The 144,179-nt window shown below is 45.5% G+C and overlaps 1 protein-coding gene across 2 annotated transcripts; it reads left to right on the forward strand.

The window, feature by feature from the left end:
• The first annotated feature begins 17,498 nt into the window (after positions 1-17,498).
• On the forward strand, positions 17,499-102,131 carry LSM6 (LSM6 homolog, U6 small nuclear RNA and mRNA degradation associated). 2 transcript variants are annotated; one of them, XM_086962264.1, is made up of 4 exons: positions 17,499-17,655; positions 32,977-33,080; positions 79,991-80,104; positions 101,799-102,131. In XM_086962264.1, the coding sequence occupies exons 2-4, from the start codon at positions 32,987-32,989 to the stop codon at positions 101,831-101,833; spliced, it is 243 nt and encodes an 80-aa protein (XP_086818390.1). In that variant the 5' UTR covers positions 17,499-17,655; positions 32,977-32,986; the 3' UTR covers positions 101,834-102,131. The 2 variants fall into 2 exon arrangements, with proteins under 2 accessions (XP_086818390.1, XP_086818391.1); XM_086962265.1 differs by lacking the exon at positions 17,499-17,655 and adding an exon at positions 31,970-31,992.
• Positions 102,132-144,179: the final 42,048 nt, after the last annotated feature.

The following is a 144,179-nucleotide window of genomic DNA, read 5'->3' on the forward strand; positions in this document are numbered from 1 at the left end:
CATGAAGGACAAATGTTTCTGTAACAGATATAAGAGCGACTTCTTTTTGAGATAATAGCGCTCTTATACGACTCATTTGGTTGACTCTGCTTTCAAGGTCGAAATCGACAGCAAGATGGAAACATCCAGCTTCCCATGCAGAGGAGTTAAAACAACTTTTTTTAATCAAACCACACGCTCAGTTACTGTAATCATGTAAGCGATGCCTGCTAACATTCCTTAACAATCTCCATTATTTCAAAGTAAATAACTCCTGTTTCCAGTAAACTGAACGTTGTTATGATAGCACTACCTTTCAAAACTCAGTCCAAATTAGGCGCATCTTGTTTACAAGAGCCTTGCAATTGTATGTGTCTACAAATTAAGGAGTGATCTGGTGCTATTGCGCAATCCTCGCCATTCACATAGACTTCTTTTCCCTCCCTCAGGCACCTATATGTAAATGGTAATAACCAAGCTTCATGGAGATAAGGGCTGCCTAAACATCCATATCTGCCTATAGCATAGTATTTCACGCAAAGCTCAAACTTAAACAGGTTAAAAAATAACGTTATGATACTGTTGATAAGCCACACACGTGAATTGGATCTCCAATGAGTGACCACTTCTAACCATTCTCATAGCGCGCCCTGTGCTCTGATTTGACAGTGAGAGAGTGATTGCACCATAGTTTGTACTGCTAATCATTCTCAAAAACAACAGTTGATGGAGAGAATGCAGAACAATGTCATACATTCGCCCCGGTACAGAGATCTGGGCCTAAATCGATCGTTTTTTTGTTCACCACACCACCCCAGTTCAGACATGGCCATATGCAAATCAGCCTTGACCCTGTGCCTCATGGGAACAGTCCAGCCCGAACTGCCAAGCCATGTCTTTCCTGGACCGGAATCAAGCATCCTAGGACTGGTTTCTGGCTATCAGCTGTCTTCAGCCAGGATAGCTTGACTCCAGTGACGTGGAGAGCAGGGGACTCACGTCTGAGCATACTCGTCCCACTCGGGTGACAAATGCAAAATCAACAGTTGATGGACAGAATGCAGAACAATGTCATACATTCACCCCAGTACAGAGATCTGGGCCTAAATCCATCGTTTTTTTGCTCACCACACCACCCCAGTTCAGACATGGCCATTTGCAAATCAGCCTTACCCCTGTACCTCATGAGAACAGTCCAGCCCGAACTGCCAAGCCATGTCTTTCCTGGACCAGAATCAAGTATCCTAGCACCGGTTTCTGGCTAACAGCCGTCTTCAGCAAGGATAGCTTGACTCCAGTGGTGTGGAGAGCACGGGACTTACGTCTGAGCATACCCATCCCACTCGGGGTGACAAATGCAAAAACAACAGTTGATGGAAAGAATGCAGAACAATGTCATAAATTCACCCCAGTAGAGAGATCTGGGACTAAATCCATTGTTTCTTTGCTCACCACCCCACCCCAGTTCAGACATGGCCATATGCAAATTAGCCTTGACCCTGTGCCTCATGGGAACAGTCCAGCATGAACTGCCAAGCCATGTCTTTCATGGACCGGAATCAAGCATCCTAGGACCGGTTTCTGGCTCTCAGCCGTCTTTAGCCACGATAGCTTGACTCCAGTGGCGTGGAGAGCACAGGACTCACGTTTGAGCATACCCGTCCCACTCGGGGTGACAAATGCAAAAACAACAGTTGATGGACAGAATGCAGAACAATGTCATACATTCACCCCAGTACAGAGATCTGGGCCTAAATCCATGTTTTTTTTGCTCACCACACCAACCCAGTTCAGACATGGCCATATGCAAATCAGTCTTGACCCTGTGCCTCATGGGGGCAGTCCAGCCCAAACTGCCAAGCCATGTCTTTCCTGGACCGGAATCAAGCATCCTAGGACCGGTTTCTGGCTATCAGCCGTCTTCAACCAGGATAGCTTGACTCCAGTGGCGTGGAGAGCACGGGACTCACGTCTGAGCATACCCGTCCCACTCCGGGTGACAAATGCAAAAACAACAGTTGATAGACAGAATGCAGAACAATGTCATACATTCACCCCAGTACAGAGATCTGGGCCTAAATCCATTGTTTTTTTTCACTCCACACCACCCAAGTTCAGACATGGCCATATGCAAATCAGCCTTGACCCTGTGCCTCATGGGAACAGTCCAGCCCGAACTGCCAAGCCATGTCTTTCCTGGACCGGAATCATGCATCCTAGGACCGGTTTCTGGCTATCAGCCGTCTTCAGCCAGGATAGCTTGACTCCAGTGGCGTGGAGAGCACGGGACTCACGTCTGAGCATACCCGTCCCACTCGGGGTGACAAATGCAAAAACAACAGTTGATGGACAGAATACAGAACAATGTCATACATTCACCCCAGTACAGAGATCTGAGGCGACCACGTGACAGAGACAGCTGATGCGTTTCAGCAGTTGCTATTTTGAAAGGTGTATCCTCTTAAGTGCAATGTCCCAGATGTACCTGATCACATGCCACACCATTAGCCATACTTCAAGTCCCATAATACATCCTGTTGAGACAGAAAACAATCGGTGTGTGATCTCCATGATGTTATTAATTTTCTGCCTCACAATCTCAATAACAGTCAGTGAGTATGGCCCCATGGGGGGCAAAAGCTGGTGTACTTTTGTTGCACGCTGTTGCCCCTCAATCCCCATTAGCGCTGGGTTCAGGGCCTGCCAAGCAAAGGCATCTGCCTCTCCCGGCTCCCTTTCTCAAGTCCCACCACACAATCGCCCGCAATCCTCAGGCTTGTGGCAAGACGAGCGGGTCATGCCCCCCTTATTTATTCCAGAAAAAAGATGCTGTCTTCGGGGGGGCCCCCAACCTTGATGCGGAAGACACCGATTTCCGTAATAAACAATCCAACAAAGAAATGCGCCAAAATCCGGTTCCTGGACAAACAGCATCTTTTTTCTGTTGGTTGTGTAATGGAAAATTACCGGTGATGAGAAAAATGTGTTTGTGATATTCACCCCTCTTTTATTTTTACAATGGATTATCTTTTAAATGTAGGTGTTTTGTAAAACCACGTTGCCAATTGCAGGTAATCTGTGTAAAGATACGATACATGCAAAGTTTGCAACTGCTTGAGATAAGGGACTGAGCTCTAAAGAAGTGGTATTATACAGTTGTAGTTATTTATTTCTCTGATGTTTGCATCTCTTGTTACAATTGAATAATGGATTAGTCTAGGCATTGTGCACAAATAGTTTGCCAATCACTGATAATCTGATTATCAGTGAAACATGGACGGCCAATTTTTTGATCTGGTCCGCAGAGGGTCGAAACGCAACATGTAGCCAAAATAAGTGGACTTCAATATCATATATTTGACAATCAATTGGGTCCTTTGATAAGCAATATTAGTTAGTGATTACATTATTTTGATTACTGGCCCCTTTCTGTGGCCTCCAAGGACACCCTTGAAAAGTAATTGACCAACCCTCAATCAAAATAAAACTTGTGTATTTGGGTGTGGCAAACCTGCTGGTCCCATTATGATAAGAATGCAAAAAACGTATGTACATAGCACTAATTGATGTGTACAGACATGTCAGAGCAAAATCTTGTGGATGGTGCACTATGAGGTACCATTTGAAACATGTGTTACGTCGATTTGTTGTCATTTCAACAATTTATATTTTGTATTTGAAGCAGTGTGCTTCTTTTAATAACTTTACAAATTAATCAACAAATGTGCTTTGTTAACATTTTTAGGACCTCATCATATCCATGTCCCCCATCAGACAGAAGTTACTTTTTATACCTATGGCACTTGTGCTTATTTCCTCTGTTCATATATTTTGATAGTTCTCACCACACGTGTGCCTTATTTGACCGAATTTACACCGGGAAATGACATTGGAGCCATTTGCAGCTATGTCCAGCAGGTACACATGTTGGTGGCACTGTGTCACCAATGTCTGATGCAAGCAGCAGACTCTGCAATGGATGAGACCCTTTGGTAAATTAGACCTATATGCATGTAATCCTAGGCAGGCCACCTGGTCAAAATGCCCCTACACAGTTTGTTACTTCAGATTGAAATACATTCACATATTTTTGTCCTGAAATTAGAGACCACTGTGGCCTTCACCCTTTGGCATAAAAGGTGCATGCTAACAATCAGGTAACATTATTCTATGGATAGTGAGGTAGTGGTAGGAAGCTTTGCCACATTGTTTACTGTATAAATAATCTCAAATCCAAAGACGTTTTTTTAAATGATTAGCAGTATTTCATTTGAATTTGCTGGTGGAGGACAACTTGTCACTTAATCTAATTATTGGCTATTGTGGCAGGGGACCTTCTTTGGAGACGAGGTACCTGTTGGACAAAGGCTGCAAAACCCTGGATGTAAATGACTACACGTACACACTACAGCAGAGGTATTCAAATTGTGGGGCGCGCCCCCCTGGAGGTCCGTGGCTGCATTCCCAGGGGGGCGCAAATGTATCAGTAAACACTTGTGCAAATGAAGATGGCCTGGAAGTGTGTTTTCACGTTTCCAGGCTGCCTTCACTTACATGAAGTAATGCCATTGTTTAGCCTATCAATTTCATTCTCCTGAAGAGGCACTACAAGGTCCTCAATAACAATTCAGGGATTGTTGCTTGCCAAAAAAAAAAAAAAAAAGTATGACTAGTGTGATCCTGGACACATCCTGGAAGGGAAAAGATGTGGCTATAACAATGAAAGATTCTGTAAGCATTTAGTTGTTTTTGTTTCCCTTCAGGCAATTGCCTATAAAATAATGCACACATTTTAAATGAAGAGTAAATTCCAATGAAACTAATTAGTTGGAAGTTCTCTCTTTTAGGTTATGAAACCTCAATTTTATGGCAAGACCGGAGGCTCCTATTATGCTTTCTATTCTTGCATTTATTCAAATAGCAGCCGAGAAAGATACCAAAACTACAGTTCCCAGAAGGCCAAGCAAACAACCAGCCAATGGGAACACAGGAAAACAAAACCTCATAACCAATCAGGCAGAAGCGGTAGTTATAACGTCATAACTGACTGCGAACCGTCCTCTTTTCTTGCTGCTCGCAGTCAGATAAGTGCCTTCTCTTTATTGCTCTGTGCTTAATTTTGCATACTTTAACTGTGACTCGTATAATATATTGTTTGGTACTTATTTTACTGTGGTGACATTTGCTCTTACCGAATTGTGTAGCCTTCTTCGTGTTCTCAATGTTTCTTTCCCTGCTAGCTCATTTGCTCGCACACGTTGTCTGCGGTGTCTAACGTGTCGCGTGGCGGCTGCTTTAGCGCGCAACTGCTGTTTCACCGTTCTTTTGCCCTTGTGGCGGCACGCGTCAGCCTTTCAGCGCGCTTCCTTGTTACTGCCTCATGGAGCCCTTTCTGCGCCTCAGAGCCCTCGCTGCACTTCCTTCTCCACAGGCGTCTGCATTCCATCAACACTGCTGCTCTCTGTGCCACAGAGCCATGTTTGCTCCCTTTAACGCCGCCCCTGGGGGAGTGCTCCCCAGTTATACCGCCCTGTTCCTCTAGCATTAACCCTTTCCTCTTCATGTGGAGCACACATTATTTTACTATGGAAATTGATAGCTCCCCTGCTTCTGACCTGCACAATGAGGAAGGTGAAGCCTTCAAAAGTGATTTGAATTCCTTTATAAATAGCTCAGAGGAGAATGCTGTGGAAGCATCTATGAAACATTTCTCCAAAGGCATGGACAATTCAATGCTGACTATGTTGTCCAAATCTTTGGCCCATTCTGCGGGGGATAGCAGAAAAAGGAAATTGGTACCCTCTGTGTCTTCTAATGTCCCCAAAAATGTGTCACACTTGATTGGTGAAACTCCTTCGCACCTGAATGAGGACTCCGTTCCTCCTAGGCTTCCTTCTAAGGAGGGGTTATCGTCTCATGACGGAAAAAGAAAATTAAAAACCAAACACGTTGAGGTACCTTGGAAATTGGTTATATCAATCATTATGGACACAGATGATGATATGGGTGACGCAGACGATGATTTTTTTGATGTATTTGATGTTTCCGACCCTCCTTCCCCCCTTCAAAGAAACTCAAATCTGACTCCTTTGTTGTTTTTATGCCAGTATTAGACTCTGAGGGTGCCCCCATGTTCGATCCTTTCACTATTCGCCACCCTAACTCCACGGAGTGGTTCCCGGCCTCTCCTGTTGGCGACTATATCGCAGTCAGACTTCGGCTTCCCCGTGACAAGTCAGCCTGTTCTAAGTTAAAATCTGAATGTCCTAAACCTTCTTTACCTTCCAATATTACTGTGGCTCCTTCCATCGACCAACCTCTTCTTACTTTTTTTCTCAAAATTTGGCAAAGACCCTCGCAAAGGGGTGGATAAGGCTAGGTCCACCTGCCAGGACAAGCTTTTGGGTGTTGTAGGTCCTATGGCTTGCATTTTTGATTTGGCAGAAGCTGCTCGCTTGGAAGGACATGTTCTGAATGCGGAAGATATTTCCTTGTGGGTCCAAAGAGCATTCTGTCTGTTAGGCAACGCCAACGCAGCCATCACTCATGAGCGCCATAAAGGGCTTCTTTTCAAGCTTGATCCGAAACTAGCTAACCTAGCTCCTCTTGATCGCGGCATTAAGGCTGAAGGTCTCTTGTTTGGAGATTCCCATGTCAAAGACCTCAGTAAATTTGTCACTACCTTCGCCTCTTTGGATAAGGCTCAACTATCTAATAAGAACGTTTTTTCCCCTCTGGTTTTTGGGCGGGCTGGCAGAGGCAGGAGTCGCTCTTCTGGACGCTCCTATCCAAGTCAAGGCTCCAGAGGCTCCTTCAACAGAGGCTACCAGGAGTACAAGCACCATTTTACCCAGAACGATGCTGTGGTTACAGAGGCCGTCGACAGAAGAATTTCCGGCACAACAAAAACCAACAAGGTAGGTCTTCCCCCAGTAGGGGTTCGTCTATAACTATTCATCCAAAAATGGCACACTCTCACCGCAAATCCCTGGGTTCTAAACTCAGTCCAAGGCTATCCTATAGACTTCAACGCGCCACCTTCCCAAAATATTTTTCCTCATCTAGTCTTTTGAGCAGACATGTCTCACCTCATTTCTCTGATTCAAAACCTTTTCCAAAAACAGGCCATTTTCATCGCCCCTCTAGATCCCTCAGCTTTTCTCAGTTCCATCTTTCTTGTTCAAAAGAAAAACGAGAAAATGCGTCCTGTTATAAATCAAAAGTGGTTCAACAAATTTGTTGTGTATTGCCACTTCAAAATGAAAACTATTGTTCATCTGAGAGATACTCTTCGCCCAAATGACTGGATGGTCAGGTTAGATCTGCAAGATGCTTATCTTACCATTCCTTACCATTCCTATTCACTATTCACACGCCAAGTTCCTTCAATCCCAATGGTTAGGCGTCACCTACCGTTTTTACTCCCTTCCTTTCGGCCTTTCGTTAGCACCATGGTGCTTCACAAAAATCATGAAACCAGTGGTGTCTTACCTACGATCCCTCTGGATCAGACTGAAATTTACCTAGACGACATTCTTCCCATGTACACCAACAAACAGAATCTCTTGTCAGATTTGAATACCACCCAACCTCTACTTCTAGATCTGGGTTTTCTTATCAATACAGAAAAATCTATGCTCACTCCTTCCCAATTCATCGAATTTCTGGGTTTTCTCGTGGACTCTTCCACAGCCTCTCTGTTGCTCCGTCAATCAAAAGTCTCGACCATAAAGTCAGAAATTTCTCACGTCCTTCGAATCTCTCTGATCTCCCTAAGATCGCTGGCTTGGATCGTCGGTCTCCTCTCTGCTTCCATCCAGGCTATCTTTCCAGGGCCTCTTCATTATCGAGCCCTTCAATGTCTAAAGATTTGGCACCTCTGCCAAGGTCTGGCTTATTTCGATCTCATCGCTTTGGATCAAGAGTCTGTATCGAGCTCCAATGGTGGATCGACCATTTGGATGCTTGAAACGGGAGGACTATCTTCGCTTCGGCCCCAGACCTTGTATTAGAATCCGATGCAAGCCTATCAGGTTTGGGGCGCCCGTTGTGGTCCAATATCAACAGGCGGTACATGGTCTCGCGAGGAGTCGAAATTGCACATCAAATGTTTAGAGAGGCTGGCAGGCTCCTTGCAAATTCAATGTTTCTGCGGTCCGTTACATAAACCATCTAGGTGGCACCGAGTCCAAACTCCTCGCAGAGCTGGCAAAGAGTCTTTGGGAGTATTGCCTTTCAAACAAACTCTCTCTCAAAGCAGAGTATCTTCCTGGACATCTCAACTCCATTGCAGATTGGCATTCTCGCTACCTTCGAGACTCCAGTGATTGGAAGCTTCTTCCATCCATTTGTCGATCTCTCTCTCAAAAATGGGGTCCTTTTCATATCGATCTCTTTGCTTCTCGCCTCAACCCCCAATTGCCTCGCTTCTTCAGTTGGAGGCCGGACCCCCTGGCATTAGCGACGGATGCGTTTCTCCAAGACTGGTCCCTTCATCTCAATTACGTTTTCCCCCCTTTCCTGATGATCAACAAAGTACTTTCCCAGGTCCACCGCCAATCGACTTCTCTGGTCATAGTAGTCCCCTTTTGACAATCGAAAGTCTGGTTCCCGTCTCTTCTGAAGATGACAGTAGACTTTCCGGTTCTACTCCCTGTCTGCAACGATCTGCTGCTGAACCCTTTGGGTCCTCCTCACAGTCTCATCCTGGACAACTCCTTGGTTCTGTCCGCTTGGAAGGTCTCCAGCCTGTCACTCCTGACCTCCTCATTTCGCAAGAAGCTTCTGTCTTGATCAGCAAAGGCTGGGCCCCAGGTACCTCCAAAGCCTACAAGACCGCTTGGTCTCTTTGGTGGTGTATGGAAAGACATATCGATCCCTTTTCAGCCCCTCTAAACTTCATGGTCAACTACTTGGCTTCCGAAGCCAGTGCAGGTAAGTCCTATCGAACGGTCAACTTGTATAGATCAGTCATTTCCCTCAATCACTGTCCTTTGGATGGCAAGCCTGTCGGGGTTCAGTCTCTCATTTGCTGCCTTCTACGAGGAGTTCGATTTTCCAAACCTCCGTTGGCTAAGTATTCTAATTTATGGGATGTTAATTTGGTTGTTAAGTTATTTTCTGATTGGCCAGATAACTCCGTCCTTTTGCTGAAAATGCTCTCTGCTAAGCTTACTTTGTCTTGTTTCAATCAAACGGGTTTAGGATGTTAAAGCATTGGATGTTTTCTCTTGCCAGTTCTCCCCACACTGGAGTTTTGTTTCAGGTTAATAAACGTACTAAGACAAATTTGAATTCCGTTTTTTACCCCTATTTCCCTTCTCATCCTAACTATGTTTAGGTCAATGCCTCAGGGTATATGAACGAAGAACCGTTGATCTCAGAACGTCCTCTCATTCCCAACTTCTCATTTCCTTTCGCAAGCCCCACCTTCACGTTTCTTCTGCTACCTTGGCCCGTGCGGTGCGTTGGGTCATGTCCCTTGTGGGCATTGACGTCTCAGTTTTTGGGGCCCATGCCACCAGGTGAGTCATGGCCTTCAAAGCTTTTTGGGCGGGCTCTCATCTGGAGGACATTCTTAGATCCGCGGATTGGTCTAATGATAATGCATTTCATATGTTTTATTGCAAACCAGAGGTCTCTGCTGTTTCTTTGGTTGTTAATATGCTTTGAACAAGCATAATAGGAGCCGCCGGTTTTGCCATAAAATGTAGATTTTCCTAATAGATTATGTCGGAAAGTCTTAATTTTATTATAGACACAAAGGCGAGTATTAGCCCACCTCAACACTTCTAATTTGTGTTCTTTCTCCCTCCCTATAGCGACTCCAGCGTTTCCTCCTGCATCCTCGTGATGGATTTCAAAATCCGCAAATGTGTTCTGCACCTCCTCACGACACCTCTCCTTCTGGATTGGCTTCCTCCACTGTGACTCCTGCAGTTCGACTACCCTGGTTGGATTTCGGTCAAGAATTTTGTTCCTGGACTTTGGCCCTTTGCATTCTCTTATCTATTGTTCCGTTATTTATTGACTCTATCTGATCTGCTCTTCAGCGAAAAGAGAGCTGCTCACAGTCAGTTATGACACTATACCTACTGCTTCTGCCTGATTGGTTATGATGTTTTGTTTAACTGTGTTCCCATTGGCAGGTTGTTTGCTTGGCCTTCTGGGAACTCTAGTTTTGGTATCTTTCTTGGCTGCTATTTGAATAAGTGCAAGAAAAATAAACATAATACTCGCTTCTGTGTCTTTAATAAAATGATAGTGACTTCTGGATTTATTGTGCTATGATGTCCCAGCCTGTAACAAAAAGAATCTTGGATAGGTGTGTCATTATTTTAAAATTGTGTTACACACAGTAAGATAGACTGGCACAAAATTATGTCATGTTTCAGGTAAAACAGGCACTTAAAAAAATATTGTTAGTAATAAGCAGCCAGACAGCACCTGGTGTGAGCTTTTTTATAAGTCCATATAAAAGACTTTACAAAACCTGGTACCTTTATATTATCTCTCAAAAATAATAAAACTGTCACCATGTATCTTCAAGGGACTGCAAAAATGTAATCCTATATTTGCTTCCAGCCAGCCTTTACATTTGGTGGGTAAGCAACTGCTCACATTCACATTCATTTTAGGTAAGTGATGGCTCAATGAATGGGGTGTTGTGGGGACTCATTTTTATATCTCGCTGAGCCAGAGCATGCACTGCTCTGCGGGACATTTAGTGTGTGGACTTTTAAAAGTCCTACCACATGCTTTTGGCTGGCATAGAGCATGTGGTTATGCGCACAATGGCGAGCAGATGCGCCATATGGCTTTCCTCTCTCGTCATGGTGCGCGCACACCACTCGCCCGCCTGTGTGTTTTTTTTTAATTTCCTTTTTGTGCGCGCGCGCACAACTCCTGGTCACGGCCACACGTCTTGCTCGCGATCACTTTCGCGCACACCATTTGCTTGTTACTAAGAGTGCTTTAGTAGAGCTACCTGATAACGCACATTGAAGCACATCGTAAACCTAGGCTGCACCCGTACTCGAAAACTTACCTGTAATAGGTACTAAATTGTGCCCCAGCCAGATTGTCCAAACAGTGACTTTTTGGTCCAATTAAAATGCTGCTTTGCCTCCCATCTAGTTTCTCTTATGCATAGTACAATTTTCTACATTGTGACGTCCCGTCTAGTAGCATAACCACGGTCCCACTTAATTTTGGAACTCATTTAAACAGAGGGCAATCTGTGATGACTTGTGACCCTCCACTGACACTACTTGCTATTTAATTTTCCTCCAAATGAAGGTCACTTCTCCTTGCATGAACAAATGAAAAGGAATCTTTGGTTGTGTTTTTATTTTATCTATGCTTCAGGCTAGTGTTAGCTCAGGGATGATATGCAATGGTGGCTGCACCGTTCCTATATAAACTGGTGACGAAGAGCTTTAGTTCATTGCCAGGGTGTCTGCCAACTCTGCTTTTGTAACACAGGTGACATTTAGGCTTGCGACTTATTTGATTCCGCTACTACTTTGGAGAATGGATTGAAGGACGTAGGTTACTTTTATTCTTTTTGAAATTCATGATTTCATGGTGCAGCCTTGATACAGAATGGATCATTCTCTATAGTAGGATTGTTTTCGAATGTAACATGTAATTGACGATATTTTCACAGCTGGCCTGCATTCAAATTTCCCTCGTAGTATTTAGCACGCTCTGCACTCCTAAAATTAACAAACACATTAGAAGAAATTATTTAATAATTTACTGTTTTGTAAAAGTTTCAACGTACTACTTTCCGCTGTGCACATTGTACTGGTATAGTGAAGTAAACTCTTTTGAACAGAGATGAGTACGGTAAGGGCATCTTTCCCCTTTTACGTGGATGCCAGACTCTCACAACAGTCTTTGCTAAGTATCTGTTTAGAAAAATTAGGGTCTTCCTTGGCCTTTGATTACAGAAATGCAACATATGCTTTTTTCTTAACAGGCCAGCAGCACACTAAATCTTTTACAATAAGTGAGTTATTGGATCGGAACATTGTCCCTCATTTAAACACTTGTTTTTATTTATTTTTTTATTCCATCCCTGGCACCCTCACATTACATCCGTCGCCATATTCTTTTCATTTTTTTTAAAGATATGGCACTCAAAAAGGTTACAAAAGATTCACACGAAAAAATAACATTTTACATTGTGCAAATGGAGACCTTTACAATAGAATAAACAAGCATTGGCATAGCCAATAGGTCTCACTTTTGGGACCTTATAAGTATTTAGTTATGCAGCACAATATCCTTGGTGCAACAACATCAACTGTTGCATGGCTAAACACTTATGTGGTCCCACAGGCGAGAGCTATTGGCTATGCCAATGCTTGTTTCATTTACAAATGAACAGAGATTTCTTCCTTAGAGAGATGTGCTGAGGAAGATGGCAGGATATTCAGGCTTATTTTTTTAATTGACCAGCACTTCCATTAGTGTAGTAGTTTCAGTGGCGCTGGTATGGTGGTGTGAAGGTGCATTACACCCCAAATATGGTTTGGATACCAGCAAAGTGAAATACATACCAATGGTGCTGCACATGCAGTGGAACTGGAGCCCAAAGTGGTCAGGTCCCAAATAAACCCTAATTATGGTTGGTTTACTATCCTTTCTAGCTTGCACTAGGGACCAGTCCACCCAGCCTGTGCCAGTGTTGCTTTGGGTCTCGGAACAATGGCCAATGAGACGGCACAACTGAAGCAGAGGAAACACTTTAAATTAGGCCTCACAGAAATGACACAATGGGAATGGGGCAAATGGAGTCCCTTTTCCTAACAAGCGGCAGAGAAGACTGCCCTCTTCACAGGACGGTAGCTCTCTTTTATGAATCAGGTGCAGTGGCACTGGTGTCCAGGAGTGAGAGGGGTCCACTGCATCACAGTTCTGACTGTCACACTTTACAAAAGAGGCATGGAGGATCATTATCCTTTCAAGCATTAGGGCCGAGGACACTCTTGTTGTAAAGAGGTGGACAACATGTGGGAGCTCCTTTCAATTATGTTGCGAGATTTTATTGATTGCCAGGCCCAGGGGCGGCTCTAGGCTCATGGAGGCCCTGGGCAGGGAGCGTAGGTAGGGGGCCCCGGAAGAGGGGGGCTGGGCGGGGAAGAGCATGGAGGCCAGTGAAGAGGGGCGGGGTCAGGGTGTTTGGAAGGGGAACAGAGCCGGAGGCCGCCAAATCCCTACCAGAGGCCGCCACGCAAATATGTATCCATCCTCAGAGGATTATTATATTAAGGATATATATTGGTTTGGTGGCCCTGTGCAGGTGCACAGCTTGCACATGCCTAAGGCCGCCCCTGCCAGGCCTGAGTAGTAGATTGCTATTCAGTGACATAGCTGTCATTAGTGCAGCAGTTAAAGTTGAACTGGGGAACAGGGGTGCGAGGGGTTCAAATCACCCAAATTTGGGGAGTAGTATTTTTTGTCAATTTCAACTTTGATGTATTTGCTCTTTTCCATTTATTGTTGATTATTAGTGACAAAAAAGCACCCCTGAAAATGATCTCATAAGCATCCCTCTCCCCTCCGGCCCCTCAAGTCATGCCATGAAGTTTTAGTGGGGGGCCTTGCTTCAAAACATTTTGCTTAAGGGGGGCTCAGAGCAAAAAAGGTTAAAGACCACTGCACTACAGTATGGTACAGGCAGAACACCCTTCACGGTCCAGGCCCCTTTATTTTATAGCCTCTGGCGAGGATGTGAAAGGTGCATATCCAGGTGAGGGCTCACACAGGAGGGTGCCGGGTGGCTTACTACAGCCATCAACCGTCAGAAACAAAGGTGGCATGGGTAATAGAAAAAGTTGTGAGTTATTAGTTGTGCTTTACAGCATGGCTTTCTACAATACCTACCATTCCCAGTGCTTTAAACAAGCATTGGAAATGCAATAGGTCTCGCACCATTAGAGTTAGTGCTTTTAGAATTGTTTATGGGTTTTTTTTGTAAATGTTTAGCATTTTTGTTTCCTGTAGCCAATGCTAAAGAATTACAAATAAAAAAAGCCATAAACATTTCTTAAAGCTCTAACTGAAATGGTCTGAGACCTATTGCACTGTGTGAGGGTGAGGGGTTGAGGGTGAGTGAGGGTGAGGGTGGGTGAGGGTGAGTGAGGGTGAGGGGTTGAGGGTGAGTGAGGGTGAGTGAGGGTGAGGGGTTGAGGGTGAGTGAGAGTGAGGGTGAGTGAGGGTGAGTGAGGGTGAGGGGTTGAGGGTGAGTGAGAGTGAGGGTGAGTGAGGGTGAGGGGTTGGTGTTGAGGGTGAGGTGTTGAGGGTGAGTGAGGGTGAGTGAGGTGTTGAGGGTGAGTGAGGGTGAGGGTGAGTGAGGGTGAGGGGTTGAGGGTGAGTGAGAGTAGTTGAGGCTGAGTGAGGGAGAGTGAGGGTGAGTGAGGGGTTGAGGGTGAAGGTTTGAGGGTGAGGGTGAGGGGTTGAGGGTGAGTGAGGGTGAGGGGTTGAGGGAGGGTGAGTGTGGGTGAGGGTGAGTGAGGGTGAGGGTGAGTGAGGGTGAGTGAGGGTGAGGAGTTGAGGGTGAGTGAGGGTGAGGACCTGGACCTGGGAAACCTGGCAGCTCTGGACAATATGTCTTTGAAAGTTGTATTCATTATACCTATAGTGACCCTTTGCAATACCTATCTAAACAAAAATCCTTCTAATGGCATTGCCTACTGTTACACTATGAAACTAATACTGTCTGAGCACCTGGGTGCCTATGGGAGGCTATGGGTCAGAGTTCATGAAAGCACTGAAGTAAAGGACGAAGGGCAAGTGCTGCTCCTGTGAAACTCCATTGATGACAGGGGCAGGCCATGCATTCCTGGTGTGGTCTCAGGGCCAAGGGAAAGGTGATTGCTAATAGGGAATCACAGATGAGCTGAGGGAGCCTTGGACAAATGGACGTAGATTAAGAATGAACAATGGTAACGGCTGATACCCGAGACTTTTCCTCTTCTGCACACGGCGCAGTCTATTCTGCACCTGATCTCAGTAAAGAAACATTGGCAAAGGTAACATGTCAAGCGTTGGTAACCTATTAGCTTTGCCAATGCTTTAGCCTGCGGTATATAATCCCAGATCCAGGTTACAACTGTACCTAAACAGAAAAAAACGTGCAAGGTATTTTTTAAAGCGGGTGGGGGGAGCAAGGGGTGCAGAAGTAACATCAGGGGATGGGGAGGCAAGAAGCAACACAGGGAGTGGAAGCAACACGGGGGAGCACAGCTGGTTTGACAAAAGGAACATGGTGCCACAGGTGAGTGAGAGGAAGCAACATAGAGGGTAGGGTGGAGGGAAGCAAAACAAAGGGCGTGGGTGGGGCCGGAAGCGTGGAAAGGGGGGCTGAGGTAGCAGCTCTGTCACAGGTACAAAGAGGGGGAGCTGTGAGACGCTCGTGCGTTCACACGTCTCGGTGCTCCGTGGCAGCCAAGGTCATGAGAAAATATGCGAACATATCATCAGGAGGATGGATAGTGTGCAAAGTACAGATATGTCCGTGCAGCCCTTCGAGAGGCTTGATGGAAATATCAGGAAGCAGCCTGGTGAGGTAGGGTTACGTACTCATGAGAGCATAGGGTCAAAGGAGACAGGGAACCAAGTGCAAGGAGCCAGGGTGCGGGGTGGGGTGGGGGGGGGGGCAGACCTCACCGTGGGAAAAGTGTGTCCCAGGGGAGAGTGACAGAGGCATGGCTCAGCAGTGTTAAAATATTATCAGGGTCTTACCGTGGGAAGTAGGAACAAGGCGCAACTCCAATGCAGCGGCAGAGACGTAAACGGATTCTAAAATAAAGGGTATAGGCTAGGTAAGTCAAAATAGTTAAACAATCGCCTGAATGAGAAATAGAACATGACAGGTATATAGCAGGCGTTACCTGTATTAAAAATGTTCTCAGGTGGAAGGTGCGTCTGGGCACGGGCCGCATGGGATGCCGACAGCAGCCAGGAACGGCCAGAGGCGAAAACAAGGGTGAGTTGTGGCAAGCGAGCTGGGACGGAAACAGGTCACGTTAGCAGTAACGGAAACGGTATTTCCACGGGAGTCACACGCAGTCTGAGGTGGGGCCGAGAAACAGTTTCCGTGGAACGGCCTGTCGGGAGCCAAGCTACTTTCGGTATGTCAATAACGTATAGTGAGCACACCGACGATCGAGCTCAGGCAACAGCGGCCGCCATGTTGAAATACGTCAAAGGAAAAGATGGCGCCCTCCGAGAGACCTCTGTAAAGGTTGAAAAGTGCCGCCATGTTGAGATGATGCTATGTACCTGGAGTAATGCCCTTAGCACGAGGTGTCAGACACTTCCCCACAGAAAGGCAACAACGCAAAAGAAGTAAAAATTAAAATAATGAAATAACGTACAAAAATAAAATAAAAGGTTATGCATAGGGTGGCAAAGAAGGCTCATAACGAGTGATGAGATAACTTGAATTAAATCCAGCTACCGAGGAGAAGGGAACACAAGAGTCTTGGACAAAGGTCAAAGAAAGCATAGGGTCCTCACCCAAAGGTATACTGAGAAGAAGGGTGCAGCCATGTCTGGACAAAGTTAAAAAAAAGTATAGAGTGCTCACCAGATGGGCAGGGGAGGGGGCGGAGCGGGGAGAGGGAACAGACGAAGGGAAGACAGATAAGGGGAGGGGGGAGGAGAAATGCGACACGGCGGGCAGGGGAGGGGGGAGGAGAAGTGCGGATGAGGGAACTGATGTGCACGCGCTTTTAAGCTCAATGCGCATGCGCATTGAGCTTAAAAGTCACGGGCACTGCAAGGAATCGCCACGATTCCTTGCAAGTTGGACAAAGAGTGGATAAGCCCCCATAGTCTCGCTTGCTCGATGCGCATGCGCATCGACAGGCGAGACCTAAAAAATATGTATGGTGAGCTTTGGCTCCACCTAGAGTATCACTTGCTCACTTCATATTATTGGTTGTTTGGTGTATCAAGTGCTTCCATTTGTAGCATGAGGGACAATTTTATAACTGAAAAGTATACTCAGTTACTTACCTTGTCACATTTAATTCGGTATCTTTTATACAAAAAATCAATCTTTCTTGTATATTTCTTATAGCTCCAGGATGCATTTTTAAATGTCTGTCCAGCGGCTGGAGTGCGATCCACTGCCTTTTTTTCCTTTACCATTTGCGGATACCTGAGTAAGCATGTTCTGCATGGTTTACTACATGAAACCAGAGATACAGGTTGCTTGGCTTTTACCATTTCCAATAATTGTTTTCGCTGCGGGTCCGTCCCGAAGAGTACACATAAGGCGTGCCTCTCACACTGTCTTCTGTCGCGACTCGTGACTGTTCAATGACTGACGGCCACTTTAGTAACCCCTGTCAACTGAGCCTCCCCTGGGGTCTCTCCAGCCAATGAAAGCATTGCGAGCTACCTCAACGGATGCATTGCTACATTCCCGGCTGCGCAGCGAACTTAGTTTGTATTGAGCTCCGCCCCTCAGCAGCTTCTTTGGCGCTTTCTCATATCGAGAGCCACTCGGTGCTACGTCATCTTCTGCGCCACCCTTCGGTCTACCCCGCTGCTAAAGCGTCGTGCGCGTTGGTAAAGCGTTGTGCTGCACTCGTTGCGCCGAGTCCTTTTTCCCACCGTTCCGTTCACACTTTCAATCTCCACCGCGCATCTATTTAGGTGAGTGCAACTTTTACCTTCAGAAAGGGTCTGACTGAGTTGCGGCTCCCACTGCTTTTGTTGTCTCTCAAAAAACAGTTGACTCTTTAATGTCGTTACTAATAAGAACGCTGGGGTTCACTGCTCATGATTTAAACACATCCTGTGGGCGAACTGGCACTCGAGTGGTTGGTTACCTTTCATGTCGTCTGTCAGATTCCTTCTGACAGGTGTATCTAGCCCCTTTACATGTATCTGAAAGGAAAAGGGTTACACGCCCTCCCCTTAGTGGCTAAATGTTTTTCGTACTCAAAAGGACTGTCAATCAATCAATCAATCACGTCATTTGTATAGCGCACTACTCACCCGGGAGTACTCACCCTTGTTTTGTCTCGTTCAAACCAAGATCCCCGTTAAATATTTTTTTTATACAAGAACTTGAAATTGCAGGTCATGCGTTTTTCCGGATTGCACTGGTTTTCTGTAAATGTTTGTGTCCCAGCTGAAAATAAAATTGTTCAAAATTTGTATGTGTGCTGAAATTAGATGTCTGCGTAAATTCACAATGCAAATATCTCGATTCCCGTCACTTTCTCCCATGTTGCAGTGCTGCCCTGAATGGTGTGTAGACATTGGAACAAATGTCCTTTCTTTAATACAGGCCCAAAGAACTTTTGCGCTGATTGAAGCAGTGCGCGATACCATTACTTCTAGGAGAGGTGACCAAAGGTCACTACAGGCATCAGCTGCCAAGGTATGTGTCCTGTTTCAAATGGGTTGTCAAAGTACTTTGAGTTCCCTGTTGCCACCCTCCTGTCACTGACATTTAGAAAGCTGGACTCCGTTTGCAGTGAATAGTAGCAGGGATTGCCCAAACAGAAACATTACTCCTGTTTAAAAAACGGATATTCCTGATGCACAAGGCAGATGTAACTGCATTGTTTTTCAACAGAAAAGGTAAAATCCCCGCGTATGAAACGATTATTCCGCCACCCCAAGCGCTATGCACCATAGCTAAGATGTAATTGTGTCCTGATAATGGGCGAGGGGTGCAAATGCACCATCAATGGCCATCTGCACAAATGGCTAAACTACTACTGGCAGTGGCACTAATGGTGCCTTGGTCTTACCTCCTGACTTAACCCTTAATTGCCAAGCAATGCACTTTCTACAGAACTTTTGTGTATCCCCTACCAGTTAAACAAAGAGTCCAACATATCCCTAGTCTTCTGGATGCACACATGTCTAAGGCACTTTATTGGCCAGTAACAACGGGAAGTTTCTCTCCCACAGAGGAACCACTAGTCTTTCTTGCACCTGACTCAGTATTCATGGGCTCACTAAACAGAAGTTCATCCCCCTCCCCCAGTGAACATAATGCATTCTGGCCACTTGCTGACTTTTCCAGGAGACTTTCTTCCAAAGTCCTACTAGTGTAGGTCACTCAGCTTGTGCCTGGCGGAATTCTTCCTAGCTAGTTCCTTCAGTAGTTGAACCCTGCAGCTCTGATGGTGACCCTGGCTCCAACACTTGGCCTGCTACTGGTGCCTTGTCCATATCTCAGTTTGAAGCAAGAAAGACAGGGCTTATGGCCTGTGCTTTCTTGGCGACTGTTCTGATCCACTTTATATCCTTCTCTGTTTTTTGCAAATCTGGGTTTTTCCCATTCTCTCCCTGAGACAGATGCGCACCCTGTGCTCTGTTCAACACAGCTCATGAAAAAACCATCCCCTCTCTTCTCTTACCCCTGTGTCGTCCATGACATTCTTGTTATTGAGTTCTGCCTCAACTCTGACAATCTGGTATTTCATGTCGCTCAAGGTGGCTACCAAACTGAGCTATTGGCACCAGGGAGAATATCTTCAAGTTTGTGATACTTACACTCAACCATAGTCTTGTAAGCGCCTTGATCTTTCAGGGCAGAAACCTCTTACTTCTAATACTGGTTTCTAACACAAAACCCATTGTATTAGAATGGATGATTTTTAAGGTACCTAGATCCAGTCCTCAAATGTCCATAGCAACTAAGCTGAGTGCCACACTGCCCTCATGGTCCCCCTCACTCATATTAAACACACTGCCTATAGTGGGTGAAACTGGCACAGCATTTTTCAAGTGACAGTCTCTTTTGTTATGTCCCTACTTGTGGAACAAATAGCAAGTGACCACTTTGGGCACAGAGGAACTTTTTACTTTCCTCTCTTGTCCTTTTTTGTTACTGGCCAGGAACCTAGTTCTCTTTCTGCCATTTTCCAACCCTGTATCCGGGTAAGTTGCCTTGGCCCTCCTAATTGGAACTAGCCTGTTGAGAGTTCCTCTCATCATTTGGCTTAAAGCTAGGCTGCTTCAGCCCTTTGTTAGCCCTGGTAGCTAACCCCTTGTCACTAAACACTGCACGTTTCTCCGGATTCTTCCCTGTTAAATTGACAGCAGTGCATAAAGGTCTTAATCAGGACAGGGAATTGCACTGTATTCTCACTGACTAACATGGTTTTCAACAGCATAATTGAGTGTTTCCCTGCCAAGGGGCCCTGAAAACTGACATCAAACTATATCTGCATTAAATTGTCAATTGTACTGTGATCTATTTTAGGATCATAAATGTACATTTGTGTCGGGTCAATCTAAAGTAGTTATTATTCACGTTTCACCTAATACAACATAATGAATGTGGGTTTCTTGGTCAAAGAACCTGCAAAATGACATTGAACTACTCAGTCATAAAATGGAATTGTGGCTCAAACAATACATTATTAGTGAACGGATGTGACGATATGCTCCATCTTGACTACAAATTTAAACACAGTGTAATACATATGTTAAATCCTGTGATAATGACGTTTTCATATTCTTTCTTGATTGACAATGTAAAGCACTTTTCACTCGGTATTTCTTTCCTTTGTGACTCTCGCACATTACAAATTTCTATCAACGCACAGTTGTATCATGCCATGGTACCTTTTACGCCAAACCATTAAAAAATATGGACAGTTTCTTTGCAAACACCTTTTAATTTCTTCTGTCATTAGTATTGTATATGTTGTTCGTTTTTATATTAGTGTGTATATAATGTATGCATACACACGGTCCATCACCATTACTACAATGATAAAACTTTCATTTTTATCTGCACTGGGTTACTATTCTCACTATTTATTCCCTTTTAATAATTTCTCAATTATTGCTGTAAGATGTCTATACTTCTTTATTCACATTTCAGACAGTATTTAGTTCATCAATTTCTTTGTTTTCCAATAATTAGAGCACATCAGTGGTATTAAAGTATTTATATGTGTAATTGGCACATTTGCTTTCTACATACTTAACAACATGGCGCCTGTTTTCAACCGATTAAGGCTGCACATATTACTTCCTCGCAGTCCTTCCTCTCTTTCCAAACATAATGTTAGGTTGCCGTCTCCCGAAGGCTCAAAACACACAGATGTCAGGACATAAACCGGTCTGTAACTGCAGCACTGAAGTTTTTTGCATTAATTTAACATTATTTTGTCCTCATTATGTAAATTGTTGGAAAAAATTACTTTTATTAAACAATTGCTTGGTACCCCTTTACAGTAATAGAGAGACGGTGCCATTGGGCAGTAATGAGCAGAATGGCCCCATTTCGCCAGATATCTCTAAGGCGATCTATTCCAGTGAGGCTCCACCTACGAAAGCCCTGTAAGCATCTCACTTCATTCAACAGGTCACATTCCCAGAGCGGGGTCTGTTCAATCAATGTAACCTCCCACCCCAGTAGCTTCGTAGCATCTCGCCTTGCTCGCACTACCGTATGCGCGTGTGTTGGAAGAGATTTCTCGCAGCTCCTGCGATATAGTGCGGCTGGGTAGCCGCCTTTTCCCATGACATGTCTGTCTACCCGATATGCAGACTTGGAGAGGGTTGTAAAGACCCAGTCATTGGTACTGATGAGCTGGGATGCCAGATAACTCCTGATGTCGGGAACTGTTAGTCCGTCTCATAGACTCCTTGTTGCAATTTACATAGTGCTATGCGCGGGTTACCTCCCTCTCACAGTAGGCTATGCAGTTCTCCTCAAATTGCCCTAAAGAATGCATTGGGGACCTGATACGGGGTGTTTTGCATCATATACAATAGGCAAAGGAGAGCAATCGTCTTGAATCGGACTGCCCGACCCATTAAAGAGACTGGGAGCCGCTGCCAATGGTCCACATCGTCCCACAATCTCACAAGTTGTGAGTGCAGATTTAAAGCCATACAATCTTTCTGCGACTTGATGACACAAATACAAAAATATTTGAATTCCTTGCGCTGTACCAATGCCGCACAAGAGGACATGAGGGGTGGGATCATGCTGGCTAAAGGGAATACCAGCGACTTGTCCCAGTTTATTTGGTAGCCTGAATAGCTGCCAAAAAGTTGAAATATGTGAATGAGTCTGTCAAATGTGTGGCGGGGCTTGTGAGCATAGAGTAAAACCTCATCCGCGCACAGAGAGATACGCTCCTCCCACCCACCCCCAACATCAATGCCATGAACCAGAGAGTCGCCACGCACCCAAGCCGCGAGCGGCTCCAGTACCAACGCAAAAATCATAGCCCTGTGCTGTCTGTTTTACCAGGATACTGCCCCGTTCACACACTCTTGCCAGTGGGTCGCAGTACTGGAGACATTCCCAGGCACGAAAATTTGGTCCAATGCCAAGCTGAGATAGAACTGCGAACAGGTATGGCCAATCGATACTATTGAAATCCATACTGGCATCCAATCAGAGTACCAACGCAGCCTCTGATGGTCGGGCCGCTGTTTCATTCATAACTCCATGTAGATTTCGGAGATTCAGCCTAGTGTTGTGATGAGGCATATACCCCGACTGGTTCAGGTTGGGTTACTGTAGAGGGTGTCGGACATATTTCTTTTGCCAATACCTTCACCAGGACCTTAGCTTCAAAATTTTTTTTTAAACTCTTTTTAATGGTACTTATATGATGATGAGATAAACATGGAGAAAGTATATTTGCGCCACATTTTGTTTTACAACTCTGCAATTTTTTCATTACATTTTACTCCTGGAGAAAAAATGTAAATTCACAGTTTCAATATTACAGTCCTCGGTAAGCCTGCCAGGCCCCCCATATTTTCGCTCCCTTTTTGAGGCACCCCCATCTCTTATAAATCATGCATTCTGCTTGCCAACACCAGTCTAGGTCTGTTTTCCCCCCCCCCCTCCTCCTCCCATATTGGGACAGTGATTGCAATTCCTTTTCGCCTCTACCGTTCCCAGGGCTAGCCAATGTTCTGTATGCCTCGGCCAGTCTTCATTCCCAGAGGTTGCCAGCAAGAACCACTTAGGCTCCTAAGAGACCTCAAAGACGACCACAGTCGCCATAGTGTTGGCGATTGACTGCCAGTATACTTGCAGGATCGGACTTTCCCATATAAGATGGAAAAAGGAACCCTCTGAACTACATCCCCTGTGGCACAATGCATGCTCGCCTCTCCCCATAGGGTGTAGGACTGTCTTGGGGTAATACACTCTATGCAGCACTTTCAGCTGTATAAGCCTAAAGTGAGACCTTATTGCCACCTCCCTTGGACCCTGGAGCTCCTCCATCCATTCTTCATCCTCCAGGGAGCCCTCGTCTTGTTACCAAGATGCCAGTAGAATGCACAGGGGGTCTGGGGCATTATTTATGAGTTTTTTGTAAGAGGGAAACTGTTTTAACCTTTATGAGCTCTGTCAGGACCCTATCTTCCAATAGGTGTCTAGACTTCCAGCCTGTCTCCTCCTCACATGTACTTCCTCACGATCCGAGCCATTTGGAGGTATTTGAGCCACTCCCCTCTCTCTAGGTCGAATTCTCCCTGCAAGTCACCAAACGTTATGTATGCCTTCATCTCCATAGATCTCCTAGCGTCTCTAGCCCCAGTAGGTCACACTTGGCAAAACCCACTAGTTGATTTATTTCTTTTAGTCGGTCTCCTGCCCAGAGTGGTGTCATCCCTGTGAATTTGTTCTCCCAGCCCAAGTACTTTGTTGCTGCTTTCCATATTTTAACTACGGTCTTCGTGTGACGCGGGAGCGTTTTCTCTACGTGTTTGGTGTACAGTAGTGCCCTGGGACCCTTTTCACCCATGGCCTCTCTATCAACCCTATACACCGAGCCTGCTCTGTCGTCAAACATCCACCGTTCACATTGGCCAGTTGTGCCGACCAATAATAACTACGAACTTCTGGACCGCTAGGCGCCCTTCATATATTCCCCTCTGTAGTTTAGTCAACACATTTTGTGGGGCCGCTCCTCTCCATAAGTGCGTGGAATTCTGAGTCTACTTGCTTGAAAAATGAGGGTGTACCTCATAAGGGGTGTTCTGTAGTGCATATAGCATATTGGGGAGTGCCATCATTTCAAACATGGCGGCCCGACCCATCATAGTTAGAGGGAGGGTCGGCCCAAGTTCTTGCAGTGGAAGACTTGGGCGTCTCTCGTTATGTGGATACCAAGGTATTTGAAACCATTTTCTTCTATGGGCACGATGCACATAGACGTTAGGGTGGGCACTCCTCCCGATAAGGGGTAGAGCAGTGACATGTCCCAATTAGTACCATATCCAGAGTGCTCTCCGTATATTCGAAAGATCTGCAGTATTCTATCTACGGACTGTCTTGGTTTTTCAACATACAGGAGGATATCGTCCGCATAGAGTGATATTCGATCCTCCCATTCCCTTCCTACCGGTATTCCCCATATTAGGGGGTCCTGAGACACCCAGGCTGCCAGCGCCAACTCAAACCGTATAGGGGACAATGGGGTTTGTGGAATTCCTACCGTGGTGAAATATTGCCAACCACCTTGCATTGTCAATTATGATGACCCCCCCTCCCCTTAGACTTTCCATGTGATATGTTGTAATGAATGATTTCACCTACTGTCTCCATGATGCTAGATGTTATTGCTTCCTCTGTACTGAAACTAATAAACTGATGTATGTTGATAAAAAGATTTACAAAAAAAACTGTATAGGGTACAGCGGGCAGCAGGCAGCCCAGTCCAGTTCCCCTCCGTAGGGCAAACTTTCAGGACACCGTAGCATTAACCCGCACTCTCCCTATTGGCTGTTCATAGAGGAGTTTAATCCAAGTTATAAATTTAGAGCCCATTCCTACATCTCAAGAAGAGCAAATAGATAATTCCATTCCACACTGTCGAAAGCCATCCTGGCGCCAAGGGATAGGAGGGCCGATTGTCTGAATCTTTCCCCGTTAAGTGAAGTATGCCAAACAGTCTATGGAGGTTCAATCTGGTTCTCCGATGAGGCATGAAGCCTGAATGATCCGGGTGTATTACGGTGGAGATCACAGTGGACAAGCGCCAGGAAAAGAGCTTGACCAGTAGTTTGACCTCATAGTTGAGTAATGAGATCGGACGTTAGGACCCGCATGCTGTTGGGGGTTTTCTGTAGTACGGTAATGACGGCTGTTCTTTGATCTGGGGGCAGTATTTTATCTTGTCGTGCTTGTTCGAACATGTTTAACAATGCTCTGCTGTTATATCTAACATGGTCTTATACATTTCTACTGGGAGCCCATTAGGTCCTGCTCTTTCCCTGATTGCAATGATCGGGATGCTATTTTAATCTCCAAGTGTAAGGTCCACCTCAAATGCTTTTCTCTCCTCCTGCGTAATTCTCGGTAACAAAATATCTTGCAGGGGTCAAGGCAGGTCTCCACCGTGTGCGTTGTACAAGATGTGTAAATCCCATAGTAGTCAGCGAATTGCTCCGCTGTTCCATAATGTCCCCCCTCCCCTAGCCAATCAGCCCAGGCACCCATCCTCAACCTGTCCGCTTCTTATCCAACCAGGTCAATAGCCTGCTTGCCTTGTCCCCTACATCATATAATTTATGTTGTTGCCAGCGCCTGAGTGCGCTATCTTCTAGCAGATCTCGTAATTCCTTTTGCTTTACCTTTTAGATGTTGTCTATCTGCCTTTGCCTGAGGATCAGTGCCTAATGCCCGCCCCTCCAGTTGTATGATTTCACGTTCCAGTGCAGTGCATTTAGCATCTTTTACTTTCCAAAGTTCTCTAATCTTTGCCAGCACACTACCTCTAATAAGTGCTTTAAAGGCTTCCCACACAGTCACTGTGGAGGTGACTCTGCCCACGTTTTCTGCTAAATAGTGTTCTGCCTCATCTCTAACACTGTCTACGAAATCCTCCTCTTTGAGGAACCATGGGTCCACGTGTTGCGGTAGCGTGCGGTCCCTAACCGGACCTGCAGCCCGATCCTTGTGTAATAAGGTAGTCAGTCTAGAAAGGCTCCACGCTGCTGCAGATAAATGAGTGTATTGCTTCTTGTCTGGGTGATGGTGTCTCCGAATGTCCCCCAGGCCCATGGCCTTGAGAAATCCCCCTCACCGCCCCCCCCCCCCCCCCCCCCCCCCCAGTTAACCTCTGCCTAACGGTGTTTGTCCCCAGGGGGCCCCGCCCGTCGCGTCAAGCTCGGGTGATATATCATTCATGTGCCCACCAAGAATTAGTCTGCATTCAGCAATTGAAGCAGGATTTAACCCAGCGCTTAGAGAGCTACTGCCTGTATTCCCTGGGGATTACATTGAGCTCAAATTAAGCCTTTTCCCCTCCCACGTCCCACTCACTACGGCATGGCGGCCAAGCGGGTCTGTCCAAGTCTTATTTTGTATAAAGGGAAACAACTTCAATATCAAGATATCGGGCGGGCCGCATCAGTGGCACAGACTTCTGATCTTTCCCTTTGAGTGGATCTCTAATTTCGTACAATTTCCCCACCCTGCAACCCTGCTTTTAAGGTTGTGAAGCCCCCAACTTTCAAACCTGCAGAGCGCCTGTAGCTCTTCAACTAACATAATAATTCTAACTAATGACTAATATAGGGGAATGCTCAGCCCAACCTGACTCGATCTACTAATGTTATCATATTCCTATCCGACTAAGCCTGACATGTAATTGTAGCCTAAATATGTCTCTTCGGGGTAAATCTTACATATGTTCCATTCGGGCTGTAGGGAGTGTCTGTGTTCATCCTGCATCGCAGGGGTATAATGTGCGTGGGCGTTATCGTCCAGTCTCTCGTCTTACCTGCGCCCTGGTATTACCACTTCAGGGATTTTGTCTCCCCTGGCTCGCACCCCCTTGCGATGCATCTCTTTGACTGGGCCTCTGCCCACAGTGCACCAGCCACTCCCACGTCTCCTCCAGAGTAGTGAAGTGCCATGTTGTCCCTTCAGCTATTACTCATAGTTTGGCTGGAAAAAACATCATGTACTTTAAGTCCTTATCTCTCAGTTCTCTTTTTAACTGTTTCAAAGCTTCTTCTTTGCCTCCTAAACTTGAAAGGTAAAGTCTGGAAAAACCTTAACCGAGTTTTTTCAGATTTCCTTTCGATCTTGCTGCTTGCAGTATAGCATCTCGATCCCAATGATTGAATATTCTGGCTATGATGGTGCGCGGCGTCGCACTGGGCTTTGGGGGGGGACGGGGGGGACACTGGCGCTCCATGTGCCTTCTCGACAGAGAAGAATCGTGATAGACGAGGGGCTGCAGTTTATTGGTTATGAGGTCTTCTATGAGTAGGTCTACGTTGGGCCCCTCCGCCCCATCCAGGACCCCCACTACACGTACATTCCTCTTTGTCTTCTAGCCGCGCCTCCATGTGTGCAGTCTGTTGGGTTAGGCTATGTACCTGCTCTTCAATGCACTTCTTTTTGGACTGGAGTGGAGTCATTTGGGTCTTGGCGGTTGACACTTTGTCTCTTAGTTTGGAGAGGTCCGCCCTGATTAGAGTAACTTCTGTGGACACCGCGTCTATTTTGGGCTCTAGGGAGCCTTTAACATCTCGGATCGCAGTCATTATAGCGGCTAATTACCGTCCCTACCCTTCCTCCTCCATGTTCGATGGGGGCTTCGTAAAGCAATTTGTTCGACTGAACGGCACCCGCTCCTCTGGGTTTCCCCATTTCTGCTTCGCCTGCTGCCTGGATAATGTGTGTGTTTCAGTATCCACCTATTCGCCCTGGGCTCCGTCACTGGAGGTCTCCTCTCCCTACCGCTGGCGGGTGGCCCGCTGGACCCTCAGATGGTTTATTGATGATGGCCCTGCCTGGCCGCCAGCCCAGACTCTTGCTCTTCGTGGGGAAAGGCACAACGCGCTCAAAGACCGGATGGGCTCACCGCCCGCTGGTAGCCCAGGCTCCGGGCCGAATGTGTCTGCAACCGTGTTGCCCCACTCGTGGACCCGCTCTTCTTGGACTGTGTTCCATCATCTCAGCAAGGGCCGGAGGACTGTGGGGGGACGAATCCGGCTTTGCCTTTCTTGAGCTTCACTACGGGCATACGCTCTACTCTGCTAGGCTGTAGCCCCTTTCATGCTGAGAACGCGTGCCCGCGTTTGCTTCCTCCTCCAGCCGTTGGGTCCTCTTTTCCCCGCTCGCCTCTTTCATGCAGGTGTAATAAGGCCCCTGGCACAGTTTGAATATGGGCCGTGCCTTGCGCCCGGACCAGGCCGCCCGGCGGCTCACCTCATTCTCAGCGGCTGCTCAGCTAACACTGCGGCCCGCTGCCTCACTCCAGCGAGGCAGCGCCTGAACAGTGCAGTTGCTTCACTTGTTCCCCGGCTCCGATATTGGCGGGGCACCATCTCTCTCAATGATTTATAACCCAACTTCTTCTTTCAGCACTCTGCTCTTGGCGGGCTCCGCCGCCCTCTTGGTCCTTCCTGCCGCCGTGATCTGCACATGTAGCTGGCTCTGTTGTTGTGCCTCTCGTTTCTCTGCACCGACACCGGCCAGCATGGTGTGGACTATTTCTCCCCGCTCGTAGGCATTATCTCCTACTTTCGGATGGGGCTCAAGTAAAGATTGTGGTGCAGATTATGAGGGCTTGGTCCGGAGATCCTCTAGTCTGTGGCCATTGTGGTCGGTGGCTAAATCACGCCCCCCATAGCTTCAAAGTTAAATAGAGAGATAAGCCTGTAGGAGCCACACAGCTCTGGGGGTTTGCCCTGCTTAGGAATGACTACTACTACTATGGTAGCCAATCTTGGGTCTTCTGGCACTCGCCTGTCATTTAACGCTGTTTGGAAAAAAAGATTTAATCGGTTTAGCCACTTTATCTGCCACACATTTATAGAGATCAGCAGGCAATCAATTTGGGCCAGTCGCCTTTCTGGACTGCAGATCCGGAATGGCCCCTATTATCTCTTCGGCTGTTAGATCCCTGTCTATTTCTTCCCTATCTTCCGTTGAGAGTTCCGGAAGGTAGAGGTCTTTTAACAGTTCTGCACTGTCCTCTACAGTTCTACAAGTGACCGACTGGCATAGTGTATCGTAAGTTGCTAAGGTCTCGGCTATGTCCATATCGGACCTGCATATAGAGCCATCAGACTTCCGCTCTTCTAGACCCAGTTACAGTCTCTGTCCCTCCTCTCCAGCCACGCTATCAATTTGTTAGCCTTATCGCCCATGTCATAGAGCTGCTTCTGAAGGCATTCGCATGGGATCAGGCTGCGTTTTTCTCTAATTCTTTAAGCTCCTTTTGCTGGAGCTGCAGCATATGTCCAAGGGCAGAGTCAGGTGTCCTCTCTCCCTATCTGTCCATCAATTTCTGTAACTTCCTGTTCGAGCTTTTCATATCTAGCTTGTCGTTCTTTTCTCTTGCTCCCAGATATCGCCTGGATGTGACCCCCGGCCACCACTTTATCCACCTCCCACGGGGTACAGTGGGAACTAACCGAGCCCGCGTTATCGTCATAGTATTGTTCCGTCCATGTGTATAATGCCTGTCGGGCCCGGAGTAATACCTCTACTGGTGAATGGTCCAATTTGCCACTTGCTCTATGAAACTCTTGAAACAGACCCAAACGTACACATTGTGTAAAAATATAATCGAGGCACGACCCACTACTGTGTGCTGCCAAAATGTGTTTACTGCCTAACATTTGGATTAGGCACCCTCCATAGGTCTGTTAGTCCCATCGCCTCTACAAATGCTCACAGATGTTCGGGCCCGGTGGCTCTACTAGAGATCGTAGCTATATCCATATCCAGGGATATTGTGGTATTCATGTCTCTACCCACAGTTAAAACTCCTTTTGGGCATATTAAGCAGTATTTTGTTAAGCTCCGGAAGCTTCAGTGTTATATAAATAGAACGTAGATTAAGAGCTCGGCCCTCCCATTTCCCAGTTTGCGCCACATATCTGCCTGCGGGGTCTTTCCAAGCGCGGTCTGGCAAGAAGACCGTCACATTTTTAGTAGAATCGCCACTCCTGGAGCATAATGTAAATCCCAGGTGGGCCAGTAGAGTGTATCTAAATCCATTGAGTGCTAAATATTGGTTACCATGTAGATGCGTCTCCTGGAGTAATACCAAGTCTGGGGACTGTTGACGTAAGTACTGTAGGACCATGGTGCACTTGATTGTATTGCCTAAGCAATTGACGTCCCACGTCAAGAGCTTCATTGCAGTTATAGATCAGGTTGCCACTCCATAACTAGGGCAGACTATAACTCTCTCCTGTCTCACCGCCCTTCCTTCCCCCTGCTTCTCTGTGTCTGAATATTGAATACCTTGTGTACTGATGTCCCCATAGCCAAGTCAAACATAGCATAGAACTTACATGACAAAACAATACAGACACAAATCTCAGTTAACACCCCCTCACCCTGCTACCGTGCACTGTAGGTTTAAAACTACCGCCCCACAAATGCGTTGTGGCATTATCATTGGGTGTTCCAAATTTGTGCTATATGCCAGCCTCAAGCCTGAGGCAATCTCTGGTGTAGCGTGGTAGTGTCCAGAGATAAGAAAGGGGAGGGACCCCCAAAAAAGTGGAAAAATGTTCACTAAAACAAACTCTCACCTGATTTTGACTTTTAATTGTCAGGTGTGAAGTTTCTAGTTTAAAAGCAAGGGGTATAGTAGAGCATGTTAATGAATCTCTATATCACTTTAAAAAAGGTCGACATGTTTCTGTCCCATCTTGCCCAGCCGGGTCTGAGGGACATTCGTCAGGACAAACACACAGAATTAGAAAAATATTAGAAGAATATATGTATGTGCACACAATTTGTGTGGTATAAAGTGATTTGGTTATCACTCAGTATCCAAAAAGGCTTGTTGCACCTGTAATAAAAGGAAACATTAAGGAGTATGGGGGTACGCTATAGCACTCATTAAATAGGCTCATTTAGCTCACATCAAATATACTCAGTTAGAGGTATATGTTACAATGCCTTATTGTTGCATTAATGTGGATTGTAAAATACTTAGGAAAAAACAATCATGTTGTGTTACAAGGGAAGCGACATTTAGACGGGACTTGTAGATTTATTTCTCTCAGATGGAGGAATGGGAGAATTTCTGTATCAACAAACTATAGCACACTCCTTAATAATCACTGTGATTGTTGTCTTAAAAGAGGTTATGTTGATCGCCAAGAAAACGGTGTAGTGGCTAATGTTATTAATCTGTCATATAGGAGATGGAAAGGTCTCATTTAATCGTTCTGTATCTGGATTGCGTTATTTGTGTAAATCACTGAGGCATTGCTGTAAAGATTTATTTAAGTTACACTACATCGTAAGGGTTGTGAAAGAATTTAGATACCGTGAGAAATTCAATTACCTGAGTTGGAAAATAAACTTGTCACAGGAGCGTAGGATTTTCAGATCCTGAGCTAAAACAAAAAAGATTTTTAAAGACTCGTTTTAACCCCTTCACTGCTGGCCCGTTTCCGCCCCTGTGCGGTAAACAAACGAACAGGGGCGGGCCATGACGAACCCCAGCCGTCATCAGCACACGAGCACCGTAGTGCATGACGGCTGGGGTTCGTCATCAGCATGGAAGGGGTTAACTTTACCGTGTTGTTCCTGAAGTGTCTTAGTTTGAAATGCTCAAAATGCAAACCGAACCACACTTTCTATAGATCCAGAGCATTTACCACTTCCGGTGTAGACGATGAATGTGGCTCCTTGGAAATAAAAGAAAAGTCTGGTGTCCTCTGGAGCATTGGTTACTATTAATCATTGTATGAGTAACCACAGTACAAGCACAGCATTTTGAGGAACAAACCATATTTGTGCCTTGTTGCACAAGAAGGTCTAACTTTCAGTGGTGGACAATATTTATATTTCACGTATGGTTGAGAGCTAAACTTGCTTTTACTAAATCTGCCATTCTGTCACAAAATCAACCTTGGCACAGAGTAACTCCTTTTGTGGCCATACCAGTAATGTTCATAGCAATTGTACTGCATTAGCAGAGCCTTTCTTTTCCTCTTCTGCTACAGACCCTCCATCCCTACAAGTCAGAGGCTCAACAGGTGGCAAGTTAGGAGGTAAGATGGTAGAATGATGGGTCTGTTAGAACAGGCCCACTAACCTTTTTGCTTTCTAAGATTCTGAATTCTCAGATAGTTAAGGCACTCACAATGAATGAGAAAACGTTAAGCCTAGAGGACATCAGAAAAGCCGTCCTCCCACTGCATAAAACCCTTCTCTCGACTTCCATGGAGGAATTACATGTAAAATAAAGTCATTAGTATGCTTTTTCATAATGTGTTCTGAAAAAAGATCTGAGGAGCTGCTGATGTTCTTAGCTAGGGCCTAATTAATAGTAGACCTTTCAGCAATTTGATTCAGCACTGAGCTCTGATGAAGAACTTCCTAGCGGCAACCAGTGCCTCCAGGTTCTCTGAAGAGAGTTAGAAGTATTTGTAAGGTAAACTTCCCTTGAGCTATGTGCTGAAAGTGACTGTTGGTAGGAAGCGGCTCCACCCCATTCCCTATTGGCAGGACACAGATGAGAACTTCCTAAAGCTGATGGAGCAAGTCTGAAAAACAGACTTTGTAAGTCCAAGCTGCGACCACTGTGATAAATGAACATCCTAGGTTCTATAATCTGATGGGTCCTCTGAATTGAATCATTCCTTCTAATAGTAAGTAGGGTTGTGGTAATATGCATGGACAATGTGAAGGCTGTTATCCATATAAGCAGTGGTGGCACCCACTTCCCGGCAACTGTACAGGCGTCTTCACCCTGCACGCAAATTATCCAATCTCTTGGGATCGCTAAGACTTTCATTACTCCTTTGCCTCTCATCTGTACAGAAAGACTGTGGTAAGGCTGGTGTGCTTTTTTTTTCTCTGCTTATATTGTACAAAAACCAGTGGTTTCAAAAATCGTATTGTCCAGGGATTGTCATTTTTGTGAATTCTTTTCCATAGATTATGGTTAACATTTCAGTGACTTGTTGATTTTACCCAGTTTAAGGCCTTTATGTAAGCATTCTCGTTTTGTTTGTTTTCTCCTTTTTTCTTAGAACTGATAGAATGAGTCTCCGGAAACAAACTCCAAGTGACTTCTTGAAACAGATCATCGGAAGACCAGTGGTGGTAAAATTGAACTCAGGAGTTGATTATCGAGGTAGGTTTTTAAAATGTGTTGCACTTCTTGTTCAGTAGGCAACAATACTACATTGATATTTGATGCAGAGCTGTACTGTCAGCCTTTTTTTCTCTCCGTTAATGTTTTAGTGTCATTTGCCTTACAATTTTTGTGCTAAAAAACGATTGCCAAAGTGAGCATGCCAGACCATTTTTGTCAAGATATCCTTTGTTTTTTTAATTAATTTTGCTATGCGTATGTGGACATACATAGGCAGTTCTAAGGTCAGAAGGCTGTAGTCTGGTCTCCAGCACACCGTTTTCACTATGAGAACATAAAGTATCTAATCTGGAGGTACCACAAAATAGTGCCCAATAAAGAACCCATGCCACAATCCCTGGCTTCTGTACTTGGAGATTACAATGAGAATAGGATTGATTGTAGCAACAAAATTTAGCATTATGCTCCAGCCCCGGATTGGTAGTGACTTTTTACGGTTAACCATTGTGTGTCTAAAATCAGTGATCCAGAGGCACCGTCCTGCACGTCATGTCTGATACTATACCCAACCCATTCCTTATGTGGTTCTATAGTTTGTGGTTAAAGAGAATCCTGGAACGAAGAACTACATTCACTGTTGGTGGAATTCTCTGTTGGCCTTGCTTAATACTAGAGAATTATTTAGTTGAGGCACCTCTTCAGTAGAGTTAATTGTCTTCTGAGTGTTTCCTGTCACTTAGAAAGCGTATTAATTGACTGTTAACCCCTTAAGTGCTGCCTCGGTGCATTGGCCGACGGCAGCACTACCTCCCCAGTGCTGCGCACGACCATTGGACGTCCATTCAGCACTAGTTCCAATGGACAGCGCAGCACTGGGGAGGAATGTTTAATAGCATCTATGAGGTTAAGATGACAGAATACCTGGGTTTTCTTATATTTATTGAATTTGCTTTATCAGTCATTAAATCTGTTTTTTTAAAACTATTTATTGGTTTACAACAAAAGGACAACTTAGCCAGCAAGTGCTTGCATCTAAACAATAGTTGTGTGGTATAGAGTTAACTGGATAACTCCAAACTGTCACTGGCGATCAGTCATTTCATACAAAAAGCTGTCAACTGTGGAGCTGGTAAACCAGGGTCAGGTTTCAGCATTGGCTTGGCATTCTTGATTCTGGGCAGATCACTTAATCTCCCCGTGCCTACAAAAATGAATGGGTCCTTGTGCAAAGGAACTGGTGCTAATGTAAAGCACTCCAATACCTTCAGGCGGTGTTTGCGCTATGTAAAAACTGCACACAAAAAATCACATTGCTAGGCTGGATTACAGTAGTAAACATGATGAAATGCAATGCATCACCAACAAAATTAAAATAACTACTTTAGTCATGGACACTGAGGGCCAGGCAGACCTTGATGACACCAAGACTCAGCCTGGCTCCTTTGAGGAAAATGATGGTTTTTGTACGTTTACTGAATAAGAATCATGATTTTATTAAAGACAAGGAGGCTAGCAGTATGCATATTCCTGTTATTCACCACTTCAGAGCAGCAACATTAAAAGTTCCAACAGTGGAACTAAAACTACATTACAACTAAACAGAACACTCCAGTCCATATAAGTCCCTCAAGGTTCCATGTTCCTCTTTTTTTTGTCCTCTTCGTCTAAACCTCTTCTTACGCCTCGATTGTACAACCTTTCACTGATATGGGAGGAAGAAGAAAAAACAGACACAAATATATCCTTCTTCCCAAAATATAAAGTAACATCCAAGGCAATACAATTCCTTTAACTCTATACAAAAATTCACTCTTCAATTTAAACCAAAAAAATCACTTGGGTGGGTGAGGTGGAATAATGCAAACCCCCTTGTCTTTAATAAAATTATGATTCTTTATTCAGTAAACCTATAAGAATCAACATTTTATCGCATGGCAGGAGGCAAGCATTATACATGTTCAAAGTTTCTCAAAGTACAGTGTGAAATATGATCAATTTGTCTAAAATATAACCTCCTAAAAGTATCTGCATTAGCCCATTCCACTGCCCTAAAAATGTAATCTAACTTCCCTCCTGACAAAAAGTCTTACCTGCAATGGCACCCCTCACCTAGTGTGCTGTGTATTTTGACATATCAGTACCTGCTTCTCCCATACAGATCTCGCCTATCTTGCAATAATAGCATTTGTCGCAGTCTGAAAAGGCTTAACGTATGAAATCAATAACTGGTTCTCACTCCTTTTCTCCAGCATATGCAACTTGTATTTTTTCACACAATTTACCACACATAACTTTGGGATTTCCTTTCAAATTGAATAGAAGGTAGAACCTGACAAAGATTTTGTTCCTTTAAAAATTCTAAACAAAACTCGCAAAAGTTGGCAAACTTCTTTGACATGCATTCTCCTAACTTGTTATGTCACACCCGTTATGTTCATCTTCAGCAAACCGAAGACCCTCAACAGCTTAAAACTGCGAAGAGCAAAAACCCCTTCTTTCATCTCTAAACAATTGATATGATCTTCCCTCTGTCAGATTCCAAAAACCACCTGTCCCTTGTTCCAAACATGTTGCTCCCCAACCTGTTAAACTGGCATCTGTTTCCATTAAAAATTCTGATTGTACCCCAAAAATCGTTCGACCATTCCATGCTTCCAAATTCTCCATTCACCAACTCAAATCCTTGTTTTCCCCTTCAGACATAACCACACTGTCCCCATACCATAACACTTTTGCCATGGCACCTATCATGAACCTCTGTAGGGCCCTGTAATGCAAAGGGTCCGGAAATGTTTCCTGAATAGAAGATGACAGAAGCCCTCTCACACAAGCCAAATCTCTTAAAACTATCTGTTCGTTTCTCAACATTTTCCATATTTCCTCTTCTTTTCTTCTGAGGCGACCACAATTGACTCTTCAAGGTCTCTACTACAAAACCCCAAAAATGTAAGGTCTGTCCTGGTACAAACAGATTTCTATGCACTGACTAAGAATCCGAGAGGTTCCAATTGGCCCTTTACCAAACTCAAATGATGCTGCAATTCTTTCTTGCTTTGGTTCATTATCAATGTATCTTCGAGATATAGGACCAACCTTACTCCCTTTTCTCTTAAATAACCTACAATCTGAACTGTAATAGCTTTTGACTCTCTGGATGAATTGGGATTGTAAACTATGCATCTTTTAGATCCGACTTGATTAACCAATTCTCCTCCCAACAACATATCCCTTAAAAGATGGATACCCTCCATCTTGAAATGATTGTAGGTGACAAAACAGATTCAACGTTCTTAGATTTATGGCCGGTCTACACCCTTTGAAATATTGTACTCACTAACTTTATTGTTCTCGCCCACCTTCACTATTGCATTTTTTGCTAATGTTTGTGACACTTTTTGCAATACCACCCCTTTTAACTCCTAGTAAAAATTCAACTCTTGGCTCTACGGCCTGAAAGGGCATCCATTACAGATCTATTAAATAACCTTGTATCACAGAAATTACCCATGTCGTTAACTTTTTCCACTCTTCACTGAAAAACTTCACCCTCTCACTAGCCCATTGATAAATAGAACAAATATCTATCCTCCTACTCAACTTGATTTGATGCTGATCCTTGTCCACTGGCTCGCTTAGATCTTTTTCTTGGAACTCTACCCTTCTGGTTATAGAGTCCAGTGTAGTGAAGTTCCTATATTCCCAATAGGCTCGGCGCATTGGAATAACACAAATGATAGCTTAGACGTAGGACTGAGGTTGACTAGGTCTCTATTGAATATGTTAGACTTAATTGTGTGTGCCAGCTAGCTCGGAAGTCACTAGAAACTTTCTCGAGTAAATAAGAAGGCGTTTAGCTTTCCTGAATAGACAAGAAGGGATTAGCTTCTGACAACCATATCACATGACAACTTTGTTCCCCCTGCAATAAGAAATATATCTCTAGAGTCGCGTAAACAATAGATAGCTATTTTACTCAGTCAATCGTGCATGCTTCGTTTCACCAGGAATGCAGAGAAATAGAGAGACAGGCGTTTTCAATAAAAAGGGTTATTTATTGAGCAGTCTTCTTTCTCATGCAAGAGAAATGAATTGCCACAATTGCAATACTTGTCATAAAGTAAAGTGCGTACAGTAAAAGGAGTATTATGAAATAATACTGTAAAAGCATTTATATGGTTTCTAAGCCATAAGATACTTAAAATGAATAAAATGCATACAATGATAAAATAATGACTAAACGTACTCAACTGGTGTTTCTAAGATACGCCTACCCCAGTGTACCTAACCTAAGCCTAGTACAGGAAAGGACTAGATGAGTTACAGATTTTGCCAAGAATCTGAATCAAGAATTCTCTATGGGTCTAATCAGTTCCGTACCTTGGGTATAGAATGAAGGCGGTCTTGTATCTCTCTCTCAGGACTCGATCTCCCAGAAACCCGCATGGGTGACCGGAAAACACTGGAGCTGGATTTCTCGGCAAGAGAAAAGACAGCGTCTCTCTCAGTGCGTCAGCAAGGAGGGTCGGCTTCCTTCGGTACTCGTATCAGCTGGGCGTCGGGCAAGTCGATAGCTGATCTGCTCCAAACCACTGTGTGTTTGCTTAAGGCAGATGCTGGTATATTTATACCTGGAAGGTGCCGAGTTTGACGTAAGGTTGGACATAAGACGTCACTAAGAACTCGCAGTTCTTTCAGGACTCTCATGAGTTCTAGGACAAATCAAAACAGAAGCAGGGGAATTTCCCGGGCTGCTGGAGGCTTGATTTGTTTAAGAGCGCGTTTTACTTTCTAGGAGTCTATGGGAGTAGCCTTGCCGTATTTGGACTATATTGGCTGTGACGTAATATGGATATGATTCTTATGCCTTTATAGGGATATGATTTATTATAACCACACAAGAGCATAAATCTGGAATATCTAATTAGGGTCCTAGATACATTCACAACACCCACTCCACGTATAATGTCCATCATTACTAAATACTAAGCAATACTAAACATATAACAATGCATGTGTTTTCCAGCCCACCCCAAAATACATAGTTTGCTTTTGAAATGGTGTATACACGAAAAATGAGTATAATACTGTACGTTTTTCAAGCAGTGGTATCATTCAGAAATTGCATATTTTGTTCATTTTAGAATGTTGCCTGAATGAATCACGAAAATTACATTCATGAAATGGCTCTTAATACAGAAGAGAAGGTCGAGACCATTTCATCACATATTTATATAAGACTGTACATGTGCTAGAGGCTAAGTCAAAATATTGTCTCTAGGTATTTTTCTAAAAATAGAAATCTTGTTCTCTAAGAATAGTTCTACTTTAAGCAGAGTATCATGTGCCAAAAAAGGTAAATATTTTGGGAACTGGAGAAAAATAATTTTGTTTTCGGGAAGTAAAATAGTTCCAATGTTTTTAGAAGTTCTGTTTATCAAAACTGAAGGCCGAATTCAAAGTTCAGGGGACGCTGTGTGCTCGCTATTTCAAATATTATTCCCGTTGTTAGGAGAGAACATTATCTCGGATAGGCCGGCAAAAAATTTGTCTACAACAGTAGGTGAAAGTTGGGCCAACTCCGAAAAAGTCGAAATAGTGCATACATGCGATGCATTACCATCATCGGTGTTTAGATCAGCAATGGTCACGGAAGGTTGTACCTGTGTGCCGCTTTCATCTCGTACCTCACCGCCACCTAATCGTAATGGTGAGGTCTCAACGAATGCCGTCATCAGAATGGGTAGCCGCTGGGGACAACACGTTGCATGAGCCGTTACCGAACCAAGCAAAGCATCGACATCCATAGGTACTGCTGATGGAAGTGTGAGACAGACGTCTAACAAGCATTCTTCTCCGCAAAGCAACCATCTTAATACAGGTAGGATGCAATCTTGCCAGATTGGTCTGAATGAAAGAAACCAGGTAGTATTCAGATCTCTTAGCCGAGCCAGGCCGAGGACTTTAGTGATCCGCTCTCGGTATTGTACTGCTAGGATGTGTCTTCCATTGTAGTTTTGTCTGCCACTGGACTTGCCATATCGGAGCAGAAGGAACAAAAATAACATTCCTGCTACGAGTCCCAAGATGAGAGGCAGGCTGTTGAACACAGAATGCACAAAATTCGGGAAGATGTCAAGAACTGCATCGAAGGGTGTTAACAGTCCCGAAAAAATTGTCTTAAATACATGTGCGATGCCGCTGGTATCCGACATGTTTAAGGTTTGACTTCACATTTCTACAAAATGTACGGGGCAATTTGTCGATAATAATGCATGAATCTCTGCTGCTGTCCTTGCAACTTGCAGATCATACGTTTCTTTAGACTAGGTTAAAGGCACAGTTGTTTGTAAAAGAAAAGACTTAATTCTGCTTAAAGTATCAATTCGAATAGAAGAGATATTCAAAGAAGGCCATATTGCCGCCTCCATGTCTGGTTTGCTGTTTTGGATACAATACTTGCATACAACAAGTGACCATGGAAGTAACGCTCACGAGATAGGCTTTTCCTGGCACCATGCCACAACAGCTGTGATCACTTATTATAACGTAGCTGACGTTGGAAAGCTGTCTGAAAAAAAGCTCTATCTGTGTGCCTTGCTGGTGACTTGAAAGGTTATTTGAAGAACATTCGCAGGCTCCATGCAAGTTAATTCCTTGACCCAGAAGTGTACCGCTTAGTGACTTTTTACAGTTATTACCACTAAGAAATACTTCTTTCATGCCCCCACTCCAACATCTATGTGTATAAGGTAAATTCCAGGTTGTCTTGATGTATCCTTTACCCAACCTTTCATACAGGCCTGCTGGTATATACTTTTGGCAGTATTGAAATTGAAACGTTGTTATCGGGATTGTAATGGTGCCATGTATTATCCATTCAATGACCGGTCGTTCTGACATTGTCAATGGCAATTTTTCGAGTTTTTCAATGCTCAGCACCATATAGTCTGCCCCTCCCTTTGCCAAAGAGATTTGTCTATCAGTAAGGTTATAGATAGAAAATAATGACATTGTGTTTATTAGACGCCATGGCACGTTCTCTGAACGCAAATTTTGTAACGTCCAGCCTAACTGTACAATAGAACGTAATTGGGACTGGCCATGTTGTAACATTAGCATATTCTGTTCTATTATATGAATAGCAGAAGATACAATGCTTTCCAGTGAATAAATTCTGGAGGACAGTCGTTAACCCATTGTCCACTACAGAAAGTAATTTTTCCAAATTTATAGGATCAATTTCTGTATTTTTTCTGCAGTTTCAATTTGTGTTATTTTCCAAGCTTCATTGTAAGCTGCGTATATAACGGCGTATATGAAACGTTTTTGACGCTGTTTGCGAGGTCCCAGTAAGAAATCCTCGCAAGTCAGCACCTTCTTTAAGTAAAGTTAAGTGTTGCTTAATTTCGGTAAGTGTGGATCTCCGTAGCCATTCTAGGCATAGTTTTCCTACACTGTACGTTGTAACTATCCTTGGATGTTGTCTCTGGGAATATCTTGGGTCTGGCCTATTCAATTTGAACCCCTGTATTTTGTTCAGGAATCTATCTTGACAGTTATTAGTGTCTGTGGGCCAGATTAACCATTTGTTCCAATCAGTATTTGTTCTGTTTTGTTTTAAAATATTGGACACGTCTAACCCCTCATCTGTAGTGTTGTTTCCGTCAGGCATAGGCTTTGGTATAGACGGGTTATTTAAATCTTTGATCTTGGCTAGGCCAAGACATGTTGTTTGTTGAATGGTGTCATTCAGAAACATTATTTGTTCTGGGATCATGCAGGATCTGGACAATGATTCTAAACCTTGTACCTGCCATTCCTTTGTACCCCAGACAGTTTTTGTCTCAATGTTGTTTTTCCAAAATTCTAAACCGAATGTGGACATTTTTTCATGTAATTTTTCGGAATAAATCAGTTTAGTGTTTGTCAACATGTTTTTCATTCCTGTCTTATTTATAATTTTAAAATAAAACTTTTCTGGATCAGTGACATTAAACCCTGAGAAGTATGGGAATTTTGCATAAAACGTTTTCGAACTACCTTTTGGCGGAGTTGGACAATGTTCCCATTGATTATGACTGAACACATTTCTAGAATTAGCAGATTTATGCAAATAATGATGCCCAAAGTGATTGAAGCAATACATTTCTTCATAATTCGATGAACCCTGTAAATCGTGTTCTGTAAATTTTGCTGACATTTCTAAATCTGACTTCATATTATTAATATTTTCAAAGTCCCAATCATCAGAGAAAGTACTAGGTGATACAAAGTCACTTAAAGAAATCTTGAACTGATGTGGATATTTCAAGAGTTCAACCGGGCCATAGATTTCGTAATCAGTATTGTCCCATGCTACACCACCAGGTATAGGAATGGCTGTGATGTTCACTGATGATAGTTCTCTTTTTTTCAACGTGAGATGATCTGTGAGGTTTTAGAACCAAGTTGATGTTCTGACTTGCTGTGTCCATTGTACTGTATTTTCCATTAATCATTCTTCCCAGGCCTAAAACTAAGGTGAGCCAGAGCAGGAGGAAAAGTACACCTAACCCAATCCACAATTCAATCCATGGTGAAATCAGATACGTGTCTCTAAGTTGATGAAAGAGTTCTGTAATTTTGACTTAGAAAGTTTTGTTTGCTGGCTTGTCTCCATGTTCACTTGGATCATCGGAAAAGTAATCGAAATTGATAAAGTAGCCAGATGCAGTTCTGTCAATTGTTTGGATGGCATCAGGATTGTTATTAATCTTTGCAGTTGCTTCTTCCTTTTTCATGTTAGAATATTCTGAGGCTACATCATTGTAGACGGGTGTTTCTTGACGAACTGTTATTTGGGTTTCAAGAGGCACAAGTTCCATGGCTTTGTTGCATAGTCCTTTTTTTATTCACTGCAGGTTTATCAAATGTGATTAGTCTCTCAGTTTGAACCTCTTGGATTGTAGCAAGGTTTGGTCTTCTGCTACTTCTTGGGAGTCCACTGGGCCTACTACTTATTATTGGCCACATTATTGTGGTTTTACCAGGTCGATAGATACAACTCGGTTCTCCTTTTTACCAGCAAGCGGCGGTAGTACCACTGATCTTGTTCCGCTGATAGCTAAGACAGGTACTGCTTTTCTGTAAGAAGGCCCAAATTCCTTCTTCACCGCGATTTTTTTCTCTGACCAGATCCCCAATCTTTGGAATCCTGACAGGTCTTGCTGGGACAGGTGGTTTCTCTTCAGTGTTTGTTGGCTTTAGTTTTGTGTTACTTAGACTTCTTGTTTCATTCAAGTTCTGTAAAACAGCCAAACGATCTTTGATATCAAAAGTTTTTTGTTCTACAACAGAAGTCTGACTATCGAGGTCTTCGTTAATCATTCTTTTACCAAACAAAAGTTCATACGGAGTGATTCCACCCAGAGAATTTCTTGGCAGATTGTTAAGACTATGTTGGACACTTATTAGATGTTTGACACACCCATCACCCGAACCGAATAACTTTGCTGTTATAGATCGCTATATGTCTTGGTTTTTCCCCTCCACTACCGTTCTACCCTCAGGCTGGAAGTGGATTAGAGTACCACAATGCCCATGCTGGTCATGGCCTCTTTGTAAGCTCGAGAGCTAAACGCAGGACCCTGGTCAGAATGTAGCATGCCACTTGCGTATATGCCATAATAGACTCGCACATCATTCGATAACAGTTCTTGCGTCAGCCGAGTGCTGGGGTCATATTCTAATTGAATCTTGACTGAGTAGTTGTGGGACTGCATACGTTGGTTCGAATGCATGCATGTAGACAGTCTAATGCTGTCTAACAGAGGTGTCTGGGCTGGACTGGCTGTGCTATTGTCAGTGTCCTGGTTTGGTTCATGACTGTGATCTCTATTGCAGTCCTGACAATCCATTGCAAAATTATAAATTTGCACGCTCATTCCCGGCCACCAGTATCGTGATTGCAATTCTATTAGAGATTTCAGGATCTCTTGGTGCCTCAGACCCAATCCCATGTGTGCTTCTTGAATCAAGAAGACTATCCGGTTCGTGTTTGGAATTACTCTATCCCCAACTCCAGGGATTTGAGCGAACGGAGTTCGCATCAATTATGTATGCATTTCCGAGTGGATAGTTTAGAGGTAACGCCGCATAATTGCCTTCCATGGAGGCTTTTACTGCAAGCAGCGTTTCGCCATCAATTTGTTTTTTAGAACGCTTTTTTGTAGCTACGGAAGCCGAGTGATCAGCTGCCGCAGGGGCTTTGTTAGCCAATGAATTCCCTGCAACGTGAATGCCATCACGATGAAGACTCTGCGTATGTATTACGTGAGTCTTTTGTAGTTATTTCTGTAAAAGAACTAATTGTTCCCATATTTTTTTATATTTTATTGTGCCACCTCTTTCATCTTTGTAACCATTTTTATTCCAGGTCTGCATGGAATTATTGTAAGATTCGACGTACTAATGTGAGTCGCACACTATTAGTGTGGGGAATTCGCGATCTGCATTTTCAAGCGCCATCTTTAAAGTTCGTAGTTCAGCTCGCTGAGCTGTACAGTTTCCAATTGATTCAGTTTTAGTGACCATTGGTCTGAATTTACCTAAGTGCCAGCGACCTTTAACAATCGCACACGCTGAATTGTAAACCTTTGTATCCACAACGTAATGTTGTGCAAATCTATCTGCGTATATTACGCAGGTGTATTGTTCTAGAGGTAGAATTTCGATCGACAGAGGACATTCTTGTTCGTATTCTAGATGTTCTAGCTTTTTCATTCTGGAATCAAATTCGTATACTACGTCTGGTGCAGCAAGAGAATTAACCCATTGTATCCATCTCGGATGTAATGCCTTAGCATTTGGAATGCTTGCTCATTGTTACTGCTTCTAAAGCAGGTACAGGTGTAACGATTATTATACGTTTACCTTGTGCGAGGGCTCTTTCTTTTGCTACAGCAGTTTGTACCGCAGTTAGAATTTTGTCAGTAGAACTGAATTTCATTTCAGCTTGTGTGTACAAGTGTGATTTGTAAGCTATTGGTACCGTGTTTCCCTCATTGGAGGTCAGGTATGTAAATCCGCATCTTCCTGGGATGACTCGGATTACAAGGTTGCGTTCGTTTGCACGTGTTTGCAGTTTTGTTTTAGTTAGCATGTCTGTTTATAATGATCTTAGAATTTCCGTATGTTTCTGAGTCCAATTAGTTGGTTTAAAATAAGGTTTTATTAATTCGTAGAGCGGTTTAACCCTCTCTGCATAATTTAGAATGCAAGTTCTTCCGGAGTTCAGGAAGCCTAGAATTGATTGTAAGTTTTTCAGCGTTTTTGGAGCTTGGAGTACTGCACACTTTTCTAAGAAGTTGTCCGCTAGGCTTTTGCCTTCACTTGATAATTCATATCCTAAGAATAGGACCGTCTGGTGGGCAATCCGTGATTTTTTTAAAGTTAAATTTGTACACTTCAGATGCGAACCCAAGTATGATGGTGTTTACTCTTCAAGTGTGTCTCCAGGTCATTATCTGTAAGATAGATGTCATCATCATCATATATTTGTAGTAACTCTGTTACCCTAGCTGAAAATAATCCTGGGCTGTTCTTGAATCCTTGGGGGGACGACAACATTGCTTTTGGGCCCCCTTCCAAAACTGCTTGGTGAGGGTTTTCAGCTGGCAGGTGATGTGGATGAAAGTCTGAGTGCACTCACCCAGCAAATTAAGACCACCTTGGATAGTCTAGCTCCGCTAAGGAAAACACGTGACAGAACTAAAACTGCCATGCCATGGTTCTCGAAGGAACTCTTACATCTTAAACAACAGTGCAAACAGGCGGAGCGGAGATGGAGGAGATATTATCTGTCATCGGATAAAACCCTCTTCAAACAGGAACTAGCAACATATAAAGCGCAGATTAAGCTTGCTAAAGCGAGGTATTTGGAGGAAACTTTATTGTCGGCCTCAAACAAAGCACAAACTTTGTTCAAAATTGTCAACGAGCTGTCACGACCAGCCTGTGCTACTACCGCTATCCCAGCCTCTCAGCTATTATGTGACTCCTTGGCTAAGGCCTTTGAGGATAAGATCACGACCATCTTGAGCAACCTAAATCCTATGACACCTGAGGCTGCTCCTACTCCTTCATTGGAGTTGGAGGCTGGGAAAGCCAGGCTGGAAAGCTTCCCGCTCCCATCCTTTGCGGAGTTTGGTGCCTTAGCAGATAGTGTTTCCTCTGGGTCCCCTCTGGATGTAATCCCACACAAAATCTGGAAAGCTTTTCGAGAAGAGTTATACTCTCCTCTCCACGCAATCTGTTGCCAATCTCTGAGCTCGGCCCAGGTCCCGGAAAGCTGGAAATTAGCAGTGGTTTCCCCTTTACTGAAAAAAGATTCACTGGATCCCCTCTGTCCCGCCAACTACAGACCGATATCGTTACTTCCCTTTCCGATCAAGATCTTGGAAAAACTGGTCACAAGACACCTGTCCAGTTTCTTGGAAGGTAACCAGTGTCTGGACGCGGCGCAGTTTGGTTTCAGACCAGCGCATGGAACCGAAACAGCATTGGTGACTGTCTTGAGCGACCTCCGTTCGCGTGCCGACCATGGACGAGCAGCCTTTCTAGTGCTGCTCGACATGTCGGCAGCGTTCGATACGGTCAGCCACGCCATCCTGATCAGGAGATTGGAGGAGGTGGGGGTGACGGGCACCGCCCGGGATTGGCTGGTTTCATACCTGGCCAATAGACACCAGGTGGTTGCCCTCCCCCCCTATAAATCCACCGTAAAGAGGGTTGGTCAGGGAGTACCCCAGGGCTCGGCCATCAGCCCCATCCTCTTTAATCTTTACCTCCGCCCCCTGATCAAGTTAATAAAAACATTTGGCATCTCAGTCACCAACTACGCTGATGACACCCAGCTCATCTTCTCCTTTGAAGGGGAGAATGCGGTGTCTTTGGAGACCTTTCACCATTGCATGGTCACCACGGCAACATGGCTGAGCAACAACTCGCTGCAATTTAACAGCACTAAGACAGAGGTGTTACACTGCTCAGTGGACCGGGTCCCTCGATCTTTGCCACAGGACTTTTGGCCTTCTTCCTTTCAGGGCACGGCGGCAGTAGCAACCTCGGTTCGGAATCTAGGTGTGACAATGGAACCAAGTCTTCAACTGGACGGTTTCATTGATAAAACAGTATCCACCTGCATGGGCCTTTTGCGCTCTCTCAGGAAGATTCTTCCTTTGCTCCCTGCCAATGCCAGACCAGAAGTAGTGCGCAGCATTATCCTTAGCAGACTGGATTACTGCAATGCACTACTTCTGGGGGCACCTGCCACGGCGATAGGTAAGTTGCAAAGAGTGCAGAACTTTGCGGCTAAGTTAGCACTCTCCCGACGCCGCTTTGATTCCTCCTCCGCAGCTCTCAGAGACTTACACTGGCTTCCTATCCTTCAACGGATTGAATTTAAGGCGCTCTGTTTGGTTTTTCGGGCCCTACATGATTCGGGACCGTTGCCCCTGCGGGAGATGTTCATATGGTACATCCCCGCTAGAGCTCTCCGGTCCGCCTCCGCCTATTTGGCGGTTGTTCCCAAATTCCAGAGAAAGCGAATGGGTGGCCGTTCTTTTGGTTTCACGGCAGCCAAATTGTGGAACGACTTGCCACTATCGCTTAGATGTGTGGGAGACCTCCTTTCTTTTAAAAAACTTTTAAAAACTCATTTATTCCCCAGGCTAGGATAATTCCTCTCTGATCCCTCTCTTGATTGTGCTTCAGGACCTGTTAGATCTCAGCGCCAGGATGCCCGTTGGGTGACAGCAAGCGCTTTACAAGTGTGTTATACATATACATACATACATACATGCTGCAGAAAGCGGTCAAATACCTACTTTCTGGTGCAATGTTTTGACAGAAAAAAACATTTGAAATATCTAATGTAGTTTTATATTTTTTGTGCACAATATTATTCATTAGTGCTGCACTGTGTGAATTTTGCACTGCAAACGTTTTACAACAAGAGTTTAGGTGTCTGTAGTCCAAAACTAGACGATATGAATCGTCCGGCTTGGAGACAGGAAACGAAGGATTATTCATTTGGGAGGTGCATGTTTCAATCACCCCCTGATATTCAAGTTGATCTAAGATCTCCCTGACTTGTTTTTTAGCTTCTTGTTTAACAGGATACTGCCTCTGAGCAATTGGTTGATTTTTTTTTTATTTGTTTTTTAAACTGGATTTTATGGTGATTAGAATCCTCATCCCATCCTACATGATTTTTATATAATGCTTGGGCCACTGCCCCTTTTCTTGCATATGTGTATTTTTTATGTATTGGAATGTGATTTGAGAAGGCAGGCATAATCATTTCTTCGCCATGTGGGCACTCCCTGACAAACTCTGGTGGCCAGTCTTTTTCTGCTAAAAGGATATCATAGCCTTTGGATAGGTTTTCCCAGAAGAGACCTTTTTTTATTTTCCTAGTTTTATCTCCCTCTATACGTAATGTTATTTCATATAGTTTATGGGGTAGCTAACTCTGGTGTCTGCAGTTTCCACTTGAATGTATTCATTCGTGTCCACTGTCTCCAGAAGATTAATCAGAATCTTGCGAGCTATTGTCACTTCTGCTGCGCTGTCTAGCATTGTTTGGGCCCACTCTCCGTTCTTTAGTTGTGTCCTCAGGATCCTCTGCATGTTTTACTTTAATACTGGCTACCTTCTTTTTGGGAAATTGTAATTTTTTACTTTGATGAGCAGCTTCTTTGTCTTTGGACTTGACGCGCTCTTCTTTATGTTCTGACCGTCCTCTTCTTTCCGATTTCTGTGAGGAAGTCTGAAATGATCGAGAGGGACGTGTATCAATATCTTGATATCTGTCAGGTTTTCTAAAATTTTCCCTATTTCTAAGGTTATATCTTTTTTCAGAGGGCTCCCGTTGCAGAGACTTGCCGCCCCCCACCCCCCCACTTCTGGAGATCTCTCTCTTCGTTGGGGAGACCTTCCTCTGGTCTGAAAATGTTTTTTTCTCTGGGATTTGTTTGCTTATTACCTTCCCAATTCTTTTTTGGGAATTAACATTATTTTTAATGAAAGTCTTTTCAAGATTTTCAGTTAGTTGCGGTTTTAGTGGTTTCCCACCCAAACTGTCTCTACCTAATTCTTCATAGGATTTTTCAATTATTCTGGCAAGTTCAAAAGGTTGTTCTGCTATATGTTTCTTTTAGTTTTTGGCGGTATGTTGTACCGTCAATTGTCAATTGAACTAATTGCCTATATGCATTTGTTAATTCTTTTATTCGAACTAAAAGTTCTTCACTAGACATTTTTTCAATGTCAGGATCTGGTGTATAGCTGGCTAGAACCGGCCATGTGGCTCCTGGTCTACCTAGTGGACCCGAGCCTGGTAATGTGATTTTGATGTTTTAGGGCGCCATTGAACCAGAGCTCATGCTCTTGGTAAGTTATTGGAATTTCAATTTCCTCAAAAGGAGTGTATTCCGCTGGGGGATCCCCTACTTTGTAGTAGTGGAACTCGTGTGTTACAGCATTTGCTGCTGGAAAATGTATCCATGAATGGAATACCTCGGTCTGCCAATACTCATGTGCCTCGACAACAAATATAACTGTACCACCTCTTGATGATACTCTGTTTTCTATAAGTTTTATAGTTAAGGTTTTCCTTACATTTACCGGGATGAGTATTGCATCCGGTTCATCTTGTTGGAGACTTGTCTTCCGTCAAAAGTTGAGCTGCTAGTCTAGCTCTATCCCTTTTTCGTCGTCACTCTGTCATTTTGCTGACAGAAAGTTTGCAGAATAAGTTTCAAGGAAACAAAGATTAGGTGCACAATATTTTGTAACACTGTATCCTTCAATGTTGACTAAACCAATAACTAATACATAGGAATCTTCCTACTAAGTTTTGGCGGATATTAGCCTTTTACCCACTCCAGACGCCTATTGGAGTTTTTACAGGAAAAGGGGTCTGTGTGAAAAGCACAACTGAGTTACTCTAGTATCAAGCGTTAAATTATCGCCTTACCAAACGTTGGGCGCCATGTAGTGTAGTTCCTATATTCCCAATAGGCTCTGCGCATTGGAATAACATAAACGATATCTTAGACGTAGGACTGAGGCCGACTAGGTCTCTATTGAATATGTTAGACTTAATTGTGTGTGCCAGCTAGCTCAGAGGTCACTAGAAACTTTCTCGAGTAAACAAGAAGGCGTTTAGCTTTCCTGAATAGACAAGAAGGGATTAGCTTCTGACAACCATATCACATGACAACTTTGTTCCCCCTGCAATAAGGAATATATCTCTAGAGTCGGGGAAACAATAGATAGCTATTTTACTCAGTCAATCGTGCATGCTTCGTTTTACCAGAAATGCAGAGAAATGGAGAGACGGGCGTTTTCAATAAAAAAGGGTTATTTATTGAGCAGTCTTCTTTCTCATGCAAGAGAAATGAATTGCCACAATTGCAATACTTGTCATAAAGTAAAGTGCGTACAGTAAAACTAGTATTATGAAATAATACTGTAAAAGCATTTATATGGTTTCTAAGCCATGAGATACTTAAAATGGATAAAATACATACAATGATAAAATGACTAAACGTACTCAACTGGTGTTTCTAAGATACGCCTACCCCAGTGTACCTAACCTAAGCCTAGTACAGGGAAGGAGTAGATGAGTTACTGTTTTTGCCAAGAATCTGAATCAAGAATTCTCTATGGGTCTAATCAGTTCCGTACCTTGGGTATAGAATGAAGGAGGTCTTGTATCTCTCTCTCAGGACTCGATCTCCCAGAAACCTGCAAGGGTGACCGGAAAACACTGGAGCTGGATTTCACGGCAGGAGAAAAGACAGCGTCTCTCTCAGTGCGTCAGCAGGGAGGGTCGGCTTCCTTCGGCACTTGTATAAGCTGGGCGTCACGCAAGTAGATAGCCGATCTGCTCCAAACCACCGTGTTTGCTTAAGGCAGATGCTGGTATATTTATACCTGGAAGGTGCCAAGTTTGACGTAAGGTTGGACATAAGACGTCACTAAGAACTCGCAGTTCTTTCAGGACTCTCAGGAGTTCTAGGACAAATCAAAACCGAAGCAGGGGAATTTCCCGGGCTGCTGGAGGCTTGGTTTGTTTAAGAACGCGTTGTACTTTTCTAGGAGTCTATGGGAGTAGCCTTGCCGTATTTGGACTATATTGGCTGTGACTTAATATGGATATGATTCTTATGCCTTTATAGGGATATGATTTATTATAACCACACAAGAGCATAAATCGGGAATATCTAATTAGGGTCCTAGATACATTCACAACACCAGTAGGCTGACCATAATAATTGCCTCCTTGATAGGAAACACCCTGTTCTCCTGAATAATGAGATTTGTAATAACCTTGGCTGGGAGGTAGCACCCTCCTCCCATAAAAACGTCTTCCAGAAAACACTCTTCTCATTGAAGATTGTGCCTTGTCCAGACTTGTAAAGGTCTGGGCATGCTTTCCTAAATTTGAAACCATCCCCTCTCTGAAAAGGAGATATTTTGGCTCATCTGAGGATTCTCTGACCCTGAAATCTACCAATTTGGGATTTATCCTCATCAGGATAGTCTTTTCACTAAAAGACCTGCATGTGGCATTCCCAATGAATCAGCCCTTTGACACAAGCCACACAAGAGATATAAGTTAACACGTGTCCCTTTTAATATAGGCCTCTTCCACCTGATAAAGTCTTGCCACTGGTCCAAGAATATCCGGCAAGAATTCAAAGATTTCTCTAAACCTTTCCTTGGATCCTTGCCAAACTTAAATATGTAATCTCTGTATTGGGGGTAATCGTCACTTTCTCATCTATCTGGGGTCATCAGCACTCTTCAGTCAATACACTTCTTTCCTCTTTCTCCAGGTTTATTCAACCATAACTTAATATACTGCTACGTGGTCCGAAGGCCACTACTCCTTGCTTCTGAGATGCTTTCTCTTTCAGGTCGAAAAACTTTTCACCCAGTGGATCCAAAACCATAGACCTTTTCCCTTTTTTTAGGTCTCGCCTATTCCATTCCGCAAGGAAGGAATGAATGCCGTCAAACCAAGACTTAAACCCAGGGCTCCCAAAAAGCGGATTTCCAACAGATCACGTGACCACAAGCACGCGCATTTCCCCACATGAAAGGCATCAGCCTCCCTCCACCAGGCTTCCCCAGCGTGCGCTCGGCCGGCCTCTGCCAGTTCTCCTCCCCTAATTATTCACTTAACTTTTCACGGCCGCAGTCCGTGACTCGCATCTCTACTCCCCCCTGGTCTCACATCAAAGGCATCAGCCTCCCACAGGCTTCCCTCCCCGCCCCCCAGCCTGCACTCCCCAACCAGGCTGCCTCGCATAATTGCATCAGACCCGAGCCACTTGTGATCCTCTTCCTTTTCATGCCCCCCTCTCCTTTACACTTGTGTTTACCCCGGTCTTCCTCTCCTCTCGCTCACTTACGCTCTGTGTTTATTCTCTCCTTTTCCCCTATTGTTACTCACTATATTAATGCGTCCCTTCCTTTTCCACGAGCTCGTAATGCGTGCGTTTTGTGAGCTTACATGAGCCGACAGGTTGCCAGTGCCAGCCTTCCTTCCCTTGTGCACGCTGCAGGGGACGCAGACCGAGCCTTATTCACTTCACTTTTCACGGCCGCAGGCCGTGACTCGCATTTCTACACCCCCCCCTGGTCTCACATCAAAGGCATCAGCCTCCCACAGGCTTCCCTCCCCGCCCCCCTGCCTGCACTCTCCAACCAGGCTGCCTCGCATAATTGCATCAGACCCGAGCCACATGTCATCCTCTTCCTTTTCATGCCCCCTCTCCTTTACACTTCAGTGTTTACCCCCGTCTTCCTCTCCTCTCGCTCACTTACGCTCTGTGTTTATTCTCTCCTTTTCCCCTATTGTTACTCACTATAGTTTTCCCCAAAAAGAGAAGACCTCAAGGGACCCGTGCAATGCAAAGGACTCACCCAAAATGGCAAGGCATCAAGACTAAACTAGAGTGGGTGAAGCGATGCAAGGGCAGACACTCCTCCATCACGAGCCCCAATGGCAAAGGAAGCTCTAGCTTTTAGAAACTCCATGCGCATAGCACAAATCATTTAAAACTGTAATATTTCCTCCTACCACCTTCCTCTGTTTATTTATATTTCACACCTGAATTACATAAAATTCTGTTATATCCTGGTTTTCTGTTTCCTGTGTTTCCCTACCATCTGTATTCCTCTCTCCCCTATGTGTTCCTCTTTAGACTGCTTAGTCCTAGTGCTTAGGTTGCTAGGTTATTGTAGAATGTTAAGGTTCTAATCTTCAGTTGAAGACACTATCCTGATGAAGCAACACTCTTGACAGATCTGGTGCTGTACTTGTCTTAAAGAATAAACTTATCTACAAGTTTACCACTCTACTGTGATTTCTGGATACAACATAAATTGGCGACTAGGTGGTCAAGTCAGCACTTCCCTGAACCCACGTTGGAATTTCCTCAAGAAGATCTGGTCAGATTTTAGTGTTCATTTTCTTTCAATGGTCATTCTTTCAATGCTATTTTGACCATCAACTTTATAACTTTCTTCATTAATTCACGGATTTACTGAACTTTCTACTTGAATCTACTGATTTGTTTTAAACTTAAAACTACTGATCTATTCTGAACTTTAAAAACCATCTTCCACATTAACCATTGAGATAAGTTCTAACTACGTCTCACCTCATTTATTTACACTGTTGGGAGCATCGCTGCATATATTTGTCATATTGGTACATATCGATGCAGGCTCATAGACCTTTAATCTAAAATTTGACTTTGAAAACGTTTTCTCCTCTTAAAACGTTATACTGCCACGTTTTATTACTTATTTTTGCTCATTTTATCTCTGTTTAACCTACTCTTGCTCTCATTCACCTGTGAGGTTTTTTTTCAATTTATTTTTCTTAAAAATCGTCGAACTTCTTCATTTCTACCTTCTGCGCTGTTTGAATTTGGAAGTGACAGTTGCCTACTTGATTTGCTTCTCGAGAGCTCTTCGGTGCGCTTCACTGACGTCCTTCAGAATCTCCAGCCATCTTCGTTTGTTCATCACGAGCCGGAACTGGAAGCCATCAACACGTCAGACGTTCACGTACAAGCACAACGCAAGGGCATAACGCAACCTCTGTCTCCTAGCAACACAGACAGCGCTGCGCGTCTTCGCAACTTCACACGCATTTTGTTTTTCTTCAGCAACTTTATTTAACATCGCGTTTTCTGGCACTCTAATTTACACTTGTCCAGACTGCTTCAAGAAGGTATTTATTTCAGATTTTATCAACTCTGCTTTTTACGCTGATACACACAGCCTTCCATAGGATTCTCAAACTTCCTGTGTATCTTTCACGCTGATACACACAGCTATTATTTTAAACATTTAAACGGTGCTTATTTTATGCTCTTTTACGCTGATACACACAGCTATTTACAGAATTTCATGGTCCTTGTGTATCATTCTCGCTGATACACACAGCTTTCAAACTTTTGAATTCTGATTTAATTTTATTTTAATGCAACTAATTTTTTTGCGTTTCTTGTCATATTCACAGTCTTAATGTTTTGTGATTCAACTACTCTCATTCAAACAACAGTTTCAATTTTGAATTAATTATTTATATTTTTCATATAATTTGCTATGGCTCAACAAACTGCTGTTCTTCCTTCTCCGTTCCTTCCAGAACCAGGTACTCCTAAAATTAAGTGGATTCAGTGGTTTAAGTAATTTAATAGTTATATTATTGCGATTGATGCTGTAAAATTTTCTCCTGTTAAAAAAAATGCAATGTTATATAGTGCTTTGGGTGCTGAAGGTCAGAATTTTTGATCATCAACCGCCTGTAATTAGACCACCATCAGATGACTGGAATGAATATACGGAAGCTATAGCGCGTTTAGAAAAGTATTTTAAAGACGAACCGAGTATAATTGTTGAGAGACACAATTTTTATACTCGTAAACAGAGAGAGTATGAGAAAATTGATACCTTTTTAGCTGAATTGAGGGTTTTAGCTGCAACGTGTGAATTTGAGGGTCCCATTGACCAATATCTTAGAGATCAAATTGTTGTAAATTGTTTTAATAACAAGGTGCAAGAGAGGATTTTATGTTGTCGGAATCCCTCGCTCACTGAAACCTTAGAACTAGCAAGGGGCATTGAAAGATCAGTTACTGCCTCTAAAGAATTGAGCATTAATAAACCTACTCGGGTTGATTTAGTGAACAAGGTTTCACTTCAAAATGCAAACAAATCTGACAAATTTTCTAAAATTGAATGGAAGAAAACTGATAAATCTCCTGCTTGCTATTGATGTGGTTCAAAAGCACATCTAGCTAATTCTACCATGTGTCCTGCATTAAAAAAACAATGTACTAATTGTAAAAAATGGGACATTTTTCCACTGTATGCAAATTTAAATCTAAGACTATGTTTTTAGAAGTCACAAATCCTCAGCAAGTACCTAATGTAAGTGAAGAGCAGATTGTTAGGAAAATTCTATTATCTGTAGATTTAGTTGATGATCAAGACGATTCTTCTGATCCTGTCTGTGATCTTAAAATTGGTGAAATTGTTGTTAAAGTTACAGTTGATTCAGGATCCCCCATCACCATTATTACTGATGTTCTTTTCTTGGATAAATGGAAGGGAATTCATCTTTTTTCCCCTGACATACGTACTGTTGCGTTTAATGGGAAAGTCATTGATTTGATGGGTTATTTTGTTGATAATCTTACTTTTGAAGATCGTTCGGTACAAGCTAAAATTTATGTTTCTAAGAATGGATACAATGTTCTTGGTTGGAGAGATCAAGGGAAGTTTCCTTTGGTTTTAAGACCAGGTACTAACAACCCCATTTCTTTAGATCGTTCTAGGGCAGTTAATGCTCTAGTTACTGAAAAATTATCGCTTGAGAAAATCATGGATAAACACAAAGCCGTGTTTTCTGACACTCTTGGTTCGGTTAAGGGTTTCGAACACAGAATCATTTTGAAACCTGACGCTGTGCCTGTGATACACAAGGTTAGGCATGTCCCTCTTAGTATTATGGAAAAACTAAAAACTCATTTACAACAACTTTGTGAGGATGGTGTTATTGAGCACATCAATTCTTCATTATGGGTTTCTCCAATTGTGGTCGCACTCAAAAAGAACTGTGATGAACTTAGGCTATGTGTAGACCTCAGAGCTGTGAATAAAAACATACAAGTCGATTTGTTTTCCCCTACCACGTATCCAAGACATGTTGGCTCAATTGAGAGGTACCAAAGTTTTCTCTACTATAGACTTAAGGGCAGCATATCATCAGATTGAATTGTGCGAAGAGTCTAGAGACCTCACAGCCTTTAATACTCCTTTTGGTCCTTTCAGATACTTGAGGTTACCATTTGGCCTAGCTTCGGCGGCCTCTGTTTTTCAGAAACTAATGTTTCAACTATTTGGAGAGGTTCGTGATGTTTTAGCTTATCAGGATGATATCTTGATTTCTACTAATTCTGTTGAAGAACATCTTGTCAAGTTAGATCAGGTTCTAGGCATTTTGAATGATCATGGTATGACTGTTAAAAAACAAAAATGTACATTTTTGTTAGATGAGGTTGAGTATCTTGGTCACACTATATCTCATAAAGGCATTGCCCCCAAGCGTGACCTTTTGCAAGGAATTAGAGATTGTGCTCAACCCAGTAACAAAGACCAGTGAAGATCATTTTTGGGGTTAAGTGAGTTTTACTCAAGGTTTGTCCAGAATTTTGCACATTTAAGTGAACCGTTAAGGATACTCACCAGGAATAATGTCAAATTTATGTGGGGAGAGGAACAGAAATTGGCTTTTCAATCTTTGAAGGATTTAATTATAGGAGCTCCTGCTCTCAAACCTTTTGATGAAAATTCCGTGTCTTACATTACTGTGGATGCCAGTAATGCTGGGATAGGAGCTGTCCTGAGTCAAGTTAATGCTGGCAATGAAAACATAATAGCTTTTGCCTCCCGTCAACTCACAGTTTCTGAAAGAAACTATAGTACTATTGAAAAGGAAGCTCTAGCTTGCGTGTGGGGAGTTAAGCATTTCCCTACTTATGTTTGGGGTCGTGAATTTGTCTTGATTTCTGACCATAAACCGTTGATTTTTATTTGGAATGACAAAGGTTTAAGGAATGCTAGTCCTAGACTGGTTCGACTTTTCTCGAAGCTTTATGATTTTAATTTTGTGATGAGACACATTCCAGGAGGTAAAAACTTTACTGCTGATTTTTTTATCCAGATGCCCTTCTAGCTGTTCAGATTTTGCACCTATTCTTGATGACAAGGAAGTAGTTATTAATCTGTTGGATGGTTTGGAATTTGCTAGGGAGGTTGTGTCTGAGTCTGATTGGGTCAAAGCTTCTTTATTGGATAATACTCTCTGTGCCTTGAAAAAATAGATTGCAGAAGGATGGCCAAGAGAAAATCAGGTTGACAAGGTTCTTCTTCCTTTTTCTAAAGTTAAAGAAGAATTGAGTTTGCAGGGTGATTTTATTCTGAGAGGTCATTCCCTTATTCCTCCTGTGTCTATTAAAAACAAAGTTATTGAAATTGCTCATAGAGGTCACTGTGGCATTACGAGTACAAAGAAGAGATTAAGACTTTGTTATAGGTGGCCAGGGATGGATCTTTGTGTGGATTCATTCTTGAATGATTGTGTTGAATGTTCACATGCTGAGAAGTCTTTACACACTGTGAATCAACCTTTGTGTCCTGTTGTTTTTCCTGACAGTCCATGGGAGAAATTAGGCATGTATTTTTTGGGCCCGTTTGGTGGTTTAAATTTAGGTTTTAGATTTATTCTTACCATCGTTGATTACCACTCTAAATGGGTTTCATTCAAGTTTCTTAAGGAGCCTAATACAGCGAATGTAATTGAATGTCTTAAACAACTTTTTCATTCTGAGGGAATTCCCACTTATCTGGTTTCAGATAATGGTGTACAATTCGTGTCACATGACATGAAAGCGTTTTTGAAGAATGTTGCTGTTAAACATCTTACCACTGCTTTGTATAGCCCTCAAGGTAATGGTTTAGTGGAACGTGTGAACCGCATTTTGAAGGATGCTGTTCAGTTGGCTATTTCGTCTGGACTTAGTGTCCAGGAAGTAGTTAGTGATCGTATTTGGTCTTACAACAACACCCCGCATTCGACTACTGGGGTTACTCCGTTCTTTCTGTTGAGAGGGAGACCCTCTTTTAACGAGTTATCACCTGGTTGGGTGGTTAGCAAGACTTACCATGATGGTGTGAATTTGGATCAAATAAAAAAAAATGTTGAATTTTCTCAAATGAAATCTAAAGTTAGATATGATCTGGAGAAGCATGTTAAAGATATTTGTCTCAATGTTGGTGACAGGGTTAAGATTAGAAGACCATGTAAAGTGAAGGGTTCAAAATTTTATCCTGAAACTACTGTTGTGCAAATTAGCAAGCATGCTGTTAAAGTACTTGGTGGGAAGTGGTGGAGCAAAAGAAGGGTTGCTAAGACTAGAAGTTCTAGTTTGGATCTTGTTGAGTTGGAGTCGGAACCGGATGTTTTGTCTCCTTACATGTCTGATGTCCAGAGCTTGCATGATGATGGTCATTATGGGGCTGAAAAGAGCATGGTGAGTGAGGTGTGTGACGTGAATTCTTTCCTTTCTCCTGATGCAACTACTTCCTGTTCTCAGGTGTGTGACGTGAATTCATCCCTTTCTCCTGATGACACCGCTTCCTGTTCCAGGTCCAGTTCTAGAATTAAGTCCAAACCTAAGTACTTAGAAGATTATGCCATTTGATTGCCATAGAGTTTTGTTTATTTTCTTTTCCTTTATAGGAAGGGAGGTGTGTTATATCCTGGTTTCCTGTGTTTCCCTACCATATGTATTCCTCTCTCCCCTATGTGTTCCTCTTTAGACTGCTTAGTCCTAGTGCTTAGGTTGCTAGGTTATTGTAGAATGTTAAGGTTCTAATCTTCAGTTGAAGACTGTATCCTGATGAAGCAACACTGACAGATCTGGTGCTGTACTTGTCTTGAAGAATAAACTTATCTACAAGTTTACCACTCTACTGTGATTTCTGGATACAACAAATTCTTTCCCCGTATAAAACGAAAAACCCTAGTTCTTAATATAAAAACCTTCTGCTAACAATAAACATGCCTCAAAATAACCTATTTACCCATGAATTGGGTTACATGTTGACTTGATCTTCATAATTTAATCGTCATAAAACAAAACTAGCCAACACGGATTGTAAACCTAATACATTAAGTTCAATTACGAGAACGCTGCAGACAAAAGAGGAGGAACATGGAACCTTGAGAGACTTGTATTGGCTTGAGTGTTCTGTTTAGTTGTGTGTAGTTTTAGTTCTACTGTTGGAACATATAAGGTTACTAACCTGAAGTGGTGAAAAAAGGAATATGCATAATGCTAGCCTCTTGTCTTGCTATAAAATTCAAATCAAGCAACAATGGCGTGTGGAAGCACTTCATCAGTGAATTTGGAAAAAGTAAGAATGTGTCCAGATAGGAGAAATCTGATGAAATGGAGTCCAACCCTATGAAATAAGAAGCAACAAGGTGAGACACTAACAATTCAATCACTTCACACAGGAGACACGTGGATATGTAATTACAGCAGAAGACACAGGTACTTAAGAGGCTCTGACATGCCCTGTGATAACGCATGCCTGATTCACTTGTGGTCTGATTTTCCAGCGTTAAACACCAGTGCTGAACAACCACGTATGCTGTAGACACGGACAAACGCCTAGTACCCACACAGGAGGAAAATTAACAGAAAATATACGTGCGCCAAATAATAGCAGCAGTGCACACATGCTCCAGTCAGCACGTCCGCTATACCCTAACAGGACATTGAAAGGCAGAACACCACCACTCACTAGAACAAAACTGACTACAATGGGGGTTTAAAGCATTGACTGTGTCCAGGGAGGGGGTGATTTGTTGTCTGTGCAAGCACCAAGAGGTGCGAGGAAGCAAGCGGAGACTGGAGGGCGGAGGTGGGGGAAACTGAAAGCTGCAACGAAGGAACAAGCAGTGGCGAGAGAGGGGGTGCTCTGTGGATGTGGCAAGCACCTGATGGTGCGAGGGAACAAGCAGGAACAGAACAAGTAGTGAAAGAAAGGAGAAAGTTGGGGAAATGAAAAGCAGCAACGCATGGTAAAGCAGTGATGGTGGAGAGGGTGATCTGTGGACTTGACCAGTACCGGGATGTGCAAGGGAGTAAGCTGCAACTGAAGGAAGAGTTGGGCCAAACTAAAAGAAGTAAAGGGTGATCTAGAGACAGGACTTGAGTGTGGGAGGAGACTAAGCTGGTAAAAGTACGAGCACTGTGTAGAGTGCTAAGAAAAAAGTAGGTCCTAAAATGCCCGTAAACATGGGGACAGTGGCTATTTACAAGTATTTGGTCCGTTCACTGGGGGAAGGGCCAAACCCAAGAAGAGGCACGACCTTGCATGCCATGGATAAATGGTGCCTATATAAGACGATGGAGCGAGCAAATGGGACGCGTTTAGGCAGGCTGCAGCCCACATGTTAAACACGCCTCTTCGAGGAGACCTAAAAACGATGGAGGAATAGGGTAAACATGTGGCAAGAACAATGTAAATACATTGCAGCCGCAACTGTCACTGCACATATTGCAGTTATGGGTAGTTGTATAAGGATTATAGTGTGACAGTATTTTTTCTGTTTTTCTAATCCTAGTCCTTATTAGGTTAATGCACACCACTGGCACCTGAACATTGCAGCAATCTTCTTTTGCACATATGAATATTACAGCCAAAAGTTTTTCCCCTTCGCAAGGCAGTTTAAGATTACATGTTCATGCACTGTAAAAAGATCACCACAGTACCGAGATCTGGGCCTAAATTATTGTTTTTTGCTCCCAACGCCACTCCTGTTTAAACCTAGCCACATGCAAATCAGTCTTGCCCCAGTTCCCCATTTGAACACTCCAGCCCGAGCTACCAGGCCAGGTCCTCCCTGGACCAGAAGCAAGCATACTGGGACCAGTTACAGGATTTCACCCCTCATCAGCCAGGCTGGCTTGACTCCAATGGCATGGAGAGCACAGGACCCACGTCTGGGCATACCTGTCGCACTCACGGTGACGAATGCAAAAAGAACAATTGATGGACAGAATGTTGCACAAAGTCCAACATTCAACCCAGTACAGAGATCTGGGCCTGTTTTTTCCTACCCTTGCCACTCCTGTTTAAACCCAGCCATATGCAAATCCGTCTTGAACCTGTTAAGCCTTGCTAATGAGGGGTGAAACCCCTAAACCGGTTCCAGGATGCTTGTCTCCTGTCCAGGAGTGACCTGGCCTGGCAATTAGGGCTGGACTGTTCCATGAGGAACAGTCAGGACTGATTTGCGTACGGCTGGGTCCAAACTGGGGTGGCATAGTGAGCAAAAGAACAATGGATTAAACCTCGATCTCTTGAATGGGGGTGAGTTGTTGAAAAGTTTCAACACTCTGTCCATCATCTTGTAGTGTTTGCTATGTTTGCCCTAAGTGGCCTAGAGTATGCCCAGACGTGGGTCCCTTGCTCGCTGTGCCACTAGATTAAATCTTTGAAGAATGGGGGAGTCAGGTCCTGGGACGTGGGGCTAGCTGGACCATTAATAAACTAAGAATACAGATTGCCAACCACACACTTAAATTAATCCTCTGTTTTTGAGGGAACAAACCAAGAGAAACTTCCTGGTTCGTCCGGGTATATCACTATAACCCTTTTATTTCTGATTTTTAATCTTTTTGTTTTGATGTTTGAAAAAGACACCTTATTGTTTTCTATTTTGCTCAATAAATGCTTATTTACAACTTACAGGTATTTACAATTCACAATTATTTACAACACAAAAACATACACATAACTGGTTGTATATACAAAGTAATTTGCTTTGATATATATACACTTAGATATTCAAAATATGAAGACAAAATCATCCATATTTACGTAAAGACAAGAGTCAAAAGTATAAACTCGAAATTTAGACTAGACAATTGATGGCAATATTAAATCAGTGGACTACAATTTGATGTAGTAAGCTCAAAAAAGAAGAAATAGACTTTAAATTAATTCATTCAGTCTATTCAACAAATAAATGTCTAATCTTTTTTCGCCAACGCGTTTCGAATCCGGTATGTCAACTCTACGGATTCTCATCAGGGCTCTGCCTTTTTACGGTGTATCTGCAAGTGTATAAAGCAAAGCTTGTTTTAGCTACATTTAGAATAATTGTTTCAGCTTCCAACTGCACTTAAACCATGTTCCTCTTATTACCTGTTAAACCAGCCGTCGCCGGTCAGGGATAAAGTGTTGGTCCTGACTGAGTTTCTTATCTTTTCGAAATCTAAAAATAAATATAGGTATCATGACCTATTTTATCTCATTTTGTTTGAGCAGAACAGTGGCACATGTGTTATTGACATACCTTACTGGATCGTTTACATGATCCTTCGTTTTTGCCAATATGACTTTTTCAGTCTTGTATTTCACTTACAGCCTGAAAATAATAAAACACTCGTTTTAGGCGCTTGAAAGTACAAACAGAGAGAGAAAGGCACCCGATGCTCTACTCGGCATACCTGTTCCGAATGACTCCTTGCTTAGGCTGTTCGTGTTAAGTTTGGATACAGCGGTAAACGTTCTTTAACAATGCGGGCAACACTTCCGAAGTCCTTAATAGTCACACTTGTTTTACCTAAAGCAAATAACATTGTTTTACTAGACTTCGGGGGGTACATTTAAACAGGCAGTTTTAATCTGTGTTGTCTCTGGACTTACTTTAACACGCTGCAACTCGGCGTCTGGCTCGCAGTCGCTGGGTTTGGCAGCCATGTTGTAACGTGGTTTTAAACCTACTATAGTCCACTCGCGTGGCGGCCATCTTAGAGTGGGGTGGCTAGAGAAGGCTATCCATTTGGATGTGGGTAGAAGGTGAATTTCAATCACGTGTTTATCATATGCGCATTTTGACATCGACCCTTTTATATGAATACACTGTACTGGATGTAGTTTAGACTCTAGATATTTCAGATAGCGAGTTAAGTCCGCTTAGTGCACTGTTAAACTTCAGTATCAGATATGCCTCTTTTTAGGTTTCGTAACCTGGCGAGGGGCGAAGCCACTCCCAGATCGAAATCTGTTGTTTCTAATAGTGAGGTTAGGACAGCCTCTGTTTCCAATTGGCTAGCTCCATAAATGGAGGCTAGCCATTGGGAGGCAGAGGCTGTCAATCGCGCTTTCTCACGAAAACGCGATTCGGGGGCGTTTCTGGTGCTTTTTTTAAGCCCCGCCCCTTTGTCCCGGGCCGCGCTGCGATTGGCTGCCGGCCCGGGACACCCCGTGACGTCATTCCCGGGCCGCGCTGTGATTGGCTGCCGGCCGGGAAACCCCCGTGACGTCAGCCAATCACAGCGCGGCCCGGGACCTGACTTGTTTTTTTTGGGGGGGACGGTGCGTTGTGATCATTTGTTCGTGGCTGACGAACATCCCTCTATCCTCTATCCCCTTCTCCTGGCATTGTCTGATTGTGTTCGTGAACTGTTTTCAAATCCGACCTCGGTTTCCGTTCCGTTCCCGCCCCCCCTCCTCCCGTTGACGGTGCGCCGTTCCCGGCCCCCCCTCCCCCCCCCCCCCTCCCGCTGTCCGTGAGTCTAACTGGGATATGCTCTTTTAAGGGAGGCTTTAGTTGTGTTAATAACCAGCAGATGTTAGCTGGAAGGGCGGGGTGTTCCGTGCTTGAAATATGACTTTAATCCCTACTTGTTTGTGTATGCAGCAGCAGTATTCGTTTGAGCCTCGACTTTGTGCACGAGAAACAATCCCAGCTGAGTTGGGCAGCAATATTCCATAGCAGCCACTAGAGGGAGCCCTTGCCCTGACTGTTTTAGAGGCACTTGTAAAAGCCGCGGCCGTGCCAGAGGAGGGGACAAGATGCCTCGGGAAAAGGCGAGCCTGTCTGCACGCTGGCATCGGAAAATCACGACACCTTGGGTGGAACTGGTCTTTGAAATGTAATTTGACTGCGTCATTGTATGTGCTGAAAACTGCAAGTACCAGACTGCCTCACGATGTGACGTAAAGCCCAGAGTTATCTGACATGTAAATAGCGCCAGGCTAGGCATCTAACGTGCACCGTCTGCAACGAGGAGATGTGTCCCTTATCTGGAAAATGCTTCTTACATTCTGGATCGCGTCTAACAGCAAAATATCACAAATAGCAGCTCCCCGGTTCAAATCTCCGGAATTCGCTTTGCCAGATACACACCGACTGCCTCAAATGTCCGTCTTCAACTCAAGCAGGACTCGTTTAACATCGCTATGGATGCGGTGGGACCCACCACCACCACCCGACGCCGTTACCCTCTTAAGGTGGAGTTCTTGTTTGGGTTTGAATGCAGGGGGTGGCAGGTACTTAGTGTGTGTCATGTGGGGGGTGTCAAGCATTCCTCCGCAAGCCTAGACTGAAGATTCCACAGTAAGGTTGGGCAGGGGTGTCCCCGAAATGGGTTGCTCGGTCCGGACCACGCAAATGGAGTGTACATTAACGGGTAGGAGGGCTGCTCTCGATGACGATAATGAGCACATTTATTATCGAGTATGACGGAAGCGGTGCAGTGTGCCATCATGCATATAGCGCTTAATGTACGGGTTCTAAACGCAGCACTAACAAGTGTATGTGTCACTGATCTCGATTGAGCACATTGTATCTACCTAAGAAGGGGCGGAGCATCGCCTTGGGGGTCCTAGCCTTTGATCTGCAGTTTGTACACAGACGTACTTTTAAGTCGAGAGCTGCGTCTCCCACGGAGAATCGATATGTTTGCATACAGGAGCAGCTTGACACCACGGTAGGACAGAGGCAGAAAAATTGGACCGGGTCCCAGAATAAAAGTGGCCTCTATTAGCACGTAGTTTCAAAAATTGGCTCACATTTGAAAATTCAGGGCAGTTTGGAACTTGTAAATACACGCTGCCCAGGTGTTTTGCAAGGTGTGGAAGACTGCATGTGTCTGTGCTTGCTGCAGGAAAGGTTGGTGGTAATAGGGAAACCCACATTAAAATTGAATCACAGACCATAAAACAAGCCCAAAAAGTGGCCCACACACTGTCATGTCAGATCAGCCCTCCGGCCGGATTCCCACACAGGCCTGCCCGACACTGTCTCACCTGAGTGTATTGTGTTCTAGGATGTGATAAGTGATACCTCCCTTGAGGCTTCAGGGACGGCGTGTCTCCTCTCTAGCATAAGAGCATGGCAAATGTGAAGATGGCATTCCGTCACGAGGAACTAAACCACCCCACATGGGGGCGGATGCACAGAGGCATAAAAGCAGCAGGGGTCTGACCGTGAACTACGTGTTATAAAGTCTCCGTGACCTCACAGGAGGTGGGGGCTCCTGGGATATCGGCGCAGACTCGTTAGCCCTGATTTCACCTGAGCCTCTCGGGTAGGCCGTTAGTCCAGAGCTCTGTCTTCCTGAACTCTCACGAGTCTCACTGCTTGGCAGAAAGATCCATGTCTCTTCCCTATTGGCACAGTCCGTCCAGATCGGTACACAGTCAGTCCTCCCTGACTAGTTACTATTGCCCAAACCTCAATGGATAGACGTCGGCAGGATGAAATGCTGAGTTGTGGTGCGGTTTGAGCCTGTCACTGCAGGGAGTTTACAGATTTCAACAGAGATCGTTCAGTTCACAATGTTTCTTCAAATACCATATTGACGTCTATTACTCGATTTTCTGCAGAGCAATTGAATGTTCTGCTGTTTTAATTGAATGTTCTGCAGCGCGCACTGGAGAGGGGTAGGTAAGATAACTTAACTCTTCACGGCCAGAGCTGCTCTGCTGCTCGTATCTTTAGTCTGAAACTGACTCCCCCCCCCCCACCCTGTATCACTTGAGGGAAGTGTTAACGCATGCCCGAAAGCATCAGAGCCTCGGTGCCAACGGGGCACACGTGTGTACACCACAAGGCAACTTCTTCATGAAATTGTGAAAATTAGCCATTTCAGAGCTGTGACGCTGTGCAATCCCGCATTGCAAGACATCCGAATTGCAAAGCACGCACCCCCTTTACAAAATAAAGATACGAGAAAATGGACCAGCTGTGCACAGCTGCCCAATGCCAAGGCATGTATTACTTTAAAATGTGTTAATGCAGTTGCTGAAAGCGCATGTACAAGCCAGGCGCTTTATCACCGAAGCCCGTTGCAATGCAAGACGTGCAAGCTATTCTCCAGTGTTACAACTGTGCACATCTGTGGCGCCAGGCACTAGCTCCTAGGTGCTTTATCACCGAAGTACGTTGCAATGCAAGACGTGCAAGCTATTCTCCAGTGTTACAACTGTGCACATCTGGGGCGCCAGGCACTAGCTCCTAGGTGCTTTATCACCGAAGTACGTTGCAATGCAAGACGTGCAAGCTATTCTCCAGTGTTACAACTGTGCACATCTGGGGCGCCAGGCACTAGCTCCTAGGTGCTTTATCACCGAAGTACGTTGCAATGCAAGACGTGCAAGCTATTCTCCAGTGTTACAACTGTGCACATCTGGGGCGCCAGGCACTAGCTCCTAGGTGCTTTATCACCGAAGCCCGTTGCAATGCAAGACGTGCAAGCTATTCTCCAGTGTTACAACTGTGCACATCTGGGGCGCCAGGCACTAGCTCCTAGGTGCTTTATCACCGAAGCCCGTTGCAATGCAAGACATGCAAGATATTCTCCAGTGTTACAACTGTGCACATCTGGGGCGCCAGGCACTAGCTCCTAGGTGCTTTATCACCGAAGTACGTTGCAATGCAAGACGTGCAAGCTATTCTCCAGTGTTACAACTGTGCACATCTGGGGCGCCAGGCACTACCTTCTAGGCGCATTGTCACCGAAGCCCGTTGCAATGCAAGACATGCAAGCTATTCTCCAGTGTTACAACTGTGCACATCTGGGGCGCCAGGCACTAGCTCCTAGGTGCTTTATCAACGAAGTCCGTTGCAATGCAAGACGTGCAAGCCTTGCTCAAGTAGGAGCCTTTTCCTGCCAAATTAAATGGTTTACATCTGTGCACATCTGGGGAGCACAATCAGTGCAGGCCTCTGGGACACAAATGCACCCTGCACTCTGAAGCTGTGCGCGCGGCCGCACGCTGCACGTCCACCCGAGAGAAAGGTGAACTTTAAAAGGGAAACGTGTGAGAAGGGTACCTGCGCCTCGCGTTGGTCTCTCCGAGAAGGCGTAGTACACAACTGAGACAAGCCCTACCTCCCTTACCTTTTTACGTGTTGTCATATTTGTAGGCGCATATCACGCTTGCGTTCTTGTCCCAGAAAGCATTCATAGAGGCTAGATGGTGATGTTTATTTTCGTTATTTAAAAAAATTTACTTGTCAGCGTTGACGATTGGAAATAGGAGGGAATGGGTCTGATACTCTCCGTCATGTGCTTTATACAAACGTGTTTTATAAGTAACCTTGCCTGCGGGGCTTATGTGGTTTCTATTTGGTGGTGGCCATCATAAGGTCAGTCAAAATGTCTCGGGATGCTCATATAGGTTGATCGCTACAGAATCAGATCGTATAAAAACTGACTGACCGAAGGTGACCATAGCTGGTGAAGCCATCAATCTGGTCTTATAATAAACTCGGTATCTTGAAGACATACTGGCACCACTGCCAAAATGAAAGATGCTGGCTGTGATAACATGGAAAGGGAACCCAGGGAAGTCCAATGCACAGCGCAAAAAAAATTACCATCTTGAAAATGTGGTTGTAACCCGCAAGTTCCGCCATGAAGAATATACATTTCTGCGATTGGCATGTTTGTGTAATAACGAAACTTGGTTTAAAAAATGTGTACTAAAATTAGTATTTACAGTTTTTTCTCATATCTATAAACAAGCGCTCGTCAAAACAACCTCTAAGTACTATTTAGTTAACAGTGGAGCATTGCAGCAGCGCGGCTACTGTAGAGAGACGGGAGTCCTATTTGTCCACTTCAGAGCCGGATGTGTAGTCTGTAATCTGAAAATTTAAATAGCAGAACAGCAAAGCAGTGTACTCATTTAGCTGCCCGCGCGCCGCGCTTCCTCTCAGAGCTGCAATTCGGGTCCGTATTTGTTTATATTAATTAAGTTAATTGGAAAGTGATGTGCTTCACATGTGGTGAATTGCGAAACATCCAGCCTGTGAATTGGAGCCTGCTGGCTCGTTTCCCAGTGATATCCGTTCATCCCTGGGTGCTGCAACCAGACTAGTCACGGGCCAATCATTTCTTTTTCTGGTACATTGAGCAACAAAACATCCCTGGCAAAAACAGTACACCTTCTGGAAGCATCAAGGGAGGAATTAACGAGGAAAGTAGATGTATGCAGGTTTGGAGTATGAGTGTTCAGTGGAAAGGATTTTACTTTTTCAATAAACCAAACTTCCTCTATGTATGAAGGTTTTGCTTTTAGCAGAAATGCCAGGATGATACTAAATTATAGATATTTTATATCGGCTGTGGTATTCCTTTCTTCAACCCTTAGAAGGATGAATAGCGGCGTTGGCCCTACTGGGCCACGATTCTGTGCTCCGATATTGCACACTGACCTCCATAGCGCGCCCTCTCAACCCACTGAGCCTCTTGCTAGAAAATCGGGTCCCATCGTCTTTTTGCTGCTACAACCCGTTCTCCAGGGATTGTGCATGAGTTTGTGAAGCGTAATGAAAAATAAACGATAATCAGTTACTTGATAGACTCAAACTAATGTTTTATTCAAAGGCAGGGTGGAAAAATGAAATGAAATGACATGAAGTGAAATTTAACAAATGTGAACTTCTGACTGCAGTTAGTGATATTACGCGAACCTTTGGCTGATCACCGATGCAGAGATAATATTGTGCACTGTACGTCTAGGGTCTTGCGAGACATTAAGCTATTGGCATTGTAAATGACAATGCCATTTATTTATCGGTTTTCAAAAACAACACATAAATGAAAAATTTGTCATTTACAATGCCAATAGCTCTAACTTTTACAAAGGCGAAACCGTTGCATTGTAAATGCTTGTTTTAGTAGAAGTTTATCTTGGTCAATGGGTCTCGACTGTTGTAGTATATATAGAATCGACCTTTTAAAGTAGTTCTCAGTGTGTTTATTCTCAATAAAGTGCTCCACCATAGGGGCGGTTAGCACCTTATTCTTAATTCTTGATTTATGTTGCGTTATGCGCATATTCACTTGTTGTGTTGTCTTGCCTATGTAGATTTTATTGCATGGGCAGATGACTACATACACCACATTACGTGTTTTGCAGTTTGAGAAGCTCAAGTGTTTCCACTTAATATTCCCATGTTGAAATTCCTTCCCTTCCACAGTAGTCCCACAGGCCGCGCATGTCACGCATTTATGATGTCCCTCAATGGGTTTCATTCCCCATTGCGACAGTAAGTCGCTCCTAGGTTTGGGTAATGCTATCTCAGCTCGTACGAGATGTTGCCCGATACTTCTGTTCTTACGGTACGCAAAAAGGGGACGGGGAAAGGGACAGTCCAAATTTTCAAGTAAGTGCCAATTTATTGACACAGTTTGTCTGAATTTATTGGTGTCCGGCCCAAATGTGCTGACACAGACCAGCCGGTCTAATTCTGCCTTTGATTTTATCTGTAGTAAACATTCGCGTGGTGTACATCGTGCCCGCTTGAATGAGTTTTTCAACAATTTTTTAGGATAACCACGGCTTTCCATTTCGTGACAAAATGTGTCGGCATGTCTCTCGTATTCTGACAGTTCCGTACAGTTTCTCCTAATACGGAGCAGTTGGCCATAAGGCAAATTGGCCTTCAAATTCCTGGGATGGTCGCTTTGGTGGTGCAGGATTGTATTTTTGTCAGTCTGCTTCTTATACAGAGAGGAGACTAACTTCCCGTTTGAACATGTGATTTCCACATCCAGGAACGTCATTCTTGTGTCACTAACCTCTATTGAGAATTTAATGTCTGGATGTCTAGAGTTAAGCCATCCGTGGAACTCAATCAACTCCGTGCGGCTCCCCTGCCACAGGAGCCACACGTCGTCGATATATCGTAGCCACTGCTTAATGTGACTGTAGTATGGGTTGTCCTTTTCAATGAATTTTTTCTCATATTCAGCCATATACAATATAGCCATCTCAGGAGCATAGGGGCATCCTATAGCAGTCCCTTTGGTCTGCATAAAGAATTGCTCATTAAATCGGAAGTAATTTTTGCGCAACGGTATTTCTGCCAATTTAAGAATGAAGCTGGTCGGGACTCGGTGTGGTCTTACACGAGCTTCTAAATAAAGCTCAATTACTTCCAGTGCCTCTCCCTGGGGTATCTGTGTATGAAGAGACGTGACGTCCATTGTCACAAGCAATTGTGACGCAGGATTAAAATCAGTTCCTTCTACTTTAACTAGGAAATCCATTGTGTCTCTGAGATATGATTTGACAGAGCTAACAAAGGGCTTTAAGAAAAAGTCCACATATTTGGCAAGTGGTTACCCCTGACCGGCGACGGCTGGTTTAACAGGTAATAAGAGGAACATGGTTTAAGTGCAGTTGGAAGCTGAAACAATTATTCTAAATGTAGCTAAAACAAGCTTTGCTTTATACACTTGCAGATACACCGTAAAAAGGCAGAGCCCTGATGAGAATCCGTAGAGTTGACATACCGGATTCGAAACGCGTTGGTGAAAAAAGATTAGACATTTATTTGTTGAATAGACTGAATGAATTAATTTAAAGTCCATTTCTTCTTTTTTGAGCTTACTACATCAAATTGTAGTCCACTGATTTAATATTGGCATCAATTGTCTAGTCTAAATTTCGAGTTTATACTTTTGACTCTTGTCTTTACGTAAATATGGATGATTTTGTCTTCATATTTTGAATATCCAAGTGTATATATATCAAAGCAAATTACTTTGTATATACAACCAGTTATGTGTATGTTTTTGTGTTGTAAATAATTGTGAATTGTAAATACCTGTAAGTTGTAAATAAGCATTTATTGAGCAAAATAGAAAACAATAAGGTGTCTTTTTCAAACATCAAAACAAAAAAAGATTAAAAATCAGAAATAAAAGGGTTATAGTGATATACCCGGACGAACCAGGAAGTTTCTCTTGGTTTGTTCCCTCAAAAACAGAGGATTAAAGTAAGTGTGTGGTTGGCAATCTGTATTCTTGCTAGATTCAATCTAGCATGGCTGCTGATGAGGGGTGAAACCCTGAAACTGGTCCCAGGATACTTGTTTCCCTTTCCAGCGAGGACATGGCCTGGAAGTTGTTTCCCATGGGGAACCAGGTCAAGACTGATTTGCATATGGCTTTGTCCAAACTGGGGCGGCATAGTGAGCAAAAGAATGATGGATTAAACCCAGATCTCTTGACTGGGAGTGAGTTGTTGAAAATGTTCATCATCTTGTTGTGTTTGCTGTGTTCTTATACTGTGTCACTTCTCAACTTGAGACTGTGCCACGAAAAGCAGTTGTCGTAGATCCTCACACTGACAGACCAGTTTATTTTCCACTATTAAATCAAATCGTATCACTTTTTCTTTACTCCATATCATATTATGTTCAAATATAGAGGATGTATGTGGCACATGCTGCCTTAGTATTCTCCAGCTCCCACACCGGACACAAATAATATGTATGTGCATAAAAACCATTGATCAGCTAGATGCATTGCTGTTTCCAATGTGAGCTAGCAGTCCACTGGCTGGCATAACGCATCAGCGAATACTCACAACTTGCATGTGATTGGGCACACACGATGAACGTCTGACTTCTCATATCTGCTCCTCTACTCGCACGCTGAGCACCTGGGAAGGCAGTTACTCGTTCAACCACCAAGATGCTTGGCAGAAAAGTAAAACCCTCTGGTATTTCCATAGTCCCTGGCTGCAAAGTTCAAATAGCAACAGAGACATCGGACTACAGTGCACTAGACCCTCGCTGGCCAGCTGCAGTCCACTGATACTCCAAATGACTAATCATTGGTCTAGACCCATGTACGTCCCTACACCCAGGTACAACTTTTGGAATACCCAATAGGATCTAATGCTTAATCTCTCACTGGCTAGTACAGCTATGTTTATAATAATGCGAGGCATCACAACTTAAGAAGAAACAAATGTACCTCACCAGAGCGCATCATAGTACATCCCAACCAGTCAGTCTACTGCTACGTTCCCATTTATGGGTATAGTTAGAGGCTCAGTTTTTATTAAATGCCTCTGTAAATGAAGCTTTCCTCTGCTTCAGTTCAACGCTGCATACTTGCTTTTACCATACCAAGAGAGCAGTAGCATCCTCTTTGCTCAGCACTGGCACAGGTTTTTGAACCTCTGACCTGCCTTTGGTCAGGAGCTCACTCCCCCACACGCGCAGCACCACCTAGCTGTGCCCGTGTCCGTGACCCCCGCCCACGCTGCTGTTCGTGTGTTCGAGGCCTCCTCCACCCGCAGGCACCCGCCTGCGCCTCATCCCTGGTGTCTAGTGAGCTGCTGGTAAGCGTTCCTAGACTTGTGTATTTGTGCCTTGTTTTATTGTGCCTTGCTTTTACTGTGCTGCTATTGCGATCGTTTTCCATTTTGTGTCTTTTGTGCCATTTTCTCTGCTTGTGCGCTCCCCTTGCCGGCTCTCCCGGAGCCGCTCTCAGCCTTCCCGCCCCCCTAGCGCCACCATTCGCTTTCCCTTCCTGCCTCTCAGCTGCTCCCTCCCTTCTTAATGGCTGCCGCTGCGCGACCGCGTGCAGCGGACGTGCCAGAGGCAAGCTTGTCTGCGCCTGGACCGTGCCCAGCGCCAGTCCCCTTGGCCCCCCCCCACACGCCATTACACCACCAGCGACCTCCACGCCCTCAACCCAGGACGCTCTTCCACCGGTTTCCAGTCCTCCCCCAGGACCACCAAAGGACCCTTCGCCTGCCACTTCACCTGCACCTTGAAGCACCACGACAGACCTGCCAACAACCACCTGAGCTGCATTCTACTCAACACCCGCTCCATTCACAAACACGCCATCGAACTTTGGGACCTGCTGACCTCCACGTCACCGGATATCACCTTTCTCACCGAAACCTGGACACGCTCTGCCTCTGAACCCAACATTGCCATTGCCATCCCTGAAGGGTACAAGATCACCAGGAGAGACCGCACCAATAAACCAGGAGGAGGAATCGCCATAGTCCACAAAAGCACCATCAAAATCTCGACCAGCACCCACGACACCCTCAACTCTGCCGAACACCTCCACTTCAACATCTACGTCCACGCCAACACCACCCTCGAAGGAACACTGATCTACAGGCCCGAGCACAATTCTGCAACACCATCGCTGACATCGTCAGCGCTCAGGCCCTCGCCTCAGCAGATTACATCCTCCTCGGCGATCTGAACTTCCACCTAGAAAAGAACAACAATGTCAACACCAACCACCTGCTGGACAACCTCGTTAACCTCAGCTTCAAACAACACGTCACTTCGCCCACTCACACCGCAGGCCACACACTCTACCCCATCTTCGCTGCCAACAGCTACGTCTCCTTCAGCCACACCACCGAACTCGACTGGACAGACCATCACTGCATCCACTTCTTTTACCAGAAACCACCTACTCACCACCAGCTCACAGAACCCCCCCCCCCCCCCACGCAACCAGAGCAAAATCCCAACCGAACAAATGATCTCCACCCTCGCCCAGACCCCACCGCCAGGAACCCCGACACAGCCGCCACCGCCCTGCATCGCTGGTTAGCAGACTGCACCAACACCCTCGCGCCGCTCAAAAAGTCCTCAAACACCCTGCACAGCGCCAAGGCCAGCTAGTTCACCCATGATCTACAGAACTCCAAACGAGAACACCACGAAAGAGAGAAGGCCTGGCGCATGGATCCTACCGAACCCAACCACATCGCACTCAGAGTCCATCCGCAAGCATCACCAACTGATCCGCAGCGCCAAAAGAACCCACTTCAAAAACCGCCTAGACAACCACGCCCACAACAGTAAATAACTCTTCGGCATAGTCTGAGGACTCTCAAACCCCAGGACCTGCTCCAACGAACCCCCTCCGTCACATGAGCTCTGCAACTTCCTCGCCACCCACTTCCGCCGCAAGATAGAAGAAATTCACAACCGTTTCAGCCCCAAATAGACCGTATACACCCACGAACCCGACGCCCCCAGCAACACCAACCTCCTCCACACCTGGACCCTCCAACAAAGAAGACATCACTCGCACCATGGCCTCCATCCACTCTGGATCCCCATCGGACCCCGGCTCTCACCACATTTTCAATAAAGCTAGCAACATCATAGCTCCCCACCTCTGCAACACCATCAACCGCTCCTTCGAGACCGCCACCTTCCCGGAAATCTGGAAACACGCAGAAGTCAACCCACTACTGAAGAAGCCCAAGTCAGACCCAGACGACCCGAAAAACTACGGGCCGATCTCACTCCTCCCCTTCCCGGCCAATGTCATCGAAAAAGTCGTCAACACCCAGCTCTCCTGCTTCCTAGAAGACAGCAAGGAGCTCGACACCTCCCAATCCAGATTCCGAAAAACATCACAGCACCGAGACCGCACTCATCGCTGCCACAGACGACATAAGGATCATGCTCGACAAAGGAGAAACCGCAGCACTCATCCTGCTGGACCTCTCTGACACATTCGACACGGTATGCCATCACACCCTCCGCACACAACTTCACAACGCTGGAATCCGCGACAAGGCTCTCAACTGGATCTCATAATTTCTCACCGGCAGAACCCAGAGAGTCTGCCTTCTGCCATTCCTGTCTGGGGCCTCCAAGATCATCTGTGGCGTCCCTCAAGGATTCTCCCTCAGCCCAACACTCTTCAATGTCTACATGGCTCCTCTCGCCAACATCGCTCGGACGCACCACATCAACATAGTATCATACGCAGACGACACTCGGCTGATCCTCTCCCTCACAAAAGACCCGACTACTGCCAAAAACAACCTACACAACGGACTACATGCCATCTCCAACTGGATATAATCAAGCCGCCTCAAGCTAAACACCGATAAAACATTTCGATCACTCCTTACTATCACCTTCCGAAGCTATTTTTTTTTACAAACTATCTACGATTACTACAGAGAACCAGAGTTGCTTCGGACAAAAGGATATTATAGAAGGTAAAACAACGTGCTAATTTTGGACTACTGTCAATAAACCCAAGGCTCATTGCAAACTGGCCTCCAAGCTAAAAACTCCTTTATTAGGTAATAATTTAACAACACCACCATATCTTAACTGAATGCAGGAGGCAGCTGTATACATTTTAAGACTGATTTATATATGGCTTGTCTCCCTCTAGAGTAGCACAATGGGTGGAAAATGAACAGGAATGAGACCCAAGCAATCGCCAGTGGCTGAGATTAACTCAAGCATTTCTTTAGCTAATTTGTCGTGACAGGTTCCACAAGTGCATACAGGTGTAACAGGGATACCCTGAGGTGGGTCCTCCACTCGCTGCGTCACAGGAGTCAAGCTATACCTCATTGACAAGACTGGTCTTCCCATCTGGACGGAACATGGCCCAGCAGTTCAGGATGGACTGGACCTACCAGAACAGAATTAAGACTGGTTTGGATTTGGCAGGTCTTTGTCAAAAGTGGCACACCGGTAAAAAATGATGGGCTGGAATGTGGCAGCGAGCAATCACTAATAGCTGAAATTAATTCAAATTTTTCCTCCAACACTTTTTAATATTAAACTAAGGTAACATGTGAGAAATTGGGTTACTGGTTGAATGGGGTTTGAGCCCTGGTCAAGCAGCAACCACAATCTGGTCAGGGTAAGGCACAAGCAAACCCCAAATTAACCTGTACTCAGCCCCCTGGTAGCTTGACACAGAGCAGCTGTGCTTCACTTCGAGGCAATGTGTAAAGCACTTGTGCAATGCTTCAAACAGTGAAACAACCACACAAAAGTGATTCTTAACCAGGTTAGAAAATGAGTAAAATGAAAATAAAACCAAAGGGACAAAAATCCAATAAGTAGAACCAAAGAAAATTAAATTCTAGAGATTTGTGTAAATAGCGCCAAAAAGCACTAAGTGCCAACTGTGGATATCTAGGCATGCCGGACCAGAACAGTCAAGCTCAGGCTGACCGCAATGGAGTGCAGACCAGCTACAAGGACCCAGTTAGGCCCGCTCAGAGTACCTTAAACCCTGGTTTGCGGAGCAGTTCGAGGATCCACGAAGACGCGCCAGGCAGCCAAAGAGATGCGCCGGTTTGGAAATTGAGCAAGGCTGCAATCAAGGGTCTGCATCGTTGAGGATCCAGGCAATGGGGCTTGCGATGCAAAATCCTGTCGTCGAGGATGCAGTGCGCAGTTGGGGCGATGAGTCTGTTCAGAAGAGCTGCAATGCAGTCAGTCGTCGAAGGATGAGAGGGCCTCCACAGAGGATGCGTCGTGCAGGCGGGGTGATGCAGCGCTTCCGAAAAGCTGGGATGCGGGTCTTTGCTATGGGCCCAATCCACACACAACAGCGATGCGTCTTGTTCTGCTCAGGGTAGAGATGCGCAGCAGAGGAGATGCATTGCTTCTGCTGGATCCACAGAGACTGGGCGAGCATGTTAAGCACACTTCCAAGGGGCCAGGACTGGGGTGGCAGGGTAGGCTCACAGATGGTAGAGTCCAGGTGCAGATGCCAGGCTGTTAGAAGCCTGTTATATCAGATCAGGAGGCCAGCCAGCTAAACCTTGGAGTCAATCAGGGTTCAAGAGATGCACATCATGTCTTCATGTCTTCAGCCAGGCAAGAGGGCAGCAGTTCCTTCAGAGGAGCAGTCCGGCAGAGTGGCAGTCCTTCCTGGCATGGTGTACTGAAGTGGTGGTGTCTGAGGTCCTGCATTTATACCCAGTTGTGCCTCTAAAGTTGGGAGAAGCTTCTAGATGCAGGCCTTTGAAATGCACAAGTACCCTACCTTCTTGGTCCTGGCTCCAGACTAACTGTAAGGGATATGCATCCCTTTGTGTGGAGACAGGACATAGCCTATTTAAGTGGGGCCAGGTGCAGCTCCTTTCTTCCATCCTGCTAGTGATGGCACATCCAGTCACACCTAAGCTCCCCATTGTGTGCGGTTTTCTAGAAGGAATACACAAAGCTCAACTTTCAACTACAACCAGTCATTTGAAATCATCAGGCACTAAATGGCTAAGACAAGAACATGTCAACTTTCTAAAAGTGAACACAAGAAAGCTAAAAAAACAAAACAAACACGCAGCTATTAATTTAACATTAATTCAAATAACACTAAGTACACATTAATCTTGTGTGTTTGAGTATTTATTTATCTAATTTTTCATTTTTATGAAAACACATCCCTCTGGTACAATCAGAACAATAATCAAGACAAACAGCACCAACAATAGAAGAGAAATCACAACACAATTAACTTCAAAACATAGATAATCCAAAAGTAACAGGAGTTGTAGCCAATAAATCCAAAATAACTCACTCCAATAGTTTTCCTACCCCGTATGTACCGCATGGGGTTATATGGCCCATGTTGTGTTCCCACACTCCGTAATGTCCAGATAATATTAATGCTTTCTTTTTAGGGAAGATTGATTCTTATTGAAATCCAAATAATAATTCTATCCTTGAGGTGAAGAGGCCTTTTCAGAATTGTAATTTAAAATCTGACTGCGCCATAAATTAGGATTTAAAATTGTGATTCTACAGACAAACATGAAAGGGTTACCACTTCCCATTTGGAAATTAGACTTCAAAAATGTACGCCTTTGCTCCTTTCTGGCCATCAGGTTTCCTCTCCGCTAGTCACACAGCTCTATATATACTTCTTTAGGGGTTCCCACACAGATGAGGAGTGGTGGCCCAACAATTATGCCAAGTGATATAGCATTTTTTTTTTTTTTTAGCACGGATCTTTGTTAGCAGGACTCTCACTTTCTGCATCCTCTTTGTAATATAGGTTATTTATCCCAATAAAACATTACGTAAAGCTTATTTTCTCAACTACATTCCTGTTGCAGTGATGTCTCTGCAAGTGGACCATTGGCCGAATAGGTGGTAGACAAGCCAAAACAGAAGTAAGGAGCTCCATTCAGAACTCTGTGTTCCCCAGCTACTGAAATGCTGTTCATGTCTATGGCTGGGTTCTGCCTCGAGTTTCCTACTCTGTTTGAGGCTAGGCTTGGTCCCGAGGTGTTCACGTCCCATTTCCCAGTCGCAAAGGTACTTAAATTCCCTAGTACTGTTCTTTCTACCACGTGCAGTACTTTAAACCTAATGGACTAAATGAGCCTCGGGTGTTCCATTTACAGCATAGGGCTAGTGTGCAGTCGCTTACGCAAGGGCTACACTCGAGGTAGGCCTGACCACCGTAAGAACCACTAATTGAAGAGAACAGTGCTGTACCTTCAACAGTAAGAGTTCTAAATCCAATTCCAGGGCCGGAGTGACTGTATTCTACCTATATATGAGACTTTCTTCTTAGAGGGTTCTGTCATACCCTATGAAACAGTCACTGTAGACCTGGGACTTTGTGAAGTTTGCAAACATCGGCAGTGGGTCAAGTTTATTTGATTGTCCTCCTCTGAAGCAGAGAGAACTGTCATTTGTCCTCTCCTGAAGCAGAGAGAACGGTCATTTGTCCTCTCCCTCTGGTAACCGATGAAGTCCTGTTCCCAATGTGATTGCTACCCGTCCCATTATCTGGTTTAAGTTGACAAAATTGTGCAAAAGCCGTACGAGACTCTAGGGATAAAAAAAAAATCGATAGCCGTTAGCTTATCAGGTAAATTGAAATGACCTATGCTGCACTATTCCCCAACTGCCACAGAAGAAAATCCTTTGTTGGGATTAACTTCCACTAGAGGGCAACTGTGAGCCAAAAATATACGTGGATTAACAGCACTCCGAAGTAAGTGAGGCTGGGGTTGAAGTCCGTATGCTTGAGCCTACGTTATTTTCGTCTGTGCTGTGTTGGAGCAGCAGGTTTAAAGTTTTGGAGGGCTGCTGGTCGTTCTAAGAATCTATGCATTAAATAACGATTTGAAGCATCAGTGAAACATTTGAAAACATAACATTTTTAAAATGCATTTTAGAGCTAACATAACTATTAAAATGCCCTGCGTGTACATTTCGGTTTTAAAATAATTTACCCTACATTTCTCTGGGGGAGTTAATCCACTCTTTTGGCACTCCTCCAGAGCTTTCTCCAGCTTTGTAGTGTTTGTACGAGGAATTCTATCAAATGTTGGTTTTGCACAGGCTTTACATTTTTGGTGTTGGGTAGGTGTCCACTTTCTGTTGGCCCTACTATATGCCTTGTAGGGAAAGAGAGCAGTCTAATACCCTTGTGACCAATTTTCCAATAGTTATTTATTTGAATTTCAAATTGAATTTTGGAAGTCATTTTATAGTAAGTTCACTCCCGTCATTTCTTGGTTTAGGGGTGTGAAATCCACAAAGTAACACCATATGCCGTTTGATCTTTTTTATTTTGCCACTGCACAGTTATGAATATGCACACGTCTCACCTTTCCACCGCCCACCTCACCATTTTACCGCTAACTAGCAAAGGAAATCTAGAAACTGGTTAATCGTTTTGGAGAATTGTGGGCCTTCCTGTGCTGTATATTCCCGCTTTGGAACTGATAGTAGCCAGCTTCATTTTATTTCCATTTTTCTTTTCAATATTCTATTGCGGAGCATTACACCCTCAATTTCAAAATATAGCATATTCAAAACTCCTGTAGGATCTAGGGATACAACTGAGTCGATGTCTCTTGCAGGTACAGTCCCTAGTTGGAGAACAGGATCTTTACTGATAAAATCTACTACACCACGGGTGACCTAGAATGAGGGCCAAGCTTTCTAAAACCCCAGATCCTCATTTTCAGGTTGAACAATAATAGCATATATCCTTTATCCTCATAACCTGGATCCTAATGCTCTAGGTAAGTATACGTTTCCTTCCATTGCATACATAATGCTGTGCATATAGGCTTCATTATATGAGTTCAATGCTGACTTCTTGGTGTTATTTGTATCTCCTAGTCCATGATCGTCTAGTTGTCTGTTTGTTTTTAATTGCAGAGCTAAAACTGTAGTCTTCTGCATTCAAACCTTTTCATGTATTACAGGATTTTTTATTTTTTTAAATATATTTATTTATGGTATTTGTACATATACATACGTGCAGAGGGATATCGTCATATGGGTAAGCAGCCTGTGATGTACAAGGTAAGTGGAACATGGTAAATATCTTGGATGGAACCCCTTTGTTGGTTCTACAATGGTGGTAGGATGAGGATAGCATAGGAGGAGAGGAAAGTGTGAATAAGTGTAGAGAGAAGGATAGTACAGAAGCAAATCCGATGGTATCAGCAAGCATAAAGGATGTAGCATATAGTTCATTAGCATATAGTTCATTGGTCCATTGTTCGTTCAGTCATTAAGGTTTTATGGTGGATCATATTGGGTCAGGCTCTTGTCCAATGCACCCAAGTGCTGGCACAGACCAAACTGTGTCTCCTACACAAAACCTTCTGGACCCCAGTTCGTCTGCACCCCAGACCGTCTGCACAAACTAGGCCTCAGAGACCGCTCTGAATGTTGGAACTGCAACGCAGCCAAGGGAGACCTAGAACACCTCCTCTTTCTGTGCCCGATAATCAAGGGGTTTTGAGGGAAAGTATTTGACTTCATAGACAAAGCGCTCAACTGTAAAATAATTACAGGACATTTCTATCTTGTAAATGTATACATTGACTAGTTGGCAGACCTGTTAGTTGTTCCAACTGTTGGTTACAAATGCTGATAACCCTGCAGCTTTAATTAAAACTAACATGCGTTTTAGGTGTCCTGGCCTGCTTGGACGGCTACATGAACATCGCTCTCGAGCAGACAGAAGAGTATGTGAATGGACAGCTAAAAAACAAGTACGGCGATGCCTTCATCAGAGGAAATAATGGTAAACTATGTTCGGTTGTTTGATAATTGTATATTGTTTAAATTGAGCCAAAATCATTCAATCAGCACTGCTACTATTTACACACTGAACAGGTCTCCCCAAATCAGATTTTGTAAAAACTTTTGTCATAAAACAATATGAAGCCAAGTATGATTTGTGGATTAAGTAAAATAATTCTTTGTTCTTTTAGTCCAAGCAGCACTTGCATGTCCCATGAAACGGGGACTGTATCATCCAGAATGAAATTGTTCTCTTCCAGTTGGTTGCGTGTTGAAAAATATACATCTGGCCCTTAGTGCTAGAATATTTTAAAGATACTAGTCACAAATAGTAGTATATGAGCAACAAAAGGGATCCACTCTTGAATAGATATGTAACCATGTTCTCCCAGACTTAGTGTGTCTCCTACAATGGTGGAAAGCACACAGCTTTGTTTAAATACCCCTCCCACACCAAAAAGGCCCTTGGTGTCGTGCTTCATCTTAGGGGGTCTTCCCGCCCGCTGCAGGACGGGGCGTGCTACAACCTACGACTAAGCGGGAGCACTAGTTTTAGAACAAGACTATGTGTAGTGTAAGAATGTGAGTGGAAGGGTCAGGAGTGAGTAAAAGAGTGAATATATATTAAAAAATACCTTGCTCTATGGAAAGAAAAATTTAATATTCTGTTGAGCTGGTATTATTAAAAGTGGGGAATGAATTGGAGATACAATGCTATAATTAGCTGTTTCTCCTAAGTCAACATGTTTCGAAGCCCTCCCCTGGCTTCTACATCAGGACCGAAGGATCCTTTCTACACTAAAAATTGTAATGTAAAGAAATGTAAAAAAGGTGTATGTAGATAATACGTGCTGAACATGTCCAAATAAACATGCACTGTATACAATACCTCAATAGGTATGCTACTTAATGTATATTTTTTCTAATAAAGGAGCCGCTGGGAGGTAGTATCCAGGCGAGGCAGTGATCTTGAAATTCGTTTGACTATAGATGCTTCTTCCACCCCGTTCAGAGGCTCATGGGGTATTATTCTTTATTAGATCTCTCCACAGTGCCTCTTATTTTCCGTGGTTTTCCCCCTGTAAAATGCTGATATTAGACTTTCAATAACTGTTGAATTTCCATTCTCCGGTATTGGGGTGTCTTTCATAGATTCACATGCCTGAATCATTCCCCGTCGTCTGAGTGGGAGTTCCACGGTACATAAAAAAGCAATAATATGCCTATAGAAAAACCAAAACCTTGGTAATAACAAACCAGGAAGTAAAGTAGCCCTGAGCTACAGTGCAAAAAACTTCCACACTCGTGACTATCCTAGTCATTTTGTATAGACCACACTGCAGCCAATCAGGCGACCGCATCCACCAGAATGTTCTCCCCAGAGGCTCAGGCTCTCAGATTTTCTACCGCACGTCATGCGAAGGGAGTCTCCTTGAGCTTTGCTCAGTTCTTCATAACTTTGGTTGGTTTTTACCTTTTAAAATGTCATCTTCTAAATCCCTCTTCAGGGCTTGTGATTCTTGTGGGAAGCTGAGGCTTTTTAAGGAGGAGCCCCACAAAAAATGTATTTATTGTCTGTATCCAGATCATGAGGTAAAGGAGTGTAAGATCTGCAGAACCTTTCCTCAGAAGACCCTCAGAAACAGGGTGGGTCATCTTCTCCTGTGGCTCCAGAAGATCAAGGACCAGGATAACCCCCTTTCTGAGGTAGGAAGTATAGCCTCGGGGTCAACTATGTCCTCTAGAAAGAGGAAGGTTGAGAAGACTTCTCCTGGGGCAAAGGTGTTGAGGAAAGCCCAATCCTTCAAGGATTCTGGCGTGCCTTCGAGTTCTACCTCAAAAAAGGCATCTCCGCCTTCTAAATCTGGACCTGGTACGCCCCCGAGAAAATCTTCATCTTCCAAGGGAACTTCTCATAAAATTTTACCTCAGAAAAAGACCTAGTTGACGACTGCTCCACCGTCGACTATTCTCAACGTCGATTCATTTCGACGTCCACTGTTACCTTCTCCTCACCAAGACCTGTGATGGTGATGTCTTCAGCTTCTTCACCGTCGACGCTGGTTCATGTAGCGATTCGTCCCATCTCGTCGACGAAGATAGTGTCCCTCCGCCGACAAAGATTTTGAAGATGCCGTCGACGAGCTCATCGTCGTGGAAACATTCGGCGACTAAAGTCTTTCCATCGACTGGCTTGTCGGCGAAGATCACCCTCCCGTCGACGTCATCCTAGTCGATGAAGATTACCATACCATCGACTACGTCATCGTCGACTAAGATGACACTCTCAACGACGTCATCGTAGACTAAGATGAAATTCCGGTTGACGACTTTATCGTCGACTAAGATTACATAGTCGTCGAGATCGTCGGCAAAGATTGCCTCGTCGACGAAAAAATTGTCGACCAAAATTACTGTTCCACCGACGGTTACTTGTCCTTCTCCGTCCACAACACCGACGGTGGCACCGTCGACGCCTCTCTCATCATGTAGAGAACTACAAGTGTGGTCAGCTATGCTGTCTGCAGTCCCTTTACCCTCACTGTCTACGACCGCTTCACTGCTAGAAAGACGGGGCTCATCCTTAGCGGTTCTTTCACCGTTAAAGTTCCCGGAGCAATTATTAGTTTCTGAAGAGGAAGAGGAAGAATCTTATGAAGATGAGTTTTCGTGCAGCTAGAAGTCCATCTGAGCTGCGTATAAAATATCAGGATGAGGATCAGGGAGAAGAGGAACAGTTCCTTTAGCCTACTAGTCGGGCTCCTGCGTCTGTGCCTATGTTACAGATGCCATTGGATCTACTCCATAACCTACAATATATGCTGAGTGAACATTACCGCCGATTCCCACCATCCGAGTCCAGTGAATCACACCTTTCAACGCCTATGCCACAAACATCTATGGCAAGGTTAAGACTTCCAAGACAATCTTCTTCGTTGCCAGTCTCGCATACACAACCTACAATTCCTCCTTCGCCAATACCGTCTCATCATGCCCAGGATGATGTCACTTCTGAGGAGGTAAGAGCAGAGGGAGAAGTGGATGACAAATCAGTACTGTCGGAGTGGGATGAACATCAAGCTCAAACCCCTGCTCCAGCTGGCCCACCTACTGTGGACTCTCCGCCTGTAGACATCGGGAGCTTCCATCAGATCATGGAAAGGGCAGCAAAGATTTTTATTTACCATGGAGTCAAAACAGGATGACTGTTTCCTGTACGATTTTAAGGATCAACCACAAAAGCAGGTTAAAACAATCCCAATAATTGACTTTATTTGGAAGGAGGGTTTAAAGATAATGGCTACGCCAAATTCTCTCCCTGCAGTACTACCTCGAGTAGATAAAAAATATAAGGCGCCTTTCACTTCACCAGCATGCCTTATTGGACAAGCTAAAACGGACTCAGTTGTCACCCAAGCGGCTCAGAGGCAAGCTAGAAATCCATCTTCACAAGTCACCGCTCCCCCTGACAGGGATGGAAGACGTCTGGATTCAATTGGCAAAAAAGTCTCCACTATAGCTGCAACTACTGTCCGTGCTGCGAACTCCCTAGCGATGCTAGGGAGGTACGATAGACAAATGTGGTCAGACATAGCACCATATATTGAGAAGCTTCCGGAACCTGATCGGTCTGAAGCCAAGAAAATATTGCTTGAAGGAGAATGTACATCTGCTGAAATGATTGATGCAGCAGTGGATGTGGCAGCTACAGGTTTCAGACAGTTAGCGGGTGCAGTGGTGCTGAGAAGGCATGGTTGGCTCAAATCAACATACTTCCGCCTAGAAGTCCAAACTAAGATCATGGACATGTGTGGAAAATTAATTCGTATTGATAAACATTGTCTGCGCCATCTTGCCTTTTTCCCAGTGCCACACTTTTGTCATACACAGCAGCCATTTTAGATGCCTTGGTCAGACCCACTCTCAGCACGCCGCCGATCCTCAGCACGGCTCCCCACCCTCGCAAGCATCTCCCCCACGCACTGGTCGCCCCCGCTCTCTCCCTCTCTCATGCATGGGCCATAAACACCCCTCCATCTGCGCTGCTCTTCCCTGGGAATCACACCCCTTGCCTGTTCGACACCTCCCTTTCCCCCTATTTACTGTCGCACCCTCTGACACCCCTCTTCTTCGGTGTCCTATTGTCCAGGCCGGTCCCAGGCTATCACCTAGTCCTGAGGATGCAGTTTATGGCCCCAACTGTAAAGAATCACCCCTCTTCAAAGGAGTTACAGTAGATCAAGGCTCCCACCCCATGAGATCCGTCACACCACACGCATTCCGGGAATCGGCGGAATGCCCTGCTGTTTGTCGTCTGACGATTCTGTATTATGATTGAGGAGGGGAATCTCACTGTAAGGGTGTGTGGGAACGGGTCCGAAGCGGAAGATTCCGGGGATGTCTTTGATACTTCAAAGTACCTTCATTGTAATAAAGAATGTCTTCCTGCCATAAATGCGTGTATAAGAGGCCAGGCCTCAGAGATGCAGTTAGAGAACCTCGAGAAGATTCCCTGTTGGTCTGATCTGATGTGTTCTCCTCCAGAGAGAATAAACGTTTGTTTCCTGCCTTCCGGTCTCCAGCGCCTGCCTCTTCATTGATTCATATTTCTGTGGGATTAGAGGCGACATCGCCGGGCAATACTTGAGGTTATTTTGTTCGCCGATTGCCCTCCTGCTTTACAATTGGCGTCCCAAGCGTGGGGCCCATCAGCGACACGTGGATCCAGTGGGAGAGGTCCTGACGACAGAGTGAACGACTGCAACGATCGGGAGAGCTCCTGTCCGATAGACCCTCGTCTGACAGCCGATCATCTGAACTTCACTGATTCCGAACCGACCTCTCTCGAGTGATCTACGGTCCTGACTGGGAACCATCAGGAGTGCCGCGGCAATATCGGAGATTGGAGGACGATCGGGCGCTGGACGCGGAAGACAAGAAACAGCCCATGCGGTCCGGGTAAGGTCGTGTAAAAACGACAAATTGCGAAACGATGATGGTTCTTTGAGACATTCGCTGCTTACAAACGAGGAAGAGTACAAATACTCTATCTCCCTTTGTGGACAGTGAAGGGTGGGTAACGCAGACTTTTGTCCCCCTTTGTAATCTGTCGTGTCTATCTTTTCTCCCCACTGTTTGTTTGATTGATTGTCAGGGTAGCTCCTTCTTGAGGCATTCCCTGTCTGCAAACGGTGAGGGATAGAAATAGTCTCTCTCCCTTTGCAGATAGTGAAGGATAGGTAACGCGGACCTTTGTCCCCCTTTGTAATCTGCCGTGCCTATCTTCTCCCCACTGATTTTTATTTGGATCTAGTTCTCTTGAAGCATTCACTGTCTGCAAACAACGTAGAATAGCAATATTCTGTCTAGTCTTTGCAGGTAGTGAAGGATAGGTAGTGCGGACCTTTGTCCCCCTTTGTAATCTGTCATGCCTATCTTCTCCCCACTGAGTGGTAGCTGGTTCAGCCCGGACCGCTTGTTAGAGGTGGATCATCCAGTCCCACTGGAAGGCACCCCTAACAAGGACATGTTCACGAAACATGGATTAGTCGCTATAGCAAATTATGGCACAGGTATACGAAGAAGGAACCCCAGAGTCAGTGGCCACTGATAGGATCCTTTGAAGAAAGCAAACTAGATGCACTAGATGAAGTTCTAAAAACTCGTAGAACGACACCGACCATGCTAGACAGCGTTGGCCTGTGGCGCAAAGAAGCAGTACAGCGGAAAAAGAAAGAGGAAGCTAGGATAGACAGGGAGCTACGTAAAGCAGCCCACCTAGCCGCAAAGAAACTAGAGGAAGAAATAAAGGAGAGAGAGGAAGCTAAGCGGAAACGAGAAACCGAAACATCGAGTCAGTGTCCGGTTAGAACACCCTCTGCGCTCTACCCTGAATTACCCTCGAAACAGCGAGCCAACGATGATCTCTTATTAGGTCCTCCTATCATCTACATGCCCCCTCCATATGCCCCTTCCCAACCTTCAGCGCAACACTCGCTGCCCCCAAGCACAGGTGAGAGTAGCACCAGGGCCTCGGCCCCCATGACCTCTGCGCCGGCCGAACCCCTTGTACCAGATACAAAACAAGCAGCAATGTTAGATGACCATGAGGCCCGAAAGACAGATCTCACGAGAACGAACAGGTTGAGCAAAGATGAGCGAGCAGCGATTGACAAGGTAGTCAGGACACTAGCAGAACGAAAGGAGAGTGAGGAACACATCATGGATATATTCATCTCGTATACGGGAAGCCACAGACGACACTTTGTCGTACGATTATGTTATGTCCTAAATGCTTATGAGGACCGGTATCGAGACAAAGGTCCCGAGAGCCTAGCGACTCTGTATAGAAAAGTCGATATCGGGGAAGAGGGTGAGTGTGACGTGACGGACCTCCTTGCGCGTACGCTTGAGGTTTTCCGCCACCTCACTGAATCAGAGTTGGAAGCTAAACCTACGACACCTGTAGCGACCGAACCACGAATAGAACAACCTAGCACCATGATGTTGATAAGAGAGGCTGCCCCCTACTGGGTTCCCCCACGAGGTCAGGGAACACACGATGATGTTAACCACGCGGATGCTAGAGGGAGGGTAGTGTACAACTGGGTCTACCAGCCATGGGATCGGCAGGATATTCTGACGTTCCGAAAATCTCTGCCTGATTTACGGAAAAACCCCACTGCGTTCTACAATGAACTAGGTACAGCCTTAGGTTCCACTTTCATGACCCTAGCGGACATCGATTTGTTCTTCGGGTTATGTCTGCCAGCTGATGTGTGGAAGCAGATCCGCAAGGTCGACCACCTTGAGCTGTTCGGACATACCTGGAGACAACTCGATGAGATCGATAAGCAACGAGGAGCCGGACAGAAACCCGTAACGGCTATTCTTGAACTGCCGGACAAGATCGTCCAGAAACTCAAGACCTTGATTCCCAAGAAGAAAATAGACTGGTCAATAGTGACGGCCTGTAGACAGAAACCACAAGAAGACGCTTCGGAATACTTTTCTAGGTTCAAAACAGTGTTCTCCGACTACAGCGGCCAAGATATGACCACTGCAACCGGACACCACTTGTTCGTCCAGAACTTTGTGAAGGGTCTGGTGCAAGAGGTTTCTCAAAAGCTGCAAGCGAGCGAAAGCAGCTGGGCAGCCTCTAAACCCGCGGCTATCCTCCAGATTGCCCAATACTGTGAGCATCAGAAAAATGAGAACGACGGGGCATCCGAACGTAAAAAGAAGGAGCTGAAAGAGGGTCATGATAGCTCAACTGCAAGGGGTGACGATAGGTAGGGAACCTTCCAAAGGAAACTACCAGTCGACAGCCCCTAAAAATACACCCTCCAGAGAATGAACGTCCGTACCCTATGCAGGCCGAAGGGACTTAGATGGAAACCAATGCGCGTTTTGTAAGGGATACGGCCACTGGAAGTCGCAGTGCCCGGTCCTTCATGAAACAAACAAGAACCGAGAGGCTAGGGACGAGTCAAACGGACAAAGGAACAGGAACCAGGGACGGGGACACACCAATGACGTTAGCTATGACAGATCAAGCCGACCTAACACCTTTGACCGCCCACGACAGAATCAGTATCAGCAGTCCGATTGCGAGAAAGCCCACGACTTTGCATAGGACAGCCAGGGACAAGGGAGGAATCCAGTCGAGCTTTGTGTTGACCAGCAAGGTCCTTATGTCACTGCTAAGGTCCTGGGTACGAAGTCCCCATTTTTGATGGACACCGGGGCAACACGTAGTGCGTTATCCAAACGACTGATTCCAAGGGCACCCTTGTCTGGCTCACATGTGACATCAATAGGCTTTGATGGAACGCCCTCTACTAATCCCTTATCTGCACCAATTCCCTTTGACTTAGAGAACAACATCACGGACACGACCTTCCTGCTATCCTCCAACACCCCCGACGCCATTATGGGTCTTGACCTCCTGAAACATTTTCGAGCCACCATTCGATGTTCCCCAGACGGAGTACGAGTCATACTATACGATAACCAGAATCTGTTCAGGCCTTGTCCCACCCGACGCATGTTTTCCATCACTAACGCTGACCTGTCCCTACTAGACACTTTACCATCGTACCTTTGGGCCAAGACCGACTCAGATGTAGGACGCATGATGATAGACCCTGTACACATCACAGTACGACCTGACGCTACGCTCCCAAAACTTCCACAATATCGGATATCGTCCGAGGGCGAGAAGGCACTGGTAGAAATCATCCAATCCTTAGTCGATGCAGGGGTGGTAGAGGAAGTAGTCAGCAACGTCTGCAATAGCCCTATCCTACCCATTGTTAAGAAACAAGGCGAGGGAGATGAGAAGGCTTATCGCTTCATCATTGACCTCCGAGAGGTGAACAAAGTAGTTGTACCTCAGTACCCAGTAGTCTCCGACATCACCACTATCTTGACCCTGATCCCCTCCACCGCCACTGTCTTCACCGTCATAGATCTCAAAAATGCTTTCTTTTCCATCCCCATCCATTCAGACAGCTGATACCTCTTCGACTTCACCCTAAAAGCCTGTTCGTATAGATTCTGTAGAGCACCCCAGGGCTACACTGAGAGCCCCAGCATCTACAGCCAGGCTCTCAAGAGGCAGCTGGACGCGGTCCAGCTCCCGGACGGAGTGGTGTTAATCCAGTATGTCGACGACATTCTCCTGGCTGCTGATACTACTCCACTTGCCATCACAGCCACCATCCAACTCCTGCACTTCCTCGCGGAGAACGGTCACAAGGTCTCCAAGAAGAAGCTGCAGTTCTGCCAACCCCAGGTGACATACTTAGGCCACCTCCTGTCCAAAGAAGGGAGGAAGCTCACACCCGATCGGATCCGGGCCATCCTAGAGACCTCTGTTCCCAAAACTCAGAAACAAGTCCGCTCCTTAGTGGGCCTCACGTCCTTCTGTCGACAGTGGTTGCCGAACTTTAGTCTCATAATCAAACCTCTGCTCTCTTTGTTAGCGAAAGATGTCCCCTTCCCACTCCCTTGGACCCCTGAACGCCAATCCTCCTTCCAAGAACTACGAGATGCCCTTTGCTCGGCCCCTGTCCTAGGGACCCCCGACTATACCAAGCCCTTCTCCCTCTTCACCCACGAAAGGGAGGGGTGCGCTTTGTCTGTCCTGACACAACCCATAGGTTCCAAACAACGCCCTTGTGCCTATTTCTCTGCCACTCTTGACCCCGTAGCCAGGGCTCTGCCCGCCTGCCGCCGAGTGGTAGCTGCCGCTGCCGTCTCTATCCGACAAAGTGAGGGGATTGTACTTTCGAATTCCCTCACTGTGCTGGTCCCCCATGCTGTCGACACCCTCCTGAACCAGACCAAGACCCAGCACCTGACTAGCGCACGACTGACTGGTTACGAATTGACTCTGCTTGCACCCCACATCACACTGAAACAATGTACCACTTTGAACCCTGCCACTCTGTTGCCTCTCCCCGATGACGACCCCAATGTGTCCCCTATGCATGACTGTGTGACCCTCACGGATGAACAAACTAGAAGTAGAGCTGACCTCTGTGACACTGCTATCCCAGACCCTGATGGAGAGCTATGGGTAGATGGCTCGTGCATTAAGCTCCCCGACGGCACGACCTCGGCTGCCTATGCAGTCACCACAGCCCGGACGGTAGTTGAGACGGCCCGCATCACCCAACGGTCCGCACAAGCAGCAGAACTGATTGCCCTCACACGAGCATGCATCCTAGCAGCAGGCACAGTTGCAAACATTTACACTGACAGCCAGTATGCCTTCGGGGTGGTTCATCATTTTGGACTCTTATGGAAAGAAAGGGGATTCCTGACTTCACATGGCACACCCATCCTTCACGGAGATCTAGTCTCTGCCCTAACCGAAGCAGTCCTCCTCCCCAAGCGGTTAGCGGTGATCAAATGCCAGGCGCACAAGAAAGTAACATATCTCATTGGACAGGGGAACGCACTAGCTGACATTACAGCTCGGACCACAGACGAGAATAGGACAACCACAGCCATGTACGTGACTAGGTCACAGACGGAGAAATGGAAGGACGCTAGAGAACACATTAGGGACATACAGATGGCCTGCTCCCCCCAAGAACTGACTGAATGGGCACGGGTGGGACTGAAAGATGATGAAGGCTGCTGACTGACAAAGGACACGAACAAATGGCTGCTACCCAATTCCTACTTGATCCCCATACTGACTATGGCACACTCCCCAGCACACATAGGATCTGCCCCCATGATTGAACTCATCTCCCGAGTCTGGCACAACGACAAGATTCCCGATTCTGCTAGACGCCTAGTTCAGCAATGCTTAATCTGCTTGCAACACAACCCAGGGAAAGGAACTGTTGTCCCACGGGGTGGGTTCGGGGTCCCCGACCATCCCTTTGAAGTCCTACAGATGGACTACATTCAGCTAGAACGTTGCCTATGTTTGAAGTACGTCCTTGTTGTCGTGTGCGCCTTCAGCAAATGGATGGAGGCCTACCCCACACGCGACAACACTGCCATGACTACTGCCAAAATCCTGTTAAAGGAGTTTTTCCCCCGATATGGCCTTTGTCGGATTTTATGGAGTGACAACGGCCCCCACTTCATAGCTGAAGTTATCCAACTTATCCTAAAAGGGTTGGGTGTAAAACAGAAATTTCATTCAGTCTTCCACCCCCAATCTGCAGGCCTGGTCGAGCGACACAACGCCACACTCAAGCTAAAAATCTCTAAGATTGTTGCCTCCACCGGACTGAAGTGGCCTGACGCCCTCCCATTGACATTGCTATCAATGCGCTCCACCCCCACTAAGCACCACTTGACCCCCTACAAAGTAGTATTCGGGCGACCAATGAACATTTGGGCCGCGCCTAAGCCAACTTCGATTCATGACGTCCCAGACGTCCTAATGTCTATCTGCACACCCTCACTAAAACCTTAACTGTCATTAATCAGCGGGTGCTGCAAGCCATCCCAGACGCTTCCAGGTGCCCAGGACACGACATTCGCCCAGGGGATCACGTCTTGATCCGCAACTTCCAGCGTGCCAGAAGCCTGGAACCTCGGTGGACGGGCCCCTGGCAAGTCCTAATCACTACACGGACGGCCCTTCGAGTGGAAGGCAAGCGTCACTGGGTGCATGCTCACCATTGTAAACGCGTCCCATCAACCCTAACGACGGAAGAAGACATCGTGACTCAAGAAGAGCTCCTGACAAAAGACAAACCATCATTGAGCTGTTATACCGACACAGAAGCACTCGAACTGGCAAAGTTTCCTGATCCCACCGTGCCGTCCAGAGAAGGGTACAACCTACGTAAAAAGGGAGGAGCTTCGGCAAAGCAGATCACTGACTAGGTGAAATCTCAGAGCGGTAGCCTAACACACTCAAGGTTGCCCGAAGAGAAGTCAGAGGAAGTCGGTGGTTCTGCCTGCTACCGAGCACTCTGAAGATGATGGAAGCGCCCGATTCCCCAATGATGGAAGCAACCGGATATCCGAAGATGACCTACAGAAACCCAAAAACCGACAAGCTGCACAGCTCAAAGACTATAGCCATTTTCATTACCCTTCTCTTTTGCCTCCTCCTCATGACAACCTTCTGGATCGTCGAAGAAAGCACACCCGCTCACAATACGTTGCTCCCCACTGAACTGCCGGCAACTACCAAGGAACACTTCCTGGTTGCCCTTTCACCACAGCTCCGAGAAAGGCGCAGGGAGTTCTGGAATAACTCCTTTGTACAGCTGCTGCACCAACACAACCTTGCTGCTAATGCCACTAACAGCTGGATCTGCGGGCTGCTGCCTCATGCAACCGGACACTCCATCCCATTTATTCCCTCGCCTTTCTCCATCCACGGCTCCTGTTTAAGACCATGCCAATTCGGAAAGAACTGTTTCGCATTTCTACCACGGGGTATGGCTGAATAAGACTGGGCGAACCGCTACTCCTTTTTGCCCTCTGACCTCTGGTGCCTCCATTCACATGGACATCCCTGCCAAAGAGCGAGTGGAAATGCAGGTGTTCCATAACCCAGCCAGATCCACTTTCTCCTACCTCTGAAAACGAACAGCCGCCACTCTGACTGTGGCCCTGTCTGTCAACGTCTCGGGCCTTGTATGCATCGAAGGCCTGGGAACACAACTGGTGGGCCACAGCGCTTGCGCCATCACCAGAACACTGGATTCATCCGACCCTCCCTCCTTTGTTACTTCTCCAAATATGTACTTTGTTTGCGGCACAAAAGCGTACACCTGGCTCCCCAAAAGTTGGGGGGGCACATGCTACATTGCCTTTATTCTTTCCCCGGCAAGCCACCACCGGCAAAAGCGTGCAAGGGACATCGACCAGGCCGACTCTACAGGAGCACAGTTCTTGGACGCAGCAAAGGGACTTGTGCCATTCTGGGGTCCGATGGCGAACAGCCGAGCCATCCGACATTTGACCCAAGCAGTTGAAACCACTATGAACATCACAGCCGGCATCTTGACCAATAACACCGCAGAGCTTCAGGCAGTCCGCCTGGTGGCTCTTCAGAACCGCCTCGTTCTAGACGTAGTTCTGGCAGACCGAGGAGGAGCATGCCGCATCATTGGGTCCAGCTGTTGCACCTACGTGCCAGACAATTCACCTTCTGTTTACAAGGCCATCGAACACCTCCATAGACTGTCCTCTGAAGTACACCAAGAACAAGAAGGATGGTCGCTTGGGAGCTGGTTCTGGGACTCACTGAAAGCCTGGGGGTGGAGGTTGTTCACATTCATTCTAATCCCGATTGTGGTGCTATGCGGGTGTTGTTTGAGTATCCAATGTTTACCTCCTCTGTGCTCATTAGTCTCAAATTGCATTTGCCCAAAGACTTTGGACTTACAGACTGAACATATGAAAGCTTTGTACGATGCAGAAATACGTGGCATTATGGGGATTGACCCGAATTACCAAGTTGGCGAGAAATGTTAAAAGAGAGGACTGTGGAAAATTAATTCGTATTGATAAACATTGTCTGCGCCATCTTGCCTTTTTCCCAGTGCCACACTTTTGTCATACACAGCAGCCATTTTAGATGCCTTGGTCAGACCCACTCTCGGCACGCCGCCGATCCTCAGCACGGCTCCCCACCCTCGCAAGCATCTCCCCCACGCACTGGTCGCCCCCGCTCTCTCCCTCTCTCATGCATGGGCCATAAAAACCCCTCCATCTGCGCTGCTCTTCCCTGGGAATCACACCCCTTGCCTGTTCGACACCTCCCTTTCCTCCTATTTACTGTCGCACCCTCTGACAACCCTCTTCTTCCGTGTCCTATTGTCCAGGCCGGTCCCAGGCTATCACCTAGTCCTGAGGATGCACTTTATGGCCCCAACTGTAAAGAATCACCCCTCTTCAAAGGAGTTACAGTAGATCAAGGCTCCCACCCCATGAGATCCGTCACACCACACGCATTCTGGGAATCGGCGGAATGCCCTGCTGTTTGTCGTCTGATGACGATTCTGTATTATGATTGGGGAGGGGAATCTCACTGTAAGGGTGTGTGGGAACGGGTCCGAAGCGGAAGATTCCGGGGATGTCTTTGATACTTCAAAGTACCTTCATTGTAATAAAGAATGTCTTCCTGCCATAAATGCGTGTATAAGAGGCCAGGCCTCAGAGATGCAGTTAGAGCACCTCGAGAAGATTCCCTGTTGGTCTGATCTGCTGTGTTCTCCTCCAGAGAGAATAAACCTTTGTTTCCTGCCTTCCGGTCTCCAGCGCCTGCCTCTTCATTGATTTATATTTCTGTGGGATTAGAGGCGACATCGCCGGGCAATACTTGAGGTTATTTTGTTCGCCGATTGCCCTCCTGCTTTACACATGGCTTATGACGGAGAGTACCTCTTTGGTCCGCACGTAGATGAAGCTTTGCAAACCATAAAGAATAACACAGAGACCGCACAATCGCTGGGAAATCTGCAATTCCGGAAGTCGTCCTTTCGTGGTGCAAAAGGACGAGGCAATTTCTCCAATAGAGGAGGATACTCTCAGCAACGTTCATATAACAACACACAAGGTAACCAAAGATACCAACGGTACAAACAGACGTACGGTCAGAGAGGAAACCATTATTCGCAGACAAGAAGGAAGTCTTCTTATCGAGGACGAGACAACAAAAGCAGGTGAGACGGACATCCTGCCACCACTCACCCCATTCCAAACTTACAAATTGGAGGAAGAATATCCCACTTCTTATGAAATTGGTCCAAAATTACTACGGACAGATGGGTCCTGGACGGTGTAGCCAGGGGCCACGTTCTGGAATTTGTCAAAGCCCCTCCAAAATCTCCCCCAAAAGGTCCACCGCCAGCCCAAATATATGTCATGATTCGGAAAGGAGCGATCGAAAAAGTACCTCCATTGCAAAGAGGGAGAGGTTTTTTTATTCAAGTTTTTTCCTTATACGCAAGAAGTCAGGGGAGTGGCGTCCTATCCTTGACCTGCGTGCCCTCAACAAATACCTCAAAAAATTATCCTTCCGGATGTTAACACTTCAAGAAATGCTCCAGTTCCTCTCAGAAAGGGATCACATGGCGGCAACCCTCGACCTTCAGGATGCTTACTTCCATGTGCCCATCCTTCCCAGGCACAGGAAATTTTTAAGGTTCAGAGTGGCTGGCAGGGACTTTCAGTTCAAAGTTCTCCCATTTGGACTACGTTCAGCTCCCCAAGTTTTCACAAAGATATTAGCTCCTCTAGCAGCTCATCTTCGTTTGGAAGGCATTCAGATTCACCCATACTTGGACATCTACCTTATCAAGGCCAATTCTCTAGACACAGCAAGAGCGCACGTTCAAAGGTGCCTGTCGCTATTTCAGAACCTGGGTTTCTCTGTCCATTTCGAAAAATCCCATCTAACTCCATCTCAGAGAAAGTCTTTCTTGGGAGCGACATTGGACACTCCACTCGCTCAAGTTTTTGTTTTAAAAGAAAGGCAGATAAAAATTCACCGAATGGCTTCCATACTACTGGAAAAAGTGCGTTTCCGTTCGCAGATTCAAATCTTTCCTAGGGATGATCTCCTGCATCCCTCTCATTCCCAACTGTCGTCTCAAAATGAGGCCCTTGCAAGAAGAGCTCAGTCTCCAATGGGTGCAAGTGGTAGGATCATTCGAAGACATGGTCAGCATAACTCCTCGGATGAGGAACACTATTCAATGGTGGATGCAAAGAAGCAACTTAAAGGTGGGATGTGCATTCCTGACCAGATTTATCGTTACCACGGATACTTCTCTGGAGGGATGGGGCGCACACCTACAGGGAATGACTGTCAACGAAAAATGGAACGTACAACAGAAAAAGTGGCACATAAATCTCCTGGAGCTACGAGCCATCTTTCTAGCTCTGAAATCTTTTCGGATGATCGAGGGTTCCACGGTTCTAATTCGAACAGACAATACAACCAGTATGCATTACCTAAACAAACCGGGAGGTACAAGGTCGGCCCTACTATCTCGTCAAGCGCAAGAGATTTGCAATTGGGCCCTGGATCACAAGATCAATCTCTCAGGGGTCCACGTTCCGGGGGTCCCCAACTTGCTAGCAGACTCCCTCAGCAGGTCTGCTGTATCCAATCACGAATGGGAGATCCATCAGCCGACCCTAGATCGAGTTTTCCGAGACTGGGGTCACCCCGACCTGGATTTCTTTGCAATGAATCAGAACCGGAAATGCCCACGCTTTGCAAGCTGGATTCCCCACAAGAACTCATGAGGGGGATGCGCTTTTGATGAACTGTTTTCAGATATTTTCATACGCCTTTCCACCAATTCCTTTGGTACCCAAGGTCATCCGGAAGATGATTTGACCACCATGTCGCCTAATCCTCATTGCTCCCAGGTGGCCTCGACAATATTGGTTCACCAAGCTTCTCCCCCTCTCGGAGTGCAATCCATTCAGTTGCCACAAATACCGAATCTCCTGACGACTCAAGGGGGTCAAGTTTGCCATCCGGACCCAGCTTCCTTGAAATTAGCAGCTTGGCTCCTCAACACAATGAGTTCGCCCATTTAGACATCCCTGCAGATTGTCAAGAAGTTCTGGCCAATGCTAGAGCGCCGGCCACGATTAAGACCTACAATCTCAAATGGAAACTATTTTGTGCCTGGTGTCACTCTGCCAATCTGCATCCCATTCATGCTAAACCAGAACAGATCTTGCCTTTCTTTCTTCATCTGGCTAGATCGGGTTTATCGCATTCAACTCTGAAGGTAGTTTTGGCAGCCATTTCCAGATTCCGTCAGGATAGATCTACTTCTCTTTATTCCCCAAGGATAATTCGGCAATTTTTTAAGGGGCTATTCCGTATGTTTCCTCCAATTCGATGTCCACCTCCATCTTGGTACTTGAACGTGGTGCTCGCTCAACTCATGCGTCACCCTTTTGAACCCATTCATAAAATTGATCTCAAGTTCCTTTCATGGAAAGTCTCTTTGCTCTTAGCATTGACGTCAGCAAGAAGAGTCAATGACATTCAAGCATTCACATCAAAATCTTCTTTCTTGCAATTTACTTCAGATTCAGTGGTGTTGCGTACCAATCCAAGGTACATGCCCAAAGTTCCATCTGACTTTCATCTTAATGAGCCGGTAATTCTCAAAACATTCTTTCCAAATCAACAATCAGCGTCTGAAAGGGCCATACACTCATTAGACATCAGGAGAGGTCTCAAGTTCTACCTCCAACGAACAGCCACAATTATTAAAACAGACCAACTGTTTGTAGCCTACGGAAAATTGTGCCAGGGATGCGCTGTATCCAAACAGACTATAGCACGTTGGTCTCCTCAGCAATTGGACTCTGTCATCAACAAGCAGGAAGACCTCTACAATCTTTACCAAGTGCGCATTCTACAAGAGTGGTCTCCTCTTCTACCGCTCTCTTTGCTGGTGTGCCTCTTAATCCGATCTGCAGAGCTGCAACTTGGTCCAGCAGGCATACCTTTACCAAACATTACTGTTTGGACTCTGCAAGTGATGCAGATGCTTCGGTGGGAAGAGCAGTTCTTCGTAATCTTTTCAAATAAGGTGAGCCTCTGTTCTCCCTCCTCCTCTATGCTCTTTTTAGATGCTTATGACATGTTATTCTATTTTGCTATTATGCATGTATACTGTGATACAAGGAGTGTCTAATGAGCATGATGTTTTTTGGTACTGCTATCTACTGATTCAGGCATGTGAATCTATGAAAGACACCCCAATACTGGAGAAGAACAATAGTTACTCATCTGTAATCTGTTGTTCTCGAGTATTGGTGTCTTTGATAGATTCACATGCATCCGCCCACCTCCCCTCAGAGGCTCCTTCAGGCAATTATGTTGGTGTCACTCCTGTGCGAGAAAATCTGAGAGCCTGAGCCTCTGGGGAGAACATTCTGGTGGGTGCGGGCGCCTGATTGGCTGCAGTTTGGTCTATACAAAAAGGCTAGGATAGTTATGAGTGTGGAAGATTTTTGCACTGTAGCTTAGGGCTACTTTACTTCCTGGTTTGTTATTACCAATGTTTTGGTTTTTTCTATAGGCATATTATTGCTTTTTTATGTACCGTGGTACTCCCACTCCGGCGAGGAATGATTCTGGCATGTGAATCTATGAAAGACACCAATACTGGAGAACCACAGATTACAGGTGAGTAACTATTGTTCTTCTCCAATTCTAAGCCATTTCTGTTGTGAGATCCTGACCTGGTCCTTTCAGTTCTGGCCTGCTAGTCTTTTCAGAATTTCTGCACTGGTTCCATGAAACTGGTTATAGGTAGTGTGTTGTTGTTTGTTACTTTGGCCTACTGCATCCACTACCTTCAGGCTCTTTTTTTTCTCTGTGCCAAGTGTGCTTTTTTTCAGTTTCTTTAAGGACCTAAATAGCCTTTTTACAAATCTTTGTTCTCGTCAAGGGTCCTATAGGGATTTTAATATCAAATAAGAGATTATGTTCCATGCAGCCCTTGCAGACTGAGAGAATTTTCTGGACTCTTATTTGTGAGGCTTTAAGCACAACCTGGACAGGAGTAAAAGTATTGAATCCTCCTCTTGAAGGTTGCTTGTCCGTTTTATTGTATGCTCCCTGGCAAGCAGGCATACAGAGCTTTAATTTGCTCCTTTAATTGTTCTCATCATCTCTGAAAGGTACAAAGTTGCAGGAGTCACTTTGTGCCACCTCAGATTAGACTCGCCCATATGCGAATCAGTGTTGGTGCTGCTCAAGTAGGAACAACCCAGTCCAAGCTGCCTATCTAGGTCCTATTGAACCCAGAACACAAAATTACTTTTGGCCTGATTGGGCCTCTTCAGTCGGATGTAGCTCTGTTCCAGAGGAACGGTGAGCAATGGACCCATATATGGGTGCCCTTGGCCACTTTTGTGGGTAACATCAAACAGACAAAAGGTGATGGGTGGAATACTAGCAATACATCTAACCACTGTCACGCAGGTTGCTTGGATTCCATTTTAGGGCATCCCAAGTGATCGCCAGTGGTTAGACTTATTGCAAGCATTCTTCCCATCACCTTTTGCGTGTTTGAGGGGGAGAGAACACAGGTGATTGCAAGCTAGTCACAGGAGTAACTTTTGTCATTCATACATAGCCTCTCCCCTCACAGGTCCCATCATCTAATCTGTTCACCTTACTTTTGTCTTCTGCACCATAAGGAATGAACTGCGTTTAGCAAAGCCATTAGGTTCAACCTTTCCAGTGGCGGCTCAAACTGTTGGTTTGACATTATTTGTGTGGCATGGCACACTTCACGGCAAAAACTGTTAAAAAATGGCTGCTCTTGTGCACACTTGGGTGCAGCCGCCTTGAAATGTTTTATAACAAACCATTCCATGCTAGCTGTCCAAGCATCTGCATGCACCATCAGCAGTCTTGGAATGCTTTTTATACTTAGAAAAAAACCTGTTTAGGATGTTTGTACCTGGGTGGTCAGCTTGTATTTGTATTTTTATTTTGGGACTGTTAAAAAAATAAAGCATGTTCGGGGTGCGAGCAAATGAGGAGTAGAGAGGAACATGGTACCGGTGTGCAGCTGATGAGCTCTCTCAAAAACAATGTAAAAGAATTAAGCACAGCAGGGAAAAGAAGTGGTGAGGGCAATGGACATGTTGGACGGTGGTTGTGGAAAAAAGTAGGAAGAGTTAGGAAAACCATCTGTTCTGTGTAGTCTTGCAGTCTTGCAGTCAAGAGAATAGAGACGCTACCAGCGACTGTGTGGTAGAAAAACAAAATTGTGCCGGTAGGCCATAGAGTTAGGAGACTTAAACTGAGATAAACGAGAGCCATTCAGTCACGAGTAAGTGACTGAGCCAGAGGCACCCTCTTTGTATGGTAGACACTGGGTCTTCAGTAACCGAGGTAATGCTGTCTGTATGTGAGACAGAACAAAATTAGAGATGTAGCATCGTGTAGGTTTGGAAAGGGCCCATCTATAATTTATGTTGCTGTCGAGATAGCTATGTTTATGTTCTTTGCCTTGTGGCCAAGAGTCTGAGGGGAGACCGAATGTGGTCTGCCACAACAGGATTTCCTACTGTTAATTGCAAACAGCATAACACTTTGAGTGTAGAACCCAAATGAGCGAGATTGTGTCTGCATTCCTACGATCAGTATACAGGCAGATGACATTGCATAAAAATGCTCTTGTACTTTACCCCTCTGCCTTTCATTAGAATATTGGTCTCTTATAGCTTTACAATTGTCTGAGTGCATTTTTATCCTACTTTAATATTTTGTGCCCTATTATGCCCCTCCAAAGGACTGTCACGGTTCTCTTGAGCTCACAACATCCTTAGTTAATCTTCCAGTCCTGGTTTTTCTTTTCATTGCATTCTGTTGGTTGCAGTACTGTTAATCGCATTATAAATTCCAGACAAAACCTACCAGAATGTAGGGAAAGAGGCCTGGAATAGATGCCCTGCTCGTGCATTACCCTGGGAAGTTTGAGAACATCCATGCCCTGTGAAGCTTGAGGACGTTGCAATCTTACCATTTCTCTTTGTACAGTCCAGCACATATATTACACAGTAATCTGACTGCTATGTTATGCGTAAACTGCTGATTCTTCGATTGTACTCCAATAATGGGTGTAAATCTATATGCATCCGATCTGGAATCAATTGCTGTGGAGCTACACTTGTCCTTTTCAACTTATTTGACACATTTGACGTGGTAGACCCCTTGGTACCGTTCATATTTTCGTTTGTGTTAGCTCTGGGTCCCCAATGCTCTCTCCAGCATATTAATGTATACCCAGACTCTTTTTGAGGTTGTCTATAATTTCCTAGTGCCCACCCTAAGCGGATGACACACATGTATCACAAATGTATCAGAAATTGAATATTGCCACTAATACTTTGAACCCTTTTATCAAGTATCCTAACGCCCTTGAAGATTGTAAGAAATCCAGCAGTGTTCAATCAGTTATGGGACATAATGCCATTATCCTCTTTTGAAGCAAGGTCCGATTAGCCCTGGCCAGTATCATTCATTCATGCTATCCACTTTAGTGCAGCCGTTACAGGGTGTGGCTACCCACCTCAGTCCAGGTTAAACAAAAAAAGAGATGATAATGGATGCGGGCTTCACCCTGAAACTTGCGTTCCTTTTCCATTTGGATAAACTCTGGAATATTATGCTTGTCCAACAGATATCAGGCAGTGGGAAGTGTGACTATCAATCTGCAGTATATAATTGCATTCTATTGGGCACCACCGTGTTAACTAAATGAATTCCTAGGCTTTGGGCTGGTAGGAGGGGTAGTCACTCTGCTAGATTTAGAAATAAAAACATTAAAAATTCCAGTCTAAACCCCTCGTATCACTCCAATGGCTTCCTTTGACATGCAACATTTAATTTACGGTAGAACGCCTGGTCTTCAAATGCCTACATTCTATGGCAGACTAAGAGACTGCCCCTCTTCCCCCCGCCCCCCACCCCCATCATAATTTTGAGATCTGTAGGAACGCCTGAGATTTAAATGGATAAGAATTTATAGAGCACAAGTTCGCTCACAGAAGACTATCTTTGCGCTGTTATTGGATCTGTTAACTTTCACCCTGAGATTATCTGAATATCTCCGGGTGAAAGTCAAAACCAAAATGAAGTTTATTATTTTGGGGACTATCTCCTCACAGGTGAGACATTCCTCAACCTTGGAGCTACTAGCACCTTTGGTATTTGTAACTAGTGTTTGGGAAACCACTCCCTTTTTTCTGGCCCACTCATAACAAGAACCTTGACATACAACCTGTTTGAGATCTGATTCCAAAATCCTCCTCACAATTAACAGATTTCATGCGGATGTGAAGGGGTGAAGGTTTCGGGGTTGCTGGAGCTTTGTCTTTTAAGGCACTACAGTCTGGTTTCCAGCCCCACCTTTTTCCCAGTCACACCAAGAAGTCTTCCTTCATCCAGGCCTTTAGACAAGAGTAAAAACTAAATTGTTTGTAGCGGTTGTCAGCACTACAGAGTTAAAAAGGGCAGTATATAAATGCTGTTAACAGTATACGGTCAACTCCCCTAACAGCTTGTAAATATGTAGTTTTTATAACTAAAACAAATGATACTCCATACACATTTTTTTTCTTGCATGTTGAATCCGAAAAGTTTTTAAACTGTTTCAAAGCAGTGAAGTCATTAAAGTATTTCTTTTTTGTTTATCCATTTTCAGTTTTGTATATCAGCACACAGAAGAGGAGAATGTGACAAAGGAAATGTTTAGGTATTTTTTGTATTTATTTTTTTTAATAAAGAAGAAAAAATGGCTGATTCAGAAAGATCCTTCTTCGGTTTACTACTTTAACACGGAATATTGCTCTCCAGTGTTCCCATCAAGAAGTCGGGGATGCGGATTGTTGGGAAGGAATGTGTTCTTTTTGCCTCAAATGCAAACTTGAAACAATTCAAAAAATGTATATACGTTTACTGTTTTTGTCATGAAGAGCCCTTTGTTCACATATTTGTATCTTCTATGTTCCTTGTTTAATAAAAACACTTCCCTACACTGCCTTTGTAATCTCCTGTATGTGTTAAACCTACAATAACCACTGATTGGTAGTGTTTTGATCTTGCAATACTGCTGGTAATGAACGAACGTTGTAATCACTATATTTGAAACCTGATAGCATGTGGGTTAGTGGGTCTTGCACCATAAAATGGATTGGAATTTCTTTGCACCTACAAACATGCCATTTTCTCATTTTAGTGTGAAGTGAAACGGTGTAGGACTTACGGCTAGTTGGTAAACCAGTAATATTGTAGTATTTTGTATGGTACATTACTGGAAAGATGTTATGTAAAATGCAAGAAATATGCGGCTAACGGAAAATAAGCACACTATTTGATGAGTACTTCCTTTGGAGAGTTTTGTTGGAAATTGTCTTTGTACTTTAGCATTGGATCTTTCATAGATTCGCCTTCTTAAATGATCCCGTCATCCAGCTGAAAAATGTAAGTAGTTGTAATATTGCACTTTATGCAGCTCATCCACTGATAGTAAAACTAGCTTTAATGTGGCACATAGTACAGCCCATTTATCTTATTGCAAGACCCAAGCTCCAGCGAGTGAGTTAGTTAACAGCGAGCTAGTTAACAGCACATCCATGAGATTGTAGTGGCTGGTTTTATTGTGGACAAAGTAAGATCCCCAACTGATGCTACAACAGACTATACCTTTGCTACCAGAAGGTGTGTTAGGAATAATGGCAAGGCCCTCACTGATTTGAAAACAGTAATTTCTCTGGAGTACAGCAGATATATTAATAATGCACAACATAGTGCAAAAATTGTTTTATTAAATCTGCGATTACTAACTCCGCAGGTGGACTCCAGCACCTTTGCATAACAATTGTGGAAACTCCAAGTTGAATACTCACCTACTGATTGGCAACTACTGACTGTCATACCATCCTACAGGAAGGACCACTACACCTCACTGCACTATACCTATGGTTATAACTTATTCACATTATAGCACTGGTAATTCCAGCACATAGTTATCTATTCCTGATACTCGATCTAGTACAGATACTGGATCCAGAACACATTACTTATATTGCTGTTCATAATAGCCTTGAAAAAGTCTGTGACGAAAGGTGTCTGCTTTATTTGATGCTACTGGCTGTATCAGATGCTAATTGAAATCAACTCAAACACTTAGGATCAAATCATTGTTCCAAATACGGTATATAGTCTTTGTGCACTTGAACTTACCATGTAGGTTTGAAACATTGTATACCATTACAATCAAAAGAAGATACAGTTATCGGTCTTGTACACAATAAAAAATGTATATTTACAATTTAACAAAACTTTTGCATTGTTTATCGTCAATATATGTTCTGTGCTTCAGACAATTATAATATTTGGATAACAAAGTTACTCAGTTTGAGTGCTTGACAATTTACAGGTAACAAATGCATGCAATTGTTGCAGTGGAAGCATTTTATACCTTAATCACAGTTCGAGGCCCATTGATAGTTTTACAAATTTAGTCACTGAACTCCAATTCTACACTTGACCACAGAGGCATTGGTCCTCAGATGGACCTTTGTCGTAGTGGGGGTGATAAATCGGGATGTTTCACCCCCAAATGAGGACCCATAATTGGTAGCCAACTCACAAATTTGAGATAAGGTTCAAATATATTACCCTCCGAACCATGCTATAGTATTGCATTTGGAAGGCCTAACCTTCTAAAGAAGTTAAGTCTAACCAGAATCATACAAACTAAGAGTTCTGCAGTCACTGCAAAGAATAAAACCAGCAGAACCTGATGTTCTGAAAATAATCCATGTCTCTCTCTGTCACGCATTTAGAAATCAATATCTCATGGTACCTCCATTTGTACTGGTGGCTAGTTTATTCTCTATAGAAGAAAGTCTTAAAGCTCTAAAATATCACCCACTAATTCACTTGCACTCACACCTCATTTCTCCCCTTTTCTTCTTTTAATTCTCTTAAATTTGTTTTGCATGATACATTTTTGGAAAAAACAATTCCCAGGTTACAACTTCCATACCATACTTTATGTAATTGATAAACATTCTTTCTACAAGTCTAATACAATACAGGAAAGATAGGATTGAATCTTAAATAGCTACGCAAACACAAGGAGATGATTGATGGCGCGCTGCAACTTTTCAGACACTCACTCCCAGACACAGATGTCGGTTGAATTTATCATTGTTCTTTAGCTCACCTCACCACACCAGTATAGACCCAGCTACATGCAAATCAGTATTGACCTTGTGCCTCATGGGAACAGCCAAAAAAATTCTTCCCTGAACCGGAAACAAGCATCCTGGAACTGGTTTCGGGATCACACCCCTCATCAGCCAGACTAGCTTGAATCCAGTGGCAAAGTGAGTATACCTTGCCAACTTAGGGCGAACAAGGCAAAGGCAAGGAGGGGTCTTAACTGGAAAGGCATGGGGAGCAAACAAATGATTGATTTAGGCCAGATCTCTGAACTGGGGTGAATGTTTGACTCTGTGCAGTTTTCTGTCCATCAATTGTTCTTTTTGCTTTTGCCACCCCTAGTGGGATGGGTATGCCCAGGCGTGGGTCCCATGCTCTCCATGCCACTGGAGTCAAGCTAGCCTGGCTGATGGGTGATGCTCCCAAACCGGTCCCAGGATGCTTGTTCCAGTCTAAGGAGGACCTGGCCTGGCAGTTCGGGCTGGACGGTTCCCATGCGGTACAGGGTGAAGACTGATTTGCAATGGGTGGGTCTGAACTGGAATGGCATGAGGAGTAAAACAATTATGAATTTAGGATTAGATCCCTTTACAGGGGTGAATGTTTGGCATTGTGCAGCATTCTGTCCCATCAATTGTTGTTTTTGCATCTTACATTTCTTACCCAGTTTTCATAAACATCAAATGTATGCTCACATTCACCGTAACCTACAAATTTTGTGTAAATATTTGATATTTTTCTATTCATACAAAGCTTTCCTTTATGTTGCCATTCTAAACAAATGTAGCCATTCCTTCTGCTATTTTGTTTTCTTAGTCCAGCAATTTTCAAGGAGTTAGTTTAGAAGGTGTTAATTATCGCCTCACTTCGTCTACTTTCTACTAAATCTATCCATTTCTTTTCATCCCTCCCTAATTTAAATGTTATTTCTATGTGCAAAAGCAAAGTCCAAAGATTGCGCTGGTCTAAATAAATAGCCCATAAACTCAGCTAGTGAAGCTTCAGAATGTGGATTTAAGCTTTTTAGTTCAGTAAGTTCAGAAACGATCAGATCTTCATTTGAATAATGATACTGCCAATGATCAATACCATAAAACAAACTAGTTAATACACTGCAAGAAGTTCCACATGTTTATGGCAAACTATGGTAGATAACAACTCCAGAAACTGATGCAGGTAATTGCTCACATACGTAGCAATCAACATCCATTGTGTCAATGTACTATTCAGTAAGCTGGTGTACACATTTACTGAACAATCAGTTTTGGGAAAATCATGATGTAAAGAGTTTACATCCAAAGCAGTAGAATATGTGCTATTAAATTTAGCTGTTTTTGAAGTTGTAAGCTTAGAATCTTCTATGGGTACATAATGTAGCAGGTTTAAAATAATAAACAATGCTACTAATATCAAAGCAATAACAGAAAATTACATACAGGTTTGCCTCCAAGAGATTTCAGTGTATGGCTTCTCAATTCAGACAGTTTTAACAAAATGTTTTGTTTTAAATAGCAGTACGTGGTTTGAGCAGTTCAATAAAAATAGACACTAAAATGCCAAGGCACAATTTGATGGTTTTGTTCAATATGAATAGACAGGCAGATCAGCTTTGTTGATATTCAGGATAAATTGCATCCGTTCTACAAGTGGTACACATAGATTGAAATTTAAATCTGCAACAACGCTTGTTTCAAGGAGGTTCAGTTAGAGCAAAAGAGAGAACTTTTTCTCTCTCATTCCTTGCTGCTAGATAAGTCCATTCAGGAGATGAGTACTTTTGATTGGGTACTCTCGCACTTTTTGATCTCCTTACAGCTGTTCGCTCATCATCACTGTCACTGATCGGACTACTCCAGGCCCATAGGAATGAATACATAGTAATTCCTTATTTGCAATTCGCGAGTCGCAAATAAGGAAAGTGTAGGAATCGCAAATTATTTTGCGATTCAGTCATGCAGAAGGAACTGTGATTCATAACTTTGATCCATATGGCCCTGTATCTCTAGTAGTCCACTCTATTGGCTGAGACCCTTCGGTACTGACAATAGTGGACTCACTCCAGCCAAACGAGTGCTGACCCAGCTGCTTTCTGGTCCCCCACAGCTTGAATAACCTACTCCCTCTGTCTCACTGAAACTATCAGCCCATCAGGAACAAGTGCTGTTAATACACGAAGAGGACATGGGACTCAGCAAGTATTTATGGCATGCATCCAGTTCTGAAGACCTCCACACTACACAGTAGTGCTTTTGAATAGGAGCACCTGGTAGGGTCTCCAACAGGGTTCCAAGCATGATTTCTGCACAGGCTTCTTCACCATTACCCAGTCACCAGGACTGAGGTCATGGCACTGCTCCTGTTGAGTATCAAGGGCAGCCTCACCTACCTGATGAGACGCATAACGTACCACATCAGCTAAACCTTTGCAGTAGTCCAGGATTAGATCTGCGATATTGACAAGAGCATTTGCAGGAAACGGCAGGCTGTCTTATCACTGTGCCCATAATGACTTAATGGGGAGATAATCCTGTCCTGTCTCGTGTTCTTCTGAGACTTGTCAACACAAGAGGCATGCATCTGACCACTTCATAGGCATTGAAGCACACACCTTCGCCAATCTGGATTTTAGTGTGCCATTTATCTGCTCCACCAGTCCAGAAGCCTCTGGAGGGTAACAGCAATGGAGCTTTTGCTTAACTTGTAGTGGTGCACATAACATTTTTAGGACCTCATTGTTAAAATGTGTCCTTGGTCTGACTTAAGAGAAGTCTGAAATCCAAAACGTGGAATCAACTCTCTTAACAATAGTTTGGCTACTGTAAGACTGTCATTTCTTTGTGTTGGATAAGCTTTAACCCATTTTGAAAAAATGCAAACCAAGACATATCTGAAACTGTAGCAAAGGGGCATCTCTATGAAGTCCATTTGCCTTCGGTTAAAGGGACCTACTGACTTCCCTACATTACTCATAACTTGTGTTTTTCTTCCAGCATTTTGTTGTTGACACAGTATATCGACTGTGACACATGTTTTCACCAGTCAGTCGTAATTTGGGATTAAATCACACCAGTCAAGAGGCAAATCGTTGCATCTCTTCCCACATGTGCATGACCATGATGATGTCTAACCATGGGTGAACACAAACAATAGGGTAATACAGGTCAAACCTCTTCTTATGTGTCTATAACAGTTAATTTCTGATGGATACATCTGCCGTGTGGATTCCTCACCTTGTGAATATCCCCCTTGCGTCAGCAACATTCAGAAATTCTTTTCGTAGCCTCGCGCCGACAGGACGTCACAGAGACACGGCTCCGCTCGCGACTCCGCTGACGTCACCGACGCCTACAATAGGCCCATGCCGGCGTGATGACATCAGTTCCCTTTTTTCCGCGTCGTCGACGCTAACGGTTTTTGGGATACTCTGTAGCTTCGGGTTACTCTGTAGCTATATTTCTTCGTTATTTCCAGTTCTCTTGTCACTTTGTTCGTTATTATGTCGACAAAGAAGGCAGGTTTTAAGCCCTGCAGGGAATGTGGAAAAATGATGTCCGTTACGGACCCGCACCAGGACTGTATTTGGTGCTTGAGCTCCGACCACGACGTGGATGGGTGTTCGTCGTGTCAGAAAATGAATCCAAAGGCCCTGCGAGAAAGGGAGTCTAAACTTCTTGTGGCTAAGCTGAAGGCCGATAAAGAAAGAAAAACTTCGAAGTCCCATTCGAAGAAGTCGAGGTCGAGATCTCGGGAGGCGTCGGCTTCGAGGTCTTCCTCGGATCATGCTTCGAGGTCGCGAAGGAAGCACAAGAAGAGGAGACATGAGTCCCGACGTCATTCAGGTGATCAGTCTGGCTCAAGATCGAGATCACCCAAGAAGATTAAGTCCAAGGTGATTCATCCACAAGAGGTTTCGGATCAGGAGGGCGAGGCTTCGCCTTCGGAGTCGCCGACTCCGGCACCCGATCCGACTCCGGCTCCGTCTCCGGCGCAGGAAGAGGAGGTTCCTGTGGAGGTTGAGAGTTCGAATCCTGTTGTTGAGACAGATACGAATCTACCTCGAGATCGACCTGAGCATCCACCTTTTCCTACTCCAGGTCAGGATCCTTCAGCGTTTCTTAACGCAATGTATGATGTTTTCTCTAAGTCTTGGTACCCCTCTGGAGCGCCTTCGGGTCCTATGGGTCCAATGGCATTTAACTTGGGGGTGCCTCATTCATATGCCCCGGCCCCCTTTATGCCGTTTTTGCCGGCTCCGACCCCGCTGTGGCAGTACCAGGCTCCACCGAGGTCGACGCCGGCTCGTCCGAAGTCGACGACTCCGGCACCGGCTTCGCCCGCTCCAAGCAAGTTTTTGGAACACCCTTCGAATTCGATTCCGACGTCGGCTCCGGCGCCGTCTGAGTCAGCAGTGAATCCGGCTGCACTTCGTGTAAAGCAGAGATCTAGAAGGGAGGCTCGACGTCTGCTGGAAGAGCAGAGGTATTGTGAGTCTCATTCTGACTTGGAAGAAGGTGAGCTGGATGAAAATTATTTTGAGGATCTAGCAGAGGCTAGTGGACTTGAGTTTTCTCCAGAGTGGGTCTTGCCATCAGGCTCTGATGTGCCGTCTAAAGACGTTCAGCCATATCACGTGGTGATGAAAAAAGCAGCGGGGCTTTTAGGTTTAAAATTGCCTACTGTTGAGTTTAAGTCGAATCTGCTTACTGAGGTTCTTCATTCTCCGAGCTCGGCAGTGGAGCCCTTGCTCCCTTTTAATGATGCTTTGACTGATCCCATCATGGAGGTGTGGAAGAAGCCTCTTTCTGCTCCTGCAGTCTCGAAAGGTGTGGATCGGAGGTATAGAGTGGCTCCTGAGGATCCTGCCTTTTTGTCGACACACCCTTCTCCTGAAAGTTTGGTGATCCAAGCGGCATGTTCCAAGAAATCAGTAGGCGCTTTTCCCCAAGTTCCTGGTGACAAGGAGGCTAAAAAGCAGGATCAGGTGGCCAAGAAGACTTTCTCTTCCGCGAGTATGGCGTTAAAATCAACAAATGCCACTTGCCTTATGGGAAGATATATCCATGCTCTTATGGACTCAGTACGTGCATTGATCCCAAAGGTTCCTGAAGACTGCAGAGGTGACTTTGAAGAAGTTTTATCTGACACTCAGGCGGCAGCTCGTCAGGTTATTCAGAGCGGCCTTGATACTGCAGATTCTGTGGCGAGGATCATGGGCACTGCTGTTGCCACGAGGCGTTCAGCATGGTTGAAATCCTCAGATTTGTCTGCTAATGTGCAATCTGCTTTACTAGACCTGCCTTTTGATGGAGAAGGACTCTTTGGCAAAAAGGCAGATTCGGCCTTGGAGAGGTTTAAGGACAGCAGGGCGACTGCTAGATCTCTTGGTCTGCAAGTAAGAGGCTCTACGGCCAGGAAATTCAGAGGTTTTGGTCGCTCTTCCTTTCGTACATTTAGACAAGGACAGCAGCAGAATCAGCAGCAGCAGCAGTCAAACACCTTGTATATATCGTACAGGGGAAGGCAAAGGGCGCGTTCTCGAGGGCGTCAGGCCTCTTCCTCCTCCACCTCCTCCAATCCCCCAGCCACAGAAAAGCAGCCCTAGATCCGCCATCCAGGATCATGTGGGTCCGGTGGGGGGTCGGCTTACTCACTTTCTACGGGATTGGGAATCGGTTACATCAGATCTTTGAGTTCTCAATCTCGTAGAAAATGGGTATGCCCTTCCCTTTCGGGAATTCCCTCCCAATTACCCTCCTTGCCAGGGATATTGCTCAGAGGAACATCTGCTACTCCTGCAGGAGGAAGTTCAAACTCTATTGAGGAAGGGTGCAATAGAGGTGGTCCCGGAGCAGGAAAAAGGTCAGGGATGCTACTCCCGGTATTTTCTGATCCCCAAAAAGGATGGCAGGCTTCGTCCGATTTTGGATCTCAGGATCTTGAATTTTTATCTGAAGCAGGAGAAATTCAAGATGCTCACTCTTTCTGAGGTTCTTCAGGCTCTGCTGGAAGAAGACTGGATAGTGTCGCTCGACTTGCAGGATGCGTACTTTCACATCCCTATCCTGAAGTCGCACAGGAAGTATCTCCGTTTTACGGTGGGATCGCAGCACTATCAGTTTGCGGTCCTGCCGTTTGGGATTACTACTGCGCCTAGAGTCTTCACCAAGGTGATGGCAGTGGTGGCAGCGCATCTCAGAAGGTCGGGAATTCCTGTATTCCCTTATCTGGACGACTGGCTGGTCAAAGCAGAGTCGGCCGAGAAAGTGCTTCATCACCTGCAGGAGACAACCCAGTTGTTGTTCAAGTTGGGTTTTTCAATAAATGTGCCCAAATCTCACCTGGTGCCCTCCCAGCGCAACCTGTTCATAGGTGCAGTACTGGACACTACTGTATGTTGTGCATTCCCTCCTCCACAAAGGATTTGCGACATACAGGAGATGATTCCTTTATTCTACAATGGAGCGGTCGTTCCAGTCCTGAAGGTCCTTCGCCTGCTCGGTCTGATGGCTTCTTGCATTCTGTTGGTCAACCATGCACGCTGGCACATGAGGGCGCTCCAGTGGTGCCTCCGCAGGCAGTGGTATCAGCACAACGGAGATCTCAGGGAGTCAGTGAGGATCTCCAGAGAAGCTGCGGCGGATGTGTCTTGGTGGGGCGTGGAAGGCAACCTGTCTCAGGGGAAGCCTTTTCAGCTGCCTCCTCCGGTGGCCACAGTGATTACGGATGCTTCCACTCTAGGGTGGGGTGCTCCTCTGGGGGACCTGGAGGTCAAGGGTCTTTGGTCTCCAGAGGAAAGGTTGCTTCACATCAACCTTCTAGAATTGCAGGCCATACGTCTGGCGCTCAAGGCCTTCCTCCCTTCCCTTCGCGGTCAGTCGGTCCAAGTCCTAACGGACAACACGAGCGCGATGTGGTACATCAACAAGCAGGGAGATGTGGGGTCGCAATGTCTCTGCAGAGAGGCTCTGCGTCTCTGGTCCTGGGCTCAGGGCCACCAGATTTGTCTGATGGCAAATCATCTGGCTGGAGTTCTGAACGTTCGTGCAGACAGTCTCAGTCGGCAATTCTCTGCCGACCACGAGTGGAGGCTTCACCCGGAGGTGGTTCGTCACGTCTTTCAGACTTGGGGACTCCTCAGGTGGACCTGTTTGCCACTCGCGAGAATGCTCACTGCCCGTCATTCTGCAGCCTCCAGTATCTGGTGCAAGGAGCCTTGGGGGACGCGTTTCAGTTGAGTTGGGGAAATCAACTCCTTTACGCGTTTCCTCCCATACCTTTGATTCCTCGTGTTCTGAGGAAGATTCGCCAAGACCGGGCCCAAGTCATATTGGTCGCCCCGGATTGGCCAAGAAGGGTGTGGTATACAGATCTACTCCACCTCTCCTCTCACCCGCCGGTCCGTCTCCCTCTCAGGGCAGACCTCCTCTCTCAGATGGAGGGGCAGGTTCTACACCCCCACCTCCAGACATTGCACTTTCATACCTGGAGATTGAACGGGGCAACCTGATCCTATTCTCTCACGCCTGACGTGGTGGATGTCATCTTGTCAGCCAGGCGTGACTCCACTAAGTCTGTCTATTCATATAGATGGTCTAGATTTGTTGCTTGGTGTGGTGAGAATAATATTGACCCTTTAAGAGCACGTTTGTCTGATGTTCTCCGGTTTGCTCTTTCTTTGGCGCAGCAAGGGCTTGCTGTTGCTACGGTTAAGGGCTATCTTTCGGCTCTGTCGGCTTTTATTTGTTTGCCTGACCAGCCCTCTCTTTTTAAGTCTCCTGTAGTTTTAAGGTTTTTGAAGGGTCTTGTAAACAAGTTTCCTCCTACTCCTTTTATTGTGCCTCAGTGGGACTTGAATCTTGTCTTGACCTTTCTGATGGGTGCTCCCTTTGAGCCTCTTCATAAATGTCCTATGAGGCTTTTAACCTTTAAGGCAGTTTTCCTCGTTGCAATAACCTCAGCAAGGAGGGTGAGTGAGCTTCAAGCTCTTAGTTCCAAGCCCCCGTTCCTGACCATTCATGCTGATCGGATTGTTCTAAGGACCAGGGCTGCTTTTCTTCCTAAGGTGGTGACTCCTTTCCACCTTGGTCAATCCATTCTCCTCCCTACCTTTTATCCTCCCCCGCACCCTTCCAAGGAGGAGGAGAGGTTGCACCGTCTGGACCCCAAAAGGGCGGTGTCTTTTTATTTGGACAGAATTAAGACTGTCGCTTGGATGACCAGCTCTTTGTTGGATTTGCTGGCTGCAAGAAGGAGAGAGCGGTCTATAAGAGAACCTTGTCAAGGTGGATCGTCCTGTGTATAAAGATCTGCTACTCTTTGGCTGGTAAGGATCCTCCAGAGGGTATTAGGGCTCATTCCACTAGAGCTAAGTCGTCAACCTCGGCTTTGGCTAGAGGTGTTCCTGTGGAGGACATTTGTAGGGCGGCAACTTGGTCTTCCCTCCACACTTTCGCGAAGCATTACTGCTTGGATACCGAAGTGAGGAGGGACGGTCACTTTGCGCGCTCTGTCCTTCAGGATTTCCTGGTTTAGAAGAGTGGACACCCTCCTCCGGGAGTGGGGACTGCTGTGGGACTCTATTCACAAGGTGAGGAATCCACACTGCAGATGTATCTATCCGAAGAACAAGTTACTTACCTTCGGTAACGCTTTTTCTGGTAGATACTATATCTGCCTGTGGATTCCTCACTGACCCACCCGCCTCCCCGTTGTCCACTCTTCTTTACCAGAGTTACTGTATTATATTGTTAATATATTGGATTGTTAAGGAGTGGTTTTATTTGCTTTCTTGCATTTGCTCCACACTATGTGTTTTTCTCCTTGGCAATTGTTTATGGTGTATACTGTGTATATTGCTACTGTCATTGGTCCGTCCGTGTGCCTTGATGGCACGGAAAAAAGGGCGGAACTGATGTCATCACGCCGGCGTGGGCCTATTGTAGGCGTCGGTGACGTCAGCGGAGTCGCGAGCGGAGCCGAGTCTGTGACGTCCTATCCACGTCGGCGCGAGGCTACGAAAAGAATTTCCGAATGTTGTTGACGCAAGGGGGATATTCACAAGGTGAGGAATCCACAGGCAGATATAGTATCTACCAGAAAAAGCGTTACCGAAGGTAAGTAACTTGTTCTTCAGGTTGCAATTTGTGACGTCTGATGTTTCATTCAGTAAATCCCCATTAAAGGTATGGGCATTTAATGCTCAATATTTGGTGATCTCGTCGGCGTATCTATTGCCAACGGTCATTGAAATTCGTGCCTTGCCTGTGAGCTGTGTGCTTAACGACAGCAATTTGGGCAGGCAGTTGTAGGGACCGCAAAAGGTTCGTCACACTTCCCCAATTCAAATAGGCAACTCAGGAAGTAAGGAACCCCCGCTGTGTCCACAATTGCCCAAAGTCATGTAGGACTCCAAAGCCGTACTATCGGTAAAAATTGTTACTCTAAGTTCTGAATGGCAGCAACCCCATGTCAAGGCATACACCTCAGCAACCTGTGCCAAATACACTCTTTGCAACCATGACACCTACAGCTGTACAAACCCCATAGGCAGCTTTTACATTTCCTCCACTGTCTCGCAAACTGGAACAAACAACACATGATCAGATTCAGGCAGTGGATCATCCTGTACATCACGTCGGGGCTTGGTGCATAACTCATTCACAGCCAAGCAATCATGCTCAATTTAGACAGTCACAGTTTCATTTCCAGACAATGGCAACAGAGTGAATTGATTCAGAATTGTGCACCTTTTAAGGGTCACATTCTCTGTGCCCAAAAGAATTTGCTTATACTTTCAGTTGACTGTCAGATACTGCTTCGGAGTATGTGTCGAGGTATCTCCTCTGAATAGGGTACAAATACAATCCGTGGATGTCCTAGGACTATACTTTCACACTGTTCAAGACTCCCACATGCAGATGCAACTGCTTTCAAACATCCAGGCAACGCTGTAGCAACAGAATTCAAGACTCCCACATGCAGATGCAACTGCTTTCAAACAGCCAGGCAACACTGCAGCAACAGAATCCAAGACTCGCAGATGCAACTGCTTTCAAACAGCCAGGCAACGCTGCAGCAACAGAATCCAGTGCCTCTGAGAAGTAGACAATTGGCCGCGACTACTTCTGTGCATATGTGTCAGTTTTGAAAGGGGGCAGCCTTCTCTGTTACCACAGAATAGCACTAAGTACTTGTAAAAAGGCATTCCCAGAGCCAGTGCCCTACAAAGGCATTCTTGCAGCTCAGTGAAGGCAGTCTTACAACTGTCATCACATGGTACCAGGTCAGACACATCTTTATGTGTCAACCTCTCAAGTGGTTTTGCTGTTAAGGAAAGTTTGGAATGCATTGTCGACAGTAGCGCAGCATTCCTAGGAACATTCGGGCTTCATTTTGGGTAGTTGGCATACTCATGTTGAGAATCAGAGATTCTTTCCTTTACCACTTTCCTTGCTCCTTTTTCAATGCGATGACCTAAGTACAAGACTACAGTTTGGCAAGGGGTGCCCCCAAAAATTTGGCAGGGTATGGGGTAAGTGTAGGCGCTACCATGGGCTGGATGGAGGTGTGTGAGGTATATGGGGGCATGAGCACTCACTCGCCGAGGAGCGGATCCGGATTGAGGGTCTGAGGCTATCGTGCGCAGAGAACTGGGTAGGAGGACTAACTGCACTATTGAACATTGCGAATTAAGCTTCTGATCGAGGGGAGGGAAATGTAGATAGGGAGGTGGGGAAATATGTGTGCTGCTCGACATTGACATGCTGGATGTTTACTTTTATGATGATAAAACCTAATAAACATGTTAATAAAAAAAAAAGACTTCAGTTTGGCAATACTGTATCTTAGTTTAGGATACTTCATGTCCATTCTCAGCGACATGATTTAAAAGGGTAATACACACGATCGCTGGAAAGCGAAGAGGAATTGACTATCCTCATGCAAAAGAATAGAAATGAAGGCTTGGTTCAAATCAATGACAGAAAACCATTCGGCTTCGCATGGAACCTGAAACAATATCCCAGCTGGATTCGGTACCTCAGGACAACATGGAACAACTATGGCATCCACCTTCTTCCAGTCCTGCACAATACCATACTTGCCATTTGGCTTCTGCAAGCCCATATTGGGAGAGTTGCATGGACTCCCCATTATATCCTTTAGGATCCTTTGCTCAGTCACTGAGTCTATCACAGGAGTAATACCGGCAATAGTATCTGGAGTCAAATTGTATTATGGGATTCTCGGAAAGTCTGCATTTATTTGACAGTGATTTGGACTGGTTCAAAATCTCTTGGTTAGTTCCAGACTTTAGGGAACGCAGTGTCTTAGTTCAGTGGGTAAATAATCTCTCTTCTAGAGAGGGTACATTCCCATGTCAAATTTCTGTCTGGTTCATTTAAAATTAACATCCTCATCACTGGTATGAAACTCAATATATTTTGATGTGCACTAGATAGAACAATTAAGCTTGCACAATAAGTCACATCCAAGCAGATTCACTGAACTTGAATCGCACACCACAAATTGATGTTTATCCTCAAAGGACCCTGTTTTAACAGGAACTGCTTCAGAAATTGGGGTGGACAACTTTTTATTTGGCACTCCTACAACTTGGATACTTTCTATTGAGAGGGGTAGGTTGAGAAACTGCTGTTCTTACAGTAGAGTGGGTAGCACCAGTATTAACAAGGAATGAGTCATGACTCCCATTGACTTATCTGTCCACATATGGACTACTCTGGCCTACCTCTAAGGCTGCGCCGAGCATACAGCCCTCCTTCCCTCTCAATCACAGTCAGGCTGACTGGTCCTGATTGAAATAGCTCAATCGAATACTGTTGTGATGCGCTTTGATTTGGGAAGGAGTTTCTATTGATCTGCTGACTTTGATTCATACCTTACCTTTGTACCTGAGTATTCTGTTGAGGCATCGGAGCTTGTGGTGTCAGCATTGATTGGGATGTATTTGTATTTTAAACTGCGTCTTTGTGCCTTTTGAGACTGGACGATGTTATTCGCCTGAGACTACATATACCCTCCATTCAGTATCTGATTTCAAACTTTATTCATAATAAACCTACACTTGGTTTCCAATGCCCCAACTTTCCGCTCACTGGGCATGGATTTGTTTTCTTTAAAGCTAACACATCAACACCAGTTCTAGAATCTACTAGAACACCGCAACCTCTATCCTGTGACTGAAAATTCTGCTTTTGAAAATCATTAACACCTTGCTTCATAGAAACTTGATTATATCCTCCCTGTACTAGAACTATGTTTTCAAAACCTACTGATTCTTGACCTTCCTACATAGCTCTAATTTGCGTTGCCATTAATTGCTCGTTGAGCTTTTTATGTTTCACTTCAATCTCATCTCCACAATACTAGGCATAACGCAAGATCTCATCAATCGGTTTATTTTGCAAACAGATTAATTGCTGATGAATCATAGAAAAAATCTCAGGTCTCAAACCATTCGCAAATTTGTAAACAAAAGGTCCCATATCCTTGGCTACACTTTCCATTCCACTGTACTGTTTGAAAGCCTGTATCAATCTTTCATAATCTGCATGAACTGATTCTTTAAGTTCTTAAGTCTTCCTGTCAGTCTTTAACCAATCAATCTCTTTAAGAGAAATCCTGGTTTTAAGGTGATTTATTACTTGTTGATATTTCCTTAATGCCACTGGAGATGGTGTGCCTGTTCTGGGATCTCTATTTGATTCTGCATCAGGCCAATCTACAGAAATTTTACATCTGGTCTATATATTTCCTGGAACCACAATGTCAAACAAAGTATTCAATGCATAGAACTTTCAACATTTTCAAAAACCTTTCAATCTGGCTATACAATTCACTGAATTTTCTCTTAAATTTGGAAATTCATTTGTAAATAACAAAATAGCAGACCTTGTCCATGGCATATATACATCGTCTCCACCAGGCACTTCCCTCAGAGGAAGCATCTGTATTTCTCCATCTCCTCCATCGATCACAACTGAAGGTGTGTGCCCTCTAACTCTTTGTTTACTTCTTCTTCGACCATCTGCCTTCCCATTTCTCTCTCACTCCATTTTTTGAGCAGTGCCATTTGTTCCTTAATTTGTACTTTCATTCGGCCTCATGTTAGCAAAATCTGTTGCTAAAGTCGAAACTGTGGGTCCTTTGCAAAATCTTTGATCTCTGAATATCAATTTCATTTATGAGCCAATTCAGTCACTTTTTCTTCTGTCAATCTAGCTCGCTGGATAATGTCTTTACAGTGAAGCAAAAGTTCCTCCTCTCCTGATAGGTGTCCAGTCGTAATGGACTCAGACTTCCCAAAATCCATTCTTCTAACTGTACCCTTAGCTTGCTCACATCTAACGTCATTCCCTTTTACGGTACTGGAACAGTTTCAGGACTTTGACAATTAAATGGGGTACTAAATCCTTTGAGCCACTCGTCAAACTCTTGAAGAGCAAATCCTGATTGTTCTCTTTGAGTAGTTGAGTACAAATCTCCATTGGTCAAATTTTTACCCGTTCTGGGTTGTATATTTAATTTGGATGTATCGGGAACTGAAATTCCCATTGGAAGAGACATTTCTGAAGCATTGTAACTCAATTCAGGTGGGCCATTTGTTCTGTGGAGATAAAAAAGGAGGTAACCTCTGCACCATTCAATTTGAAGGGTCAAATTGTGTTTGATTTAGAATGGAACCTGTATTCTTAGAACCTGTAGTATTGTTTCATGTCGGAACCATAGGCATCTGAAGCAAAGATCTCGTAGCCAATCCTAGTGTATTACCAGGTGCAGTATTTACTTCAGCAGGCAAAGTCAAATTATGGACAGTATTTACCCGTAAGGAGGTATAACGGGTCCAATAGTAATGGGAACAGTTAAAGCATCTGGAGCATTTGTATCAAGTTTGTTCAATGGAGTGTTTATCCCTGCACACCCCCTCCCCTCTTACAGGAGAAACAAGTGTGGTCTCTTTTGGTACATCCGGTATTACAAGGGCATTTGAAATATCAGCTGTATTTCAATTTGTCATATTCTCACTCTGAGATTCATTGTATGGTGATGGACGATCCATCAACAAGTTATTCAAAAGATCTATGTCACTACCTTCTCCTTTTTCAGCATCACTCTTTTTCTGTCTCAGTAGGTTTCCTCTTCTCTTTCCCCTAATGTCTCCTTTGACTGCTATCAAAGGATACAATCTCGTTCCCAGAATACCATCTGCTCTCCATGCTTTTTGTTGTGCATCCCATCTTACATTTGCATACTGATCCATGGTTCTTCTACATCTTTATTGATATTTTTCCTTCTTCTGATGAACGATGTGCTTCCCAAATATTTAATGCCTCAAATTGTCCAGGTCTAGAAGGTGGTGCCATTTCATATAATTTCCTCCTTAAATTCTCAATGATTTTCAAAATTAATGTTCCATAACGAGGAACCTGTAGATCCTCGTCTTTCTCTAATTTTGTGCCATTGTCCAAGCCGAAGACATGGATTTAATCCTTTATCCATCAATACGGTGTATCTTGGTGTACAGTCAGGTTGTACATCTTCTCCTACTCTTAACAGGTATAGTCGCTTCTCCTTGTATTAATTTTCATAATGTTTTGAAATATTTAATTTTTATTTAATTTCGTATTTTGCAAATTCCCCCACAATTCTCTAGTTTGGCAATAGCAACCAATGACGGCACAACCTTTTATGACTTAGTCAACCAATCTCCGTGCTGCTTTACACTAACCGACAAATCCCAGCGCGACACACTGTGACGTCAGTCTCACTGCTTGCAGCAGCTCACCCGCCTTTAAAATTTTCTTTGGCCACTTTCTAAGCAAAATACACAATACAATGCAAGCAACAATTAACTCGGTCTGCTCCACTAAAGGAAACTATTATCACTCTCACAAGGTAACTAAAACTATTTTTTATATCCTAAATAATCATTTGCTATAAATAAAATCTCACCCAGCGGGATTTCTACTTAATTGATAGTTATTCCCTGTGCACCTGAGATCAACTATACCAACCGCTTAACAGAAACACCCAAAAGAAAGTCCCTTTAAATAAGATGTTGCTGACTGCATCTCACGACAATCACCACAATATAGCAGACAACTTAGTGTCTTCTACACTGAGACTACCACATAGGTATATATCTCAAGATATTTGGGCTACGACATTAAGCAATCTGGCGCAAAACTTTCCCAACTTCTCATCACACAGCCATTTAAAAAAAATTACAATCTAAGCCAAAGCAATCACAATGTGTATCCCTGTTAATACTCACACTTCTTTGTTGCTACATGTAGTTGGAATTGAGATGACATTCCATCAGTAATCTATCAATCCTTCTGCCAAACCATGGGATTTTGGGCTTTTTGTCTTGGACCGGGAAAATCTATTTTGGTCACCCTAAATGCTTCAAGTCACTAGACAAAGCCATAACTCTGCTACCAAGTTTTGTTACAGCGAAAGCTTTTTCTACTTTAATCACTGTTCTGGGCCCATAAAGGATTGAACAAATTTTGTCACTGAACTCAGATTCTACACTGTACCACGAAGACATTGGTCCTCAGGTGGAGTTATCTTTGTCGTAGTGAGGTGTGAGAAATCAGGATGTCAAACTGTTGGCCAGCCTATGAGGACCAATAGTTGGTAGCCAACTCACAAATTTGAGATAAGGATCAAATATGTTACCCTTAGAACCATGCTATAAAAATAGAGTATTGCAATTGGAAGACCTAACCTTCCAAAGAAGGTCAATCTAACCCAATTCATACAAACTAAGAGTTCTGAAGTCGATACACAGAATAAAAGCAGCAGAATCTAATGTTCTGAAAATAATCTATGACTCTCCCTGTCACGCATTTATTAATCAATGTCTCATAAGCCGTTTCTATGGAAAGAACATTATGACACCACAATACATAGGCAGCTTAGGTAATTTCGTTTTTGTATTTAAGATCCAAAATAAATGCATATAAGATTTTAAGTAGTTAAGTCATAACTCTTACAGCTCGTAGTATTAAACTACACATTTAGTCAAAGTATTCTATTCATAAAGAGGATGGTTTAATGTTAGAGATTCCTACTACCAATGAAGGCTGGAGGATGATTCACAAGAATTCTCTCAGATGGGGCAAAGGGATCAAGTTAAGGTCCACTATGGGAAATTTCATGGGCAAAGGGAAAGAAGCAAAACTCATAAAAGTTCAAATCTGGTCTCTCACCAGACAGCTCCATATAGTACAGCAAGCAAGTTATTTTGCAGAGAGAAAGGCAGGGGCATAGAAACTTAATGAGGCTGTCTGCAATGAACGATTCCAATCAATCTGCTAAGAGCAGCAGCAGATGTCCCAAAAACAAGAACCCCCTCTTTCTTTGGAGAGACACTTTTTCTACTCCAAATCGTCCCTCTGTGACATCAGTTGTCATTCCACAATGGCCTGGCCGTCCGGTGCCCATTCTTCCATTCGTCTGGTACAATTTGATACTCCAATACTAGAATATTGTCCTATTGATAAAAGAATGTTGCATAAACAGAAGAGATAAAGCAACATTTGAGGAAACTTAGCAAAGTCTGCTACACCTGGCTATGAAATAATGCAGCCTAGGGAGAAACAAGGTAGTAGTGGTCCCAAAATGGGAGAGGACCGCACATCAAAAGAAGGAGAAACAAGTAGATGGCATAATATATGAACAGTAGCTGTAAGTACAGCGGGGTGCTATGTAAGCTGTAAGCACTTGCTACCAAAAAGTGCCTTAAGCGGATTGAGACAACAATCCACTGGAAAATTCACAAGAGAGTCAGTTATTAAGCACACTCATAGAAACTATATTCGGTCCCAAATACAGCGAAATCCTCAAGGACCCCTGTCAGTAATGAACAAATATACAATGCAAAGCATCCAAAGGTTCCAACAGATGGGATGAATAGTCCACAAAGCTTCCGTAAATGTTTCTTTTATTATTCTTCCAATATATATAAAAAAAGAGAGAACAGCTTTTCTCTTATATATAGATATATAGATATATAGATATAGATAGATATAGATATAGATATCCACCAAAGTCGCCTCGCTAAGAAACAACAGGGAACAACAACGGCCTTTTTACTCAGGTAGGTTTATTGAATCCTTGGCATGACGCGTTTCAGCTACTGCCTTCCTCAGATGCCAAACAAATTTGACTGGCGCTTTACTCCAGCTCCCAATTTCAATGCTGTGTGCATCTCTCCGACTGGAGGAACTAGATGGTCCATGGAAACTACAAGTCCCAGCATCCACTTGCATCGGATGCTGAAATTAGCTACCAGTCACCGGAGTCTGTTTTTCTGAGACCCCGTAGTCCCACCTTTGCCCGACCAACGTCTTCTGCAACCTCCGATGCGGACAAGTTTAGGAGGTGCAGTGTCAATGCAGAGTGACTCGCCATGAAGTCATGGCCTGATTCCGGCCAAACTGCTGTCCTCTTGTGGCCGCAGTGAATCCAGATCCTTCGAGCCCTCGAAAAACCCACGCTGTGCCACCAGGATCTGGACTCATCTATGTAAAGAGCATTATGACACCACGAATTTGGACAAAGGAAGAAAACTATTTCACTAAGGAAATAGTATGTGACTGCTTAACTCTTGATTTTTTTTAACCCCTTCCATGCTGGTGACAGAACCGCTCCGTCACCAGCCTCGGTCGCGCTGTGCTGGTGACGGAGCGATTCTGTCACGGCCCGCTTGGCGCTGATTTTGTGCCTGCGCGGCGCGTTCTATTGAGCGGGCGGGGCCGTGACTGAACCGCTCAGTCGCAAGCACAGCGCACCCGAGGCTTGTGACGGAGCGGTTCCGTCACCAGCATGGGAGCGCCGCGCGGCCCCCCTTCCCCGTAGCGCTGCGGCGGAATTGCCTCGGCAGCAAAAGTGTTTAAAAAAAAAAATTGTCCTCATTTGTATTTAGCCAATGTATATTTAAGAGTTCGAACAAGAAAGCAGAGAGAAAACAGAGGAGGGAGCATTTAAACTCCCCACTTGAGGTTCGCCAGAATGAGGATAAACGATCACTCCTTTTACAGAGAGCATGTGCTACACATTTCGGGCCCTCACCAGTCCCAAACCTTAATCCTCATTACTTGCTTCTCTCCCTCCCATTCTCCCTCTCCTATATAACAGGTCCCGCAGAAAACTCTGTACCAGGATTGTCAGTCCATACCTTTTGGACTTTTCCTGGCCTGTGCGGCTACCACATAATCATAGGACTAAATTAACCATTATAACAATTAAAGGAGAAGAAGACGTCCTGATCTAAAAAGGCGCTACTTTCGAAACGTTCATACAAAAGAAACAATAGCTACCAACTAAAAAGAGAAAACAAAGCATTAAGAAACCATTACTTCTGGCTATTTGTATTACTCTTTTACCTTTGTTTACATTTCCAGCAATCATCCCATATATAGCAAAATTTTGATTTTTTTGTTACACGTATTTCCCTATCTAATTTTGCAACGCTATGTATCGAGTTGATCCATTCACACTCTACAGGGGAACAGGCAAGATCCACTTAATACACAACTCCCTGCGCACCTGTAAAATTAGCAAAAACAGTTTAATGGTTTTTAGATACATTGGTTGTTATATCCTCGTCTGGGGTTACACCAAAAATTACCTGTGGGAGACTCACCTTAACTTCAAACCTCACAATACTGGAGATCGTCTCACCTACTTTTTCCCAAAACTATTGTATTGCAGGACATCTCCAAAACACATGTGCTTCATCCGCATCTACTTCCCCACACTTTTGGCACTTCACTCTCTTGGAACCAATTTTGGATAGTCTTCTCAGGGTCCTATACACTTTGTGAACAGTAAATAAATGATTTTTTATTAGTGGTGCAGCTTTAACACTTTGCCATAAAACAGATAGAGATACTTGCCATAAGGTATCCCGATTGTAGCTCGGCAGCTCTTTCCTCCAGATAGATTCGGACCACTGCTGAGAATCTTCATGAGATTGAATTAGCATCCAATACCATACAGCAATTTCTTTCCGCCCCACCTGGGGTTGTAGCCGCCTTTCGTTCGAAAAGGTCATTACCGTTCCCAACTTTTTAAAGTGATTTAGCCCAGCTTGCTAATTGATAATATTTTAATTGGGAGACCGCCCCCTTTGTGATGTCCTGAAGTTTTTGTCATGAGATTAATTCAGCCAAATTCGAAACCATAAACTTTTAGCAGCTATACTAATCAGGTCGCTTAGAAAGAGAACATCTGTTTCTCTATGGATAATATAGGTAGCCGTGGAATTAGGGACTGATAACACTCTACGTAAGAATCTATTTTCCAGTGTTTGTAATATGGAGGTGTCTGCCATCCCCCATATCGCTCCACCATAGCATACCCCTTATATACATTTACTCCCGTATAATTTTAAAATTTCTTGCACTGGCTTGTTACCTATATATTTGAAAATCAAAAAATAGCCTCACTTGCCCTTAAAAATTTCAATTTACTTAAGTTGATATGTGCATTCCAGGTACCTTTACAGTTAAAAAGTAATCCTAAATAAGAAAAAGTTGAAGTCCTTTCAATTGGTACACCATCGATGAAATGGGTTCTACTTTTAGTTTTACTTTTCCCGCATGTCTTAACCAAGGTCTTGGACAAGTTAATCGCTAGGTCAGTCATAAACTTTGTAAAATTGTCGATCAGGAGTCGAAGACCGTGGAAATCAGGACTGTATCGTCCGCAAATAATAAAGCAGGTGTTGCACGTTTACCAACAATAGGGGCATTAGCCTTTTAAACCCTGCAGTAAAAAATTAACTCCATTAATGTATAATGAAAAATACGTGGCGCAAGGGCACAACCTTGTCTGATCCCTGAGGATAACTCTAAAGTGCGTTGTGCATTCCCCGTTCTGTCCATGTAGTATCTTTGATGTTAAATTGACATACATTTGGGACAAGAGCCTAATAATGTTATGTGGGGCACCCATCCCTTCCAGCTTTTGCCATAACATGGTATGGTTTACTAGATCGAACGCGCTGGAGAGGTCAACAAAGCAAAGGTGGAGTAAACCCGCCTTTGCACAGGTATATTTCCCTATGAGCAAGTCTAAATTAATACACTCTTCAACCGTGCCAATTCCCCTTCTGAAGCCATACTGTGCTTTAGTTAGAATATTTCCCACCTTGACCCAAGATTCCAATCTGGCTAGCAGAATTCTGCCCATGAGTTTAAATGTGGAGTCAAGGAGGGAAATGGGACGGTAATATTTGACACTAGCTCTATTACCCTTTTTTAAAATTGGGACGGTCACGCTTTCGACCCAGGTTGCAGGCAACACCCCATCAGTAACATCATTTAAAAAATTTACTAAAATGGGGGACCAAAAATCAGTATTATGTTTAAAAATGTCTATTGGGATACCTTCCAGGCCAGCAGCCTTCCCACTTGCACTATCTTGTAAGGCAATTCCAATCTAATCTGCTGTAATATCGATTTTGCTAATTGTTAATTGGATGATGTTACCATCATTATCCTTTTTATTGCAACATTTAGTGGGATTAAAAATGTCCTCAAAATGCAATAACCAATCTTCTGGTGTTACTACAGTGTGAACCCCTGCAGAGGAAGCATCCTTAAAGAGGGGTTGATCTATAGTTTTCCAAAAAAGACTGGAGTTCTTCATCTCGGCTTCCTGGACCAGGTTGTCTCAAGCGATCTCTCTAATTTCTATTTTCCTTGCATTTAAAGCTTGTTTATAGCATTTTCTAATGTTTCTAATTTTTTCCCCATTTATGGGTTTAACTTTCAACGCATCCTTCAGATCTCTGTTCAGTTTCGAGCATTCTTGGTTAAACCATCAGGGGCAATAATCCCTTTTATTTTTATGGTTATTTTTTTTTATCTCAGATCCTTATCTATACATATAGAGAGATTATTAAAAGCAGTAACAATCTCAATATTATCGAAGGATCCATCTAGACAGATTTCTATATCTTAGTTATTGCTTGCAATTAAATTTTCCATAAAATTAACGGGATTAACACCAGACCATTCGATTGAAATCCCATTTTCTCCTTGGGTTCTTATATCCGCTCCCGAAACACACATTTTTTCAACTGAATATAAGCTGGAATTTAACGTTAACAGAAGTAAGTGGTGATCACTAAGTAAGCTATGCGATATGATACAATCAAAAAGGCCTACTATTCCTTGACATCAGGAAGTGGTCAATACATGAAGATCTAACCCCCTCATAGGTATTGTTAGACCTGACATCATTGGCTTGAGTCTCTCCTCCATTTTTTCTGTTTGCCTCCACTGTTTTTCGATGTTTTGCTGGTATATGCTTTGGGCGCTGTGCCACTGCTGATCAGTGCCACAGCGCAAGTGCTCCCTATGTTAAATTGATGTATCTATTGTATCCATGTTTGGCTTATTTGGTTTACTGTCAGTCCCTAGTCTAGTGCACCAGGAGTGCCGGGGCTTGTAAATACAAATGCCGCTCGTGGGCTTGCAGCACGTGTTGTGCCACCCACAGGAGCGGCCTCGTAAAAGAATGTCTACGGGTCGGTCATTGCGAGACCCACGTGCAGCCTAGTGCTGTCACGCAGGCTGCGCAAGTATACCTACTTGCCAGCCCCTCAAACCTTCCCTTGACTTCATGTTAGTCACCCCTATGGTAGGCCCACGGGCGGGGTGCATTGTAAGTATAAGGTAGGACACGCCTGACCAAGTTGGCATGTCCTAATAGTGAATTACAGCCATCGTCGTTCTTCACTATTGCAAGGTAGCCTGCTCTCCATTAGTCAGAATGGGCCGCCGGGATTATTAATGCTATGATCCTAGTTGGCTCGGGGAGCATGGTGCAATGTCGAGTTTGGTATCCCTGAACTCTGGGTTTAATTACGCATCCGTTGGTGTGGATGGTTTTTGGACTCTGGGTTTGAAAATAGCACTTTTAGAAAGTGTCTATTTTCTTGTCTAACCATTTCTGGTTTCTGCTGGTCTTGCGTGTGTGTGACAGGAGCTGGGTGGCTCCACAGGTCTGGATGAGTCAGTGTGGGATGAGTGGGACATTTGCGTTGAGAGTAGGGGGAGAGTAGTTGTTGATAGCCTGCCCTGCCTGATACAATGCTGGCTCCACCTCCTGCCAAGCGGCTGATGGCTCTGTGCCTGCCATGGACGATCCTAGCCCCACCTCCTGCCAGGAGGCCGATAGCTCTGCTCCTGCCAGTGTCAATGCTGGCTCCACCTCCTGCTGGGCGTCTGAGGACCCAGCCCTGCTCAGTGAATAGGCCAGGTGCTACTGCCTGGCTCCACCCACAACAGACCCAGGATGTTGGGAAACCCCCCGGCATGGACAAAGGGATCAAAGCCGAAAAGGGGTATAAGAGAAGGACCCCTGAACCAAGAATTTAGATCACTTCTGACAAGGAACCCTGTAACCAAGGACAAGAGGCCTGCTGATCTGAGGACTTGCCTACCCCTTCTGCCAGTGTGCTGTTTGCTGGGGGGAATCCTGCAGTGCTTCTTTATTTTTGCCAAGGAACCAGGAGAGAGGAACTGTGTGTGTACTCTCACGCTTGCTAAGAAAATCTCCAAGGACTGGAAGAGTGCCAGTCTCCTGCTGAAGTCACAGGGCTAAAGGACTTCATCTGCTTAAAGTGCTATTCGCTGGAACCTGTGAATCCAGCACCTCTGAAAGAGCCAGCAACCTCGACGCCGACGGACGTCGCCGAATCCAGCTCGACGTAGTGGGTAACGGCCCCAGTGTCCCGCTTCCTCGACGACCAGCCGCCGGGCCCGACCGACGCCAGCAGCAACGCCAGTGAGCGGGAGTACGACTCCAGCTCCAAGGGGCCTCGTGTCTGCACCGCTGCTGATCGCATCGCCCTCGTGCCCTCTCGACGCCGTGAGCGCTGCTCACTCTGTGCAACCGCATCATCGACAACGACGCCTGCTGAGGCCTGAGCGACACCGAAGACGCGACGCCGGATTGCTCGACACCGCTGATCATCGTGTGCTTCATTTTCCAAAGGTACTGTGTTGTTGGGGGTCCGTGTGACTCCAGGCTCGACGTAGCGCCCCTCGCGGTCGACGCCGAACCTTTGGATTAACTTTGCCTCGACGTCGTGTAGCCCCCGTGTGGGTTACCCTGTTGCTAAGAACTGTATTGCCAAGAAGAAGATTTGCTTTGATACTAACGACTTTTGTGCTAAAGAAGAAACTCCCTTTGAACTATCCCTTTTCCCTTCCCAGAGTATTTATTAAGATTGTGTACATTTTTGTCGTTATTTGGTCTTGTGCTAAGCCTTATAAAAAAATACTTATTTTTATAATACTACTGTGTCGTGTCCATTTGTAGTGTATTCACTTTATTACTGTATGTGGTCATAAATGCTTAACACACAGCCTCTGAGATAAGCCTGTCTGCTCTGCCAAGCTACCAAGGGGGTGAGCAGGGGTTATCGAAGGGTGTGATCCCCTTGCCCTGACTAGAAAAGGTGTGTCCCTATTTGTCAGAAGTGCATACCTCTGCCAACTAGAGACAGCCGGTTCTAACAGGTATATACATCAACAGCCCCATTATTTGCATTCAACTTCATTACTTCCAAGTCATATTTATACATGACGCAATTGTGTGATTCACCATAGGGATTGTGTTAAAGTGAGTAATATGATCCCCTAAATCATCTAAATGGCCATATTGATCCGTAGTCGCTAACTTACACAATTCAATATTGAAATAACCACCCCATGTCACTATATACTCATCCCCCAGTCTCTTCAAAAAGGTATCCAGTTCCTCCTCCAACGTAGTGATTATTCCTGATCTTGTGTTATTAAAAATATTATTATAATAATTAATCACTACAATATTTTGCTTTCCCTTAGCACTAAGAACTGAAAGTACTGTGAATTAGTAAAAGTTTTCTTTAGGGTCAGCAGGGAAGTTACCAAGAGTAATACAGCCAGACCTCCACTCGCTCGCCCAGCCTTAGAAGGAGTTGCTTTAGTAAAAATGGTTTTGAAGCCATTTACATGGAAAGTTCTTACAAGCCAAGTTTCCTGCATTAAAATCAAGTTTTGGTGCTGTATGCAATTAAGCCATAACGGGTCGGACAGTTTGTTTTTAACCCCTGCAACATTCCACGAAATAAATTGCAGTGATCCGACCGGTTGGCTACTTACTGGATCAATTCCAGGGGAGTTACTAGAAGGAATGGGTTAATTATTGGTGTAAAACGGTATGCCTTCTGTTACTGGCACAACTTCAACACTAATAGAAAATGGGGGTGTGTTACATTTTGCTGACACAGTCTTGATACCATTGGGGAGAAGGAAATTTCCTTCGTCCGAATAGGGTACATCTACACAGGTTATTTCTATAGGACGACTCAAAGGTCTTCTAATAGGCTGAAAGTCATCCATTAGTGTTGTTTTATATTCAGTCAATCCACCTCGCTGCAACTTCTCAAAAGTTCAAACCTGTTTAGCATGGGTGCAATTATTTCATTAGTAGTATTGTATCATACTCTTCTGGATTTGATATGTTGCTCATTTTCAGGTCTATAAAAATACCCAAGGGGTACAGCGGTAACGGTAACATTTTTATGCTCTCTTGACTATCCTTGTTTTATTAGAATCTCATCTAATTACGGGACACCAGCTCTGGATGTCGAAAATGTACAACAATACAGTCCCCCTCACAGCTTTTATCCATGCTACCCACTCAGCTCACTCTCCTTAGCATTATTATTTCATGAGTGTTAACAGCAAACCAATGAACCACACTATTTTTCAATGATCCCCATGTTTTTCTATACGGTTTTCAGGCAATTTGGGAACATTTTTTAAGACAATGACATAGGGGTAGCCTGAGGAGTCAAATTTAAGGAGACTCCCTGATGCTTCTTAGGCTGTCGATAGGTTCCAGAACCAATTTCATTGATGGAGCTTTTTTGTAGGCTTCCCTTTATCCCTTGGTAAGTAGTACTCAATACGGATGAGCCAGATGGCCCGACCGCATAATTCACAGAGTGTTTATCAGGGGCCACCTTCCCTATTTCATTGTCAATTACTTTTTATCAGGTAAGGTTTGCTTAACAAAGACTCTTTGGCAGGGTTTCTGCGCATAATCTGGGGATATTTTGTTGTCTGAAGTCTGATCAGTTCTGTTAATTGGCAGATATCCTTTTGTTCAGATTTTATTTCAGTCGTGATACGCCTTTCAATGGTGTCAATTTACCATTTAATTTCTTAATAAGGATGTGAATACCAGGCATATTTAACAATAAATCCCTGTCTCCAGTTTCTATGCCCCTTCCATTATGATTTTGTTTTTTTCTCTTTTATATTTGATTTTATTTAGGCAAATCTTGACCGGTGCAGTGTGTTGTTTGCTCTTTTTGGCCGGTGGTGAGGCCTGATCAATTGCATCAGATGTTGAAATTTCCAATGGAGAATGTGATACACATGGGCCTGAAAATTGTTGTGGGTTTGCCTTAGGGGTGTCTGGATCATTATTCTGATTACTACTATCCCTATGATCATGGTCTTGTACCCCGGCCCCAATTGTAGCTTTGGCCTCCCTTTGTGCAACATTTTGGGCCGTTTTGGTAGCTGCCAATTGCTCTTCGAAATGGACAATCTCGTTATTTATGATCCCCATGCTACTTTTTAAAATCGTTAGTAATGGGAGCTGTGTTCCCTGCAGACTTCGCTTTATTTGGGGCTAGTTTTCTTTTCCCCATCTCTACTATAGCACTCCAGCCAGACAGTCGATGCATTCAAAACAGATCCTTACTGGTAGAGTTGGCTTCAGGATCGCAGGACAAAGATGTTGCCCGGCCCAGCCTTGTCCGGTCGCGGACGGGCGCAGACTGGCCTGGGCACACCGTGCGGCGTGAGCCCTGGCCTCTCTTGAGGGCCTCCTGGCGCATGTGACGCGGTGCGTGGCTTGTGCGCCGCTGGGGCTGCTTTGGGATGAAGATCTGAGCCCCCCGGCTCGTGGCTGCGGCAAAGGTGATCAGGACAGAAGACTCCCTGCGTAGTGTGTGGGCTGTCAGGGTGTCAGTAAATGCCTAGAAATCAGCTGTAGCAAGGAACAACAAGGAATAAACGGACTACCGGGCTCCCACGCGGTGGGAGCCTGGCCCCCTCTTGAGCGCCTCCTGGCACGTGTGATGCGGTGCGCGTCATGCGTACCGCTAGGGCTGCTGGGGGATGAAGTTCTGAGCCCCCCCCCCGTTCAGGGCTGCGGCAAAGATGAGCAGGACAGCAGACACCCTGCGTAGTGTGTGGGCTGTCAGGGTGTCAGTAAATGCCCAGAAATCAGCGGAAGCAAGGAACAGGGAATCAACAGACTATCGAGCTCTTGCTATCATCTGCTCTTAACTTGCTTCACTGTTGCTCATTGTTAAAATAATCTCATTTTTAAAACTGAAATAACACATTTTTTATAATCACACTGTAAAATAATTCCCTAGATCGAGATTTTCTCTTGAAAACTACATTTTTACGTGTTCTGATCACGGTGCTTGTGATTTCCCGTAAAACAAGTGATTTCTGTATTGCTCAGCAGCATTCAATTCCAACAGTCTATTTTTTTGCTGTGATATGTGACTAGAGGGGGCGAGGCAGACGGGTCTTCTCAGGCTGCTATTTAAAACACTGCGGTCCTGTCTTGCAGATGGACGGGGAGTGGTGCATTTTTTTATTTCTACTCCATTTCAATAATCCTACAGTTTTGGTAGCTGCCGAAGAGGCTATAAATATTTCACTCCCATGAGTGATAATGGAGGTCTCTAACTAGACCTTATTATTTTTCTTTGTTTTCACAGAAGAAAACTTTATTGCAATCCTTGAGGGAGAGCTAGTATGTCTTTCAACTTTTGCTACTAGCACTCTCTGTTCTGCACTTGTCCTGTGTTCAGAAAAGTGCTGTGTCATGTTTGACACTTATGTTCTCTTTTGGTTCATTGTTCATTGTTACACTGTATAAAGTCTTCCTGCACCTGTCTGGGTGTCTTTTGGTCCAGTTGGTTCCCTTTCCTTCTTGTAAATGCCATGGTACCTCCCGGTTTCCGTTCAAAAGAGGACAAAGTTCCTATACCAGGGTGCAAAAGTCACCCATGTAATAGGGTGCAAACAGTCACCCATACATTAAAAACAGGAAAGAGTGGGGAAAAGTAATCCTAGGTAAAAAGTACCCTGATAAGAGAGGGAAAGACATTCTACATCCTCTGCTGCCCTCACACACCCCGGATGATGTCATGCTTCATCATCAGGCGTTTTGCTCCTCGTAGGGTCGGCGCTGCAATTCCCTACGGGTCCCCCGAAGGGTCACTTTATCGGAGATCTTTTAGAGGATTAGCCGGATGTTGCATGCGGGTGTGAGGGTAAGGGTAAGGGAGGGTAAATCAATGACGTGCAAACATAATGGTGTAGTAAAATCAAGGGTATGGAAGCAGCAACAAAATTGTCTAGATAACCCATGGCAGCTGTTAGTACTGCTTAAAAATGGACTTACCCCACAAGGCCCACTATGCCTGGGTGTCACTAGTCGTGGTCTTCTCCAGGATTCTGGCAGTTCTCCTAGAAAGGCGGGCCGGCATCAGCCACGCCGAAGGTATGGCGGGCGTGCTGGCCCCCAATGACCATACAGGGGCGAGCCTGTCGTGCGCATTGATGACGCGACAGGCGTGCCCGCCACTAATTGGTCAAAGTTGGGGGCGTGACCCGGAAGTGATTAGAAGCACTTCCGGGACACGCACTTGGGCTAACGCCAGGCCTGTTAGAACTGGCCTGGCTCAATTCTGAATCTGGGGAATAAAAGGCTGGGGAGCCGTGGAGTCTGCCTCTGATTCATTGATTGGATCAGAGATCAGGATCAGCTGATGGCAGCACCTGATTAGGGCTCTCCCTCCCACGCTCTCTCCCCACTCCTCTAAGGTGCTGGGCCTGCGTTCCCTGGCTTGACAGGTGCCAGGCTATGCACCAAGGAGGGGAAGGAGAAGGGCTAGCCCCACTACCCAGCTTGCTCCTCTTGGGTGCTGGGCCTGCGTCTCCCTGGCTTGACCGGGGCCAGGCTGCGCACCAGAGAGGGGTGCAGGCTGACTGCCTGAGAATCCCTAGGGCTTCCCCAGACCCTCCCCCAGGCCCATCCTCCTGGATTGACTGCTACTTCCGTGGCCCGTGCGGGGCGTGCAGCCTACCTGTGAGTTGCCGCTGGATTACCGGGGGTCAGCAAAACAGTGAGTCCCTGCTTCAATTGCACTGGTGATTTGATTCTGTGCTTTTTGACCTGGTAAACACTGTCATATTCTCATGCATCGCTTGCATTTGTGATCTTGCATCGACTGAACTTGTGGTTTTGCATCATTTGTTTACTGCGCTTCTGACCTGCTAAACGCTGTGCTATTCTCTTGCATTGTTTGCATTTGTGATTTTACATCAGCTGATTCTGTGGTTTTTGCATCAATTGAGTTTGTGATACTCTGGGTCTTGCGTTTTTCTCAGCAAAAGCTGAGTGATACTATATCCGTAGAAGCCCCATAGCTACTACACTATATCTGCCCAAGGCGACCCACAGCCCACCCACCAAGCAGCATCAACCATGGATGCAGACGCCAGGGCTCATCCCAGCAACACCGAAGATGAAATGGAATAGTGCACCAAGTCAAAAAGAAAGGGGCGCGACTCAATCCCAAACTCATCGGAAAAACTCGCACAGCTTGCCCGCGCACCTCTCATTAACCCTACAATTGCAATTTCAAACCGCTATCTGGTTCTCCAACATACCCAGAACCGCGACACCCACCTCTAGGACCACCAGCCAACTGGATCGGAGACTTCTTCGGGCCTCACTAAGCGACTACGGATCCCTCCCATCATCCTGAAGAACTTAGCCACTCACAAGGACCTCGTGGAGCTACTGGATGAACACTGCACCTCCCCATTCACAATCAAGCCCAGGCAGGACCACGCTAAGATCATGCTCACCACACCAGAGGACTACAGGAGTGTGACCAGCATGCTTACAGATCAAAAACTGGAGTACCACACCTTTTCACTGACCACCGCGAAAGTCCAGCGCTTTGTAATACGGGGACTCCCAGCAATCGCATCCCTCGGGCACATCACCGAGGACTTATGGGAACTTGGACTTCCAGTCAAAAACATAACACAGATCGCCTCTCCAGCAAATAAGAACAAGAAATTTCCCCTCTTTGTAGTAACCCTGTCTGCAAGCCATGATGGGAAGCCAGAAGACCTCTCAGCAGTCACACGGCTCTGCAGCTGCACCGTCACCACTTAAGCACCAAGAGGGAAATGAGGACCTGTCATGTGCTACAACTGCCAGCGCTTAAGGCACACCTCAGCCTTCTGCCATCAGAAGCCAAGGTGTGTACGCTGTGGAGGCAAGCACACCTCTAACCAATGCACAATGAACCAGGAAACCGAACGAGCAATATGTGCCAACTGCACAGGACTCTAAAAAAATGACGATTCCCTTTTCATATACTTGAAGTAAAGAGACGAAAGTCTCTGGGGGTTTTTAGCCAAAGATAAAGGGTGAACCATATGTTGTATCTAAGGTTGCATAGAGATTGACAAATTTACAATTATAACAACTTTAAAAACAATACGTCAAAAATAAGACTGATGAGAATGTGCACACACAAAGGGATTTTTTCTTTCAAGAATTTATTGTATATTGATACAAATGTTGAGTTTTAAAAATTATCACATTTATTCATAAAATACATTAAAAAAACTTTGTACATCAAAGTATAGCAAAATATGTCGACGCGGCGTTTCGGTGATATGAGTCGTCACCTTCTTCAGGACAATATTTCATTTAAAACCACTAAAAAAGATGTAGGTTGGTCGCTTTGATCAATGGGCGATTCCAAAATCTTTCAACTTTATCATGATTTCTTATTCCTACAAATATTCCTCTTAGTAGGGATAGATTTCGATTATTCTCTCCACTACTGAGCCCTCTGGGTAAAATGTCAATGTTCCTGGATTTCGTTTCAATTTAATCCTGAGGAGAACGGTCGTTCCTTTCTTTGCCCAATATGATTTAAGGTTTAGTCTCCTTGCACACTGTCCTTAGGGTGCCCGCTTTTATTTTTTTGGCGGCAACTTCCGTTAGAAACAGTACTCCCTTTCAGTTTTTTTGGAGTATCTTCCGAGCGTCAAATGGGCATCTTCACGGACCGTCCTTCCGGGCTGTACTGCACAGGACCCCACCCAGCAAGCTATTGCGGCTGTCCCTACCTGCAGAAGGCAAAGAAGGATGAACAACGCAAGCCACCCCCACAACCACAAAGGTCTTCCCAACACTCATCAGCAACAGACCAGGGTCAAAGGAAGACTTACAACCGCAGACCCGCATTGGCACACAGGATCCCAACCCCCAATACAACCGACAGCTGCAGTGATGCACACATGGATGGAAGAACATACGCGAACGTTACAGGACCTAAGCAAGTCAGCCCACCCCCAACAACAACCACACCGGGACCATCCGGTGGAATAGGCTCAACCATCAACTGGCAAGAACTCATTGTGAAGGTTGCGAAAGTAGTCGCAGACATGGACATCCACCCTGTGGTGACAATGGTGGCGAATATCATCGCCGGACTTTTCCCAGGTGAAGAAAGCAACTCCCATGGCAGCAAAAACTAAAAGAAACTTTCTCTTCATGATGTGGAATGCTAACAGCATTCAGAAGAAAACAGATGGACTCCTACACCTGATGGAAACTAAGGATGTGAGTGTTGCGCTTATCTCCGAGACTCATCTCCAAGGAAGCCAGAAGCTTAACCTAGCGGAGGAACAGCAGTCATTGTCGGCACAAAAGGGAAGCACCACGAGATTGAACTACCACCAGTGGGGAGTGTTGGACAGGCCACATGAAAGGCCGCACTCCCCCGGCCCGACCAGGCCCGAGCCCGGTCACGCAGGTACCACACACCACCATTTCACGTCCTCCGTCCCCTCTGGGACCCCTACTCTCGAACATGTCGACCTCGTGGGCCCGATCCACTGCCGGCCTGCGCGCCCATCCTGGGCGCCATCTTGGACACTCCACCACGAGGCCGCCTGGCCCCCGATCGACCCCAACCCTGGGCCTGGCCAGGCCTCAGACATCCCGGCACCACCATCCACCCAGGAGGTGAGCGGGCTACTTGGCAAGTCAATGGGAGAAAGAGGTGTCGATGGCTCTCCCCCGCCAAGTGCCGCTCGCCCATCGCCTCCCCGGACGCTGGCTCCACCCCCCTGCTGGGTGTCTGGACTCCCTCATCCCGGACCTCCCGACCTCCAAGTGCGAGGGTCCGGACATCAAAGAACACCAGCCCTATAACTGGGGCAGCTCCAGAGCAGGAAGGCAGTTGTATCTTGGAGTCGAGAGACGCAGAGAAGAACTCATCCTTGACGGACTACTGGCGCTGCCATAGCTCTGTCTCGTGCACCATCGTCTTGCCTGCTGGCGCTGCCGCAACCTTCGTAACCTTCATATCCTTCATCGTCGTCGGGACCTGCTGGCGTGGCTGCGGACCGTTTGTAACCATCATCTTCATCGGGACCTGCTGGCTCCGCCGCGGACCGTCGTTTCCTTCGTCCATCTCGGGACCTGCTGGCTCCGCCGCGGCCCGATCATCTAGAACACTGAGCTCGAGGATTGAGAGCTACTTTCATCTTTTGGTAACAAGACTGTCCCGCTACCCCTTTTCCCAAGCCAGAGACCAGAACCGAGGGGACCCCTGAGTCCAGACCTCCTTGTACCATTCCATCGTAACTTAAAGAATTGCCTATAAAGTCTCGTTGAACTTTAACCTTGTGTGGTGTCCGTCTGTGGGGGGGAAGTTACGTGTCTGTACGATCGCTGGAGACGGCTCTCCCCGGAGACCTCTCCCCTTATCCTCGGCCGACCCTCCCGGTCCGTCTAACATTGGTGGCAGCGGTGGGATCCGAATCACCGCATAACCGTACAGAGAGTAGCTCACCCCACGGCGAATCACGATGTCAACTAAAGAAAGCGGATCAACGGAGAAATTCCAGATGGAGAAATTGGACGAGTACAGCCATCGTGAACTAAAGCAGTTCTGCATCGAACTAGGTATCGCTACCACCGGACTAAGTACCAAAGACGATTTTAAGCAGGCCCTAGAATCTTGGGCAGAAACCGGGGCTGCCGGAACCCCCGATCAAAGCATCGCAGCAAAAACCACCACGGCCCCTGAGGAGCGAAGAACGGGTCTCTCGCAAGACGAGATCCAGGAACGAGAGAAAACCCGACTACACGAGCTGGAAATGGCCCGGCTCAAAATGGACATTGAACTTAAATTGGCCGAACAAAAAATCAACTTAGAGCACCTGCGTCTCCGAGAAGAAAGAGAGGAGAAACAGAGACAAAGGGAGCTCGAGGAAAAGAAACTGGCATATGAGCATGAGCGGAAACTAGCTGAGATCGACCTACGCAAGCAGAATAAAGAAGTAGGGGTGTCCGAGCAACCCCACACCCCAGGGGCAACAGAGAAAAAGGTACACATCCCCAAGGATGTCGTTTGAGAGTACTTCCGAGAGGACGACATCCAGCAATGGTTTAAGGCCTATGAAATCGCTATGACTGCACACCGGATCGATAGAAGCGATTGGGGAGCCGGTCTATGGGGGAGATTCCTCAATGAGGGCCGCGACGCCCTGCTGCAACTCCCGGACCACCAGATGACCTCCTATGACCATATGAAAGCTGCACTCCTCACCCGCTATGGCCTCACACCCGAGATGTACCGTCAGAGGTTCCGAGACTGCACCCGCATCCCGGGTACAACTTGGTTGGACTATGTAAACTACTTTAGCCGAGCCTTCGAAGGCTGGATCAAAGGAAGCAAGGTCACAACCTACGAACAACTGTTCAATCTTATGGTCTGGGAGCATCTGTCGAACAATTGCTTCATTGAACTCCGCCAGCACCTCCTCGACAGCAAGTTAACGGATCCCCGACAGCTCGCAGCCGAAGCTGACCGGTGGGAAATCACCAGAGTGGGCCGAAATGGGTCCTACGAACAAAACCGGAACAACAATGGTCAACACCGTCCCCGAGGAGGAGGAGGAGGCCAAGGACGCGGAAGAGACAACGTTCCGGTTGCCCCCGCTACCAGCACCACCTCCCCGGCCAACCGGGGCAGCACCCCGGCGCGACCGGGATATCGAGCCAATGTTACGTGCCATCGATGCCAACGAATCGGACACTATGCAATCGACCCAAACTGCCCCCAGTACCAGAGCCCAAGACCCCGCCAAGTAGCCGCTGCTGCTCTGGGGGAGGAACAGATCTCAGAGGAACAGGAGGAATATGAACAGGAACACCAAGAATGGGAGCCAGCCGCCATGGCTCTAGCCTGCTTAGGGGGGAGAGACATGGTTCCGCGGGTCCCCCTACCCGCTAACACCCAGAAGTACAGCCAATGGGTGAGCATCAATGGACGCCGGGCCGAAGCCCTTCGTGACACTGGGGCCAGTGTAACAGCCGTCCGCTGTCACCTGGTGACCCCAGAACAATATCTACCGAACATTCTCTGCCCTGTACGTTCAGCCGATAACTCGGAAAGTCTGTGTCGGATGGCCTGCGTCCCCTTCGAATGGGGAGGGGTCTCCGGCATGTTAAAGGTAACGGTCCGAGACGATGCCCCCGTAGACTGCCTCCTGGGGAATGACCTTGAAAGCTCTCCGTGGGCAGCCGTAGAACGAAGAGAACACCTGGGGATGTTAGGCGTCCCGGACTGGGCGTGCGTCACCACCCGGTCCATGGCCGCCCGTGCCAACCCCCGCCCAGAGGAACCCGAATGGCCGGCGCCACCGCCTCCGGTCGCCCCAGCCGAAACCACCGACCGTGACGTCCCCCCAGAACCAGCTCAACCTCCAGACCTCGCTAACATCGACCAGTGGCCTCAAGAGGGGGGGCCCACGCAAGAACAATTTCGCCAAGAACAGAAGACCTGTCCCTCCCTCGAGGGACTCCGCCAACAAGCGCTCGCCCAAAGTGCAGGGGATACCTCCGGAACGCACTGGGTCTACTGGGACAATGAACTGCTGTACAGTGAGCAAAGAATCGCGGAGCTGGGGGCTAGCCGAGTACTGGTGGTGCCCCTCCGTTTTAGAGACTTTCTGCTAAACCTGGCCCACGATGTCCCCCTGGCGGGACACCTGGGTCAAGATAAAACCTATAGTCGTCTGGTGACCCACTTCTTCTGGCCCAAAATGAGGAACGATGTACACCAGCATTGCCGATCGTGCCCCACGTGCCAAGCCAGTGGAAAGAGCGGCCGCAAACTAAAAGCCCCCCTGCAACCTTTTCCCGTGGTCACCACCCCGTTCGAGAGGGTCGGGATAGACATCGTGGGACCCCTGGACCCGCGCACCAAACAAGGCCATCGATTCATCCTGGTGCTAGTGGACCACGCCACCCGCTACCCCGAGGCTGTTCCCCTGCGAACTGTGACAGCCCCGGTAGTCGGCCGGGCTCTGATGGGGATCTTCTCCCGTGTGGGCTTCCCCCGAGAAGTCGTCAGCGACAGAGGCACGAACTTTATTTCTAAATATATGAAGTCCCTCTGGCAACAGTGCGGGGTTACCTACCGATTCACGACCCCCTATCACCCTCAAGGAAACGGACTCGTTGAGCGGTTCAACCGCACACTCAAAGGGATGATCGGGGGGTTGGAAGAGCCCCTCCGTCGCCAGTGGGACGTGCTGCTGCCGTGCCTCCTCTTCGCCTATCGAGAGGTTCCCCAGAAGTCCCTGGGCTTCAGCCCGTTTGAACTACTATATGGACACCCAGTGCGGGGGCCGCTCAGCCTAGTAAAGGAAGGCTGGGAGATGCCCCCTCTAAAGAACCCACCAGATGTTTTCCGATACCTCCTAACCCTCCGCAACCAGACCCGGCGGTTCAGAGAGCTGGCAAAAGCCAACCTAGAGGCCAGTCAAGAGGACATGAAAGAGTGGTATGACCGGAATGCCTCCTCCATCGAATTTGAACCTGGGCAACAGGTATGGGTGATGTCCCCCACCGAACCCTGCGCCCTGCAAGACAAGTGGACAGGGCCCTTCAAAGTAGTCGAGCGCAAGGGTCCTGCCACCTATCTCATCGACATGGAATCTCCCCGGAACCCCCTCCGGGTCCTCCACGCTAACAGACTGAAACCCCACTGTGTGCGTTCCGAACTCAGCCTCCTGATGGCCACAGACAACGGGGCTGAAGAGGACTCCGAGCCCCTCCCTGACCTCCTACAGACTCGGGAGAAAGATGGCTCCGTGGATGGGGTCCGACTCTCGGAGGCCCTCACCCGAGAGCAACGCCAGGAGTGTCGAGTCCTCCTGTCACAGTTCGCCAGCCTGTTCTCCCTCGCCCCAGGTGTCACTTCCTGGTGTGTGCACGACGTGGACACGGGGGACAGCCCCCCTATCCGCCACCGGGCCTACCGCGTGCCAGATCGGGTACGGGCCTGCATCCAGGAAGAGGTAGCAAAAATGCTCACGCTCGGGGTCATAGAGCCCTCAGACAGCCCCTGGGCCAGTCCTGTAGTACTGGTCCCCAAAGCGGCCGCCCCTGGCACCACACCGGAACTCCGGTTCTGCGTCGACTACCGGGGCGTGAATGCGGTCACCAGAACAGACGCACATCCCATCCCCCAGGCAGATGAACTGATCGACCGCATGGGAGCTGCCCGCTACCTCAGTATTTTCGACCTAACGGCGGGTTACTGGCAAATCGGCCTCACACCCCGGGCCCAGGAACGTTCTGCCTTTTCCACCCCCGATGGCCATTACCATTTCAAGGTCATGCCCTTCGGCATGAAGAATGCCCCAGCAACATTTCAGCGGCTCGTCAATCAGGTCCTGGCGGGGCTCGAAGGGTTCAGCGCCGCCTACCTAGACGACATCGCTGTATACAGCCACCATTGGTCCGAGCACCTCCACCACCTCCGAGCAGTGCTACAAGCCCTTCAGCGAGCTGGCCTCACGATCAAGGCCAGCAAATGTCAAATTGGTCAAGGGTCGGTAACCTACCTCGGGCACCAGGTGGGAAGCGGCCTGGTGGCCCCTCTGCAGCTCAAAATTGCCGCCATCCAGTCCTGGCAGCCCCCATCACCCAGACCGAAGTACGAGCCTTCCTGGGCCTCACGGGCTATTACCGAAGGTTCGTGAAAGACTATGGTACTATAGTGGGGCCCCTCACAGAACTCACGTCAAAAAATCAACCCAAGAAAGTCAACTGGACCCCCGAGTGTCAAACAGCCTTCGAACAATTGAAAGCCGCCATGTGTTCCGCCCCTGTGCTCCAGGCCCCCGACTACAGCCGGGAGTTCGTCGTCCAAACGGATGCCTCCGACCATGGCATTGGGGCAGTCTTGTCTCAAGTGAACACCGAAGGCCTTGATCAGCCAGTGGCCTTCATCAGCAGGCGACTCCTACCACGAGAACAACGCTGGAGCACCATCGAGAGGGAGGCCTTCGCCGTGGTATGGGCCCTCAAGAAACTCCGGCCCTACCTCTTTGGCACACCCTTTCGGGTGCAGACCGACCACCGACCCCTGCAGTGGCTGATGCAGATGCGGGGGGAAAACCCGAAGTTACTACGTTGGTCCATCTCCCTTCAAGGGATGGACTTCACGGTTGAACACCGGCCTGGGCCAGATCACGCCAACGCGGATGGCCTGTCCCGGTTCTTCCGCCTCGACGAGGAGAGTCCCCAAGAGGATGGGTAACTCTCCCCGCCTTCAGCTGGGGGGGACGCATGTTGGACAGGCCACATGAAAGGCCGCACTCCCCCGGCCCGACCAGGCCCGAGCCCGGTCACGCAGGTACCACACACCACCATTTCACGTCCTCCGTCCCCTCTGGGACCCCTACTCTCGAACATGTCGACCTCGTGGGCCCGATCCACTGCCGGCCTGCGCGCCCATCCTGGGCGCCATCTTGGACACTCCACCACGAGGCCGCCTGGCCCCCGATCGACCCCAACCCTGGGCCTGGCCAGGCCTCAGACATCCCGGCACCACCATCCACCCAGGAGGTGAGCGGGCTACTTGGCAAGTCAATGGGAGAAAGAGGTGTCGATGGCTCTCCCCCGCCAAGTGCCGCTCGCCCATCGCCTCCCCGGACGCTGGCTCCACCCCCCTGCTGGGTGTCTGGACTCCCTCATCCCGGACCTCCCGACCTCCAAGTGCGAGGGTCCGGACATCAAAGAACACCAGCCCTATAACTGGGGCAGCTCCAGAGCAGGAAGGCAGTTGTATCTTGGAGTCGAGAGACGCAGAGAAGAACTCATCCTTGACGGACTACTGGCGCTGCCATAGCTCTGTCTCGTGCACCATCGTCTTGCCTGCTGGCGCTGCCGCAACCTTCGTAACCTTCATATCCTTCATCGTCGTCGGGACCTGCTGGCGTGGCCGCGGACCGTTTGTAACCATCATCTTCATCGGGACCTGCTGGCTCCGCCGCGGACCGTCGTTTCCTTCGTCCATCTCGGGACCTGCTGGCTCCGCCGCGGCCCGATCATCTAGAACACTGAGCTCGAGGATTGAGAGCTACTTTCATCTTTTGGTAACAAGACTGTCCCGCTACCCCTTTTCCCAAGCCAGAGACCAGAACCGAGGGGACCCCTGAGTCCAGACCTCCTTGTACCATTCCATCGTAACTTAAAGAATTGCCTATAAAGTCTCGTTGAACTTTAACCTTGTGTGGTGTCCGTCTGTGGGGGGGAAGTTACGTGTCTGTACGATCGCTGGAGACGGCTCTCCCCGGAGACCTCTCCCCTTATCCTCGGCCGACCCTCCCGGTCCGTCTAACAGGGAGCATTGAAGCAACTGGTATACAGAGCCATACACCAGCAGGCCCTCTACGGTTGATTGCTGCCTACTCACCCCCAGACAAGCTACACCCAAAAGACCCAGATGCCTTTCTAGATCCCAACATACCAACACTAATTGGAGGAGACGTTAATGCCAAGCACCAGTGCTGGAACTCTCGCACTGCAAACACGAAAGGACACGCTCTACTTGCCCACTCAAGGAATAAGGACTTTGTAGTGGCATGCCGAACTTGCCCAACACACTACCCAGGTGCTGTATGGTACAAACCCGATGTCCTGGACATAGTTGTCATGAAGAACCTATCACAATCTATGGAGCTTGTGACTTTGACAGCGCTGACATCTGATCACAACCCAGCATTGATCACAGTTGGAGATGTGATTGAAAACCAACAACAGGGCACCAGGCACCGCTACAAGAAGGCGGACTGGAGTCTCTACAAGAGAAGCCTGGAGGAGACACTGGCCCCTGGCCCCATACGCTGCATTGAAGAAATTGATCAGGCGGTCCACAACTTCACAGCTGCAGTCCATACTGCAATCGAACGCAGCATTCCCCAGCAAAAGCCCAAACGCTGCTCCATCTATGACCTCCCGAATGGCATCAAGAAGTCGATAGCTGTCAAAAACAAAGCCTGGAGAGAGTGGCAAATGTACCGCACCCCTGATCTGCTGAAAAAATACAACGAACTGACAAGACAGCTGAAGATGCAAATAAGCCAGCACAGAGGTGAGAAATGGGAAGCAGCAACAGCAAACCTGAAGGACTCGGATAACTCTCTCTATAGAATGACCTGACACTTGACTGGAAAGAAAGAACCAAACCCACCCATACAAGGAAAGACACACCTGGCATGCAGCAACAGGGACAAGGCTGAGGTCCTCGCCGAGACACTGGAGGCATCCTTCAGGCCTAACCAGGCAAGCAAAATGGCAGCAGAAGTCGAACAAGAGGTAAAAAAACACCACCTGGAGCACCGGCCAGAAACCGAAGCCTCAACCATTGAGGAATGCTTAACAGGTGAAGTCCTAGCCCTAATAAAGAAACTAAAAAACGGCAAGGCTCCAGGAAAGGATGGAAATACAAACCAAGCCATCAAGATGCTCCCAGATGCTGCAGTGGATCAACATACAGAGATATTCAATGCGTGTATGCAGCAGCAGTACTTCCCCAAAGCCTGGAAAGAGGCAAGAGTTATTGTTTTCCCTAAAGTTGGAAAACCACTACGAGACCCTGCAAACTACCGACCCATAAGTCTGCTATCAGGCCTATCGAAGCTCTTTGAGAAAGTTATTCTCGCTCGCCTCACAGACTTTGCCTCATGTGAAAACCTCCTCTGCAAAGAACAGTTTGGGTTCCGGAAAGACCACTCAACAAATCACCAACTTCTCAGAGTTGTGGACATCATCAGCCATGGATTCAACATCCACAAGTCTACAGGAGTAGTCTTTCTGGATGTAGCCAAAGCATTCGACCGAGTTTGGCACAAGGGACTGCTCTACAAACTCATCAAGCTCAAGTTTCCAAACTACCTGGTTAAGCCGCTGTCTAACTACTTGTTAGAATGGATCTTCCACGTGGCGGTATGGGAGGAATGCTCAACAGCACGCCCTATCCTCGCCGGAGTACCTCAGGGATTAATCCTTGGACCTTTTCTCTTTAATATATTTACCAATGATATCCCCACGGACTTAAAGAAGACTGATCTTGCTCTTTACGCCGATGATGTGTTGCAGTCATCTCCCAATCCTTCAGCAAAATAGAAATGGTTAAGAACCTCGAGGCATCACTCAGCTGACTCTCTGAATGGTATAGCAATTGGCAGATCACCCTGAACACAAGCAAAACCACAGCAACACTATTCACCAGAAAGCTAAACAGGAAACACCCACAGATCATCCTCAAAAGGGATGAGATCAAATGGGAAACAAGCAGCTCCTACCTAGGGGTGACTCTGGA

This window comes from Lissotriton vulgaris, chromosome 3_1 (assembly GCF_964263255.1).
Source record: "Lissotriton vulgaris chromosome 3_1, aLisVul1.2, whole genome shotgun sequence".
In the NCBI taxonomy this organism is placed as follows: Eukaryota; Metazoa; Chordata; class Amphibia; order Caudata; family Salamandridae; genus Lissotriton; species Lissotriton vulgaris.

Coding starts and splice junctions, on each gene's coding strand:
- LSM6 (XM_086962264.1), top strand. CDS start 32,987: ATGAGTCTCCGGAAACAAACTCCAAGTGACTTCTTGAAACAGATCATC. Junction 33,081..79,990: donor CTCAGGAGTTGATTATCGAG/GTAGGTTTTTAA, acceptor CATGCGTTTTAG/GTGTCCTGGCCTGCTTGGAC. Junction 80,105..101,798: donor CTTCATCAGAGGAAATAATG/GTAAACTATGTT, acceptor ATCCATTTTCAG/TTTTGTATATCAGCACACAG.